Source organism: Calypte anna, chromosome 1 (genome assembly GCF_003957555.1).
Source record: "Calypte anna isolate BGI_N300 chromosome 1, bCalAnn1_v1.p, whole genome shotgun sequence".
Classification (NCBI taxonomy): Eukaryota; Metazoa; Chordata; class Aves; order Apodiformes; family Trochilidae; genus Calypte; species Calypte anna.
This window is the reverse complement of record NC_044244.1, coordinates 48,593,581-48,734,690: the sequence shown is the minus strand read 5'-3', so window position 1 is coordinate 48,734,690 and position 141,110 is coordinate 48,593,581. Positions and strand designations below refer to the sequence as shown.

Below are 141,110 nucleotides of genomic sequence, written 5' to 3'. Positions count from 1 at the left end.
CTCCGAATGACACTGTGTTTCCTCTCCTTCAATGGGAGTCCCCTGTGTAACACCTGCACTGTCCTCAGGACCATACATATTTGCATGAGCCATTTGCTCCCCGTGATATGTCTGCTGCTGATTAAAAAGGCAAAGAATCTTTACAAGCTGTCATCAGACAATGTCAGTAGTCCCACCTCATCTAGCAGAGGATGGTATAGCATTAGTTGCTACCTCTCCCCTGTATTTAGGATGGGGCAAGTCGCTTTTCAGAGCCCCTTCCCAACAGCAGGAAAGCTTTTCTCTCTTTACCCTCTGGCAACTTCAGTCTCTGGAGCTTGCCCAGACAAGCAGGCAATGGTGACCCCCAGGGAGAGGAAACAGCAGAGCAGGTGGGGAGGTTGGGATGTGTGTATGCAGGCAAACACAGAGTGAATTCACTTAACCCTATTGATTTGTGACTCTTGGTCTCTGGCAGCCTGAGTGCTGGTGAGCAGTGAGGCTCTCATAACCAACTATTTAAATGCTTGGGGGAGGCACCAAGATTCCCCACTGCCTTGGATTTTGTTTTGTTTGGAGGCAAGGAGCAAGATTTGTTGTTGCTACATACTGTTCGTGAGAGGAGATGGTATTTTTAATCACTTTTTCCGGCTCAAAAAGCATCACTGTGTAAGAACTGCCTCCCCCCAGCTCATCTTTCCTATGCTGAACATGTTGATGGTAGCAAGGCTGTGGAGAGGAGAGCAAATCCTGCCTAAAAGATCAATCCCCATGAATAAAGCATTGTTATAAATCCCTGGCTGTGATATAGCTGTCTGCTGCTGTTATTCCAGAAATAAAAGGTAGATATTTTCATTGAAAATGTAGTTCAGCTCCAAAAACTAAAGGAAATTCCTGTTGGCAGTCCAAAGAATAGCTTTTATTATTCAGAACTCTTGCCAGCAGAAACAGCAGTAAGCCAAGAAATGGTTCAGAACCACAACACAATCACAGGGCAGGAGGCATGTACCATTTAGCTAATTGCAGCACACAGCTATTTCCTTGGGCAGAGGGCAGACTGTCCTTTCCACTTACTCTCAGTTCCTCCCACCTTTCCCACCTTTTAAGGCAATTCTTATTTCCCTAAGTGTTCTGTATGTAAATGAAGCTTTATTTAGCTCTTACCATAGGGAATTGATTTCACTTTTTTTCAAGTCCATGTGCTAGCTCTCACCTTCGTGGTTAAATGTGAATGGTCCTATTTCCATGCTCTTGTGCTTTCCCTCCTGTTTCACCATCTTGTAGCACACAATTCTTATGCAAACTTCTCAGCCTGTCCTCTTCTACCTGGGAAAAGACCCATTGGATCCAGCTTTTGATCCTGCAAGCTGGCTGCCTCTATTTGAGTTTCCTCTTTTTTAAGTAGCCCTTTTAATCCCAGGCCTTGAAAAAACAGTCCAAAGATAGTGAGACCCTCTGTCAGAAAATACTGGGGTAAAATTAAAGTTCTCCTTAGTTCAGGGACTGAAGCATTTCAGCAAATGTGAGAGTCCTGGTGAGAGATTTCCGTATCCAATTGCCATAACCCAAGATCCCATGAGAGAACTGCTCCATACTCCTTTCTAGAGGAGTCCAACAGGAATGAACACATACAGACCCCAACTCTCATGTCTGGCTGATGAGTTGTGTGAGCAGATGTTTTGAGTCAACACAGTTAGTTAGTTTAGAAATAATTTTTATTCATTAATAGGGATTACATTCATTCCTTTACGCGCAAGGAATGTTGAGACTTAGAAAAGGAGTCTTAAAACATCCCCACAGTGGTTTCGTCTGAGCTTCTTTTTTTTTTCTAATAGGCTGTAACCCTTGAAACTTCAATATTTAAAACAGTTGGAGACTGCTATGGTGCAAGAAGGCAACATGTTAAAGTAGCTTGTGGAAGGGCTTCAGTCTATATACATTGTAATTTATTATTTTTTGTTCTTTTACTATAAAAAAAAAAAAGCGAAAGCAATAAAAATGAACTTAAAATGTTTTAAAAATCCTAAGAATGTAGTCTGACTTGCTTACAAAATATATCTGGGGAAAGGCAGATGATTTAGCTTTCATTTTAAAATCCTTTCCTGAGGAAAGCTCTGAAAGCCACTCACCACTCCTCATGACAGCAACCCAGCTCTTTATCTCCAAACAATAGGCAATAAAGTCTGGCTGTGATATCATCTGAGAAGAAGTTTTTCCCTGAGTGATGACTGGTGTATTCTGACAGGTGGGGTGCACATATTTCCTCAGGGATGAAATCTTTTGGCCAGTTAAGTTTGGAACTTTTTATGCAACAGAGTGTCAGCATTTTTCTACCCTATAGCAAAAAAAAACCAAAACTGAAACAAATGCCACTTAGTTCCTTCTCATTGCTGTGATTGCAAGATAGAGCTGAAAACACTCATCTCTGTTTGCTTCTTGTTGTTGCTCAGCTTTCTAAATGTTCATAGGGAGCTTAAGCTGCTCAGATTCAAGTTGGTCAGGTTCAATTGCCTCCTGGTGTATGCTGCAAGGTCTCGGCCTCAGAAAGTGCTTTATTTTGTGCTGTCTCCAGAGCTTTTTTTCTTGCAACTCATCACTAACCATTTAATTCCAAGTCTTTTCTCTTTCAATGCACTCAATCCTGTGAAATATAAATATAAGTTAGCCAGGCATCACTTGTGGGGGGGAGAGGAAGGGCTTTTATAAATCCTTTCACAACAACATACACCAATCCTTTCACATGCAACATGCACCAAACCACTGATAAGATACTAAGTGATAAACTATATTACCCTGTGAAGCGTGTGACTTTAGTCAGAGGGGCACTGGGAGTGGAGAAAGCATTTGGTACCCTGAGAGCTTGGTCAGGACAGTGGTGAGCACAGAAAAAGTGCATAGATAGGAAAGAGTCCTTCAAGAACATGGAGAATATGGAGCAGCCATGTAGTGAAGATCCTGCCAAAGCAGGCTCTGCACCGTGGACCATGCCATACAGGGCATGGCAGACGGCCACAGAGTACTTGCAGGAGCTCCCAGCCTGTCATGCTACAGAAGAAAAGCATCTGTGCAAGGCACAGACTATCTACAAGGGGCAACCAATGAGCAAGCTGGACTCATTCTCTTGCAAGATGCCTTGGCCTGTCTGGGAGACAGTGGCTGAAGCAGCACAACCATCCAGGAAGAGGAAGAGCTTGGGGAAAACCACATTTAAATGCAGGGCAAGGTGTTGCTCCAGACACTACCACAATGGCCATGTAGCCATGGGTGACAGAGCAGGTGCCCAGGAAAAACATCAGGGTGAGAACCTGTATCTTGTGTTATTAGAACTCAATAACCTGTGTTTTGTTTTCCATTCACGTCTGGTTAGGATACCAGGAGGAATAAAAGATGGAAATCCCATGACTATTAGCACCCTCTCCAATGTAAGCTGCTAGCACACATCCCTTGGAATTGTGATCTATGCAAGCTTACAAAGGTGAAGAGGGGCACAGCAGGTTATAGACAGAGAGAAGACAGGACCCATTCCTCAGCTATAGAGAGTGCTTCTGCTCCACAAGGCACAAATTCACACTGCTTCATTAAAACCCCACATCAGTTTCTTTAGGTAAGCTCATTTGCTTCTATCACAAGCTAGTTGAATACAAATCAGATCTAACTTGTCCACCAGACAGACACCTTATTCCTGCAGCCAGCTGCTGGAATGGGCACAGCAAGCTTGCGTCTACCTCCACCAGAGGAGCTGGCTGCAGGTCTGAAAGTAAAGGAAGAAAAATAATTTCAGGTCAACCACACAGGAAACAAGTAGTGCTATATCTGGCTTTAGCAACTGCAGAAGCCCTTGCTGGCATCAAGGTATTTCCATGCCAGGCATTTTGTAAGTACCTCAGTGGGAACTAATGAGTTAACTATTCTTCTAATCTCTAAGCTAGTGTGTTACTCAAGCTTGTGGATGCTGAACTTTAATAAAGAAGCAAGAGTGGAGATGCAGTGCAGTCTTGAAAATGTCAGTACATGGCCAGGTCACATCTAGACAGTCTGTATGAGGAACACACAGATGGAGGCATTAGGGAACAGTACTTTGAAGGACAAATCTTAAGCTAGGATGAGATCTGGTAAGCACCAGTACCAGATGAGAGCAAGAGGAAAGCAAGTCAGCAATGAAACTGGAATGAAATATGGTCAGGTCAGCAAATTAAGACATTTTGGATTGAAACTTCTACACAGAAATAGTACCACAAGGAGCTACATTATGAGAAACTTGAGAGGAACTTAACACCTATTCAGAAGACTGCATTCACTCCCAGGAGTTTTAAGGACAGAGGCTGTCAAACTCTTAAGCATTTTGAGGTAGCATAGAAGTGGAGGGAGAGAAAAGAAACATGCAAATAGAAAAATTAAGAAAGGAGGAGTAAGGACTCCACAGGCAGCAGAGAATTTGCTCCATCATGCGCAGCACTCTGAAACAGATGTGGAGTTGTGATTCCCAGCTGGAGGTAGCTGTACAGTACAGATAACAAAGGAGGACAAATATTAGCTAGGATGAAAGAAGGAAAATCTATCTGACCATAACAAGCCATCACAATTTCAAGCAGCTGTTATCAAGAAGTCTTAACAAATGCCTTCCTTGGTAAAGGATGCCCTCTTGTCCCATGGGAAGTGGGAAGGCTCTGTTACTTAGAACATTTGTGACTGGACTGTAGAAAGCATCCAAGAATCCCCTGCAGAGAACATCTGGTACAGATGAGGCGCAGTTCCTGCAGGAGGCAAGTCAGTCACACTGAGCCATCGCCCTCGCTGCCTTCTCTCAAGCTGTATAGTAGTGACATATAGAAAGTGAGTTTGTTTTTCATGCATAATCTATGCTCAGTCATTACAATATTGAAGTTAAATACCCAGGCAACTCTGTTTCACAGCCATCTGAGAGCTTCCAATAACAAGACACAGACTGGTGAAGAAACAGAAACTCATTCATACCGTGGGAAAAAATACCAAACACATGAGGTAGAGTTTTCACCCCTTCTCCCCATTACTTGTAAGGACACAATGTTTCTGTGGAAAGCAAAAAACAAAATATAAGAGTAGGAACCATTGGCTCATACAACCCCGTTAGTACCCTGCGAGCCCTCTGGGTAAGGTGGCTGTAACCTGCCCTTCTCCCTGAGAGCCAGACAGCCCAAGTCACTTCTTGCTACTGCAGGACTACTTTACAGCAAAATCAGCAGCAGCAGCCTCCCACTCAAAGTGTGCTATGAAAACAGGCTGTGGACATGTATGAAGTAAATGTCAGTCCTCAGCAGCTCTCGTGGACACGTGGTAAACCTGATCCCCACATCATCTGTGTGCGCCCATTGTGGTCCCTGGCTCTATGCTGTCTGCTTCCCTCTCCATCATCCTATGGGCTGCTCTTTCCTCCTGTTTCTGCTTCTTCCCTCTTGTGTGCTTCACCTTTCTTTTCTGCCAGCCAATGCACTTCAGGAAAGCCCTTTACCTGCTCTATCTGATAGCAGCTGGCCCAAGTCTCCTCCTCTCCTCTCCTCTCCTCTCCTCTCCTCTCCTCTCCTCTCCTCTCCTCTCCTCTCCTCTCCTCTCCTCTCCTCTCCTCTCCTCTCCTCTCCTCTCCTCTCCTCTCCTCTCCTCTCCTCTCCTCTCCTCTCCTCTCCTCTCCTCTCCTCTCCTCTCCTCTCCTCTCCTCTCCTCTCCTCTCCTCTCCTCTCCTCTCCTCTCCTCTCCTCTCCTCTCCTCTCCTCTCCTCTCCTCTCCTCTCCTCTCCTCTCCTCTCCTCCACCTCATAGTATACAGTGTATGATATGTACAGTGTTATGATATGTAATTTTTTTCTTGAATCCAGTCAGAGTCCCTTTCCCTGAAAAGCAGAATGAAGCTTTGCAGCTTTATCACAGCCATGTAACCTCTTTGCATTCATTGATGGTAATGCATAATCCCATTTTTAATATTAATAAGCTCTTTAATGAAATAATATCCTATGGTGCTAAGAGACAACTTAATACCTCGATTTAAAGCCAAGAGTCTTAATTAAGAGTTTTTCCATTGACTTACGCAGGCTTTGGATCATGTCAGGCTCCAAAAAAACCCCAACCTGCTGCAAACTTGCAAACTACTTGACTGAAAAAGTTCTAAGGTTTTATACTCTTTTAACATATAGCTTTTTCTATATAAAATCTTCATTCACAAGAACTTCAAGCAGTGTTTTAGCTACCCTGATCCCAAGATACTCTTGATAAACTCTACAGGAAAAAAATATTTCCTTGCCCTTACTACCCTGGCCCTGGCCTGATACAGTGATTCAACATGAGTATTTTTGAGGCTTGGGGTGTCTATTCCCAGAAGAACTTTGTTTATCTAAATTAATCAATTAAAACCAAGATTCCCAAGTTCATGCTGGCAAAAATGATAGAGATAAATTTAATATTAACTACATTGAAAGCGGGAAAAAATTACTGCTAGTTATAATAATTTAATTACAGAGCAAATTTTAAATCACCTCTTTTGGAGGACTTACGAAAGTCATACTGGAATCTCTCTCTGAGCCCCAAATAAAAGTCATTTCTAATAGTACAAACCTTATGGCTTACTTTCAAACTGGAATTGTGACCAGAAGCTACACAAAAGTGAGCAAACCTTTTCCTGCCCTTCATGTGTCTTCATTTTGACACTACTTAAACATGTAGAAGAGAAATCTGTCTCCACAGCACCTTCAGTCCCTTGAGGGGACTGTGATGAGTGATGAGGCACTAAATGGGCCTAGGCGGTCTAAATTTGCTCAGGGCTTGGACAAACATCCAAAGCAAGATGTTGGCCACAGCTTTCCAAGTTACCACTCACTGACTGGATCATTGTAGGTAATCTCTTTGCCTGCTCCAGTTGCCAAATCAAATACAGTTCATGGTGGCTTATGCTTGCATTTATCCTTCCTGCTTGCAGCAAGCTCAGAGCACAAGCACAACCCATTGGTGCAGCTCAGCTACTGAGAAGTACTCAGTAACTTGAAAAGACTTCACTATTTTCCCTCAGGGATCCATAACCCCTGTTTGGTTTACTAAAGAGACGATCAAAATGCCATTTGATCAGACCCAGCAATGTCTTCAAGGGAACGGATTTAGGAGAGGAGTCTTCATTCCAAGAAGCAAAATTAAAATCAGATCTGGTAGCTGGAAGCTAGTGGTCAACAAATTCAGATAATAACCACATTGCTTATTTCTGGCAGAGGAAATAATGAACCTCAGAACCAACTTCCCACGTGATCTGTGCTCTGTAGGTCTTCAAACCAAGCCTGTGTGACAGGATGGAAGATAGATATGCTGTGGCTAACATCTGTGGCTGAGGCAGTTCAGAGCTCTTGCACAGGACTCCTGGAGAAGCTTTCAAGTCAGAGATGTACAGGATGTCACTCAGATGATCCCATCTGGTTTTGAAAGTTTTTCACCCATCCTTACCCACTGGTGCATGGGTGGGAGCCCCTGAGCAAGAGCTGTGTTTAAAAATAGTCTTTATAATTGTATATAAGTCTTTGAAAAAGTGGAGAGTGGCAAATACCTTATACCAGTGTCGCTGAGTTTGGCACAGGCACTGCAAAATTTCTAGCCTGTTGCTATGGAACAGAGAAAATAGGACTTCACTGCTGTCTCCTGCATGTTTAATTTAAACCACTAACATTCAAAAAAGGATAAGAAGGTAGAAGTGTCTCTTCCAAATGAAAAAAAAAATCCCTCAAATCCAATACTCTTTCTCCAGCTGTGGCCAGTAACAGGTACAAAGACAATGTGAGAAAGTGGCAATATATAAGCATTAATGTAATCTAGCAGCTGTCAGTGATTTCCAATCAAGGAAATCCTGAGGCAGAGTTGATGTCTTTGCTTTTCATATATAAAATTTTCATAGAACTATGACATTTCTTCTTCATGACTCATTCCAAGTGCTTTTTGAACCTATAGAAATGCTTACTATCCTCAATATCCTTAGGTAAGGTGTTCATACAATAAACCCATTCATACCTAACAGAGAATAAATAGAAATCTCACTTTTTGCTTCTCTCAAAATACAGAAAAAAACCCACCTCACTTGTCTTCCTGTCACTTGCAAGTTTCCCCAGTACTTGCCTTGGAAAAAACAGCAGTACTATAGTGACAAAAGCAAAGTTTTCCTACTTCTCCTGGTACTCCACAGCAGAGGACACTGTGGTCATTCATTGCCTGGGCAGCTGTAATCAACAGCAAATGTTGGGTTCCAGGTTAGAACATCCTCACTTGATAAATACTAAAGATTCTAAATTGTTCCTCACCTAGAGAAGTGAGGAGCCTTTAAGTATACTTAAAATACAATGAAATAAGCAAGAGTGGGAGGCTGATTTTTCTGTTAAGTCAGTGTTATTGAAGAACATCATTTCAAGAATTCAGGTAGGACTTGGTAGAGATTAAAAGTTACTGGAGGTTGGGTTAGTAATGTTCATGTGGGCAGATGAAATAACTCTTAACTGCATTCTCCCAGTAGTTTCAACATCAAAAAATTCACTTGATGGTCTTCCCCTACACACATAGTCAGAACCTCTGATGCTGAAAATGGATCTTGCTCACATAAGCCCCTATCTGCTTACTGCAACTGGTCACCACAGCTGGTCACAAGACCAGTTTTCTGGGTACTTAGGAGAAGATGAAGGTGCTCTTGTGTGGCCTGTTTTAAGAAAATCTTTTCTTCCAGCAAACAACCTTTTTCCACATTTGTTTTTTGAGGAACTACCATTTACAGTATTAACCTTGGGCTCCTTCACATGTGGCAGCTGATCCTGCAGTAAAATCCACCTAAGCTCATTGGAACAGTGGGGCTGAGGGCTTTACTATGAAAAGAAATGGCAAGTTAATCTTCATGAGGTAACTAGGAGGGAAGAACATTTCAGAGAAGACAAGGTAGTTTGTTGGCTTAACATCCTAACCAACTATGGCAAACGAGAAGACAGAGTGTTGTGCTCACAAATACCTTAACCTTGTATACTATATTTCATAGTTACTCAAGGCAAGGGTATAATGGAGAATTACAGCCTTAGAACAACTGGCATGACACACTTAGGGACAGAAACTGGGTGCTTAATATTCAGATGGGGTGTGTCCAGTGAGAAGGATCCACACGAACTGAAGATTTCTGTGTAGTTCAAACGCTAGTAGTTTATTTATGGAAAATAAGGTTTAATTAATGAGAAGGTCACCAGGATGTCCCTGTTGCCTCAGAACAAAGTCCAGCTGCAGAAGCAAGCCCACCCCTTGGATTTGCTGTCAGTACCAATATTCACAGACTGGGACTGACCTGGTACTGGTTTTGTTCCAGTGCTGGAGGTGGGGAGGCTGCAGGCATAACGAGTGGGCACTGTCTCCAATTCTTGGTCCCCACATCTTCCACACAACTGCTTCCTTTAGGGTCCTTTTTAAGGATGATGATAATGGCTGGCAATCATTCCCTCTGCACAGAGTTCTGGGCACTCAGCTTCTTACCATGTCAAATTTGAGGGGAATTTCCTTAATACAGAGATGTCCTTATTAGGGACACAGCTCTGTCTGGTTAGACAGCAATGTTTACGGTGTATTGTGAGAACTGGAGCTATAAATGCACAGTTAAGGTGCATTTATTAAGGTGCACCTTAATAAGGGTGACTGCTATGTTTTCTCACTTAAATTTTTATTGGATTTTTTAGATCCAGAATTGCCATATAGCTCCTTTTATGACAATAGCATTCTTTAAAAGGCTGTAAAAACAGAGCTCTAAAGCATCTGCCCTACCAGCCTATGCTTGTTTCTTGGGCCCTGATGCAAAATGCAAATGAGTGAGACTGTGCCAGGAGAAGACCCTCCTGATACAGCATCTGTCCCAACTCCCAGTCTTTATACACTTTCTTATTGCCTTGTAAGCCCAGCTCAAAGTGATGAAAAAGGAGGCAGAGCTGCTTTTGCCTTCCAAAAATGCATTGCCAGAACTTCCCAGCAGCACAATTGTTGGCTTGCAAAGGCACAGCTGGCACATGGCAGGATGCTATATCCTCAAACACAGTTTCCCAGTGCTGGCACTGTAATAAAGGGATGTTTCTCATACATAAAAACATTTTGAGAGTTTTCAGAAGCTGACAGAAGAGGAACCATGGGATTAGTAATACCTGAGATCTGAGTGCAGAGTGTAGGGAGCACTCAACCCACCTCACCATGCGGGAGGGGAGCAATAGGGTAATGTCTGGAGCTGCAAAGAGGGGATGGGATGCAAAGGGATGCAAAGAGTCAGTTCCAATGATGTGTATGCATTTCAGGATAAACTCCCTCTGTATGGAAGCTGTGCTTTCTGCTCCAGGAAATGACAGCTGCTGGTACAGACTTACTTGGAGAAAAGCTGTCTTATAACATGGGTTTCATCTTTTGGCAGCTGTCACAAAAAATAAGAACATTGTCTTACTGGAAACAAAGTTCTTGGGAAAATATATTCTACCTTTAACATTATTAAGTAATATCTGAGCTTTCCACAGCTCTAGAAAAACAACTGGTGGGTCCTGTTTTGACCACTTAAAGTCATAGTTATGCATTTGAATGACTCGAGCACAGAGATAAAAATAGGTTGTTTTTATTTATTTTGTTTTCTGAAATCCATAAAAATAAGCATCTTCAAGACTTTGTGACTTTGCCAAAAGATAAAAATACATTGAACATTTGAAGCAGAAAGAAACAGCCACTGACTGTTCCTAACCCCAAGACGAAATAAATAAAAATAGATAATAAATAAATAAATAATATCTAGGGCAAAGTAAGTCTAACCAGTGTTTTCTGTCCTATAAACTCACTTACCTCTCACCTCCAAAAGAGAAGTTTGGAATTCATAAAGAAATAAAAATAAAATAATTCACACAGCACACTGAATGCCACTGAGCCCTTTTGTTCTCTGTCAGGTTCTTTTTGCCATGTATACTCCATGACCTGACCTAAAAAGCATGCTTTATATCTCAAATAAGCTATGACTGCATTGGTGGATGCATCACCCTGGCCCTTTTACTGAAAGAGATGCTGTGTCCCAGGAATTTGCAAGGCATTAGGAAAGAGAATTATTAAGTGATTTTTCAGCCTGTGCTCTACAGTCCCCAGGGACTCTATGAACTACTTCTAAAGGACACAGGAAAAACAATCAAAGCACGAAACATTCTTGTCACCATGCTTTAATTTGACTGGTAGGAACTCACACTCATTAGAAAATGAGAACATACTGGAAAAAGATAAAAAATATCATGCATGTTTGGAGGTGGTCTAGAAAAGGCCATGAACCCACCTAAAGAGCAGGAACCATCCCTCATGCCTACCACTTTCTGGATTAAAAGTATTTCAGCTGGTTGAACCATGAAAGTGTGTTGGTTTTATATAGCTTCTCTGCAGCATTTTGCTGCCCATGCAGAATTCTTGCTGCTTCACCAATTTCCTCAGCAGCATCCATGCCAGATAGCTTAAAGCTGCTGCAGTGGTTTCATCACCTTTTTAGTGCTACTTTACTGAGCTGCTGTTATTTCACTGAGTGAAGAGGCTTTGCTTTCATCTTAAAAGCAAAGAAGTTATTGAACTGTTTTTGTTTTCTGCATTATAGATCTGCTTTGCTGATTTACCCAGGCACTCTGGATCTTTTTGACTCATTCATTAGGCATCACCAGTCTACGCCATATTGTCCAAATCTGGGTACAGCTATCTTGCAGCAGACAGACAAAAAAAAACTCTGCTTGGTTAATATTTGTCGTGTTGTATCATGGATCTGTTTAGTGCAGAAACAGGCAACAAAAGATTAGAAACAGACAACAGAGGATTTCTGCATTGTACAACAGAGCCTGGTGCCAAGATCAGAAAGTTAATGCCCACCAAAATAGCTCTGGACTGGGAGACAGCCCAGCACTTCATCACAGCAGCCTGGCCAGCTAATTTTCTCTGCAGAGAAAAAGAGTCACTAGAGAAATTGCTGTGCTGTTCTCTAGATTCAAACTGCTCTCTCAGCATGGCACTGTTCAGATATTCCAGCTGTAACTGGAATTAGCTCCAGGACATCTGAGCTATGAAGTACAGACATGACACCCACCTATGTGCTAGTCCAGAAATCAATGGAGGGATGCTGAGCATTTTACCCCAACCACATCACCTGTAGACAGCAAGTTTGGATGAAGAAAGAAATGAGTAAATAACAAAATATTTTCCACGTTCTTGTACAGCAGCACAAACTATCACATGCTAAGGGTGGTACACTAGAAAAGCAACAGATACAAGAAGGCATTATCTAGTTGCCATTCCATCAAAGGATCATTTGGTGTCACTCCCTGAATGAGTTAAGCAAGAAAGCAGACTGCAAACCATTGAGTTCACTTCAGAGAGGTTTGACTTTAGGCTATCACTCCATGCTGTGGAAATATAAATTTCATAACCATCACTTAGGATAACTTTTCTAAATGCTCTGCTTTATTGATGCAATGCTGTAGGATCAGAGCTTGCTATCAGTAAACATGTACAGTCTGCCCACCCTCCCTTTCATCTAACAGGTCCCTAATTTTTTTCCTTGCCAGAACATCTTCCATCAGCCTTTCCTACTGCCTCCCCTATTTCTGTGCCAATTTGGAAAGTTGGTCACTGTTTCTCACAGCACTGGTGTCACAATATTTCTTACAATCAGCTTTTATTTTTACAATTTGGGGGTGTATCCTCTGAGCTAAAGAAGATTTCTGGCTGGACTGCATGTTACAGAGGTCTTCCTAAATTACAAGGCTCTTCAGGGCCTGGTTATCCCAGCAGGTCCATGTCCTGGAATAGGAAGTCAGAGGCAATCTTTAGTGCAAGTCTCAAAGTCACTGGCACTGCACCAAATCTGAGATGCATCAGCCCTGCTAGCACTGGCCTGCCACAAGGCCCTTATCACCCTCAATATCAATCCTTTCATTAGCTGCTTCTCTACTCTCCGACTATAGCCAGGGAGTTAGATAAGGAAAAATTAATTATTATTTCATTTTGAAGAATGAGACAAAGTAATTGACTTGGTTCCTTTAGCTAAAGCCCATGTGTTCAAAACATCCACAGTCAGAAATGACCAATCAAGAGCAAGGAGGGAAGAGGTTAGACATGTCAACCTTAGGCCCAATGCCACACTGCTACCTTATTAATGAAAGTTCATATATTTAGATTCAAAGATAACATCTCATTTTACAAAAACTTCATGACAGACCTCTGCAGGCTGGAAGTACCACCATGGGCCTGCCCTGCATTTTGGTCCAGCAGTCACTATTGGAAGCTACCAGAAACCCAATGGCAGGTGTGTGAACCTTGGGGCTTGGCCCAGTGCATCTTGTCTTATGCCTAAAGCTAGTTCAAAAGCTGAGGAAGGGATTTATGTTACTTCTGCTGCTTCTATTGTTAGAAACACACTAATGAAAAATCTCCAGTGAAAAAACAACAAAACCAGTGAGCAACTGTCTGACTAGATGGAAAGCAGCGTGAGCACTGGGAACAGCAGCAGATATTAGCTTAAGGGAAGGTCAGGAAAGGGCAGGCAGAGAGGCAAGATAGGGCTGAGGGGAAATGAGACAAAGATGATGATGATGATGATGATGATGATAATGATAATGATGATGATTATTATTATTACTATTATTTGAATTCTATGCTGTGCCACAGATGTTGTTGAGTCTGTGGGCCTGGTTATGACAGATTCACAGAACAGGGAAAACCTTAGTGTAGCCCCAGGTTCACAGCCTCTAGAGCACAGAGCCTTCTGACTGAGATCATGTTAGGCACCATCTACACACCCGTTTTCCATGCTTAGGTATATCAGCAGCATGGTAAAGTTCTCTAAGGATGTGGTGCACCTCCCCTAACTTTTAATACCTATATCACAGCAGCCAAGGGGCATCTAGTCAATAAAGCCACTGGAGCTGAAGGAGGTATTCATCTAACCAAATACAAGCATCTGCTCCAGCAGATTAATCCTACCCTACACTCAGCTACATTGACTAAGCCTCTACAGGCAAGGAAGAAAATCTCAGGTGCCTAGCTCAGATGCAAATATTTGCGTCTGATTAGAGGTATCATACTCCAAATCCCAAAATAAAGAAGTCCAGAAAGCACTGATAACCAATCCTGGCATGACAGGAACAGCATAATCACACCAATACGTAGCTGGGAAATGTGGATAAAAATAAAAGCTATGGGAACAAATCAAATTCTCAAAACATTTCAATAACAATTGGTTAAATAGCAATTTTGATTGGCATTCCCAAAATGTCAAAAAGACCCTTAGGAGGGTTTGAAGTTTCACTGTGCTAAGCACTGCACAACCATATAATAAAAAGTCACTCCCTGTCCCTGGAGAATATGTGCAGGAGCAATAAGATCCATGCATGGTCACCACCCATTTTCTCTGACTTTTTTTCTTTTCCCCAGCCATTTCCAGTGGGGTGTCACCATTTCTCTCAAGAGGTTGTGTTGGAACACAGTAACACAATATTGGCAAGCACTTGTGTTAAAGCAAGGTTGCCTCAGAACAGGGCATGTATTGTTTCTTATAAACTTTGCAAGGCCAAGTTTGTACCATGACATTTCAGATTCCCTTTCAAGTGATCTCAGATTGTTCCAACATGTCTGAAGAGCTTCAGCCAAGGCTTTAAAACAGAATGAGGTAACACAGAAAAACAGCACAAATATTCCCTAAGTATGTGGGAGAACTTTCTTTACATACACAAGAACCATAGTTTTGGGGGGAAAATGTGAAAGGAACATACTTCCTCTAACAAAAAAAAATTAATAAAAAACTCCTTTAAAAATCCATAAACACAGGAAGGAATTTAAACATTATAGCATGCTCACATCAATTTGTTAATGAAGGTAGGAAAAAAAAAAAAGTTTGTCTGCTTTTTCTGTACTCCTGATGAATTCAGGTGTGTGTCAAGTACCCATCTCCATATATCTTCAAGAGCTCTTTGTTCAGTCACTTGGGTTTTTATCCAAATAGAAGCATCAGAGATACACAAGGGTTTATTTCCATTTGCAAATGAAATCTTCAGAGAAAGCTCAGGAGACTACTAATGTTGGAGCTGGGAAAAAGAAAGCAAAGAAACTCAGCCAAGGACATAAGAATCAGTATTGGTAGCTGGGAAGTGATACTCATTGGATGGTCTGAGAGAAGAAAATAACTGGAAACAACACAAAAAACCAAAGTGGAAATAACTGAATTTAGCTTTCTTGACTAAGAGCTTCTCAAATGTAAAAAAAAAAAAAAAAAAAAAAAAAAAAAAAAGAGAGATCTTCCAAATCCCATAACTGAGTTAGTTGTATAAGCATACAGAGAGTGTATTCTTTTATTAAGCTAAAAGTAGTCAGAATATATATTCTTAAACCGTTTGCTTAAACAGTTGTTGCTTTACATTCTGTAAAATGTATCAGATGTAACAATTGTATCAGAAACAAAATGAAGAGCCCGCCGCATGTTATCATTCCATAAGCGGTATAACAGCCAGAGGAAAACAACAATAAAGGGAATCAAGTCAGTTCAGGACATGGTTTGTTTTGAAACTCCTCTGTACTATGTTTTAATATACACACATTTCTCTGTATTGCTAAGAATTGTCCCGTAAGTATAAAGAGCAATTTAAAGCATGTGTCCAAGTTTACAGCAGTGGCTGAAAGGGACTTAATACAAACGACAACTTTATTTCATTCAACATTAAGTGACATTTTTTCATTCCTTCTTTGCCTCCAGGGACAGTCTTACTGAACCATTAATTGGTGTTTAGATCATTAGCAATGAGGGGAAAAACTTGCACATGAGTAAAGATTTCTATGGAGAAAACCACAGTTCAGACTGTTGGTTCCGGCTCTCAGTAAGAAAATGATAATGCATGTGATACCATCCTAGTACTAACACTTTTAACAATTTTTTTATTCTTTAAAAGATTCAAACTGCATGCTGCAAAATGTCTGAGTGTTCATGTTTGAGCACCAGGTCTAAATAAAACTCTTGCTATTCACAGCACAACTAGCATTTGTACAGAGAAGTGCAGGAAGAAATTCTGGGTTTATCTCCACTGCAGAGTGAAATTAACCTTATAATCTCAAAATATTCAAGTTACCTTTATATTTAGCCCTGCTTACACACAAAAACTTCACTCAAGTATAATGTAGAGCAAATACAAGCTAGAAATAAGTTAGTCCTGCCAGTGCTCACACACTTTTCCATAATTCTCATCCATCAGGAAAGGATTAAATTCTCCCAGAATTCACTGTGAAACAGTTTTCAGAACAATGTATTTTCTGGTAATTGTAACCCAGACCAAAATGATCCGGGTTACTGAAGTTATTTACCCCAGTAGAAGCTGTTAGAGGCTCCCCTTTGGTTTTGGTTTCTTTTTTTTTTTCTTCCTAGCAGGAGCAGCAGAAGTAAAAGCATATTTTTTGCCCAAAACTGTGCACATTAGTAGGGGTCTGCACACTGCCAGATCACTCAGCATCACGAACTTCATCTCGATTAGATGTGGACATATGACTGAGTTTCTGTCAAATCAGACATGGATCACATGATGGAGTTTTCACTGTCACTTTCTATTAACTCGAACTTCACATCAGCCCGGGGAGGATGGATGACATCTGATCTCTCACACAGCCAGGCAGTATGAAGTTAACCCCTTACATCACTCTAAACATCCTTGGTGAAGTCTCATGCTGCCAGCCCATGGCTCCTTGCAGCTGACAAGAGGGATGCTGTAATGTTATTCCCCATTGCTCCATCTCACACAAGATCACCTCAAAGTGAAGAAAAGAGGCCTAAAATAGCTCCGCTTGAACACTGCGAATGCTCCGCTGCATAGCATAAGGCACACGGGCTGTATTTGCCTCCCTGAATCAATACGCAAAACTTAAGGCAGTTTCTTGTCCTTTCCTTACAGACTGCTACCACCTTGTGGCCATTCAGCATTCCTATGTTGAAAAGAGCCACCAAAACCTTTAAAAGCTACTTACTACCCCTGTTCTCTCAGATGTTATGCTGGAGATAAATTATTTTTAGGAGAAGAAGAAAACAAAGCACTCTAGGAGAGCTGTGCCACTGTGGAAAGATTAAAAAAAAAACCAAACAAAACCAAACCAAAAACAAAAACAAAAAAAACCCACCTTGGGAAAAAAACCTTCTCTTTACACAAAGATCTCAAAATAGCACCTATGGCTCCATTGTGCAAATACAAAGAGAATGCTTTTAATGGCAGCACAGATGCTCTAAACACAAACGAATAATTTGTGAAGATTTCTTTAATATCCAACAAAGCTTTAGTGCATTCATCCTGATTCATACAGGAACAAATTAAGACTGAGGCATAGAAACAGTTTGGAATATAAAGCTTAAACAAAACATTTTTGAACCAAGTCACTTCCAATACAAACATTTTTTTTCCCGAGAAAGAATATAGCAATATATAACTTCTTACCAGAGGTACCCAAAGGTTCGTGAAGACCCCAGATTTTAAGTTTAGGTCTTAAACTTCCTCCTGCAAGCTTCACAGCTCAGTTTTGAGCTCCTGTAAGGGTCAACACTGTCCCAGTGGACACGAAAGATTTATGGCACAGTTTCCATTCACAGTTCTGCTGCTCCATCCTCTGGGCAAAGTCACTTCTGCCTTCTGTTCCTGACCTCCCTGCCTCTTCCTGCTCACCTCCCAAAAAGAAGAGTGCACTCTTAGCAAAATAGACAACATGACTCTCATTGAGAGTGATTTTTAAGCACTGTGACACAAGTGAATAAATGAAATAAGAGTGTGTGTTTGATTTTATTTGTTTTCTGATTGGATTACAGAGACTAATCAAGGAAAGCAAAGCTGAGCACTGAACTGGCTTTGTGTGAAACCAAAAAAAAACCAAATCTGGAAATATCAGGATGTTGGTCAGCTAATACTACTTTGCAGCCTACAAAAAAAAAAATATATATATATATATATATTTTTAAAGCCAATTGCAGGATTTTTCCCCCAGTTTTGTTCCTATTGCAACGGTTTTCTTGCAGAACACAGCAGTACTCTATCATTGTGTTAAACTCACAATTTTCACTCATTGTAAGTCGGAAAACATCATGGTTCCAATTTCTTTTCTCAAAAAGGTAATTTCTTCTAAGTATCTTAATAGCACAGGACAGGTGTTTCACACCTGTACACCTCTCAGAACCACCTTCACTACAGAGGGAAACATACTGTTTTATAGTGATGAAGGTGCGGGGTCTGACTCTAGAGGGAGTTGTATAATCGTAAACGGGATGTGAGTATTGCAGAGAGGAAGCAAGTTTCCTACCTGTGTTCAGAAGCAGTGACACACATACACCCCATTTCATTCACAAATTGATACAGCCGTAATGCATATTGCTGATATAGAGGTCACAGCATTTTTCTCGTGGCAGCAAACAGCAAAACTCCCATGAGTGTTTACTCCTGGAGACTATTTGTCTCACCACCTGCACAGGGAAGAATTTCTTCACAGTATCTAATCTAAATCTACCTTTTAAAGCCCTCCTCCCTCATCCTATTGCTACACGCCCTTGTAGAAAGCCCCTCTCCATCCCTCCTGTACCCTTCAGGTACTGGAAGGTCACCCTAAGGTCTCCTCAGAGCTTGCTCTCCTCCAGGCTGAACATCCCCGTCTCCCTCAGCCTCTCCTCACGGGAGAACTGCTCCAGCCCCCTGATCTCCTTCGTATCCCTCCTCTGGACTTGCTCCCCTATCTCCATGTCCTTACTGTACTGCGGACCTCATAACCGGACACAGTACCCCAGGCGAGGACGCAGGAATGCGGATGGTGTTGCCTGGGTTTGTAAACACTTTATTTACTCTATGGCAAAGCTTTATGTTCCGTGCGTTCCCTGAGTTGAAGGCCGAAAAGGCTTCACGCCACGGGAACAAAACCCCCGTTCTCCCCTTGCTTCGAGGCCGCTGCTCCCCCGCACCTTCAGGACGGAGGCCGCACCCTGCCCTCGCCATGCGAGGACCACGCAGCCCACCCCAGACCCCCCATCCCTGCTGCCCCGCCGGCCGCCGACCAGGCCTCACCCGCGCCCGCGGGCAACCCCCGCTCCCCCGGGCCCCTCCCTTCAGCCGTTGCAACGGACTCTGGCGAGAGCGGGGCGGGGGGAGTGGGGTCGGGGGCCGGTGCAGCCCCGGCCGTCGGGGCCCGGGGGTTTCGCACTCCGGGGTCCCGGGAGGTTCGCAGCGGGCACTGGGAGGCCGAGATCCGCGGCGGTGCTGGCGCTTCGGGATGCCCTGTCCCAACGCCCGGGCAGAGGGACGGGATGGGGAGAGCCTCGCCGTCAGGGAGGAGGGCAGCTCCGTGAGTCCCCTCGGCACCTGTCCCCAGCCCCTCCCCCGAGGGCATCCCGCATCGTGGGGAAATCGTCCGTAGTTCCTTAGGAGCGGTTGCTTCTTGTTCTCCCCAGCACGCAGCCCCGGTAGCACACCATTTCTACAGGCACCCGGAATGCACGGCAGAGCGCACGCGTGTCCGTAACCTAAATTTTGGGGACTTGTCTGTGTCTGACGGTACCCACAGCCCGGCGCTGCCCGTGTGCCGAGGGGCGGGAGAAGCCAAGGACTCCATCTCCTCCTCTGCGCTCTGGTTTTAACTCTGCTTTGGTTTCCACTTTTTGAACTTTTCCCAGTTCTTGGCTTGTAAAATCCAAGCTACGGGATTAGCATGTTTTTTAGAAGCCCCGTGTTGTATTTGCAAATGTGGTGAACGTAAGTAGGGGCGGTAAATAAAGCTGAGAGTACTCTTGCCAGCTGTGAAATGCATTTGCTTTTAGCAACATTTATTAATATTCCGGGAAAGAAATAAGTGTTTTAGCTGGATATGTGAAGTGAAAGGGGACGCAGGAAATAAGTGTTCTTTGTTAAGCACAGTGAAGGGGACGAAACTTGTTCTCTTGGTGCTGCCTTGCCACTGTGCTTCAGATTTAAACCAGGGTAGCTGGTTTCTTTTCTAGCCCCTGTATACTTTGGCTGCAGAGTCGTGCTTTTTTCTTTTTTGCCAAGTGTTACCCCTCAAAGAACCAGAATCAAGATCCTCAGCTCCCTGTCCCTGTCCTTCATGCTTCGGGATAATTGTGACATGTTTCTGGGATGCAACCAGAAGGGCTGTCCTCACTAGCATTTTCCATTACCTCTCCTGATCTTAAATCTGTATGCTTGTTTGATGAGCAGGAACAGAGGGCTAATTAATGCAGCTGAAAAACAAACATTTTTTTCTTACCTCAGTTTTCTGCTCTAGCTTTTCACACCACAGTAAGAATACTAGGTACTGCACAAGAGGGGCACTGGGGAAACAAAAGAGGGCAGGTTAAACAACATCTCCTTGAGCAGTGGACAGGAATAATAATGGAGTACATAACCATGTAAATTTGGCCTAATTCTTTCTCAGGACATAAAGTAAACCAAAACAGGGGCAGCTCTTCTCTCTGAAAATAAACAAGCTGTCCTACTGTGGACTTCCAATTTTATTTTACTATTTTATTTATGTATTTATTTATTTGTCTAGGATGAAGGTTGCCCTAACTCATCGGTAGCAGAAGACAGTTCACCATGTGCTGTTCTTGCAGGTTAGGACTCTTTCAGTTATTCCCCTACATTTTCCCCAAAAGACCACAGGGTGGATGAAAAAGGGATGAGGGAAGGTATTAGTACTCATGTAACTGTCAAGCTCTAAACAAAATTGGATCTAGGTCCATCCACATTTTATGTTTTTTGACATAAGTAAGAAAGTATCTCAGTCCTTTCTTGCAGCATGCCCTTGATCACAAGTTACTCATTTGGCATTATAGTAGCCAGGTATCTATTAAAGTTTAAAAATTGATTCAGCACTTTTGGTTTTATTTACATTTTGTATATTATGTCATCTATGCTTGAAACCAGATCCTTCAGATGAAGCACCTTTGCTTATTCTTTTGTTTGTTGTGAGCAGAAGTAGATCAAGAAACTGGTCTAAAGGTAATTAGATTCCCACACAGTACAAATTTGACTCAGATATTCAGATTGTAGGGGCTACCATAACTCACTAGTAGTAAAAGCAACAATACTAAAAAATGCCAACATTTTCTATAGGAACCCAGATAAGCTATTCTCTGCTGTATTTGAATACTGGATGTTCTTTGTGGTTTATTAAATTAACTGTTCATTCAACACTATTTTTAAATTCAGTGACTCAGAGTGATTTATAGGACAGAGCATTACATTTACATCACAGTGGGATGTAATTTCATTGTGCCATGTTTAGTTATATTAATTTCACATAGACAATCACCATAACCTCTCACAGAACCACAGAACCACAGTATCACCATAGTCTGTTTCAACTCAGAAGAGCAACAGAGTCTGATGTGAGGGTTCTTCCACTTTCTTATAGATTCCGTTTGTGCTCATCTTTTTCCAAGGGCAAAAGTTATCATCTGACTCAGAGGCAGCGGAACCCCATCCTCAGGAGCCTCAGACTCCTGATGACTCGGCACCTGCTGGTCAGTTTTTCCTTGTGAACTGGCCGGATCGTTATGAAGTCATCAGGGACAGAATTGAGCACATTGGTAAGTTATTGCATTAGGCTCAAAATCTTAAGTATAGGCAAAAACAAAGCACACCTTTTATATAAATAAAGTCAAGAATTTATTGTTAGTATCAGTGAAATATTAAAAAAACAAATAATTATTAATCCAGCTTGAATTGCTACAGAAAAAAAAATAATACAGTTAAAATTATTGTACATATGCTTTACTCACACCCTTTTTCTGTCTTCTTCTACTGCCCCTCTAGGTCCACAGGTCAGTGGTTTCATAGGAGAGGTTTTGTTCTGGTGAAGGGGAGGGATTGTTTGTTGTGAATTATCAGCCTCTGGAGTCCTTTGCTAGGAGAAATACAATATTGCATGGATAGTTTCTTCTTCCACATTTTAGGATGCAAATAACTCGAGTCATTTTCATCTGCTTACTAGCTCACTCTTACACCTTTCTGTTCATCCATCTTCAGCTTTATGTTACATCTGAATTCACCATATACAGTGTTCTTTACATGTGTTAGGTACTGTTTCCTTGTTCTCTTTCTTACCCCTAAAACCAATTTTTTCAAGCTCTAGGTCTCCATTTCTACAAAGAATAACTGCTTGTTACTTCTGTACATATAAGCCTATATAATAAACAAAAATAAACAAAATAAACAAAAGTGAAATAAATTAGCTGTAAATATGTTTTAAATTAGAGAAATTGCTGTCACAGCTAAACTAAGTGAAACAAAGCTGCAGGCAGTTAAATAGAAGTTCAGACAAAGCAAACCCAACAAGGCACTGACCTGAAGTCTTGCTAATTCAGTACAAATCTCATCCTATTGCTAGCAATGCCAGCACTGTATTTCAGTTAAATATGAATGTCAACTAATAACTGCTTGTATGCAGTTTGTGCAAAAGTCATGCTGCAAACCCATTATGAGGCAGTGAAGACTTGGCCAGTCACTGTGCTTTATAGATACAACCAGTTCCAATCTGGAAGTAATTAGTAGAAATTGGAAACTCACAGAGGTGGGACTGGGACACCTATGCCTTTATTCTGTTAGCTTTGAAAATAGGTGCCAGTATCTTGAATGCAATGGGGCTGCCATCAGTATTACAACAAGGAAAGTCCCGCTATGAGAATTAATTGGTGTTAACAGATCTTTGACATGCCAAGCAGATGTCGTGTGAGTTACACAAAGGCAACGCATTACAGCCACCCAGCATCTGTGCAGTCAGCAGTCAGTGACTTCACACTGTGGCTGGAGCATCTGCTTTCCTAATGGCACCCACACTGCCTAATGTTCACCATTGTCATCCTCACTGATGGCAAGAAAGCTGTTCAGGGAACAGAAGTAAGTTTGCACAGCCAAAGTTAGTCCATGCACAGATTGATACATGTTTTTATTTGGAGTTACAGTGAAGATTTGTTCATAGATCAAAAAAATTAGCTTCAAAAGGGTATGATTCCTTATTCTTTTATGTACAACTGATATAAATAGGGTGAACCACATTTCAGTGTGTTCTTCATATTTTAAAGGCTCTTATACAAGTTTCCTTCTTGTACTCCTGTGTTTCTCTCCTTTTTCAGATTGGGTACCCACTGCCCCTGAGCCATTGTACACTCCAACAGGTTTGGAGATGACACCACAATACCAAACTCCTGAGACAGGCACTGTTGTTTATCCAGGCAAAGAAGGTGGGAACACTGAGAAATCATGCTGTCAAAGCACCTGCTTTGATATCCTGTATGAATCTAATGCAAAGCCTGATGAAATCAATCTGATTTTCTATTGCTATTTTGAAGCACTTGGGAATAAATTATTTTTCCATACATAAGGAAGGAAATCATTTACACAGCTGCCTCATCAACTATGAGCTGTGCTTATACTGTTATCTCAGAACTCCAGCTCAGTTCAAGCCATTGTTATCAGTAAATAACAGTATGAACCAGCTTAAAATGAGGTTTTTATGAAAATACGAGTGGAGTAATATAACAGCCAGAAGAGTGAAAAAAGATGAGAGCTGTGTAGCTGCAAGATCAGTACTAAAGTACTCTTTGACATCATGTTTATTTAGAAATTAGGAACTGGTGCAGTATGAATATGTTACCTTTCACTAGTAGGTTGCTACATTTGGTGGCCAAGAAAACTGGTAACTGCTTTCTGACTAGGAAGGAACCTCTGTTCTCTGCAGCTCAACCTGGTAATTTATTGAAAGGGATAAGATGTGGATCTGAATCCTAGTTCCCCACCTTTTTGAAAACTAGACCAGTGCTTTCTGTTACCTTCCTTTAGTTGCTGTTCTTTAAAAATGAAACCTTCTATGTCCTTTTTTATGGACTTAAACCTCATGCAGAGGCGACTGGAAGTGGTTCTTACTTCGGCCTGTACAACTCTCCAGTAAAGTGTGTGTTTTGGTATCATAGTTCTCAGGCTTCATGAATAAAACTTCCCAACCAAGGAGGTGAAAACTTCTGCCTTTAAGTGTGGCCAGTTCTCCCTCCTTCTGAGTGATGATTTTGTGCAGGCAGTTGCAGGCATTGAGCAATTCCTTGTCTAGCAAACATAAAGCTGCAGCAGAACATGAGCATTTGCTATCACCGTGAAGTTTATGTATCTAAACATATGGATAGCAGTGGTTAGCATCTCCTGACTACAGCATGAGTTTTTAAATTACTCTCATTGTATGTTCACTGTTGAGAGTGTGCAACTTTGCACCCTTGCCTTAGTTTTAGCTGGTGGTAGGACCAACAGAGAACTTCAGAGCTCTGCAGCCTTTACTTGCCCGTCCTTGCTTGCAACAGGGAAAGCTGATACCTTGTGAGAGCTGAGCTGCTGGGCACTGCAGCTGGCTGAGGGACAGAAGCAGGTGGGAGGAGGAGAACTTTGAAGTCCCATGGAGTTAGTGTTCATCCTGTTGCTGGGACAAACCCATCTTAGTATCTTTGCCATTATATAGCAATAAATATGTTTTTCAAAACCCTAAAATCCTCCTCACAAGAGAAGCTCTATAGGGTAGCACAGGCAGCTGTGTTTTGTGTATTTATGACCAGAGTGCCTCAGACTGGCATGTAATGAGCCATTGCATCCTGTGGGAGACAGCAGCAGCACTCTCCTGATTCCCACTCAATTTCAATTTGAATTTAGCAGTAGCCAGGCTTGCTGCCTGTCTGGGAATTGCCTGCTGCTGAGTTCCTGCATCTGTAGTTGATTTGGGAAAGAAAAATGTAATCCAGTGGTGACTCCCATGTAGAAAAATTAAAATGTCATAATAGAAATCGTGGATTCTATCCATGCATTTCATTCTGTACCATTTGACTGCACACTAAAAAGTGATGTGAACACGTCAGTTGCAACATAGCAGTGATTGCTGCTGGGTTTGAGCTTCATCTTTTTACTTCTAGTCTGGAATAATTGAATACACAAATTTAAAAACTAAGTGATAGCAACAGTTGTCAACTACATACGATTCTTGAGTACAGCGGTTGCCCATTTGATGAAAAGACTTGAGGAAGCTGAGTCCTAGAGTCTTTCCACCTGACTGTTTCTTTGCTTAAGCAGAGAGTATGAATTTCCATTTTCTTGTAAAGAGGGACATAGGAATCTCCAAGACAGAATCAGAGCTTAGGCTGGCTGTAATCCATCAAGTTAAGTGTGAATGGGCAAGAAAATACTTGTATAATTCCTTTTACCCTTACCTAAGACATGCTTTGAAGTTCAGATCCATGCAGTTGTCTATTTCTAGAAGGAATTTTGAGAGGCATGCAGGTATTCCCTAAAATTTTTTGGACTGAAATTAAAGATATTTGTTCTGTACCTTCCCCTAGCTAACAAAACTCCTGATTTATCTGTTCCCAAGTGAGAGATCACTGCCCCTTGAACCCAGCCCTCCATCAGAAAGAGGACAACACGCTGATCTTCGAAGCAAGGTTTGAAAGTGGGAATTTGCAGAAAGTGGTAAAAATGTAAGTTTCTAATATTTTCTTCCTTTATTACAATGGTGTTGTCTGAGTTGTTATTATCAGCAGCCTTATATTAATTTCTGACCAGAATGTGTTACTTTAGGTTTGTAACTTGTTTTACATTTGTAGAATAAGCATGAAAAGTAGTTTCTTGTAGCCTTCACTAGAAATTACCTTAAGCCATGTTGCACTGGACAGTTTCTACAGGTGATAATCACTGACACAAACCCAACACCTGTTCTTAAGCACCTTCTTTCAAAGCATAGTGTGGAGAACATTTTTAGAAATCCTGGTTATTATTACAAGTCCTAAATAAAACAGCAGCTGCATTATTGTCATCATTAGTGTGCTTAGGCACCCTCTCCTGGCAGCTACGTAGACTTTGATTTACGACAGTGTAAACTGGATTTGCACCTGATTCACCACCAGGTGCTTTTAAATGCCAGCCCCCATTATTTGGCACTGCATCATCCTGCCCTGCTGCCCAGTGTCACAACTTTTTGTCTTCTTTCTGCCTACCAGCAACGAATTTGAGTACCAGCTGACACTGCGCACTGACCTCTACACCAGCAGACACACACAGTGGTACTACTTCCAAGTAAGCAATACGCAGGCAGGGGTCCCATATCGTTTCACTATTGTCAACTTTTCCAAGCGTAACAGCTTATACAAACGTGGCTTGCAGCCACTGTTGTACTCAGAAGCCGACGCTAAGAAGCACCGGGTTGGCTGGCGAAGGACTGGAAATGAAGTCAAATATTATGCAAACAATGTGGGCCAAGGCCGACATCGATATTTCTCGCTCACTTGGACGTTTCAGTTCCCTCACGACCAAGACACTTGTTACTTTGCCCACTGCTATCCTTACACCTACTCCAACCTGCAGGAGTACCTGGTGGCCATCTCTAAAGATCCAGTGAAGTCCAAGTTCTGCAAGATCCACATCTTGTGCCGTTCACTGGCGGGAAACATAGTGAATGTTTTAACTATCACCAACCCCTCCAAAAGTGACAAGGACACTGAGAGGAAGGCTGTGATACTAACAGCGAGGGTGCATCCAGGAGAAACTAACAGTTCCTGGATAATGAAGGGCTTTCTGGATTACATTCTTGGAGATTCAGACAAAGCTCAACTGCTACGGGACAATTTTGTTTTCAAAGTGGTACCCATGTTGAATCCTGACGGCGTGATTGTGGGGAATCACCGTTGCTCTTTAACAGGTCAGGACTTGAACCGCAAATATAGATCCAATGTGAAGAAATGGTATCCTTCCATCTGGTATACCCAAAACATGATCAAAAGGTAACCTCATTTTCTTTCCCTTTAGAACAGATGCCCCATTGTCTCTTTGCTGTTGTGTCTTATTTTGGTACTGTTTGCATCTTTCCTCCATATCTAAGCATTTATGTCAGTTTTGGTTAGATTCAATTGCATTCCAGAGTGGGTTCTTTTCTCATTAGTATTGTGCAGGTTTTCCTTTATTATGATTTCTCCATTCCTGGTAATAAGTTATGTCTCCATGGTAAAACAGGTTTTGTCAAACCATTGTCAGAATACTTCTCCCCACTATCTTCTGCCAAAATCTACTTATCAAATACCTTATTTCTCTCATTTTCTTATTTTCTGGAATTCAATCACCTCCCAGAAGGAAGGTGGGTTCAGAATAGATCACAGGTGTTGATTTGACAGCAAAGATTGCCAAATTTTCTAAATGCTTTGCTACAAGTGTGTTTGATGTCTTATGCAAACTTCTAGCCATGGGAAGATTGATACTCTGGATATAAAACTAAGCCTTTGATTGTTAAACAAAATCTTCAGCTAAGAAACTAAATCCCTCTGGTTTAACTTCTCTAACAAATTAATGCAAACAAGACTTGTGTGTAAAAAGGCAGTGACACAACTAGTACATTTAATGTTTTTCATCTAGTTACAGCCTGTCTTAATATCTGTGTTCTTTCAAATGAATGTTTTGGCATATAGATCCCTAGCTTAGAGGGGATGAGTGCTGCACTTCCCCTTTTCCATAAGAATTCCTCCCTGTTTTACTATATGAAGACAGCCTGCCCGTGTAAGTGCCCTGTAATTAATATTAATTATGCCTGCTGAAATGCCACTGACATTCAGCCTCACATTCTGTTACTGTCAGCTGAGACAGATATGTTTATTACTGCTTCCTTCTTAGTTCCACCATGGATTTCCAACTCCTGCCCAACATAAAGCCCCAGGTGATACTTTGCAGTGTCATCATATCTCCTCTCTAGAGCTCTGCTTCAAAGCAAATTGGGACATTAGGGTTGTGGGTTGCTAAACCCCAATGTGTCTACCTGCAGGTTTTCTTTAAAAAGTTAGTTGTGCAATAATATACTGCAGAATTCTGGCACAGCATAAAAATTCATGTCTCCAGTTTGATGAAGGGAAGAGCATGCACTGACATTGATGCTTCAGTCTCATAACTGTGCAGCACATTTACAATAGTGAAAGAGCAGGAGATAAGAAGAGCAGGTTTCAGCTTCACGGTGTGGTCATGTACACATCTCCAGAGACGGATGTATATAATAACTGAGCCTGAGAGTTAGAACAAACACATGGACAAAGGCTGATGGGGCATAGGCTCATATCTTATTTCTGTGCAGTGACAAGTGTTTTATTCCGGCAGAACCGAGCAGTTTGGCTCTAGTCTAGCACACACCTTAGAGCTGGGAATATGAAACCTGTACTGATTTCTTGCTCTTTAGGTTACGCTTGAGCTTCAGTGTAACTTATTATTTTAGACTAGTTTCTGAGGTGGACTGAAAAACACACTTTTAATAAAGTATTCTATGTCATCCCGTATTACAGAGTAATGGAGCAACGTGATGTTTTTCTGTATTGTGACATCCATGGTCACAACAGGAAACAAAATGTCTTCATGTATGGCTGTGAGAGAAAGCATGAAGGAAAGGCACCATGCGCACATCCACGCAGTTTCCCACTCTTGCTGAGCAAGAGCTGCCCAGATATGGTAAGCAAATGTCTAACTAGAAACTTAGTTTCCTGAAAAATCAACCATCTGGGATCCTTAATTTTTTGTTAAGGTATCACATTTACTAAAATACTACACTTCACCCAGTGAAATAATTTTCAGTTGTCTGAAAGTAGAAAAGGCAGCAAAATGAAATGTTAACTCTGTTGAAATTTCAGTACTGCAGTGTGTCATGATAAGTTGGTACATAAAGTTAGCATTTTTAAAACGCTTTTTTAAAGAATTGGGGGGAAAAATGGAATATCAAAGTAACATTGTTTTAACAGTGACACTAACTAAAGTTAAAGATTGTATACTCATATATGAGAGAAACTAAAGGAGAAAAATGTCTCTCCAGATTGAATCCTTTTTGAAACTTATGTTGAAAAGCTTTTCATCATCACCATATTTATGTAAGATATATCAACTAGGAAAAAAAGAAGTTTAGTAGGAAATTATGGCTTTTAAAATATGTCATTTTCCAGCAAAATCTGACTGTCTGAGCTTCATTTGAATCAAAGGTTTGTTGTTTCACCTACATCTCCATTATACCAATAATATAACAGTATGCTCTGAGCTCAGCTGTGCAGTGTTCAAGTAGAGCTAAAGCTCATGAGTGTTTATCTGGTAGATAAAAAAAACTTGCAGGGTTATAATGAAATGGTTGCATCTTCCTATTAACTTCAAAGGCTAATGCTGTACCTTCCTTTTGTAAGTTCTCATTCCCAGACTGCCGTTTCAGAGTACAAAAGAGCAAAGCAGGCACGGGTCGAGTGGTAATGTGGAAGATGGGCATCAGCAACAGCTACACCCTGGAAGCCTCCATCTGTGGCTCTCAGTTGGGTGAGACACTCTCTGTAGCTATTTAGTAGGAATCATCATACAAGACCTTTACCTGTGGTTGCTTGAGCTACCATCCCCTTGTTGGTGTTCTGTCTTACTGGGTAGAAATGAATGATGAATGATCACTGAAATTAGAGCATTCACCTAGCAACCCTTTAGGCCACTGCTGGCATTATTGCTTATGTATCATGAAATAATGTTAGTGGATGGCAAATTTAAAGCAGTAGCTAAAGCCAGTTGCATTTTTAGGAAATTTTCTAATTGGGAATTACTTAAATACACATTATAGTTAAACCCCTCTGAGTGGATAGATTTTGTTCATATAGGCAGAATAATGATCTGTACTACCATACAAACCCAGCAGTCAGAGACCTGTCTAGCATCTGTCAATGAAAGATATGTGAGTTTGCAGCCAGCCACCATCCTGGAACATTACAGGAAAATGACTGATATTTTCATTTCTGTCTTACTCCTGTTGATGCTGCAGGCGGCAGACAAAGCACCCATTTTGATATGAAAGACTTAGAGTCAATAGGACAGCATTTCTGTGATGCTCTCTTGAACTACAGTGTTCATAACAAGGAGGTAAGGCAAGTCCCCCCTAGGACTCTTTTGCTGCCTCTTCATCCTGTTCATCCTCTTGTGACAAAATATAATATTTTACAGAGTTATAACAACACTGAATTTGATAAAGGCTTTCTTGAGACAGGAAACTAAATTTGTGGTGTTTCTTATTATTATCTGTGCCTGAAGGAACACGAGAAAGTAGTGAAACAGGAAGATAGGTTGAACCCCAAGGTCAAGAATTCTGATGTGCTACTCTGGGATTCCAGGTAACTTAGAACTATTGTAATATGCCACAATGTATTATATGTTCTCTGCACTTCGTAAAGAGTGCCAGAGTAAATGTTAGAAATGTTACTAAAATTAGGCTCTAAATTGTCATTCTTCTTAATTTAACACTCCTTAAAAAAATTGCATACAAATCTTATATCCAGACCTTAATAGCATTTAATTAGAAGCAGAGCTCTGTCTCTTCCTGAAAGAGAAATGAATCTGTGTTGGTACAGAGCTTGGTCTATTGTATCACTTAAATCAATATGCTTTTGTTTCAACTTTACATTTTGCAGAACAATCTAGTCACAACATAACTTGATGTATTCTTTTGGTTTTGTGTAAAGTTGATTTCATTAACCATGTGTGATGCTAATCTTACTCCATTTACTGAAAGGGGCTAAGTTCAGGGTAGTTGATAGCAGCACAGGAATCTGGATGCTGACCAAACACTACTCCTGTTAAACATGATCAGCTCCTCCTGTGACAGCGCAGACTGTGAGTGACTTGCAAAATCAGTTGTGATTTGTGAGAGGAGGACATTTATCTGTTATGAACAGCTCTTGCTCTGTGGTAATTTATTAGGGAATAAAACTTTTGTACATTTCTTTTTCGGGAAAACATTGGTAGGTTGGATCTGTCTCATCAAAATTTAGGTGCCTAGAGTATAGAAATCAAGAGCTGAGCTTCACAACCAGTGCTAAACTGCAAGGAAGTACAAAGAGACACGAGAACTTAATGCATCATCCGAGAACTAGGTGAAGACTTGCTGGAAACAAAGAGGATGATGAGGGGGTGAGAAGCAGAACTAAAAAAATACTAGGTAAAAGGAGGAAATGTCCTCTGGATAGACAGCATCTCTTTCAATAACCAAGCTTTCTCTATGATGGTGCCCACTTTTTGCAGGGTAACTGCAGGTCTGTAGAAGTAAAATGCAGATCTGGAAGACAGGCACATGGAAAACACATTTAGATCTCTTGAGCTAGGGTTTTACAGAAAACAGGTTCTAATGGTTGGAATGGATGCTGCAAATACTGTTTGCAATCACTACATTTGGAAATTAAACAAAATTATTCTTGTCTTTCACAGCAGCCAAGATTCTGACAGCTCAGACTCCTTTGAACTTGTTGCACACCAGCCAAAACTAGGTACTAAGGTAAGCTAATAGTTTTTCTTGTCTGCATCTCTGTCATGAATGCCACTAGGAATGAATACTAGGGTTTAATAGGATCTATTTTGAAGAACCTTAGAATTAAGTCAGTCAGAATAATAATTAACAAATCAGTAGTTTATAGAGATATAGTCAAATTTAACAGCACAGAGCATTAGTATTGATTTTCCCTGTAGCTTAATCCCAATTGTCCAGAAGGTGGCTTTTTCTACCTGTCAGGTTCTGCAGTACAGCTTAGTAAGGAGGCATAGGGTCAGTTTGAGGAGGAGAGCACCAGCATCCTGTCCACCTGCAGATTGGTGTCAGCCATATAAATGTTGCAAATACCCAGTTCACAATGTCTGGGAGTTGTGTTCTCCCCTCACAGATGCAGGGAAGTCATTTCACTGGTGCCAAATGCTGCCAGGATCACACTATTCCATCACCTACTTATAAGCTCATAGGCAAATGTAAGCCCAGAGCTAACAAAGTTTTTGCTCAGGAGGACAATGAGACATTTTGTTTTCCTAAAACCTGTATTTACTTGTTTCTCTGAAAAGAATGGGTTGGAAAAGTTTTTTGTCCTTCTTTATTTGGCATTCATTGATTTGGTTCCTGTGATTACCACAATAACAAGATCTTTCCTGTAGAAAAGCAAAACAAACTTCTGTGAGGCTGTTCCTTTTAGAAATCTTGGGGATGAATTTTAGCCAACCATAGTAGCTCCCATAAATTGTTGCTTCCTGTTTACTACATTAATACAGTAAACAAACAAAGGGAGGAAAGGGGAATCTGTGTACTAAGAGTGTGTAAAACTGAAGTGACTCCTGTAACACTTTGCAAGAAACTCAGGCATTTCTGCAGACTGGGCTGGTTGTCAAATGGCATGATTTAGAATTTTAGTTCTAGTTTAAGAGATGATAGTTTGAAACAAGATATAGCCAGATAATCTCTTGTGGTGAAGGAAGCTGCCACAGATCCCTTTTTGTGCTCCGTTCTTCCCTGAAGGCTTTTGTCCTTGGAGGACTTGTATGGAGAACATGTCTGTGCAAAATCCAACAGTTCCAATTAGTGCTACTGTCATCCAGACTTTAAGCCAAAGGATTTTGCACTTGAGGAAAATTAAGTTCAGACAGACTTTCTACTTAATAGCCTATCTGGGGGGTAGTATTTCCTGATGGATTTATGCAAGGTTGATGACAACTTTTAATATTCATCCAAGCTTGACATTTCTTCCCCTCTTATGTTAAGGAACCAAGCAGGAATTTCCACCACTGATGCCATGGTACTTCCAGAACTATATTAGTTATAGAGGACAGCTGTAGTGGGTTGGATGAAAAGTTTATTTTGCACAGTACAAGGGCTGGTAGCAGAGGGTTAGTGAAAGTACACAGAGGAAGGATGAATACTGAGATTTTTTTTTTTACTAGATGTACCCTCTGTCATGTTGTTCTTATAATGCTGCTTTTGGGATTGAGTTTATTCATATGTGAATGATAAATCCATGTGGCACTTTTCCCAGTGCTGGATTTAAAAATAAAAATTATTAAAAAATGAAAACTTTAGAATTAAAATGGTAACTGAACCTTAAGTTATGAGCATTTTCTGGGTAACACCAAGTATCTTGAGCCTTTTAGTATTTCTCAGCCCCTCATGCTTTCTTTCCCTACCTCCTCTTGTCTGTCTGGCAGTGTGCCCATGCATGGGCGTGTGACTTGGGGCTGGCAGCTGCCAGGACTGACAACATGAGAAAAAGCTGACTAAAACTCTGAGCCTTTCCACTTCATTTGCTAAAAATAGCCTTGCTTGTGTCAAAACACTCACAAGTCAGTGGGATTGATTCCATTTTTTTTTTTCTCACATCTATAAGCAACATTTTCTTGTGGTCTATAAACAGTACAGATAAGCAAAGCAGTTGGGTTCATCTGCTCTTTCTAACTAAGCTGTAGATTGAGCAAGCTGCTAAGTGACTCCCATTCATAACTGTTTACTGCAAAACATCTGTGCATAGTATTCACCCCAGGGACTGGGATTAAAAGCCCTAGAACAAGATTTATCCAAATGTGATAAGAGCTGTGGAACACTGTTGGATGATTTGGTTTGCAGGAGACTTTAACACTCTGGAAAAAAAACTGCAGTGGTCTAATACTGCTTTGGATAACCCAAGTCCAGACAAGCACAGAAGGCTGCTGAAGAAAATGTGTTATTTCTTATCCATTTAGTTTAGTATTTAAACCTCGTAGACTTGCTTGGTCACATGCATAAAAGGAACAGCCAAGAACAGAGAAGGGCAGGGATGCCTTCCTAGAAACACTTGAGAAGAGTCATTGGAAACCTACACAAAAGCATGGGTTAAAACCTGATTATTTCAGATGGTTTTATGCTGGGTTAATGAATAAAATCAGCTAACACAAGTTTGTTGTTTGTTGGGGGTTTTTTTAAGCATTAGAGCTGGTTTCAAGGGATGGAGAAAAACACTAGCTAGGAGCAGGGATGAAAGTGGCGGAATTTGGAGTGGCAGGACCAAGGACAAAGGAAAAGAGACTTTATCCTTCAGTACCAGGAAAACCTTAGCAGATCTCAGTAGTCTGTGAAATCAGAGTTTTAATTGATTACTCCAAATTAGTACACTAAATACACTACATTAATACAATAGAGGACACGTTTCTGGCAGAGATCCCTCTTGGAACAGAGCCCATCCCATCACATGCCTGTCTCATGAGAGAAAGAGCTCTTTCAGGACGAAATACAGCTTTGGCCACCTAAGAGCCTGATTCTGTAAGAGTGTGCTTGCCAATACTTATAAACACCCATATACAGTGCAAAACTATTAGTTAAGAGGAGCTTCACTCAGTTCCCTTCAGCAATTCCTGTGCTGAAACATAGGCAGACATTTTTCATGCAATGAAATTGTATGAATTGTATTCATGCATACTTCATGCAGTGAATTCAGGTGCTTTTTGCTGAATGTGTATACTAGCAGCAAAACACATCAGAGTGATAGTGTCCTATGTAAAGAAAGTAACAACAGTTTATCAAATGAGTTTGAAAGAATGGTACATAATTCTTGCAAGAACTTTCTTATTTTTGTCCCTTCCATGAGAATGCATGTTTTCCCATGTGGATCTACCTCAGTGACTCATTAAAGTTATTAGATCAAAAGACATACAGAATTTATGTTCCTGATGTAAGTTATTAAAGGCATTTTAAAAAGGTGAATTGCAAGGATATCACAGGTACAGTAGACTTTTTGACTCTGACATGACATACAACACAACCTATTTATGCTGGAGCTGCATGTAGCCCTCAGCAACACTTTGCTGATGGTCAGCCTAGAAACAGCAATACTGTTATTGCCTAGAGAAAGCAAGCTGTCATTTGTAAAGAACTCACATTAATATTTTGGTGGGTATTATCCTTTTTACGTACATATACATTATAAATGCGGATGCTTTATTAATGTTTTCTTTGGTTCAGTAGGCAGACACGTGCTTCTCAAGCTTTTTGTGTTTTATGCCAGTCTTTCTTTTCAGAAGTCCCCACATCAGAAAAACAGAGCAGTGGCAATTAATGCTACTGAGAAAGCCTGGCTCTTGAGGTTCCCAGACTAAAAATAAACAAGCCAGATTGACTAGGAAGCGTGGTCCCTTGTCATTATGATATGTTTGTGTCCAGGTTCATAAATATTTGCTGAATAGAACAGCATAAGGAATTAAATCATGAGGTGCTTGATTACATGTGTTCTTTCTGGCATTGTGATTATCATTTTATTTGCAACTTTTTTTTCTTTGTAACTATGATATTGCCCCACGAATCAAAATAATTACATACTATTTTCTGTGCAGAAAAAAACTAAAACATCACGAGAACATTTTCACAGCACTGCTAAGGACAGAAGTCATGAAACCAAAAATGTGAGTATTTTTTATGCCACTAGAAACATGTTGTGCTCTTTTGCTGACTGAAGACTAATATATGACTGTTTAATTCAACCACCATAACTTTGTTCAAACAATTTTGTCACCAAAAGCTGCTGCCCTAGAATGCGTATTGTTCTGCATTGTCTATACCATCTATGAATGAAGCCTCAACATCAAAAAGTCTGGGGCAGGAAAAAATGTCAAAGTTATGTCTCATTAATATACTATCTGATACATTTAGACCTGTCTGCCAAGGACTGCCTTGGAACTGGAGGTTATACCAGCTCTTCTTCAGTCTCCAAAACTACTAACACTGCATTCCCTCAGCTGGACTTCAGTTTCACTTCCAGTTTCATTGGACAAGGTTTTTGCCAAGTCCATGAAAATATTTTCTTTTTTGTTTTCTGGTCCAGTATTGTACTGTGAATGGAAGGAAAAAGTTGCAGGGTGTTCTGGGGAAACAGTGAGTTTGTTTTTTAACTTTGGGATCATTACCAGGGCTAACCTCTGACATACTTGTGCTGGCAATATTTGCCAAGCTGCCTTATGCCCCTTCCTTCCATTCAAAGAGTGTGATTCTTTATTCAGGATTAGTTGACCTAGGAATTACCATGGGATTAAGTTTATTAAAAGGCCACTTTCAGAACAGTTGGTAAAAGATCTCATCATTTGTAAAAATGTCACTTCTCTGTTATTGCTGTTCAGTATCTTACATAACTGTTATGAAAATATGAGCTTTGTTGTAGTTGACATTTAAAAATCCTAGATTAAAACAGCAGAGTCTAATGTTTTGTTCTTACTTTCATGAAAAGGGATTTGATTTAAATATTTTTTATAATGCTGAGCACTCAACAGCTTGTGAAGTGAACACAAGTTGCTGAGTTTTCTGAGCTTTTGAAAATCAGGCCAAATACTGAATGCCTACTTTTGTTTCTACTTGAGGAAAACAAAAACCAAAACCAAACTAAACCAAACCAAACCAAAACCAACCAACCAACCAACCAAACAAACAAAACAAAACAAAACAAAAAAAGGAAAAGCCTGATCTTTACATGTTAACTCTTTTCCCACTAGTTCTTAAACTCTTAAACCTTCCCCTGTCCTAACCTAGTGTACATTCCATAAGATACCTGGTCATAAAAATGATAATACCTTTCTGTCATTCAAACTTTTGAAACTTAAAAAAAATTAATAATTTGTTCATGTTTCTGTTCTGTTTCACAGACTCAGCACACTGAAACTCAACATGAGTTATTTCAGGTACTTGACACAGCTAAAAAAGGTAAACACAGTATGTTTACTTAATTCTGAAAATCCCAGTAAACCAATTTTTTTCTATAAACTCAAATCTCAGCAGAGTCTGTCCCAAAAAGATAAACACAGAGTTCTCACACTCCGTCTCATAATTTGGAAGAGCTCATGTTTCTGTACTTAAACCTGTTTTCATCACATGATTACACTCTGCTTTACTGATTGGGAACAATTTCACTGGAGAAGAACTGAAGCAAACGTAAATTCCACAGAGGTGAAAAAAATTTACTTCTCTTTGCAGTCAGGTGCACCCATTTGTAATAGTGTGCTCATTTTGTCCAGAAAAACTAGAGGAGAACACATTCAATGAAGTCAAACAAGGCAGGCCAAATCCTATAGAAAATAGGGGTGAACTAGATTTTTTTTTTATTTAGTGCAGACAAAAGGAAAGAAGCAAATGTGAAGGCTAAAGAAACTAAGCAGGATGGCTTGTGTCATTGCAAGCACCAAGAAATCTGAGAAAGATTTAGGTATCAAGGCAAGCAAGTAGCTGAACATGGGTTATCTTCATACTGTGCAATGAGGACAAATGCAGTTTTTGCTTACATGAAAAACAAAAGAAGGGAAAAACTATCTTGACTTCTCTGCAGAACTTCTCCGAGACTCATATTGAATTGCTTTAACTACTTTTGGTGCCATCATTATTTTAAATAATTCTTTTTAAAAAGAAGAATGCAAAAGAGAAACCTTCAAAGCATTTAAGAACTGGAGAAAACCTACTGTCATGAGATTTGACAGTTCATTCACTTTATGATGAAATGAGACCTATGTGAATAAAGTTGTCTCCTAAAAGAGTAGAACAATAGAATAGTTTGGGTTGGAAAGGACCTTTAAAGGTCATCTAGTCCAACCCCTGCAGTGACATCTTTGACTAGATCATGTTGCTTAGAGCTCTGCCCAACCATCCAGGGAGGGGGCATCTACCACCTCTCTGGACAAGCTGGTCTGTGTCCCACCATCCTCATTGCAAAATATTTCTTCCTCATATCCAATTTTAATCTACCCTCTTTCAGTTTAAAACCATTTTCCCTTACCCTACAGCAATAGGTCCTGATAAAAAGTTTGTGCCCATCTTTCTTATAAGCCCCCTTTAAGTATTGAAAGGCTGCAATAGGGTGTTTGCTGAGCCTTCTCTTCTCCAGACTGAACAACCCCAACTTTCTCAGCCTGTCCTCACAGCAGAGGTTCTCAAGCCCTCTGATCATTTTCATGTCTCCTCTGGACCTGCTCCAACAGGTTAATGACTTTCCTGTATACTGAGGACCCCAACAACAGGCACAATACTCCAGGTGTGGTCTCACCAGAGCAGAGAGAGAGAATGACCTCCTTTGACCTGCTGGTCATGCTTCTTTGGATGTAGCCCAGGATATTGCTGGCTTTCTGGACTGTGAGCTGGATGAGCTGCCAGCTCCAGTCCAGCTTTTCATCTTCCAGTACTCCCAAGACCTTCTCCTCAGGTCTGCTCTCAATCACTTCATACCCCAACCTGTACTGATACCAGGGCTTGCCCCACCAATGTTCTTCAGTAGAGCAGCTGAGGGTGTCAGAGAGAGATTCAGTCTGTGAAAAAGAAATCATGACAGGCTGTGACTGCAATTGATAACAGACAAATTTCCATTAGAAATATGAGATGCATGGTTTGACATTAGTGCAAGCTTCAGGAGATGTGGTGGGTTCTCTGTCTCACTTCAAACACTCAGTCTAGAACAGAGTCCACAGAAAACTGAAAGAAATTGCTAGCCTGTTGTTTATGGTAAGTGAAACAAATTATTAAATGATCTTCGGTTCTTTCAGGCCTTAAGAATCCGTTTTTCTTAAACTTAAAATGTTAATGTTTCATATTAAAACAGAATAAGCTTCTTACAGTAATGTTGAGTCTATTAAGAAGTTTGAGGTTGGGTTTGCCAGAGGTTTTGATAGGATTTTAATAGAAAACATCACTGTGGACATAGTACTGAAAAACAATGGAATTTATTGTGCTTAGTGTCAAATTTTGTGGCTTTGCAGATATCCACAAACCCTTGAAAGAGCCTGCTATCAAGTGTCCAAAATCAATGACTTCATTTCTGAAGAAAGCAGCAAAGTAGAAATGTCCGGAACAGAAGTCTTCCTGTCCTCACCTCACAGTGTTCATTGATTTCCACCATCATTATTATTTTATTTTATTCCAATAAACCCCTGAGTGGTGTTAATTACAGCTTCCTGTCACTTTTTAAGAATTCTTACAGCTCATATTATTGCCAAAATTTTGCAAAGCCAGTAATACTTTTCTCTTCAGGTCTTACCTTTCTTAGACAAATAAACAAGCCTCATGAAATATTCTAAGAATTCCAAAAAAGAAAAACAAAAGGATTCTTTTCATCACAGTAGAAGCTTTAAAATCTTTTCCAGATGTTGTGTCAGCAAATTATACAGAAGAGTAAGAAAGGTGTTATTTTTTATGATCATAAATCTCGAATTTCTCAATGAGGACTGAATGAGAAAGATGAAAAGTCATACTTGTGTTTTTATATAAATCTGTGGGGTTTATGGATTCATAGGGAGCTATCACAGATCAGTTAAACAGAAGAATGTGAGAATTTATTCTCTGTCTACAATAAGGTAGAGATTTTGTCTTTGCCTACAATGACATTTTCTTCTCTGCCAGCATTAAGGACACTGGAATTTATTCTCAGGACATTCCTTGATCATGATATCATGTTTTTTTTTTAAACTCTGAATGCTAAAAATCTAACTGCAGCAGTATGTTTTATCAAGGACTTCTTCACTGGTTCTGAATTACTGCTTTGTTTTTCTCCAATGTGCAGCTAGAGCTATATATAGAGCTTTATGACTACTTTGGTTTTGCATTGGAGGACTTAGCCAGAAAAAAAAAAAAAAAACAAAAAACAAACCACCCACAAAGTAGCGTGGTAGACAGAAAATACACAAATTAATATTTGGTTTGTAGGAAGGATATGCCTTTGATAGGAGAGGATTGGATTAATTGAGCGTATCCTGTGTTCTTAATGTATTTTTTAAATAATTGGGGGTCTTTCCTGTGTTTTGCCCTTCTTACTTTATGTTGACCAGGTGGGTTAAATTATATTAACGAAATAATGAAATTCAGTGTCAACTGTCTAAAGCATATTTTTGTTTAGAATAATAGGAGGTTGAAAATGTTGTAAATACTATTTATGTCCAAAGGACATGCCTCCCAATACACTGGCAGACCTAGCTCCTCTCACCCCTTGATCATGGACTTTATCCAGTAGTTTTCTGCTTCACCTTCAGCTAATCTGGCACACATCTAACTGGCATCTACTGGGTCAGGTCATGCTGAGAGGGAGGTCAGAGCCCTGTGCTGCAGCAGGGATTTTACTCAAGATGTGGTCTTCAGCTGCTGTCAGTGCCAGGGCCATGCCAGCCCATCTGCAGAAGAAACGTGTCTTGAGGAAGAAGATACATGTACCACCTGCAGCATGGAGGGAGAGATGAAGTTAAAAGAACTCCCCTTCTGCCAGCCTCTAAGTCTTGACAGCTGTAACTGGGTTCTGTGGGAACAATTGTCCAGGTAAGTACACTTTAAGTACATTTTAAGTAAGGCACAGTTGAGTTTGAGTCTTATGACAGATAAAGTCTTTCCTGCCAAAGAGGAGATTAATAAAGAATGCATTATTAAATGTTTTTGCAGTCTTGTGTGACTTTCAAGCACTTTCTGCTTTGGCTGTTTGCCCCTAGCCAAGGGTAAGACAATACCCAAGAGTAAAGATGTAACAGATCACATTCTTCTAGGCTGCTTGCCTGGAACTGGTGTTGCTTAGAGGAAGGAAAAAGGAAACCTTACAAAGCAACAAATCCTGGCTCATAATACTCTCTGTTACTGTGGGTTTTAGATCTGGACTGGAGTACTCTCACATTGCCTGTAAAACACTTTGTATCCCATTTTTCTCCCTCCTACTGCTCTTCCAGAGTTGTCTCATCAGCAAGCAAGGTGCATGGTGAAGGCCACTGCTATTTATGTACCTGAAGGAAGCCATTTCTAGCTCAAAGGTTGCTGTCACTTGGGTATTTTGCACTGGACACAGGTTCAGCTGCTGCCTGAATGCAGTGGCACCACCACTCTGGAGAATGCCACACTACTTATTGCCTGTCAAGATGGCACCAGCTATTCTCTCCTACTTCCACCCACAGTGCTTGCCCAGTGGGGCTCAACATTCTCCTTGTGCTCTGGAGATGTCTGTTATGACTGCAGTACAGTGTCATTTGGATGTCAAACACTTGCTTTCCTTGGAGCAGGCACTAGAGGTGAAAGCATGTTCTTCAACAGAGCTGCATGCTTACCAAATCAAAATAATCATGTTGCCTTTGGCATATGCATGGTGGAAGAGTTTCAGTGGGAGCGACCTAGAGTGTCTATTCCAAAATAGCCTTTATTGGGCAACAGATGAAGAAGGGGAGGTGACCATGGGAGTTAATATCTGCTTGATATAAAGTAAGTCATAATACCTACAACAAGTAATCTGAGTAAAACTCCAGCTTAATGTCCAGCAATATCAGCTTACCATCTCTCTACTTTACTGCATACAATAAAACTGCTAATTACAGCCTCTGCCAATCTGGTAGGAGAGGATTTCAAGCAAGATATTGTTATATTTTACAGGTTTCTAGCATTTTTTTCAAAAAGCATAAGTAAGAGAATGTTCCCAGCCTGATTTCTCTACAAATCAATTCTTAATGGCAAAGGATAGTGTCTCTAACTCTGCACCGTCCTTCTGCAGTTACTGATGGGAGAGGCTGTAGACATCAGTTCATTGATTGTCATATATCATCAGCATGCCATAGAAGGATGTATGGTCTGAATCTGTGAAATGTTGGAATTAACCTTTCTATTGGGAGCCAGTAGAATATCACTGGAGCAATAAAACCAGGCCCTGTGCCTATGGCTGAGATTTACACTTTTTAGTACTAGGTTTTGGATCATGCTCTCCTTCAGTGAAGGAAAAGTTTCTGACGTAATAATGCAGGTTCTTGTAAAGGAAACCAAAGCCATGTACTTTTTTAGTAACTAGCAACTTTACGGTGGCTGATAGGGATTTAATTTTTTCTTCCTTTTTGGCTCAGGGCATGATTGCCATGCAAAGACCAATTCAAAAAAAGGAAGAAAGAAAAGGAAGGAAAGACTTCCCTCAAAAAGCATAAAACCCAAGAAAACAGGACAGTGAGCCAAAAGGTGAATTTTGGGAAGAGTAAATCCTGATAGACACAAGACATGGTGCAGTTTTCTCTGCATGTACTGCCTGAAGCAAAGTGCTTCAACATGCTGCAAAATGTCAGGGTGTATTTTGGAGCCCCAGATCTCCAGCCAGTGAAGGCACATGAAAGTGTCATGTATCTGATTTTCTTAAACAAGTCATAAGCCTTTGGTTATGGATTATGACTCTACCAGCAAGAGAGTCACTACCTGAAGAAATCAAAATTCTTCTTCCTTGTTTGTTTCTGAAGATAGTTCACACACATTAACTAATGTACTCATGAAGTTTCTCTCAACACATGAAGAAGTATCACAGGTTTTAAACCAGTTGAGTTGGAAGTGTCTCACAAATATAAAGTATCATTTATATTAATATCTACTGGGTTTGGGAAGCTTGCTTCACTTCCAGAAAGAGCTCTGTGATGAGCTAAGTTACGTGTTCACTTTCTTTTATTTCCTTTTTTTTTCCTTCTTTACTCTATTTGGAAGTTTCCCTAAGATTCTCAAGGAGAGGGATTATTTGCCCAGCTATTTGATCATAGCGAAACTGGAGAGTCATAAGCCACAAAAGCCATTCCTCCTTTTCACCAACAAACCAAATACAATTAACACTCAAAACGTTTGACAAAAAATCCATATATGAGTTGTCAGTTTGTGGAACTCTTTGCTAAAGGATGTCATGGATGCAAAAAACATACAGGGGTTCAGGTGGACATGTAGCTTATAGACAGACCACTGGGAGTTTTTGAGTAGACACATACGGCTTGGGAAATCTCATCTGAAAAGAGTGAGAATTTAGGCAATACTGGATATGTTTCTTCTGTTCCTGCTACTGTGGACATCCACAGACAGTCACCTTGGAGGCAGGTTACTGTGATAGTTGGCCCCTTGGCCTTAACCAGTATGGCCATACACAGAATCACAGAACTGTCACAGTTGGAAAAGATCTCTAAGATCACTGTGTCCAACAGCCAACATCACTCCCTCCCCTGAATAAAATTTATACATATCAATAGCCTTATTACCCTCTAGGGCATGTCCTTCAGTGCCTCATCTACACAGTTTTTAAATACTTCCAGGGATGGTATTCCACCACCTCCCTGAGCAGCCCATTCCAACACCTAACTGCTCTTAGTAAAGAACTTCTTCCTCAAATCTAGTCTAAACCACCCCTGGTGCAACTTCAGGACATTTCCTCTTGTCCTATAGTTGTTCACTTGAGAGAAGAGGCCGGCACCCACCTCCCTTCAGACTCTGTTCAGGTAGCTGTAAAGAGTGATAAGGTCTCCTCTCAGCCTCCTCCAAACTAAACATTTCCAGTTCCCTCAGCCTCTCCTCAAAGGGCTCGTTTTCCAGACCCTTCATGTATTCTTACATACCTGGCTAATATTTTACAAATTCCAGTCATATCCCTGCATAGTTTGCATCTTCTTCAAGTGTCCAGAGATGAAAAATACACTTCTTAAGACAGGTACTGAGTTTTGCCTCCCTTACATTTCCTAGCACTCAGGGTTGCTGAGTCATTAAGCAAGTCAGTGGGCTTCCTCCCTCTACATTTTCTCAGTCTCTACTGAATACTTCATTTTAATCCATACATTGGAACCTATTGCTGCAAAATCGGGGCATCAAGTTTTGAGTGTTTGAAAGAGGCAGAGCTAGAATTGCCAGTAATAAATAAAACCTAAATTAGTTGTACCTGCAAGAAGAAAGAATAGGCCAAATACTTAAAATTACTTAAATATATTGCTGGAAAAAAAATCCCATACAACCCTGCTGTGTAAGATTAGAGAGGAACAATAATAGCATATTACAGCGAGATAAATGCAGTAACACAGACAAAAAAATCAGACAGATAGACGTAAAGTCATCATTACAAGGCCACCCAGAGACAAGTGGGTCAGCCTTCTGTCACAACTTGAAATGGATGCAGTACAGTGAAGACAGGCACCTTCATTACTCTGAGAAGTGCAGAGAAGGCCAGCAAGATGGAGGTGCATGCAAAGGCTAAATCCAGGATATGTAGCCGTCTGTCACATCCATGAATGCTGAGGTGTAGGAGATGGGAAGGGGATCAACCACTCATCAATGAGGATGAGTACTTGAGTACATGATGGAGCAGACCCACCATGGCAGTCATCCTGACTGCCCCAACACACAGGACCCCAGTGAGAAGCGAGCATGTTTGTGAAGGAGCTGCTTGCACCTTCTGCCTGTGGCAGCAGAACTGCAGCATCCCTGAAGTGCTGAGGTCAGCTAAGGATCTGGCTGATCACAAGACTCAAGTCATACATCCTTTTCTTCCTGAATGACAGAAAATTGATGGACAAACTGCCCTCCCTGAGAGCACAAACAAGCCTCCTGCCAATGCATGGTCCTTCATTGGAACCAAGATCTCCACTCGGTGGTCTGCTCACTCCTCAGTTCCCCAAACAGCATCATCCAATGTTATACGACGGCCACATTCAGCCTAAAGACTTCCTTCTGAGTCTTAACCATTCATCACACTCAGCTCAGTTTGGTAGGTTTTATTTGATGCAAGTCTTCCACCCCTGCCCCAGATTCCTCTCATTCCCCATCGAAGTCATCTGTGATCTGAACCACCTCAATCTAGATCCCTGTCCTTCTCAATGCTAAAATTATTCCATACACACAGACCAAATAGGAAGGCACATCCACAGAACCACCTGCTTCTATCCTGTGAGCTTCTCTTAGGGCTTTCTGCCCTATATCCTTTCACATACCTTGTGCACTTGGGTGCGAGTGTCAATATTACAGGCTCACAACCTATGTACCACCTGGAGGTTTCCAGACCATGTTTACATGTGACATTCATGGGTGGAACTCTGTGTACAGCTTCATGGCCAAGTGTCCTACATACACCACCTGCCTAACAGACCCATCACCAAGGCTGCTTATGGGACAGGACTAATGGCTCTGGGCCTGCCCAGGAGAAATAAAGGAAGTGAAGTTGCTTTGCCCCTTTCCTGTCACCTGAGGTTTCACAGGTTTCCTCTTTGCAGGAGCCATCTCGCTGCTTCTCCTGCGCTGTGCCTGGGCCGGCGCTGTGTCTGTGGGTGAGGGGGAGCTGGGGAGAAGCTGAGTCTGGGACACAGAGGGAGAGGAGCAGTGTTAAAAGCACGAGAAGGGCAAAGCGGTCATTGTACCTCAAAAGTGCTGTGGTACTGGGGTTAGCTCTGGGGCTGTCGGTCACCTCTACAGTAGTGTCCAAACAAAACAAACTTGTCACAGCCCCCAGGGAGGCCCAAGCCACCTCAGTAGCACAGCTTCCCCGGGTGAGCTTATCCTGCTCAGTTATTCTTTCAGCACAGACGGAAAAAGAAAGTGTAACCAGCTCAGGCGAGGGCTTTGACTTGTTTTCGATGACGCAGTTATCGGGGAGGAGCACTGCTACATAGGTTCCCAGGGACCTGGAAAACGAAGCAGAAAGCAGCAGGGGAGCTGCCTGTGAACAGCCGAGAGAAGCTGTCACAAGGCAGAGCAGCACTCCAGGGCAGCACCTCGGCTCTCTCCAGCCTGTTTCTGCTCTGCACCCAGCTGGATTGGCAGCCTGTAAGTATCCTCCTCTGAGGCCCCCACCTTTATAATGCCACTGGCATGGAGGGGGAGCTGGCAGGAGAAGAAGCGGTGCTGCAGGGTGCAGATGTTTGGAAGGGAGCAGGTCCTTCCCCAGCAGTTTTTGCAGCAGTTCATCCACAGCCTGGCCCGTATGCCACCGGCTGGGTTCTGTTTGCCAGCAATCCCTTGCTTGTCAGCAGCCTCCCTCTTCACCTGTTGTTTCCCTGCAGTTATCACCTGCAGTTTATCCCGGTTTGAGGGGGAAAGATTGATCTTGAGGAGGTTCAGGTGGCTTGAAGGAAAGGTGCCAAGTCCAAAGGTGCTTTCCTTTCTCACCACTCTTGTACAGCATTACTCCCAGTAGTAGCCAGGGAGGAGAGATGCAGGAAAGATGAGTCTTGGGGTGGGGAGCTTTTCAATGGAAGAGTAAGTTCTCAAGTTCTCTTGCCAGTTTGCATTCAGCCTGTTAACTGTGGTGGGTTCCAGCAGCTCCAGAGATGAATCTCTGCACAGAGACCAGATCTTGGAGCTGTGTGCCTTGTTCTCCCTGTCCTGCTGCTTTTGCCCAGAAACTCAGCCAGCATCTGGCTGGGAGGGGGGTGCAGCCCCAGCCTGCGAAGGGCTTCTTGTCTTCTAGCCAGCAGAAGGAAGGGCTGTGCAATCCCTCTGAGCCCCATCTCCCACACAGACACCCTAGGGAGCTCCTGAGCCATGCACTGAGAAAGAGCTCTTCCCACAGTGAAGTCCAGTGCTTCCAGTGATACCTGCCCAGGAAAAAAAGGGGATGAAACCAGACTGGTGGTTACTGTGCTGTGCTTGGGTTCCTTTTTCTTCCACCATTGAACCAGAGCTGCAAACTCTCCCGTGCAGAAGGCACAGGCATCTCCTTAGAGGCAGAGGGGCTTAAGATGTGTGGGAAAAGCTCCAGATAGACACAGGGTGACAGATCTTTCCTGTTTATGCCCTAAACCAGCTGCCCCCAAACAAGCTTCGGGGTCAAACTGCAGAACTCACCAATGCCATGTCTGCACTGGGTTGGTGGCATGGTACCAGGTCTTGGTTTTCATTGCCTCCAGGTCAGCCACACGGTCTCTGCCTCCCAGTTGTCACAGGGCACCCGCACTAGGCATGTTTCTGTTCCTGTCATAGTCACACCTGGGGACAAGGATTTACCTGCTTGGCTGGGCTGAAGAGGCAGCAGGAAGCTGAGGGGCAAATCTGCCTGCAGTATGGCAGATTAAACAGAGGAGCATCACTGGGAAAACACAAATAGGTCCTTAAAGAGGTAAGCCTCAGAGCAGAGGGCAGAGATACCACAAGGTTTGCCCAGGCTCTCACACATGCAGAGATCACGTAGCACAGGGTTCATGAGGTGGCTCTGCTCCACCCCAACCATATAGTTCCACCTGCTAGGAATTACAGAATCACAGAATTACCTTGATTGGAAAAGACCTTCAAGATCATTAAGTCCAGCCATTAACTTAAAACTGACAAGACCTTAACTAAGCCATATCCCTAAGTACTGTGTCTGTATGACTCTTAAATACCTCTGGGGATGATGACCACCACTGCCCTGGGCAGCCTGTTCCAATGTCTAATAACCCTTTCAGTGAAGAAATTCTTCCTAACATCCAATCTAAGCCTCCCCTGGCACAACTTGAGGCCATCACCTCTTGTCCTATCACTTATAACTTCATTGAACAGGGTGATCCCCACCTCTTTACAACCTCCTTTAAGGTAGCAGTTACAGAGAGCGATAAGGTCTCCCCTCCTTTTCTCTAGGCTGAACAACCCCAGCTCCCTCAGCTACTCCTTGTAACACAGCTGCTCCTCCAAACCCTTCATCAGCTTGGCTGCCCTCCTTTGGACACCCTCTAGTAGCTCACTGTCCTTTATGTAGTGAGGGGCCCAAAACTGAGCACAGTACTTGAACTGCAGCCTCATCAACTTGCAGTTCCAAGTTCAGGGGTAAGATCAGCTCCCTGGTCCTGCTGACCCCACTATTCCAGGCCAGGATGCCATCGGCCATCTTGGCCACCTGGGCACACTGCTGGTTCATGTTTAGTCAGCTGTCAATCAACACATCCAGGTCCCTCTCTGATGGGCAGCTCTACAGCCACTCGTGCCCAAGCTTGTACCACTGCTGAGAGTTGTGGCCAAAAGGGAGTACCCAACATTTGGCCTTATTGAAACCCGTGGAATTGGCCTTGGCCCACCCATCAAGCCTGTCTAGATCCTTCTGTAGAGCCTCCCTACCCTCAGGCAGATGGATCAACACTTCCACCTATCTGCAAATTACTAAGGGTGCACTCTAGCCCCTCATTTTGATCATTGATGAAGATGTTAAACAGTAGTGGTCCCACTACTCAGCCCTGGGCAACACAACTCATGACAGACTGCCAGGTGGATTTAATTCCACAACACTTTGGGCCCAGCCATCCAGTTTTTAACCAAGCAAAGTATATGCCCATCCAAGCCATGAGCAACCAATTTCTCTAGAAGAATTATGTGGGGAACTGTGTTGAATGCATTACTAAAGTCAAGATAGATAACATCCACAGCCTTTCCTTCATCCACTAAGCATGTCACCTTGACATAAAAGGAGATCAGGTTTGTCAAGCAGGACCTCTCTGCATAAACCCACTCTGACCAGGCCTGATCATCTGGTTATCCTGAACATGCTGTGTAATCGTACTCAGGATGATCTCCTCCATCGGCTTCCCTCACACTGAAGTCAAACTGACAGCCTTGCAATTTCCTGGATTATCCTTCCATCCCTTCTACTTCCATGGCTACTTACAATCTGTTGGTATCTCTCTGGTCAGCCTGGACTGCTGAAAATGATGGAAAGTGGTTTGGTGAGCACCCCTGCCAGCTCTCTCAACATGCTTTGGTGTATCCCATCCGGCCCCATAGACCTGTGTATATCTATGTTGTGCAACAGATCACTGAACATCTCCTCCTGGATTGTGATGGTGTCATTTTGCTCCCTGTCTCCAAGCTTGAGGCACTCAACTCCCTCAGCACAACTGATAATATTACTAAAGACTGAGGCAAAGATGGCATTAAGCACCCCAGTCTTTTCCTCATCCCTTGTTACCATGTTTCCTTCTGCATCTAATGGGGGATGGAGGCTTTCCCTGGTCTTTCTTTTGCTATTAATGTATTTGTAGAAACTTTTCATATTGTCTTTTATTTCAGAAACCAGATTCATTTCTAGCTGGGCTTTGGACCTTCTAATTTTTTCCCTACAGAGCCTCACATCTTTGTAGTTGTCATGAGTGGCCAGACCTTTCTTCCAAAGGCCATAAACTCTCCTTCTTTCCCTCAGCTATAGCCAAGACTTCCCATTCAGCCAGCTTCAGGACAGTTTTCTATGCCACCAGCTTGCCTTAAGACACATGGGGACAGCCTGCTCGTGTGCCTTTAAGACTTCCTTCTTAAAAAGTATCCAGCCTCCTGGACTCTCAGAACTACTTCCCAAACGATTCCAAGCAGCCTCCTAAATGAATCAAAGTCTGCCCTCTGGAAATCAAGTTTCACTTTCTGTTCCCTCTCTAGTAACATATGCAACTAGGACAATTTTTAATTTCTGTTTTATGGAGGGGTAAATAAAAGGGAACATGAGATGAGTGAACAAAAAGTTTGTTTCTACAAGCCTGCCTTCCTTAGGAAACCAGTCTAAGGAAATACACCAGTAAAATACACCATGGTGGAATTACATGTGTGCAAACATTCTGCAGCATGCACTGGGCCCAAGCATGGATATTTTCCTGATAATTTGTGTCTTTATTTTGAATTCAGAACAGTGGGCATCCTCCATGTGACCTCCCCATCTCTCCAGAAGCCTGTTGTGAAGACCTGCAAGGAAAGCTACAAGTGAAGTATCAACCAGGGTAAGGGACAGGTCAGTGTCTGGATGCTGTGACCCACCTCCATGCTGTGTGTGCACTTTTCCTGGCTATGGTGTGAAGGAGGGAAAGTTTGGGACAGAGCTTTATCCCAGTGCATATTAAACAGGTGCCTCACTCCCAAGTATCCAGGAGACAGGGAGTGGGATGCTGAAGTTTCTGGTCATTAGGACCAGACAAGGGGTACAGATGTAAGTGGGGCCTCTCCTGGCACTCTCAAACCTCAGAGGCTGTATCAAATCCACAAGCAGCCATGGGGCAATGGTCTGGGTCATCCAGGACATTAGGATGATATACCACTGGGCAATGGGCAGTGGAAGGGAGACAGCAGGACTGCCATTGTGAACTTCATGGAAGGTGGGAAATGATTCACAGGAGATAATATTTGGCAAAGGCAGAAAAGGGGTTATTTGCAGAGCCTCAGGCCAGAGGCTGAGCTTGAAACCAAGGTCTCTGAGCTCCTTGCCCAGCATTTGTGCCTCTGTGCAGACCCAGGTGACCAGTGCTGGGATGCTGCATGGCTCTGCAGCCAGTGATGATCCATCCTTTCCGATGCCACTTCCCTGTTTTTCAGCGCAAAGGAGAAGCCTGTGAGAGGGCACCGAGAACAGTCCACGTTTCCAGGAGAGGGAGATTGGTTTGACAGAAGTCTGAGAGAGGAACAAAGAGGACAGCAGTCACAGGTCTGTCTCCACAGCAGCCCTCTCCCTGGGCCCCAGGAGGTCAAGTGACCACCAAGGCAGGTGGGTGTCCATAATACTGCTGTGGTGGACTGTATGCATGGCCCATCAGTCTTTGGGCAGCTGGGATAGAGGAGCCCACAGCTGCCAGCCTCAATGGGTAGCAGGATATCAGCAATAGTATGGGCATGCCAGGCCTTCAGGGGCATGAGGATACTGGAAACGAGTGGCATCAAAGGCAGTGGATGTCCCAGAACTCTGAGGGGAGAACTGGGGGCAGGGAGACAGGAGGAAGCCTGTGCTTCAGACCCTGTCATGCCTGCATTTTACTCAGTAATCCAAATATCACAAAGGATGTCCTTGTCTGACCCGAACTGAAAGAAAAGCATTTTCCCCAGAACAACTCTTAACTCCCTCCTAAACAGACAGTGTTTTGCTCTACTCCCATCACTGCAGTTTTCTGACTAATTTCTCTTGTCTAATGTGAGATGATGCTGCAAAGGGCATGTCTGGGGCTAGGGGAGCCATACTATCTTCCCATTGCTGGTCCATACACAGTACATCATTAAGCCACCTTTGCTGTGACCAAAAGATGCACATCCCCCAACCCAGTAACACATGCACAGCACAGTCAGAGGCAGGGATGGGACACTCCTGTTCTACTTGCAAAGGGATTCCTGAGAACTCAGTGACACAGGCTCAGAGCACATCTCAGGGAGTGTGCCATAACACACAACAACAAAGGTGTCTCCTTCATGTTTTAAAAACAGGGTTTACTATGGTACCAAGAAATGGTATGGGCACTAGGATGGGTCTGCTGCAACAGATGTGCACTGGACACTTGCTCTGTGTGCTGAACCACCTCGAGGCTGCTGGAGCCTTGGCCTTGATGTTGTATTCACTGTTGTGGGAAGCTGGGAACCTAGTCAACCTCCCTGACAAGCGCATTGGCTTTTACAACTTCTGCTTGTGGAATGAGACAGCTGGGGAACTGCAGTGCCTGGACTACAAGCATCTTCAGGTGATTGGCATCAGCCAAGGAACAATGCAGCTGGCAACGGTTTGTGTGTACAGCTGCCCGGTCCTGAGTATTTTCTACCCCCTCTTGGTAGCACATGTGAAGTGCACAGAGAACAAAAAGGGCTGGAGAGGCATCTGCATAATACTCATCATTGAGATGATTCTCCTATTAGGAGGCCTAGGTATATTTCTTTCACAAACCTCACAGTGGATTCACACCTCTGATTTCACTGGGGGCTTCCTGGCATTGCTTGGGACTCTAGCTCTGCTACTACTCCAGATTCTCACTACCACTATGTACCTCTGGTGGGCCAAGCTCATATCGGAGCCCTCTCACCAGGAAGTCCAAATTGAGATGTCACAGTGAAGAAGATGCAAGAGTTACTGATAACCTGATTTAAAATACTAATTCCGCTATAGCTTTAGTCACTAACAAGAATTTGATCCTTATTCCAAGGGCCCGTATCTAGCCATGCTCTGGCACACAGCTGTCACTGCCACCACCAGGTGACAGCTCTCCAGCACTGCATGGACAGCAGGCACCAGCATCCACAGAGCAGTGTGGAAGCTTCTCAGGAACAGCAGCCCTCAGCCTGGGGCACAGCATCAAAGTGACATTGTTTCTGGCCCTTACCCAGAGGACAGTGAAGGAAACCATCACCCAGAACCATCACCCAGTGGACACATCACTCTGATCTTAGCAGAAGTACAGGCATGCAGAGAAGCAAACAGGCTTTCCTTCTTGGAGTTGCTCCAAGATTCTGCTTGTTGGAGGCAATTGCAACTTGAGAAGCTGCAACTTCACACCGCCATCACAGCAGTGGCAGCCCCAGAGATGTACTGGGAATGCTCTCTTCAGCAGGAGCACCTGTACTTCAGCTGCTGGAACAGCATCTGCAGACTCATGAGGGTGAAGTGGCCAATCTCAGCAGCAGAAGACAACAGGGAAGGGCAACATAAAAACTTGTTGAACACTGAACACTCCCCTAATGAGGAGAGTTTCCATGAGGAAGCAGAGAATTTTGGTGCAGACTGAGATTTCTCCCCATTGATATTTGTGGGCTGAGCCCTGCACTCCAGCAGCCTTTGAGACTCTAGGAGAGACAGTTCTGTGTGAGGACTGCTCACTCTCCACACAAAGGTGTGCTCAGGGAACAGGGCCAAGGCTGCCAGAGGCTGGGGTGCAGTGCCCCAGCTGGGCCATCACAGCCAGCGTTCTAGAAGTAATCTCCACCATGGCAGTGCATAGCACTGCTCCATGCTGTGTCTGTAACCTCACACAAGAAAGCACCTGCTTTCCCCCTACCCCCTTCAGGCACATGAGGATCTACTTTCTGACTCTGTTTTTACTGGTTCTTCATTTTAATAAAGGTTCTTGCACCTGCCTCAGCCTCATGTGGTTTATTCATCCCCTCTTTAGACCAGGAAGATGCTGTGTCATCCTCATCCCCTCCTAGACCCCCATGCACACTGCCAGGGGGTGAACCCCATGGGGATGGTACCTACCCTTGCCAATCTGCTCCCACATGTCCTTTTCAGCTCTAGGAGATCTGCCCCAGCCTGAAGGCAAATTCAGTGTTAGGCCCAATGGTGACAGCCTGACAGTCCCCACTGCAGCTGTCACAGAGGGACTTTCAAGGAGCTCCAAGACTGAACCATGAGTGTCCAGCTCTGCAGAGCCAGCAAAGGCCTTCCAGGGCTAGCAGCTCCCTGCTCCCTTCCAGTCCCACACTGACCCACCAGAGGGACACTCGCAAAGACCCAAACGTCCTCTTTAACCAGTCCGTGCTCTGAGATGCCAAACAGAAATGTATGTAACCCAACACGGAGTCGAATCCTGATGCACCAGCACACACTGGGAGGAGTGCCCCCTTCCTTCTCCCCAAAGGCTTTCATGGGCCTCCTACTAGCTAGCTCCACAGGCCACTCCAGGCCTTCCCCCCACCATCCTTAGTGCTGTGGGAGGGATACCCTCCCCACTGTCCCTTTTGCTCCCGGGGGGCTGCAAGGGAGGCAATGTTAGCTGAAAAAGATCTCCCTGACATATTTCAAAACATCGTCCTGAGAGCCCTCCTGGCCTGTCTGCTCTGCACTGGCACCAGCACCAGTGTCTGAGGGGGATGGGGGAGCCGGACTGCAGTCGCTGCTTCTCTCCACGTGGGCTGTGCTTCCAGGAGCCTCCTTTGGTGTTGCTGGTTGGACCTCTTGCTCCTCTTCACTCCCGGCCCGGGCCTTCTCCTCATCTTCCTCGCACTGTAGATTCTGACCAAAGGGAAAAACAACCACACCTGGCTGTGTGCCACTTCACCCTGGGGGCACCCCCAGCGGCGGAGGGCAGCACACCATCTCCGCAGCACACCCTTCTCACCAGTTTCCAGCTTGGCAGAGGAGCCATTCTCCTCCCGCAGCGCGGCCAGGGAAGGGAGCGACCAACAGCAACTGCTCAACACCCCCAACCTCCGGGAAGGCGAGGAGAAGACAGACCCCCAGCTCGCAGAGAGCCGCCAGGGGGCCCAGAATCCGCCTGCTCCCCACCCCACTCCCCGCTGCGTTACGGCCAGGGCCGCGTCCCCACCCCCGCGGCTCCGGGCTCTCACCTCGGCCAGGACCGCCAGCGCCACGTCCACCAGCTCCGCCTCGTTCATGCAGTACACCGCCGCCGCCCTGAGCACCGCACGGGGAAGACACTCAGCGCGGGCAAAGCCTGGCCCGGTACCGCTGCTTCCCCCCTTTCCAGCGGCACTACCTGGGCCTTGCTGCCGCCTGCCGCCGCCGCCTGCTCCGGGGAGGCGCCGTCGTCCCCCCGGCCCGCTCGTCCCCCGTCGCCTCCATCCAGGCCGGAAGGAGCCGCCGCCGCTGCCGCCGCGTAACCTCCGCCATCACTGCTGCAGGGGCACCGCCGGCGGGGTGGGGAGGTGCAGACCGGGGCGCCGCCTCCCCGAACGAGAAGCCCAGAGCTCCCCCAGCTGGGGAAATGCCTGTAGCCACTGGAGGTGGGGGGCACTGGCACCCCGAGAGGAACGAGGAGTTAAACTCAGCGGGAACGACCCCCTTCTCACAAAAGAATGCGCCAGGCAGAATGCGCCAGATGATAATATCGGTGTACGTGAGATAATTTTGCATTTTTGACGTATAGAAGCCCTGTGTTAGGAGGAAGGTGTGCTTGGTCTGTGGGAGCCCAGCAAGCACCCCCAGCTTTGCAGCGAGCAGTGTCTCCATCCTAAAACGCAGTGTCTTTGCGATTCGGCAGCTGTTTAGCGGGGGGACAGCGCGAAGCTTCCCTGCACATCCAGCGGCTTGGCAGCAGCCCCAACACCGGCCACCCCTGCCGCTTATCACGCCATAACGGACGGAAAGACGCACCCTCCATATTCTGACACTGGCACAAGCAGGGCTCCTGCACAGCAGCTCTGCCAAACGGCTTATTTCCAAAGGGATTTTTGCCCTCAGACGCCGTAACGCCCGAGGGGGGCAGCGCACTCGATGCCGGCCCCGCCGTGCCCCCACCCCCCGGGCACCTCCGTGCCGCCCCGGGCTCGCTCGCCACTGCCGCTGTTGGGGCGGCCCCTGCAGGCGAGGCCGCCGAGCACTGGGGTCGCCGCTTGGCTCTTCCTGGCCCCCCCGGAGCCTTGAACTCTTCCCAGGGAGGAGGCACCCGCGGCTTCTTTGGGCAACCTGTTCCAGGGTCTTACCACCCTCACACTGAAGAGTTTCTTAGAGTGTCTCACCTCACTCTACCCTTTTCGGGTTTAAAACCCTTACCATTTGTCTTATTGTTACCTGCCCTTGTAAAATGTCCCTGTCTAGCTTGCCTGTACCCTCGGGTTTCCCTAGAGCGTTCTCCAGGCTCAATCCCAACTCTCGGCATGCAGTTCAGCAGACTCTTCATGACGGTGCTGCAGCCAAGCTGTTCAGTTAGGGCTGTGACAAAGTGGGGTAAAGTTAATGACCCTGGTGCCCCAGGAACTGGGCTGGCTCCAGCTGGATTTCTAGTATAGGACTGAACCCATAAAGCCTCCTGCTGGTTACAATCTTCTGAAATCCCAGAGGGCTGGCATAGTGAGGATTACTGGTTTCTACCACACAGCTCTTCTCCAGATCCAGCCAGTGTGTCAAATGGTTGGCCATAGGGGCTACAGTCTAGGTGCTCAGTTTCTTCTGCCTAGATCCTCTATCATGGGCAAGCGTTAGAAAACCATGCTTAACAGAGATGCCCAATATGCTGACTGTTTGCTCTTTCAGTTCTTTCCATCACCTGGATACCACATTCGACGTGTTGCCTGAAGCAGGAGCTTGGTGCATGGAAACGAGTTGAGCAGCCCGTGCCCATTCTCACACATCTTAAATGATGCAGTCGGATCCTGAAGGTCCAGCAGAAGCGTCAGCTCGCACACTTCCAGCTGCAGATGGACATGGAGTGTGGACACAGTCTGTTGAAAAGGAGTGCAGCAATGGTAACTTCCTGAATGGTTACCTCTGTAAGCTTCACTGGAGTGAAACAGATGGGGAAAAGCAATGAAAAAAGCACTCACAGAAGCACTGCACTTACCTCCTTTGTAGGTTGTCTTGCCAGTAGCAGGAGCAGAGCAAGAAGATGATTTTGATTCCCCTTCCGAGTCTGATGGAGTCTCTTCTGCACTAATGTATTACCTGTGGCAGAAGTCACACCTCTGTAGCCCCAGGGCTAATATGCAGTGTGATGCTGCAGTGTTGCTGGGGATTCATTTCCCTGCTCTGTTCTCACCCACTCAGCTTTCTGCACTGGGGAGAAAAGCTTCAGCTCAAGAGGATGCTTCAACTTAAGACTGTCAAGGGGACAGAAGTGGTTCTAATCGAGGCTGATACAGATATCCATAAATAAAGCCTGCCATTGTAAGGAGAGCTGTTCTTGCTACTGAGGTCATTTTGGGGTGCTACTGAGGAGGTAAATGAATCTGGACCTGAACTGTATTTTGGACCTCATTTCATTCCCATTCTGAAGCAGAAAGGCTTCATAGAGAGGTTGCTCAAAGTGCTGTCCAACATGACTTTGAACACTTTCAGGTGTGAAGCATCCCGTAACTTCTCTGGGCAACCTGGTCCAGTGTCCCACCACCCTCATTTCAAAACATTTCTTCCTTATATATCCAAGTCTAAATCTACTCTCTTTTAGCTTAAAACCTTTGTCCTGTCACTACAGGCCTTGGCCAAAGGTCTCCCTCCAGACATTCATTCAGCTTGCCACAACCTGACATTCAGACACATTTTTATACTTTTGGGATTTCTTTTTCTCACAGTGCTGGTTGAGACCTGGAAGTGAGAAATACTCACCACAATCCAGATCTGGCTGGGCTACAGTTGAAGCTTCCAGCTACAGAGGTCCACTTGGCCCAGGTCCCACCTCTTCAAATGCAAGTATCTTCAAGAAATCACCCTTCACAAATATGCCAAAGCATACTTGGCAAAACCAGACTGAAATAATGTTCCACTTCCTTTCCAGGTGATCATCCCTCAGCTGCTGAATGGTGGATGTCCATACATGTCTAGGCTCTAAACCTTTGGTTTTAAGGTCTTGGGATTTGGAGGAATTTTGGAATTTTTTGACACTCACAGCCTTTGGAGGATACCAAAGGTATCTTCCAACAGTAAATTAGAGTGCTTCTTCGCATTATCTGAGGAGAGCTCTGCCAAGGAACAACAGTCTTGTGAACTCCCAATAAAGGCCAAAGACATTGCCATAGAGCTTACTGCTGCCTACATGTAAGCATGTGAAACCTGGCTGCTTAGCAGCCCACTCAAAAACTATGCAACACCTAAGCACAGCCCTTGCCCTTATGGTTGGGGGAGTACAGGAGCAGAGACAGCTCCAGTAACAACACTACACAGGACCAGACTGGCTCTAACTCTCCCTCCTCCAGCACACCACACCAGATACCTGCTTGACATTGTGTAGCTCTGAACTTCACAAGCATTTCAAAAATTCTGACTCAGGATCTCTCCCCTAGCTGGTTGCAGGTATTACAAGGGAACACAATACAGCTGAGCTAACACCATTATTTTTGTTCCTGGATGTCTTACAATGGTTCTCCCCAGAGGGGAGGTGTCAGTGCCAGAAGCACCTGTGAATGCACACAGGAACACTCTATAGGAGACATCACTGCCCCAGCCACCATCCATGTTTTGGAGCAACAACTGAAGACAGCACAGAAATCAAGTGCAAGGGAATATTTTCTTTTTATGGAAAAAAAAAAAGAACAAAACCAAAAAAATAAAAGCACAACAATAAATGCTATACACCAAAAGGAATACTCTGGTTTTGCACCACCTTTCCAGTTGGAGCCATCTTATCACCATGTGCTGTGCTGCCTCATGCATGCCCTCTCTGGCCTCACCTTTTTCTGTAGAACCTCTGATGTGATCCCAGCAGCCTTCTAGCCACGTGCTGCCCAAGACTCCCTAACAGAGTGAGTCCAGCTGCCACAATGGGTCAGTGAAGACATTTTTCAGTGCTGCCACTGATCCAGTCCCACACTGGCATTCTGTTGCACCGTGGTTTGGCAACTCTATTTAACATTTGTCAACAGGCAAAAGCTACAATGAGAAAAGTGACTGTGGTTTGCCTTCTCTCCCATGCAGTTTGTTCCTACAGAGTTAACACTGCTTTTGTCAAGTCTCTTGCCCTTTCTCTTCAGCACTGTCTGGGGTTAAGACTTTTGAGCCAGTAAGGTTGTTAATTTAATCTTCCCATCCATAGAGGCAGTGAGGCAGGTCCCGCAGTCCATGGCCGTGCTCCAATCCACTGTGACAACGGGAGCTCGGTGTCCTCCCAGGGAAAGGCAGCTCTCCAAAACCTTTTCCTCACCATTTAACTAAAAGAAGGAAAGCATAAGACTTTAAAGAGGCAAGTTTCTGCAGTGAGAGCAGTGCACTCACAGGAAAAGCCAAAGCCTCCTACAGACTCCATCTTTTGTTAAGATGTATGTAGCACACATGAGGAAGCAAATATCCAGTCTCATGACAGACACACGTGTTCTCAAGCAACTCAGCTTCTGACATCAGCTGAGCTGCAGTCATTGAACAAGGCCGGTTAAGAGCACACACTGATGAGGAGCACATAAGCCAAAGCTACAGCTCACATTAATGCAGGTGCTCCAAATGCCGTAGATGCAAAGTAAAAATTCTGTCTCATCTGCCTTGCAATGGCTTGTACTGATGGGTATCTACTCAACAGAAAGCAGGCAAGGGGAGTATATGATCAGTAACTACTTGTTACTGCAGCACAGAAATTTGGGTACTTTGAATTACACAGCCTCAGCCTGTTTTAATGCACAGTAAGGGGAGAGAATCTGGCTGAGACTAACATAGCATCAGTAAGCAAACACAGCAGACTGAAGATGAGCATCCGTCAACAATTCCACATTCTGAAAAAAATTAAAAGTTTGCCCAAGGCACCTGTGCATTAGGGAAAACTGCTGCAGCTAAGCTTTAAGAACAAGGAACAAATATTCTAGCTACACAGAGAAGGCTAAATAGTTCCAGAGGGTTCAAATACCTGCTCAACACCACACACTGCTAAAATGCACACTGTATGAAACTGAGCAGCAACTTTCATAGAGCAGGGATGGGTTGGTGCTGCTGGAGAACTTCCAGTGGCTGATGTTGCAGCTGCGTAACAACAAGAGCTTGTATGAATATGCAAGGGTACTCCCCATCACTTCTAAGGCTTACCTTGAAAATTACTCCTCCAGTAGAAGAGCACGTCAACATATAGTTGCCCTCAGAGTCAAAAGCAAAAAGCCTTCCTCGTGGGAACTGGACTTGCTTGTAGCCACTGTACCCAGACAGAACAAAAGGACCCGTAGCTTCGCTAGGAAGATCGTACTCAGACACCTTCAAGCCACTTTTGTGAATATTCCACTGAATAAACTGGGATGGCAAAAAGATACAACAAAAGCCCACAGTTAAACTGACTGGGATGAAGGCAGAGGGACTTTTCATCATTTTCAAGCCAAGTGGCTGTTCATCACAAGCAAAAGATGACATGTTGACAGCTATATATAAGTGGCTGCATTTGTAAAACACAGGCTGCAGAGGTTGTAAGACTGCCCTGCTGTGCAGGCAAACACACACCCTACCTTCCACAAGCACTGCTGCATCTGTGTCCTTCGACACTGCACACAGAATCCTGGTGGGAATTCACTTAGCACTCATCAGATCAGCCAAGGATCCACACCTTCAAGCAGTCTCCCTCCCTGAGTCACACCTCTGCTGCTGAAGACTGGAACTGCAGAAACTGAAGCTTTTATTGTAAGCAACAGGGTGCTGCTAACAATGTAATTTATGTGGTTAAGGCTCTGCCTCCTGGTGAATCCCAGATCAAAAATGTGGTGATCTCAGGGGCACAGAAAGGTCCCCTTCACATGGCTTCTAAAGGAAGGGGAGGTCATGAACACTATGATTTGCAGAGAAGGTTCGAGACAGCTCCAGTTGTTAATATGCTTTCTAGCCACTCACTGCAGAGGCTGCATGCAGCAGGGTGGTGTTGCACACCTATCATTACAGTTAGCAGCCCACAGATTTTCCAGATTCTGGTGGGTCTTTTTACTGCTATCCCCATCACATGGAGAAGACTCCCGAAGGGATCTCACTGTCAGCTTACCAGTAGAAGGCCACCCTACCTTGCCATCCTCGCCTATGCTGTAGACTGTGTTCTCATCATAGCTGAACTCAACGGAGTAGACTTCCCCATCGTGTGCCTTCCAGCTCATGGCGCACTCATGCTGCTGCATATCTGAAGGGAGAACCAGCACTGAACACTCCTTGTACTCACACAGAACTGAGCTGAAGAGGGAGAGGCCCTTTAGGATTCACAAGGTCTCTGTTACAGCCCTCTAAACCAGCCTGGAGGAGCCCAGTCCAATCCCAGCACCCTGAGGTGCTCATTGTGGCTTTCACAAAATCACTGCCAGTACCTTGTCAGCTCTTCCTCCAGCTTTACAGGGCTGCTCACGTCCTCACTGTCAACTACAGGCATTCTGCACCCAAACCTCACTCCTACCTTTCTTCTTCTCTTCCCTTGCTACCCTTGTCCACCCTCAGAGCTGCTGCCATCTCTGTCCCCCCACAGAGCTGGGACTGCAGCCTCCAGCTCAGTATCTGGGCCAGAAGCAGACCCCTCATTCACAGAAGAGTGGAGGCCCAAATTGCCTTTATCATAAGGTCAGGCTGAAGAGGACAAAAACCAAGACAGAAATTACTCAGGGAAGAAGGACTGATGTGAAGCCCTTGCCTTTAACTGGAAGGTCACCCATTAATTCCTTTCCTCAGGACTCAGTCTCTGGCAGAGGTACTGCTACATGGCACAGTCAAGCCCTGTGACCCAAGGGCAAGTTAACTCTGCTCCTCAGCAGGAAAAGAACAAAAAATCCAGCAGCACTACCAGAGCCTCCAGCCAATGTCCCCCCAAGAAGGTTTATGTCCATTCCCTCCTGAGATCTACCATGGAAGAGAGAAGAGTAGCTTCCACCTTGGTGTTCAGGCATGTCCCAGAGCTGCCCTGCCACGGGCACAAGAAAGGTGGCAGGGGCAGCCAGCTGGGGACACCAAGGGGACACTTCAGGGCCCAATCTCAACATACCAAAGAGACGAACAATCCCATCTGCAGCCCCAGTGACCAGCAGGTTGCCATTGTGGTTGAAGGCTGTGCAGTTTATAGCAATGGGCTCAGGCTCCAGGGAGAACTGCAGCTGGAAGGGAAATTCTGCATTAATGCCAAGAAATGCAGCTGGGGGTGCTGAGGGCTGATGTCCAGAGGAAAGACAGTATCTAGCAGCAAGAAATCCTCCAGCTTGGAGGCCTGCACTTCTCTTGATTACACAATTCAAGAATGGCAGCTGTATTTTACTGTGACACTAAATCAACAATTTACCTCAGCCAAGCCACAGCTTTCTTGGCCATGGCCTCAGGGCTGCAAAACCAGCTTCTGGCAGGCATTAGCTTAAGTATGTTGCTTTCTCCTACATATTAATGACATAATTTCTTAAGGACAAAAGAAAGGGATGGACAAGGATTCCCTCCCAGAACCTGACTCATCTAAATCAAAATTATGAAGATGACATGAGATGAAAACTGTGAAAGGAGCACGTCACTTAAAACCAGCGACAGGGAAAATAGAAACAAAGAAAACCCTTCAATATAGCTCAACTGGACAAAACCTGACAAAAGCATCATTCAGTCCACTTGGGACATTTTCATTCACAAACTGTGCAGGCAGGATAGAAGCATGGCTGATTCCTATTTTTAAGAATCCCACAAAAAAATTCAACACAGCAACAAAACAGAAAAACCCCACCCAAAACCAGCAGCTACTTATGCTATTCATTTTTATCCTGCACATGACAGAGGGGAAGGAAAAAGAGGAAAAAGAAGGGTATTGGAAAAAAAGTCAGCATAATTTAGAAAGAGGGCTCCTACACATTGAAACAGAAGACACTCAAGCAGACTAAGAAAGGAAAGAAACCTAGCAAGTACCTGCTGCTTCATCGTTTTAGTGTCCCACAGTAGAAGCTTTCCAGGAACCTGGTTCATGCTTTTGCCCCCAGAGCTCACTGCTGAGAAATCCATGTGAGAGATGGGGCTCTGGGCTGCTGCAGAACAGACAAAAGAGGCTCCACTTGGACTACAGGCAAGTGAGAGGATCCTGAAACACAGAAAACAGTCTGCACTGGCTCTCCTGAAACACAACACTCAATTACAGACTCACCCTTTAAGGCCCTGCAAGGCAAGGTTCACCAAAAAGGAGGGTGCTTAGACATATTTTGAGTATTTTCCATTTAACTGAGCATTTTTACACTTCTCAGACACAGATTGCCCTCTAGATGGAGGGCCCTTCACTTAGAGGAAAGCAGCAAGAACTTCACCTACTTTTTTCAGTCAAAAAGAACAGCATTTTTATTTATATATGGAAGTCAGTATCCCACAGTTACCTGGGCATGTCTTCATCAATGCTGATTTCACAGAGATTCTTCTTCGCTTCTGTATCATAAAGACGAACTGTCCCGACCCCACTGCCAAGCAACAGCTTGAAACCAGAAAAAAGAGAGGAGTGTGAGCAAGTACAATAATGCTTTCAACACCACAGAATAATTTTTTCCAATCTATGCATTCATATTAAACTCACTCCATTAGGGTACATCCTGTCTTTCTGTGGGATGTCACTGAGTGGGACTACCCCAGAGCCACAGAACTCAGAGTAAAAGCACCACTTTTACAGAGATCTGATAGGCATCAAGGTGGAATAAAAGTCACTTTCTAGAATATGGCTCAACATTATAGGATGCTAAACATTTGTGAAGTCTTAATATCTAGGGGAGACAGTAAAGAACACAGAATTAACAATCTAAGTTTAAGAGGACACCAAGTAGAAGCCTCTGTCTCTGTTCAACCAAGGGAGAATTAAATACTTCAGAAGGGCTCACACATGCCTTATTAGTGGTGCTACAATTTAAATCAGAAGTTAAACCATGGTGGGATGCATTATTGAAGAAAATTAATCAAGCCAGATCCTTCTAACTCCAGAGGCTAACTCCCTGCTGAATCCCCATATATTTCAGAAAGAAGAACCTTCCTATCAGCAAGCAGGAAATAACTCCACAAAGCAGAAGAAACATCAAAACAACTGCATTGACAACTTCCTTCTTATGAGCAAAAGAAAAGAAAGAGACAAGCTGTAGCACCAGGTCTTCACAGGTGGCATTTTGGGGTTAGCAGCAACACATCATCAGAGCCAGAATGTGAACAATATTCCCTCATTTGCAGGCCTGCCTTCTCACACAGCCCTGTCTCTTCCTTCACCAAGGAAGGGCATGAAGCACTAGCAACAGCTCAAGGACTCCGAAAAATGCTTATAATTTAAGGCTTCTCTTTAGTAAGAGAAATAAAACACTAGAGGAAAAATCCAAGCTGTCATGACAGTTTAACAAGCTCTGAGCTCCTTACACATCTACCAACCCCCAGCTCATACCACATCAGTGGAAAACTGGCTAAAGACTCCTTTTTACACCCACACAAGTGGAATGCCCACATCACAGCCCTGCTCTTTTCTGCTTCTGGCTCAGGGTATGAGCAAAGCTCCTTAGCAGGGTACCCAGGGGCTGTTGTACCAAATTGCCTCTGCCTGCCTGCTCTGTCCGGAGAAGAGGCACTTCTCTTACAGGAACTATTTCTATTCTGCAGCTGTACCTGCACTGCAGCTGGGGAACTTGTGTCTCAGGATAATCAGTGGTGACTTCTTTGCTCAATATACAGAGCACACTCCTGGCTCAAGTTTTTCTTAGACCTTACAGGCCTCAGTTCCCCGTGTCTCACTGAAGTGGTAACTAACTGTTGCCCCAAGCTCATCCACAATACAGCTGTCTAGAAGGTAATGTGCAACATGCAGCAACACAGCCCCAAATCACCTGCTCTGACTCTCAAGCCTCCACACACAGGCTACTCACCAGCCGATCACGTTTGGTGGCCCATTCCAGAGACAGCAATGGAGATTTGGAAATGGATGAAGCTTTAGTTTGCATTATGGGGTTAAAAGACCAGACTTTGATAACACCGTCCACATCCAAGCTGGCCACCCTCCGTCCAGAACAATCAACCCTATACAGAAGGAAACTGGTTAGATATTTTTCTCCCTGAAGTTCTCAGATACAAGTAAGACTCCCCAGGAATCCTTCCTTCTTCTGGCCACACACCAGTTCCTTCTGCAAGAATCAGAATTTCCTTGCACCCCTTCCTGTTCAGTCTGCAATAACTGGCATAATGAAGAGCACCAAGCTCTATATGCAAAGCATAACGCCCTTAAGCAATACCATCCTGCTTTCCCAGGGAGTTTCTCCATGGCTGGCACCTTCCAGTCACAAAAATGTCTGACCATTTTCACAGACTTCCATGAGAGAGCCCTCCTCTGCCATTACCTGCAGTACATGATGGATGAATGGTGCTCCCCATACTCCTCCTGACTCAAGACAATGAAAGGCTGCTCCTGCCGGACCCCCACAGCCTCTGCACTGCTCATAGGCATTTTGGTTGAAGTCTCTGTTTGCTCAGCATGCAGTTCTGAGCATGGATCTGTCTCAGCTGTGCTAGCATCTGTTTTCTTCTCAGCACTTTGGCCCTGAAGGAAGAAATCCTGTGTGAAATACAAGGAAGCAGCAGCTCCAGATCACGCTCTTCAGCCACCCCAGCCTGCTGGGTAAAAAAAAAAAAAAAAAAAAAAAAAAAAAAAAAGAAGCTACTCTGAAACAGAAGCATTGTCAGCTAAATACCCCTTCTGCCAAGGACCTTTCTGAGCACAAGGAGAAGTGTGTTAAACAACTGTGCCTTTTAGCATGGCTTCCTCAGTTGTAGAGCCCCTTATATCCCATCCTACATGCCCACCCATACATGTTCCTGTAAGGATTAAAGGAACCACAGCATCTCTCTTTGGAACACCTCAGCTGATATTAGGGGCCCATTTTGAGAAACGTATCTGATGCACATTACAGCACAGATTCACAAGCAAATCAACATATTTCAAGCAATTCTTGAGTTCAGCAATGTAATTTAGGTACATATAATATGCAGTTCAGTCAATCTGCGGGTTCAGTAAACTCTCAGCGGGTGATGAGCCTCAGTGGATGGATTGTCCTTAACTGCCAGAGATTTAGTCTGTGTGCACCGAGGCAAACACTGCAACCAACCAAATGATGACGATAGCAGAACTGCCATGAGTCCAAAAGCTTAATACCCAATTTGACCAGGCAGACAGAGTAAGTGGAGTTTTAGGAACAAGAAGCAGACACAGCGTTGTTGCAGTCACTTGCTCACTCTCCCCTCACTGTGGGATGGGAAGGAGAAAAGATAACAAAAAGCTGATGGGCTGGGACAACTGGGACAAGGACAGGGAGGGTTCACTCACCAACTATAGTCACGGGCAAAACAGACTCGATTTTGGGGAAAGAAAAATTTAATTTGTCACCAATCAAATCAAAGCAGGACAATGAGAACAAAAACAGATCTTAAAAACCCCTTCCCCCGCCCCCTCCCTTCTTCCCAGGCCCGAATTACTCCCAGTTTCTCTACCTCCTCCCCCCACTGGCACAAGGGGATAGGGAACAGGGGGTTGCAGGGAGTTCATCACACATTTTCTTCTCTTCCTTCCTCCTCAGGGGGAGGACTCCTCACAGCCTTCCCCTCTTCTAACATGGGGTCCCTCCCATGGTAGAGAGTCCTTCAGGAACCCCGCCAACATGAACCCCCACCCATCCCCCAGGCAGGGACAGCTCCAGCTCAGGCTGCCCACAGAGTCCTGGCCTGCTTCAGGCACAGCCACCTCCCCTGGTGCAGGGTCCTCCACAGCTGCAGGTCCACTTTTGCTCCACCATGGCCTTCCATGGCTGCAGGTCCACATCTTCCCCACCATGCTCCTCCGTGGGCTGCAGCGACACAGCCTGCTGCCTCAGCACCGGCTGCAGGGCCTGCCCTCCTTCCTCACTGACTTTGGTTATCTGCTCAGATATTGCTATCACCTTCCCCTCTCCTCTCCCCTGCAAGTCTTATAGTTTATTTTCCTCTTCTTAAATATGTCAGTTGCAGAGCTGCTGATGGGTTCGGCCTTGACCAGAGGTGAATCTGGCTTTGGAGCCACGGAGCTTCCAGAAGTTTCTCACAGGAGCCACCCCTGTGGCCCCTGCTGTCCTACCAAAGCCTCCACAGATACACATTAGCACATAAGCAAGTAAAACATCTGCAAACATTCCTTTGTTAAACCATTCTCTGAAGAGTGAATGCCTCCAAAATAGCATTGATATGATGGTTCTGAGTCCCTGTTCTGTAACATATCCTTGCCTTATTTATAGTAGCTTCACATCTTGAGCAATGGGTCAAACACTGCATAAACAATTCATCTGAAATCACAAAGCTGGAAAAGATTGGGAAATAAAGCCAAGAATGCCTCCCTATGTGTTAGTTTAAGTAGGGAGACAACAACCACTGAATGACACTCATGTGAAAGAAACAGTGCTGCCTTTCAGTTTCTTTTCTGCTCACATGTATTGAGAAAAGCAGAAAGCCAAATAGCATCACCTTCCCCTAGAGCACCAGAGGCAACCTGTACATAAAAAAACTGCCTTAAACTGGGACATCACAGTAAAAGGAAAGTGCAAGGATACTTCCTGGGAAATTGGGCTTTGCCTTTCCTGACCAATGTTTAATTAAAATGTTTTAGATGAGCCATGAGGAAAGTTTCTCTCATAGCCTTGAATGCTCAGTGGTGGAGTAACATCTCTCCAAAGCAGTGCTCCCCCACGCAGAACAGCCACACACAGGGGTGGCATCAGTCCCTCAGTACTGTCTCTCCCCCAAGGCAGAATGTCTCAAACACCCAAAATAAATATGCCATTATTCCTCCTGTGCTCCATATCCTTTGACATGGCTGCTGAAAGCCAGGTGATACACAGGTGAACAAAACTAGTCCAGTGGTCTTTAGCAGTTAAAATCCAGAATGCAGTTTTATTTCATTAGGTAAAAAGCAGGGCACACCCCCAGACAAAACTGCAAATTACAGCACAAAAAACCCTCAAAAATTAAAGGTTTCTATGAAGGATGTTTCAACTCCTATCCAGGAAAACTTTTTTATCCATTTTTAACTGTCTCACACAGAGCCTGCACAAACCGGCATAAGGACCACAGGAGGGAACTCTCTGGGCTGGACAGGTGAGCCAATTCCATTGCCACTAAGGAACAAGGTATTTGAACATAGCCATTAAGGTGGATGAAACATTCCCTCCCCACAATGAGACCGTGAAAAAAATCCCAAGAAGTGACAACTCTTCTCCCATTTTAAATGTCAAGACTGATTCCCTTCTAGGGATACAGAAGTAAACACACTGTGGAAGGAGTTGATTAACTACAGCGATTAACCTTTGATACAGTTAGATCTGAGAAGCAAGTCAGAAGTTTAACAGGAACACTTGCACTTGTTGTACTGCCTAAAATAACCAACTATGGAAATGCCAGCCCTCCGATTCCCAGCCTTGCAGCGTTGCCCGGTACCTGGAAGGTCCCTTTTGACAGCAGTTCCTTCCTTTCTTTCCCATGCTCCTGCAACCGCTTCTGTCGCTGCTGCAGGGAACTTGACTCGCCTGCTACTAACCCACTGAAGTGGCTCTTCCCATCCTTACTGCTCACTGTTCCGTCTTTTCCTTTGGCACTCTGGGAAGGCAAAACAACGATTTGGCAGTGTTACACTTCTATGAGGTTGCAGGACACAGAACAAAACAGGAGGCAAAGAAACAAAGCACCTTCAAAGGCTCCTCAGGCCCCTAAACAAGCGCAGCTGTACTTGTGCTGCACTCAAGCCCAGCATACACTTGGAAGGAGGGAAAGGACACTTCATTTTTTCAGGTGGAAGCAAAAAGTTGGAGCAATGCTGTGCTGCACATTAACTCCTTTGATATGGAGAACATTTCAACAAACACAGATGAGAACTACCTGGTGATTTGTTGGTTCTTTCTTCCCTAGCAACATACTGCCAGGCTGTGTTGGAGAAGCCCCACTTGGATGAGCTGGTCTGGAAGGACCCTTTTTACTTTGGGAGAGGAAAGAGGACAGAAAGCCTCCCCGGGACTGAAGAGAATGTGCTGTACTCCTCTGGCTGCAGGTCATGTCACTAATTAAAAATCAAACAAACAAAATACACGAAACACAATATGAAAGTCTAGCCAGATGATCTGATCAAAGACCACCCAACAAGCAAAGCACCGCTTTCTCAAGTGCTGGACAACAGATGATCCTGTCCAAGCTGATGGAAACATTATGTATTAAAGAACTGTTTTAAAGCCTCCTGTAAGTATCTGGAACAGATCATTATAATTACTGTAACCAAAGATTACTTCTCAGAGATGTCACTAAGACAGTGGGCTCAACTGTTGCAGAATCCCTTGTAGGACCACCTCAAACTCCTTCCACTCCACCTGGGTTAATTTAAAAGCACCCTAAGAAAAAGGCAGGGGATTTCCAAAGGAGTTCTTCAGGATTCCAAAATTAAGGAATAAAACAGACCTACTCTGAGAGGCATTCAGTATCCAGAGCTTCACTGAACACTGAGATAGGCAGCAAGTCATGATCAGCAATTTGAAAGCACAGGACCTCACTATTATCAAAAACGAAACCCAAAGAAAGTAAGAAAGCTTAGGCTCATTTTTATGACTACACACACCTCCCTTCAGAGCCCACAGTGCCAAAATCAGCACTTTCTTCCCACAGCATACATAACTGTCTGACCTCACTGCTACAACTTCCTCTGAGAGCAGAGCACAACCCAGGGGAAGGTGAACAAAATCTTCTTCACTCTATTTATCCTCTCTTCTAGGAATGAAATGTTTTACCAAAGCTGGGGTTTAGGTCAAGCAGAGACATGGAAAAAACAAGCAAAACTGGCCCCCTAATTAAGAGACATGTTCCACACACAAGAAATGTCTCTTCTAAGTCAAGTTTTTCAAATACAAATGGACAAAAATAAATAAAGGAAGAAATTAGCCCACCCCTCACCTCACTGTCCCCCATATGTGCAGATGAACATCAGGGCTTCCCACACAGAGTAGTTAAACAACAACAAAAAAACATCTCAGATTAAACTCAGTAACCTGTCCTGTGCAGAAAGTGCAAAGTTATCAAGACAGTCTAAAAATTGTCTGATTAAATAGAATTAAGTGTCTGGTGAACTAAAGCAAAGACTGTGTGTGGTCTTGATTACAATTTCTATTTGTCACTGTCAGCAGGATAATTCGATCAACTCCTTTCCTGTCTGAATAGCAGTGAAAGAATCACATGAGAAAGTCAAAGCCCCAGCAGTGTTATTAATACTTTGTGGCTAAGCCATGTTTGTTTTCAGATCCTTGTAGAGCAAGAAAAGAAAAAAGCTCAATAACACAATGAATTCAAACACAAACTTGCTTTGCATGATTGTGTACTGGGGGAAAAGAAAGAGTTCCAATAACAATTAAACAAGCTGTATCACAGTATATTTCCAAAGACAGGGAGGCAGCCATAACACACACTGTAACTGCACCAAGTTCATGGGCAGTTCTGTGCTAAAACTCCTTTTCACCTGCCTCAAAAACCAAGACAGCATCTTTGTGTTATGACCTTTAGGTCATACAATATCACTGTCTGCAAAACAACACAGGGCACTCACCTACTGCACCACAGGCACTAAAGAAAATAGGAGCCAAGAGACAATCCACTTCATTTGAGCAATACCTCAGGGTATTACACTGCTACCAGTGCCCCAGAACACCTTGGGGTAATGCTGAGAGCACAGCAGAATCAAATCCATGTGTGCTTGGGCTCTCGCTGATGGGCAACGCTCACAAATGGTGGAAGAGGTGCCTGTCATTAATTCCTCAATTAAACTCACTTAGGTCACCTGAATTTCTACTTGGATGTCTTTCTGCATTGACACCCAAGGCAGGGAACAAGCAAATGATCCTTCAGAAGCCTCCCTGACCCAATAAGAGCAGCAGAGCCTATCCCCAGCTCCTCCCCTGCTGGCACTCACAGCTCTGAGTCCCCAAGCCGATCCATGTTGGCCACATATGCCGGCAATTTGTGATGCACAGCTCCTTGTTCCACCTCCAGTTCCTCTTTCTTCGCGCGAGAGGATTCAGCCTGCAAAGCAAACAGCTAGAAGGAGAGAAGGGAGCCAAGTAAACAGAGGGTCACTGAGATTCACCTCCTGCCCACTCACTGAAGCTGCTTACTCCTTTTATTTCAACAGCCCTAGAAGGGTGGGGAGGGAAGAAAATCGCTCTGGCCGGCTGAGCACCACATTATTCCAAGGAGGCGCTGGAGCCTACTTAAAACCCTTCCCTCCTCTCTGTTGGGCTGTTGCTGTGGGGACATGAATGGTGCTGGGAAAGAGCCAGCCAGGGCAGAGCTATCAGCCACTCCATGCCTGCAGGTCAAGGCCAGGGCATTGCAAGTTACTGGCAGCAGTGGTACATGGGCACAGAGCCTAGAAGGTAATCTTCCTCCCACAGCCAGGGATTTGGTGACCTGGCAGGGTGCACCAGGGCCAACGCCATCAGGTCATCTTGCAATCCAGCTCCACACCCTGCCCAGCTCCCTCCCAGGCATGACAGTGAGATTTATCTCCACATCATGGAGAAAGAGATGTTTTTCTTTTCGCCACCTTAGCAGAGAGAGATCTCAGGATGTAGCTTTCTGTGACATGTGGTTTAAGCCTGTAACTCTTGTTGATATGAAATGTCCCTCAAGCTTTTTTTGTTTCTGTACATTAGCTTTTCAGATATAATTATAAATGACCCTTCTTAGGGTTTACCATGAGGTCGAAGTTGGGAAACAGATACTCACATTTCCATCAGTTCATCTAAATTACTTCAAGGTCCACCACAACCATGGAAATTCTGCCATTTCAGAAGTGTCAATTTCTGCTTCTTTGTCAAAAGCTACTACCCATTTCTACTGCTCCACCAGCTACAACCTGGAAGTGACTGAATAATACTTACAAGTTTCCATGTAAAGTCAACCACATAAGCCCTTAACCTGCCACTAGTTTCAGCTTGTTTTGACTTCGCAGTGCGACAGGAAAGGAATTTGCACAGCACCCAGCCATCTGTCCAGATAGCACAGGGAGATGGAGAGTAATACTTCAAACAGACATTCCATTATATGCCCACAATCCTAGGTTTACTAGAGACAGTGGAAAGATAATCCAAAATAACAAAGGACTTACACAAAAACCTGCCTTGGAACCTGCACTGAACTGAACAGTTAGAACTTTCTTGAACGGATGGAAACTATTTTACAGAACTCCCAGCCTCACAAGTTAGCAACTAAAGAGCAACTTCAGTTCTGACCTTATGCCGCAACGATTCATTTTCTTCTTGTATGAGACTGGTCCTGAGACATTCAGCTTCAAAGTTCAAAATGACTGGAACTGGTGAGGAATGTTAAAGAAAACAAAGGCAAGAACTGGTGTGCACCTGTCTTAATTCTGAACGCCAGCACTTCATAGTGGCTATTTGCCTGTCAGACAACAGAGCTGGCCAGTCCATACTACTCGCAAGAAACACGAGCAAGGCCAGAAGACTAGTATCAGCTTAGCCACCTAAGCCAACTTTGTACTTACTTTGTACTTTATTGTTGCACAAACTATTTCAGACTGGCTTTGAAATGATTTTTATATTCTTCCTTTTTATATGTTAGAAGTGGAGGACAAGACAGGTTATGTTACTACATTAGTGTACGTTGAAGAAACAGCTGAAGATGAGCTGTATTCCAGCTACAGTGCAAACATCAGCAAACAAATATGGTAAAAAAATCAGTAGTGTAGGACAAAACCTGTTATTTCTGCCAATGCTGAACTGCCGCATTACAGTGAGCTGTCACCAGACAATGTTGTGGAACACCCATACGCAGAGAATGGTCTGACAGGAGATGCCAGTTCAGTTATGGACCCTGACCCAAGGTTGCATGTCTGTTTTATACTATGCCAAGCAGAGGAAAGAGTTTCAGAAGATGCACACATACATATAACATATACATAGGGGATAGAACATATCATCATATCATTAAACAATAACTATTTCAACATCTTCTGACAGCTTCCTATTAAGTCTTGGTGCTAAACAATCAGCTGAAAGCAGCAAGTGATGTAATACAGTAATTCTTGGCACCACTGTTAACAGTAAACAGAAGACCAGGGCAAGGGAAATTTAACTATTGGTTGCAAAAAAAAGGATATGCATGCACTGAAATAAGACGCTCAGGAAGTTGTGCAGAGACACGATAAAAGTATCTGCCCACTGGCGTGAGAAATAGGTGGCGAAGGTGGGGTTGGAGTCTGGGGCAGGGAGGAAAGGCAGGACAAACCAATCCTTCCACTCCGCCTGGTTCTGGAGCTCGGAGGCCTGCTTGAGGAAAAACTCCTGTGTCTTGTCATTGCGGCCGGTCTGAAACACAGCAAGAAGAAGAGGGCTCACGCTTCCATTCCTGCCACCACATAGGTTCTAGGAATACTTGTTCTGTGTTATGAGCACACTAACAACTACTTTCACCACTCAACAGCAAGTAGTTAAACACATTCACCTAGGAACAAAAGAATCTAAAATTCACTAGGAGAGGCTCACAAATGCATTTAATCCAACCTTCTTCCTAATCACCAACCATGTTTAAAGGGTGAGGCAAATTGAACTAATCACTTACACCCATTTCCAGCTAAACTGGAGTGCAGTAACATAAGACTTGAGCGTTTGTATGAACGAACATTGTACCAAGGTACACTTCAAATTACTCAAGTCTACAGCAGATTGAAAAGGTTTAAATACAATACATTTTTCAGGCAGGACAATCACACCTCTGCATAAGCACAGGGCAAAACAAAACATTAAAAAAAAACAAAAAAAAAAAACCCACTTCCAGAAACATGCATTAGATTCTGTCTCCTCCACCAACACCCATCATTTAAGATTTTCAGTCAGGGAACAATAGCAAAGAAGAAATATTACTTCTAAATGGTAAAAAAAAAATGAAACCTTAATTCTTGACAGGTATTTGTCAATTCAGTTTGCTAAAGCCCACCCTATGAAATATTGACTGTTCTAGTGTTTGAGCAAGATAATCTCTACTACATTTTAAGATTATTATTTTCTGCTCAATACAAAGAAACCAAAAAACCCTCATTTATTTTCTGTCCCACATTATCTAGTAGAGATTTGCAGCCCGCTTCTCCCCTCTCTTATGAAGTCAAACTCAACTCCACCAACTTCAAGGCACCTCTTCTTCTTCTGGACTCTCAAACTCCCTTGAAGTTTTAAGACCTTTAGTGCCTGTAAGTACTGCCAGAGTCCTATCAGAAGGTTAGAGTGGAATACAGAAATCCTGCAGTAAGGCCCTTCCCTGCACTGATGCTGCCTGCTCAATCATTCCTTATTCTACATTGGAGCAGCTGACTACTCCTGCCTACATACTTTTTCCTGCCCGTTTCTTCAACTTCTGAATATTGCTTTGAGTACTGTTCTTGTCCTCCTCAATCCTTATGGCAATGCCACATGAGGATGTTTAAAGATCTTTGTGATCTCTACCAGTATCCAAGTTATTAACAGAGGCTGAGCAGGACTGATCCAGCCATACAGCCTCTGAGGGAGGGTGGGGGGAGACTGCTTCATGTCTGAGCATTAATATCTTACTCCCAGCTAGTCATATTTCCCTCTCTCCTGATCTTCCTTATCCTGCTTACAAGCTTGTCATGTGAGTCTGCATCAACCTCCTTACTACAGTCCCGACGCATGACACGCGAGTTGTTTGTCCCTTACCCCCGACAAGCCTGGCGGCTATTTCACTGCTGTGGTTTCAGAGACCACAATCTATTTTAAAAACAGAAGCCTTTAAAACTCAAGCCCTACCTGAACAGTATGGACGAGGTAGTATCGGAACAAGCTGGTCTTCAGCTTGTTCACTGTGGGCCGGTACACATCCTCCAAACGGCTGAAAAGGCGGCGGTCCAGATAACTCCAGTAATCCCGCAGGGCGGCCAGATCGTAGCTCTGAACAAACTGCTGCAGCTGGTCCACTATTTTATCCACCTAGAGAGGGAGGGAAAAACAGGGAAGACTGTGGTCACGTGAAGGCTCTTCTGGCACAAGAGACTTTCTGTAACCTCAGGCTGAGAAGCTTTAATTGCGCTTACACTACAACCCAGCTCTTTTCCCAATCAGGGAAACGCTCTGCATTTTGTATCTGCATTCTTCCACTCTGCAGCACCTTTCAAATTTAAAAAAAAAAAAAAAAAAAACACAAAAAACTACAAAACAACAACAAAAACCCACGAAAAATACACAGCCACACAAAAAAACAAAACAACATAAAATAGTTTTCAACAAGAGGACCACATTTTGTTAAACACATGGTGGGGTTTTTTGCGTGTAAGCAAAACTTTCTGCTTCTTTTAAAAGAAGTCGGTTGGTAACAAAGAAAACAGGAATATGATTAAATGTTGAAAATTCAAGTGCAGCACCTGGAAACAGTACTATTTTTAGATTTAAAAATAAAAAAGCCTGGATTTAGGCAAGCGAAAGACAGAGACAGATGCACTGTACTGCAGTCTTTTATGTACCTTTAACTTTAATAACTTCATTTATTAACAAGGTAGGCATAAGAGGCAGCAACAGTTTTTCTTTTGTCACTATGTCACTTTGATCATTGTCCCTGCAATATGAATAAGGCAGAATAGTGGCATGGAACAGATTTTTACGTCACTGACTTCTGATGGCCAAGACCGGCATCAGAAAAAAAAAAAAATGCACCCTATAAAAAAATGTAACCACCAAAGCTGTTTAATATGTGGTTTGCTCCCTTTTCACCAGTTAAGGTCTCAGGTCATAAACCAGCCTCTATGAAGGAAACAGAACACTATGACTCCAGCAGTCCATTTTTTAATTTTGCCTTGGGCAATAGCATCCCAAATAAGTTAATTTCATTCCAATTTTTAATTTTCAATTAATTTTAATTTCGTGTCAACCCGATATTATGCCACGTAATCAAATGTCTGCCGACCTCTAAACATTACCACAGTGATGGTGTTTTAGAAAGAAAAGCAACACGGTTTATGAATGATAACGGTAGCAGCTGCACCACCGGTTAAAGACAAACCTGACCACTACTCACTGCCCAGAACTGCTGCTACAGGAACGTGAAGCTCATACAAAGGACTAAAGCTTTTTTTGAGGGTGTTTTCGAGGGTGGCAAATCCTGTGCCCATTTCCACGCATCTAGCAAAGTAGCTGCTGCTTAGAACATCCCGACTAAAGAGCGGAGCTGTAAAGACGCTGGATAAAAACAAACTCATGACCGAGAAGAGCTGCAGGCACAGGGATGTCCTCCTGCCACTGCCCTCTGGCTCTCCCGTCTCCTCCCTTCCTCTCAGCAGGAAGCTGAGAATCCTCCAGCAGGTCACAGCTCGGATGCAGGGTCTACATACGGTGGTTTCAGATGGGCCGGAACGGGCCGGAACCTGCGGCCGCCGGCAAGGAAACCGTGCAGGGGGATGGAACCCATCGCTCCCCGCCGCTGCCCGGTGCTAAAACCGCTTCGGAACCAAGCGGGACGAAAGCCGACACCCGGCTAAAGCTCCCTCCCTCCCCTACACCCTCTCCCCACCCGGGGATGCTGGGGGTCCCGCTGCCCAACCCATCCCGGGTGCGGCGGGATGCTTCCGCGGAAGCTCCGAGAGCTGCCCCACCGCGGCAAAGGGTGCGCAGAGGGGGTGTCCACGGCCTGCCCGGTGACGGAGCCCTCCCCGCGGGGCACCCGCGCTCCAGCGCCTCGCCAGCGAGAGGGACGCGGCCGCCGCTCACCCGGAAGCCCTTCTCCCGGTCCGCTTTGATCTCGGCGTCGAGCTGCTTTAGGGCGGCGGTGAAGCCGCGGAAGAGCAGATACTCCCGCACCAGCTCGTCCGTCCGCTCCGCCGCCGCCGCCATGGGGGCCCCGCGGCGCCGCCGCTTCCTCCCGCCCACGGCCGGGGAGGGGGGAGCCCAGCCCCGAGCGAAATGGCCCGGCCCAGCACTAGAAGGACTACAGTTCCCAGCATGCCTTGCCGGCACGCCGGCCCTTCTAGCCCATGACGTTGCACATGCGCACGACCCGCCCTCTTTTTCCCGCCTCTTCGTTGCACCCCTCCCTTCCCTGCAGGCGCCTACTGCCCGCGTTTTTCCCGCCTCCCGATTGGTAGCTGCCGGACGGCGGCTGCGTTCTGATTGGTCATTCGCCACGTGTTGTTCATGTTGCTGGGCGCGGGCGGGCAGAGGCGCGGCAGCGGCGGGACCGCTATGGGCGGGGTCTGGGCGGAGCGGGGCCGGGCTGGGCCGGGCCGGGCCGGGGCGGGGTAGGGAGGGTGGGATTGGTCCTCCGCAGGTGTCGGTTCTGAGGCCCCGGTTGTCTTTCCAGGGGAGGCCTTTACTCCCACGGCTGCAGCAGAAACAGCGGGCGCGGGCGTTCTGACCGTGCCTGCCGTCGGTAACGGGGCGGGGCGCATCGGTCTATTGCCATCGGTCCGGTTTCTGGGAAAGAATTTACCCAGGCGGGTGCCCTAAGCTCTGTCAGGATGGTGGGGTGGCTGCAGCAGGCCTGGCTGGGTGTAGATCTGGCCCTCTCAGAGATGTTTTCGTTTGGTGTTGCCTGCTGCAATATCAGAGTTACTCGGGGAAAAAACAAAAGGGGTGGTGTGAAGAAGTCTGGTATTGAGTAACATCGGAGGAGTCTCGGTGCTTTTTGAAGCCGAGCCTATGGAAAAGGATCGTAAAATCACTGCAGGGAGGGGTGCAGGAGGTGGGAGGCTCGTCCTTCGGGCCGCACAGTCAGTGGATGAGGTTTTAGTCAGTACTTTCAGATAGCATCCCTCAGGCAAAGATAAGTTTCCAAACTCATCAATTTCCTATGGAAAAACAAGCTGAGATGCCCTTGACACAAGTCACCTTGAACTTTTCTTCTTTCTCTGTCCGCTGCATAGGCTGTCAGACTTCTTCACTTCTCTGTTTATTTAGTGTAGGTCAATGTTGCATTGCAGCTTTTGATGGAGACAGCTGGAGCCTGTAGCAAGCCACATGCCAGAGTGAGCCCCGGTCCCCTGACACACCTGGAAGAGGTAGAACCCCGCGTGGCAAAGCGGCGCTTGTCACAGGCACGCCACCGGGCCACCCTGACCAGACTCTTCAGTGACTTGAGGGAAGCTGTTTTATCCCAATCAGACAAGTCAGCTTCAAAGGTGCGGAGCAGTGGCTGTTTCCCTACGTGTGGGTCTGTATAAGTGTAACCAGGTTTGTCAGGATGACCGCTGCATCTTTATGGGTGCTGGCGTCTGTGTAATATCACTGCATGCAGCTTTCTTGGAACTCGTTTACTTTAAAACTGCTGGGTCAGCCTAAGCAAATTCTTTGCCTTGTAGTCTGGGTCATGGGTTTATCATGTGCTTTATCTGCGCTTTTCTGGTGGTTGGTTGGGGGTTTTTTTTGGAGGTTTTTTTTTCAGTTTCTTTATAGCTTTGCGGCTTCTTCTGGTGTTTTGGAAACAAACCAAGGGATCCCATGATGAAGTTATCTTGAGTTCAGAGAAAATTTGCTATGAAGTCAGAATAGTGAGTTTAGGGACAGGTATAGGGGAGGGAGTAATTCATTCAGCCTGATGAGGTGCACGCTTATCTTCAAGACATTGGAAAAACAAGTCAGGAAAAACTCAGCCACCAGTACTGTTCATTTGGCTTTACTAAACTAAGAAACTGTTTCATCAAAGCAGAACTCTATTTATAAAGATGAAGTTGACCCACAATGTTACTGAAAGGATGGATATTACCATGCTTAAGGAAGAGGAGTAAATATCAGTTCTTTTATCCTCAGCTGTGCCACAGGTTAATTTAGTTAGATTGAGTTCAGTTTTTCAGTTTGAAAAAATGGAGCAGGTATTGGCTGTTTAGGACAGTTTTTCCTTGTAAAGGGCTTTGAGGCTCTGAACATGCAAAGTACTGCTATCTGGGCCTTATGCCTGCAGAGCCCCTTACCTCCTACCCAGTTTGAGTAAGAGTTTTTTTCCCCCTTCTGAACAAAATGAAGTTAAGATGAAGTCACCATGGTTTAGTCTTGGGAAAACAAGACTAAACAGCTACTTGTTTTGTCTAGTCGAAGGTAGCTATCTTCACATACCCATTCGTAAAATTGCTTTTTCATAGTATCATGTGCCCTATGTGTGACCTTTGGGGGCCAAGGATGTTCAGTACCATCAAGAGCCTAAATATATGCTTTGGCTTTTAATGATAGTGATCTATGTCTGGCTAAAATACTCAGTGTGAAAGCTCTTCAAGACCTCTTAGTCTAAGGTGACCATGGATGGTCTCACCGACCACATAAATCTTTAACTATTTTTGAGGTGTGTATGTTTAAATGCATTGGCCATATGTTCTGAGTTATGCCTGCTGTAAATGGTGAAGAAATGATGTGCAGCACTGAAGTTATTCCAGTTTACATCAGTGTAGCTGAGAGCAGAAAGTGACAAAGGCTTCTTCTAGCAAAATTCTCATGGGAAGTGATTCGTAAAGTCTTAACACCTGAAGTTGGTAGGCATCCAACAAGACTTCACAGCAACATATTCTGGACATGCTCCAAAAAGACAACGATCCAAACAAGACCAGTTGTTGATGAAAGAAGAACAGAGTTAAGTAGCAAATATGGATATGACTGTGTTGTGTGTATGTATTGCATAATGTGTACCCAAATATTAATATTCTGTATATGCTTGTTCTGGTCTTAATAGTTCTTCCTCCTTTTCATATAGATAAGGGTGGCAGATGAAACAACATAATTGTTTTTGCAGGGACGTCAAGTTTAATGCAGATCAAAATGAAGAAAGAGTGAAGAAAACAAACATGGCACATCAAAATATTAATCTGGTCAGGGCAGAGAGCAGTCAGTTCTAATTTCTTCTTGTGTTTAGTATCAGGTTTTGCGTAAGGCTAAGAAATCTATCCAGAAGCTGGAGCAAACCTTGGGTTCTTTGCTGGAGATGAAAGGTAACTATATGCAAGTACTTGCCTTGGACAGAATGCCTGGACTTGTTTTTTGTATTTATTTGTTGAATAGAGACAGGTACGTGGCTGAGCCCATTAAAGCATCAGAGCCAACTGTGGCTTTAGTTCCAGCAGTAAGCAAGGGATAGTCAAGAGTCTCTTGACCTCTAAGTGCTGCACCTCAGAAATCCCTCTCTGACTCAGTCACTCCTACCCAGCCTCTCCCCAGCCAGGTGAAGGAAGGGAACAAATAATTCCTTCTCTCCCATGGCAGGCAGCAGTTCAGGCAGAGTGTCCTTGTCACCCTGTTGCCTCTTCACCCCCAGCAGGCGTGGAGCTGGCACAGATCCCCTGCCTGCACTCCTGGGCTCCCACTGTGCTCCTCCTGGACACAGCCATGTGGCACAGGAGCATCCACAGCCATCACGGGCACCCAGCACTGCCAGCCAAGCACAGCCCAGAGCTTCAGCTTCAGAACAGCAGGCTCTGGCTGTGGGGTAAAGGACAAGGAAAGAAGCTGCTGGGGCTTTCCTAGCATAGGAGATGGAAGACTCCAGTTGAGAGTTCGCTGATAGAAACATGTTGGCAGCTCAGGGAGGTCCCACTGGGGCTGCATGCCCTTGTCAGTGTGCCTTCTAGGTGCTGGTCCTGGCCAGGGTCTCCACTGGCAGCAAGTAGGACTAGGGGATGACAGGGCAGAGACTTTGGACTTCCTTGTATGTCCCTTCAAGTGCCCAAATTACTGTCATCTAGAAAAAAAGTTGCTTTTCATGCAACTCGCACCTCCTATAATTTTCATTAAAACTTCCAGAAGTTCTCAAAAATGAGCAATCTCCTCTGAACCAATAAAAGTCATTCACAGGTAGAAGGAACAGTTTGGTAGAGCAAAATCAAAGCAATAACAAGCAGCAAAGCTAGATGAGGAAAATTTGAAGGTAAACTTCCCCTTGTATTTACTTAATTTTTTTTACTTCATATTTACTACATATTTCGTATTTTCCATTCATACTGCTTGTGAAGCACAGATTGCTCGTCAGGGGGGTTTACATGCAATTTGGTCATTATATGGCAGTCAAAAAATACTGTATTGACTGGTGCACTTTGATTTCCTATTTTTCACCATCAGTTGTTTCAGAACAGTGTTAGGAAAAAAACACTGATTCTAAGTTTGCCAATGATAATAAACTCTTACTATATTGCTCATTATATTGTAAGAGAGGCAAAGGTGTCTCTTTTCGTATCACCTAATAAAAAACTATGGGTCTTGAAGGACCAGTTGTTGAAATCTCTCAGTTTGATTGTGGCTGAGGGTAAGGGAGAAACTGAAAGCACCACTGATGTGACAGTAACCTTTCTGCTGACAGCAGACTCCTTCAGTCTGGAGGATGGGAACCCATCCAGCTTGGAGGAAGTCAGAGAGGAATATGTCAAGAAGCACTTCAGCAATCAAAGGTAAGGGCTTCTACCAGTCACAGAAAGCTGATAATGGTTTCCCCCTGCCTCTGTCCTAGCATGTCTAGATTTTTTGTCATTGTTACTGAATTTCCAAGCAGAGGTCTTTCATCATGAAGATGAGATTTCACCTGAACGCCTGTAATTCCCATACAGCACACAAATACTGTAGACGTGTTGTTGGTCTAATTTCCAGTCAGCACATGTGTTTCCTTTCCCTTCTGTGTAGCTTATCTCCACCAAGGACTTCTCATTTGCCTGGAAAGCAAAAGGAAGAGGAGAAGGGGAGCTTGGGAAGGGTGACCCTAGACTCTGGAGTGAACATGACAAGGGCCTTATTAATCCAGTTCAGGTGCTGTTCATGTGGCTTTTTTTCATGTCCTTTTCAGCACTGCATCGGGCTCAGAAGCTGTGAGTGAGAGTGACTCTGCCATCTGGTATTTGAGTCAAAAATGTGAAAATCAAACAGTGGTCAAGGATGAGAAGCCAGAATTTATCCAGTCTCCAGACACTCCATCCCCAGATCTGGTGGAATTTGAACGGTAGGTGCACCCCATGTTGTCTTTGCTTTTTTAATTTGTTTGCATCAACACCATGCATCCTGTTGCTGTTGTTTGTGCAGCCCTGCATCTGCTTTGCAGAAACCTTATGCCAGCAACTTTGGCTCTGCTGGTGATGGAGGGAGCTGAGCACCTTCCATGTCCTTTGCCCATGACCTGCATGTTGAATGGACTTCCAGCATCATAGCAACTCCCTCCACTCCAGGCCTTGGAATCCTTGAGGATTTTCCACCCATCCTCAAGCAAAAGCAAGAACTGTTTCAGATGCATCAGTCCCTGCGTGGCCATGCATGACCACTGTCCAGACAGCTCACAGAGTAAGGTGCAACACACCTAGCAACAGCTGGGGTTTAACAGGCAAGCTCGGGTGGAGCAGGAGGTTATTCATCTAGAGTGATTTACACAGCAGCATGACATGTCCCTGTGTGTTTGTGGTATTGCTACCACTATCAAGTTGTACCCTTGCAATGGAAATAGATTTTATGAATGTAGGAATTGTTGCACCAGTTGCAATTCTCAAGAGTCTGGCTGTACATGTTCTGGGGACGTGCAGGAGCCAAAGGCAGTCAAATAGTTTTTCCCCACAATGACATTCATCTTCCACTGACATTGCTTTTAGGATCTTGAGCACTGTTGCCCCTTCCAGAAAGAGACCCTTAGCTGCTGGCATCTTTGAATACTTTTTTTCCTGGGATTAGAGCAGGGTAAGGCTGGATGAGACAAGGGAAGATCATTCAGTGCTCAGCCTGCAGGCTGAAGAATGGCAGTGGTCTGGAAGACTCTCTTAAGTGTGCACACCACAGGGAGAGCCGGAGAACTTAAATGGCAGGTGTGAGTCTGTAACCCACTTTAGCATCAGCTTCTAAGTGCCTGATGCAGGACCTAAAAATCACAGACCACTGTTCTCATGTCGGTGGTCTGTGCATTTTAATCTCAGGTCCTAATGGTGAAATTGCTGGGTTTTTTTCCCAAGTTACTGATATCTTAAGACAGAGCATGTTATTCCTCATGCTATTCCCCTTGCTTTCAGACAGCACCAGGAGGTACTTAGAGGTCATGAATGCTTTTCCAAAAGGATGAATAATCTTTTAATTGAGATTTAAAAAACAGGTGGATGTCTAATCTGTCCTGTACCATGAAGAAGAGGCACTTTTACCCTATTTCAGAATTAAGAGTATGCAGTGCAGGAGAATCCACAGCATCGCTGCCATAAACATTTGCTTTGAACTGGTGTTTTTTTATAAAATTCCCTTGGATTACTGAGTTTTACATGAGACAGCAGCTGTGCCAGCAGATGGCACCAGCCTCCTGCAATTGCCTTTGCTCCTGAAGGAACCAGAGGTGGCTGTAGCAAGGCATCATTTACGAGACCTTGAAATGTGCTGAATCAAGATTTTTCAAGGGGAAGCTCTGTTTCAGCAAAGGCTGCACGACAGAGCCATAGACACCTGACTTTCCCTTCTTCACTGACAAGGTAGACCAGGGCCTATCCTGTGTGGGCTCTGGCACTTATGCTACAGTTTTATGTCAGACTCCAGTTGGTTCATAGCTAATTCTTCTCCAAAAAAGGATATTTTATAACAGGCATAAAACAATAGGGACTCTTCAACAAAGAAAATAACAGCTTCTTAGTGATTGTCTGATCCCATTATTTATGCAGCATCAGAAATGCTTTGAGCTTTTTTTTTTTTTTTTTTTTTAATGTCCAGCATTAGAAGCTATTATGGTAGAGCCACACAATTATTTTTTTTTTGTCCCATGCACAATGCAGTTGTGTCCTTCCAGCTGGGGAGGAAATGGTTGAGCTATGGTTCAAACTTAATTTCTAATGGTGATTCATATTCTGCTGTTTGAGAAGCTCCAGATCCTTTGTTTGAAGCTGGATATCCAGGCTCCTTGGTGAGCACAGTACCTTATGAGAGCACTTATTTCCATTCCAGTATTTTGTCTCCAGCAATGCTGGAAAATACTTCAGAATATGGAAACTGGAGTTTAAACATGTTTATGCACATGTGCACTTAAGTCTTAAGATTTTCAGTATTGGTTTGCAGTAACAAATATAAAATAAATTTTAAAAAAAAGCACAAAAAAACCAAAAAACCCTGAACTCTTATGAGTTACTTTTCCAAGCAATATTGTTCAGTTAATCAGGAAATTGCTCACTTGGGACATCTTCCAAAGAAACATTTTGAGTCCAAACTTAGTAACAATGGCTGCTATTGATAGAGCTTTGGTTTGCACTCCTTTGGTCTTATTATTTTCATCTGAGAAGCTCTAAGCTCTTAAGAAATGCAAAATAATCTTCAGTCCTGCTGTCCAAAATAGACATTATTATCCCTGGTTCACTGTGCCACACAATGCTAACAGAAGAAGGAGGCTGATTCTGAGATATAGTCACTGTGCTGGAATTACGACACCTACGTTCAGTTGCCAGTTTCACTACAGGCTGCATAGAAGTAGTGATGCATTTCCTTCGATGTAAAATGGAGGAAAGAGAGGTCCCATGCTTATTTAAGTCAGCATCCAAGACCTGAAGTAGTCTCTTTCCATCTGCATGGATAGTACATTATATGGCAGGATGTGACCTCACCCAGGGCTTTTAAGTGTAGTGCGATGACAGCAGGGAGTGTAAGAAGTGACTTGCAGTGTAAAAGGCTCAGGATACAAAGGCAAGTAACTCAGAATTTATTAAATGCCAGAATGAGGTTTGCCTCTGCTACAAGTGGAGCCTGCAGTGCCTGAAACTTCTGTTGTGAGGCAGTCCTGCTGAGGCTGTGGCTGGAGCCTGCCTTGCACAGTTGAAATCTTGGCAGAGCAGAGTTGCTAAAATCTTCAAACAGCACTGGGCAACCTTCAGTAATTGTTTGAAGTCTTTGAGTGGGGTGTCAATGAAGTAGTTATGAATCAGAGGTACTCCCCAGTCTCCTGCTGATTTACAGTAGGCGGCTGCCTCGTCTTAAGAGGTGCTCCCTTTCCTTTCATTACAGATACCTGTATTTTTATAAGCACACAGTCGACCTGCTGATAGAGCATGGAATTGTTTGCACTGAGGAGGTGCCTCTTCCTGAGGTCTCCACAGCTATTTCCAACCTCTGGCAAGAGCTTTCTGAAGAAAGGAGGGACAGCATCTTGCAGTACTGTAGCCAGAGAGATTTCCTCATGGAGCCTAAGGATGCTTGCCAAGAGCCTGCATGCCCTGAAGGTAGTGTGAGGGACAGCCGAGGTAACAGTGAGGAAGCCAGCGGTTCCTCAGTCTCCACACCAGAGGAAGTAAGTGCTCAGTAACACATCAGCAGCCTCTGAAACTCCAAGCCTTCAGTTGCTAATGGGCTCTGAAGCTTTAATTGGAAACATAGAGTAGTTGTAATTAAGCTTTCCCAAGACCACTTGAATGCGTAAGTGGAGGCAATAAGCAGTCCCTGAGTAAATGTCTGCACCATATTCTCTCTTGGTAAGATACTTAGCAAGCTATAGGAGTGTGGTGGTAGTAATGCTGCTGGTGTCCACTGACCCGTAGAGTTTCTGTGGTAAGTAACAGTTAAATTTGCTTTAACTTCCTCCAAGGGGAGGGAGCAGGAGTGAGAATTATACAGTTACTGTGCTCTGCAAACTCTCCAAGGAGATAAATCCAGGAAGAATACCCACTTTGCCAAGACCTGCTGTGTTTTGGGTCTAATGGTGGTGTTTTTTTGTTTTTTCATCAAAGCACTTGATAGAAAGGACAAAGTATTTGTAGTTCAGATCCAGTGGTACAGGGCTAAAAAAGTCAGTCACTGGTAGACCAGGACATTTTTTATAAAGAAGTGAAGTAACAGCCAACTATTTGTAAAGTGTTTCTGGAGCACTGCTTACCTAAGGAACTAGGTTCTCAAAGACACGTGTAATTTTATTAACTGCAAGGGAGAGACAGGTGTCCACCTTTAGTACATAAGTGAATTGCTTTAGCATATCAGTAAAATTAAAACAAGTTCTAGATGAGTTACAGGACACAACTCACATTACTGACGTCCTTAGGAAGTGCCATAGGGATGCTGCATGTACAGAACTTTCTGGCACACAAAATGTATGAGCTGCATTATGGCAAGGTGAACTAATGAGCATCTAAACTCCTTTGAAAACCAAGAGACACACACTGTAATCGGATTTGGGGAGAATTATTGGTACAGCTGAGATCTCAAGCCATAAGCAGCAGCCCAGAGTCAAGTCTCTAAAGCTCTGATACAATTCTTAGGGTTTTTTCACTGGGTTTTTTTTTGGAGAGTTGTAATATTAAGTCTAATTCCTAGAGGTTGAAGCACAGGCCTAAGGGAGTGGACTAAACCTGTGTTCCTAGTCACAAAATGTAGCTGTTCCTTATTATTCCTGTCTTCCCAAAACCTTGATTTACTCTAGCTGTTAACACCTGTTAAATGCAAAGAAGCATAAAAGACTTTGCTATTAAAAAGTATGCCCTAGGTAAAAAGTTTAGGTGCCTGAATATGTTGACATCTGAAGTGTTTTTTCTGATAGGTAATGCTTGAAGATGCGTTTGATGTTGCTGCTGGTTTCCTTGGCAGAAGTGAGACTCAGAGAATGTCTATCCAGAGGTAAATTACAAACTCACTCCTTTTGCTAGGCAGAGAAGTTAATAGCCCCTCGTCAGTACTCCACAAGTTTTCAGTGAAGTAATGCCATAGTTTAGCTTCCTTTTTTTGTGCCTGATTTTTAGTAAATTGCTAGAATAGCAGCCTCCAGCAATTGTGCTCACAATAATACTGTTTTTTAAGGTGCAAAAATGAAATTATTCATAGATATTTACAGCAGAATCAGCAAAAATCATGGATTAAGAGCACCTTGTCATTTTAGGATGACTTGGATCCTTCTGATTTTCTTCACCACTCTGAACAACTTGCCATCTTTTCAAATTACAGTATTTGCAGTGATTTGCTTTTTATTCCCAGGACTAGCAGGACCATGAGGCCCTGGATATTAAGTCAGCTAATCATAAACTGTACTCTCACTTGATGAGACAAAATGATAATTTTTTAACATTGTCTCCCTTACCTTTTTCAAGTCCACTAATTCCATCACAAGGCAGTGATCAAGCTAAAGTGTGTTTGACCTGAAGAGCAACATCAAAGGAACACAAGACCTATTAAATAATAACATCTGTTTCCTCGCAGGTCAGATAAGTTACCTAAAAGAGAACATGTCAGGTACAAAGCTGGCTCTGCCTTTGATTTTTCCTAGTAGACCAAAGAAAGAAAAGGGTTGCTTTCCTCAAGAGGAGAATCACATTATGACTCATCTTTTATGCATTCTTCCTACTTAGTCTTCATTAGAATTGTTTCTCTTTGCAAATAGTGTTTTTAGTCTGCTCTTTTTAAATCCTGTTTTCTACGCATTTGTCTTTATTTAGAGAGTTATTTAGTGTGAATCTCTTCCTCTCTTGTATCTCCATTCCTCCTTGCACTTCCCAAACCAAATGAATGGAAATGAAGCTGTTTTAGTTGTTGATCAGAATATGCTTGAATTCATAGTAAAGCTTAACAAATACATGTCCATTAAATAACGTTTATTAGCTCACAGTTGCTGCTTGCATCGAAAAGAAGATTAAATATTCATTAATACTGCCATGTATTGCCATCATCTTTGCAAGCTGTTTTAAGTCCCAAATTAGATTAGTATTTCAGTAAACAGCATTTATCCTGTTCCCTTCCTGCCCTATCACTCTGTGCCTTTTAATTGCAGACAGAGGTGTGATTTTGCTTTGTAAAATCCCAGGGGGAAAATAGAGGTGAGGTCCAGAATGAGTATTTTGGATTTTAGACGAAGTTACCTGCTACCTGCGTACACACCTGCCATTGATAGCTAGTCTGGCATTTCATGACCACATGTTAATGCATTCACTCAAAAACTTCACAATATAGGTCAAAGCTGTTCTTCTGAACAATTCTACAAAACGTGCTACCACACAAACCATTTTTGCTCTTGCTCTTTTATATCTAATTAATATATACTTTTTGCCAAAACAGTGTTACTAGAGCTGTCATGTATCCGTGAATCTCTTGTGTGATACTGATTTCTTGTATTGCTGTTCTCTGTTCTTACATAGTTTCCTTGCATTGGTTAGGCAGTATCTTGTCAGCATATTCACCACTACCACCACCCCGTCTTCCTTGGCTGTTTTCTTTAATATCAGAATAATCTTGAAAACAGTTTGCATCTTTTTAATTTATAAGTAAAACATGGAGGAGAAAAGGTAAGTAGGTGGAGAAATGTGGGAACAGGAAATTAATTATAGTATCTGATTCCATTTTCAGTTCTCCATTTGCAGACTCCACTTCTGAGAATCCTGAGGATCACCACAGACTCTACCTGCAGATCACTGACTTCCTGAAAAGCCTCTTCTTTGCTAATACACAGTTTTGCAAGGTAAGGTTTGCCAAAGGATTCCTTATAGAGGGGGCAATGTGTTTCTCTTACAGTCAGAAAGGGACTTCTGCTTTCTGTATTTCTGATCATATTGTCCAAAATCATTAAAAATTAGAACTTGGCCATTCATCACTTCAGATCTGTCATTCCAAAAGTAGGATTGCCTTTTTAAACGGCAAAGTGTGAGGGGTTCTTATTGCTAAAAGTGTTACTCAAAATGGCAAACAGCACGAGGATGGGTTTGTTTTTTTTTAAATTTTCGCATGAAGCTTCCTTGTGGAAAAGCTTGAGTGATCTCATGGGAGCAGGCAAAGTTCACATTGCAGTTCTCCATTAAGCCCCAGCTGCTTCATTCCAAGCTCAGTAGGAGCACCTTCTGCTTGTCTGGGTGCCAGGTCCCCTGCCCTGAGCCCTCCCCTGGCAGTCCTTAAGGGTAGGTTTCTCCTTCTTGTAAGAGCTCCTTAACAGCTGCTGAGCTGTCTCTTAACCTCAGCCTACTCTTGCTGGTTTACTGAGCCAGAAGTCACTGTGTTTCCAGTGCTCTTCTTGCCCTCCTGCCAAGGAGGTGAAACAGAGCTTCCACACAGGTAGAGGACCAAAAGGGGGATGTCCTCAGCAAGAGCATGCTTGTCTGGGATCAGAGTCAAATGCACCTCCATGGTAGCAATGCTTTTGCTGTTTGCTTTTGCCTGACTTCCACCTACTCTCAGTTACTTGAGCAGATGCCCCTTTGAAGGAAGTAGAGTGTTTGTGTTGAGGGGTAACTGGGGCAGAGAACAAAGCAGAAACTAAAGTTGCACCACTATCTGAATCTATCACATAGTGACTGCTGCGTGCCATTTGGTTCCCCCCATCTCAGGGAGACAGGAGCACTGGAGGGGGTGCAGAGAATGGCATCAGGCACAGCAGAAGGCATTGAAAAGGAGCTGCTAGACTAGGACCCTTCTGCAGAAAAGACTCAGGGGTGCCTTGAGAGAATTTTGCTCCTAAATGGTACACAGAATGATTATCCATTGTGTCTAATGCCAGAAAAAATAGAAAGCATTCAAATTAAATGAAAAATAACATAATAAAAAATACTTACATGTGCAGATTAACAGACTTAACTCCGGGGGTATCAATCCATTAGCAGTTACTAAATCTGAAGATCCAGATACAATTCATAGCTCAAAATGTCCTCACAGCACAGTTGTGGGAGCATATATTGTGAAACAGCATGCCACCTGCACAATTCTTGTACTTTTTCTCTAAACATCCACTCCTGGCTGTTGTCGGAGACCAGGCACAGATCTGCACAGGCTGTGCTCTGTGTAAAAGCAGAGCTCTTCCTGTGTTTATGTAAATGACCATGCCTAGAGAAGTAAGAACAGTTTTAGGCAAGATACAGTATTTTCCAGTTTTAAATTCCTTTTATGAATGTCATGCCTGACAGCATTAGCTGGTTCCTTACAGTCCTTCTGCTTGGGGTGTGTTGTTATATGTGAGCCCAAGTCTGTCTCCCAGCTTCTAGATGAGGTGGTCTGAGAAGAAGTAGTTCCTCTTTCAAGCACTGAAGAGGGGCATTTAAATAAGAGTAGGAGGATAGGAGTGATAGAAAGATGGACAGCAAAAGAAGTGAAGTGCTTACTCCATACTCCATATTGCCAGTTGACTGAGCTCTGTGGGTCCCAAAGGAATGCCCACATTTCTTTTATGCAGGAACTTTGAGTTCTCTGTGATAAGACAATAAAAAGGGATTTTGAGCACAAATCACTCAGGCTAGAAAGTACTGATGATGTGAAGATCACAATCTGTCTGGGTTTAGATAACTGCAGTACAGCACATCTATAAGGTCCTGCCAAGAGTCCAAAAAAAAAAACAAACGACTGACAGAGTTTTTTGTTTTGAGAGCAGAAATTCAGCTCCATTCAAAGCAAACAGATAGAGGTAGTTATGTAAGTGGTTGCAGAGCAGGGATACGAGCTGTTCCAGCTAGCTTGAAACACACCAACTCAGGCAGCAGCAGAGTGCTCAGTGTAGGCTCCATACCTTAGTCCAGAAATGGGGCTACTCAGACAGGGAAAGGAGGAACCCTTCCTGTGCACCTTGTGGGTGTACCTGAACTCCTGCCAATCCTTCCCCTGTTGTGTTGCCTGTGCTGGTGCATCACTAGCCCACGAGTTTGGGCAGTGCTGGCATAAATTATCCCAAGGATAAAGTGATGTCCTAGTGCACTGTGCACATCCCTTGTAGAAGATACAGAGGTGGGTGGCAGGTGCAGTACTAAGGTGAGGCATGTGATGATGCACCTGACAGAAAAAGAAAAGGCAATCTATGGTCTTCTTTCCTTTTGTCTGCAGAGCTGATGAGGTGATGGGTTTTGTTGTTGATCCCTACATGCCAGTGTTACACCATTTCTGGTTAACTGCCCAGTTATTAAGTCCTGTTGTCTGATTGGGTATGTTCACAATTTTGTAGTCATGCATCCATGGAGTGCAGCTTCTTCTGAGCTGCTGCCCTCACCCTCAAGGCTGCCAAGGGCATTCACCCCACTGGTATCGAGTGCTTGAGAAAGATTCACAAAAGGGGAGGGAGGAAATAATTTGGACAAGCAAAGAGGGGGGCCACTCGTAATAGGAGAGTGACCCAAAAATGAGAACAGGAATGTGCTTCCATGGTACATGGTAGAGAAGTATTTCTGAGCATGAGATTAGTTAAGCAGTCTTGACATTTTTCAAGAGCTGTTGTCTTAACGACACATCAGAAGAGCTTCAGCAAAGGCAGTAAAGAATTAATTTAGATTGACATCTAGAGGTTTTACAGTATCTAAATGAAAGTCAATGGGGCTTTTCTCTCAATAGCACTGAGCACCTTTGCTCCTTCAAGGGCACACTTTTAAAGTTATGGATTTTAGATGAGTCACTTGGAAAGCAAATGGGATTTAGTGCTCCTTAAGCTATATATTTTTTTAAACAGTACCTATTTTTAAAAGCAGTCTCGCCCTAAAGAGTCTTGCATCAATGCAGAAGGTGGACTGGATGGACTGCAGGAACAAACACTTTCATCTCCTAGACTTTGATTTCTTGAGAGCTACTTATTCTGGAAGCTGATGAAAAAGAAGACCATTTCCTTCTGTTGCTAAAAGAGCAGCAAAGCCTGAAGTCAGTAGTGGTTAAGGGCTCAAAGAAGCTCTCATATCCTCAGAGCCTGGTATGTGACCCACTAAGTACTACAGTCAGTAACAGCTGTCTAGATTATGTAAATAGACACAGGGGGGAGCCCTGTGAGTTTAGAAATCGGTTGAAAATTTGAGCCATTCTTCATCAGGCACCTTGGGCACTTGACAAGTGCTGGTTGCTGATTTAGGGAGGAAGGAGAGCTCATGGTGCATAAGCTGACACATGTCAGCACTTACCAGCCAACCAACCAACCCACTGTCTATTTGAAACCCAATCAACTCCTGTGGTTTTTAATTCCGCTTGACTTGGTGGGGGGGCTTTCAGGAAGAAGATCTTCAGTTCGATTATGAGACTGTGATGCTGAGATGCACCGAGACCTTCGATGATGAAGATTTTTAAACAGTGTCTCTGCCAAAGTCTTGCCAAGCGTTGCCAGGCACACCAGGCACGTGAAGAGACTGCACCTCTATGACCGAAGCACCTCTCTGAGCAGAGTGTGGAGGCACTGTGTTAAAGGCACTGTGTTAAAGGAGTTTGTTCCTGTTGCTTTCCGTTCTCATCAGCACTTCTTGATACATCAGTTACATAATGTATGCCTTTAAAAGTTCCAGGTTTCAGATATTTATAAAATCTTCTTAAGAAATACTCTTGTCTCGCTTCTTAATGCTTAACCTCACCTCCCAAGTAAACTGAGGGATGTGCAGCTGGGTGACCTTTCCTGGCGTAAGTTGTGAAAGAGCTGCGGAGAGGATACATTAGGAAAAGTCTGCATACAGATCCCAAAATGCAGCCTGCAGAAATCACAAAGTGTCGTGGCAGTGATTATTTGTTCTGTGCAATTTTTTCAGCTTTAGTTGACAATGAGAGGAGGAATTCCTCAGAGAGTGAGATAAGGCTCTTCCATCTCTTTACAAGGACAACAGCAGTGGACACCCAGTCTCAAATTGCCCAGGCGGGTGTAGGCACAGTAATACACTTCGAATTATTTACTTCTACTAAGTGTGTAAAGCTGAGTGAGCAGCCTCATGCTCTTCTGCTACATGTCATTGCTTGATGAGTAGTGCTGCTCAGATAGTCCCTTGAAATTAAAAATTCTGTGACCATGAATAAAACCCTTCACGTCTCTTGAGCTATCACTGGGGGCTCTCTGCAGATTTGAGCAAATTCTGTTCTGACAGTTATTATGCTGAGGCCATGCTAACAGACATCACAAAAAGAAAGGCTAAAAGTCTTGGTTTAACACTAAATTAAAGCTGGCATGCTCAGGTATCCATCAGTCTTCAGCAGCCAGGCTGAATCAATGAGGACTGGGCTGTGGCCCAGCACTGCCATGGAATGTAGATAAGAGCATGGTACACGCAGCTGTGTTCAAATGAACACGTGTAGAGACTAGTGCTGAAGTACAAGGGGAGAGTAATCCCTCGAGAGAACCTTCTGTCCCTGCAGCTGAGGCTGTGGTAGTGCTCCCAGGTGGATGTTTGCCAGGCTGCTGTGTTTGGAAGAGGGGGGGGGGAGGGGAGGTGTCCCTAACTGCAGATCCTGATTGTGTTTAAGAGCCCCTCTCAGTTCTCTGGGGTGCAGCCCAGGCTTTCCCTGGCCATTCTAGTGTGCCTTGTGTACAGGCTGTCATTTCTTTGAGGCTATAAACAATCCTGATGCTTCCTCCTCACCCTCACATTCCAAAATGCCAAGCATGTGCAGTCCTTGGGCAGTCTGGGGGCTGGGTCACATGCTTATTGAAATATATGTACAGACTCTGCAGGTGATCCAAGGTCAAATAATTTGTTCCTTTAGCTAGGTCCTTTAGAAACATCCATACATAATTTAAATAACAAGTGTTTGCATTAACTGTTCTACCTATGTTTAATATCATAATATAGTTTGGGTGGGGGGAGGAAATAGTTTTCCTCAGTGTTGAGGCTTTGAGGCTACTCATTCTACAAACTTTTAGGTGTAGAAATTGACAGACTTCACTCATCTCCAATGCCATTTGCCACAAAACATTTGGTGAGTTGTGTTACATTAATGATTCCACCACGTCCATCTTAATTACTGCATCAGCTGGGGCCAAACTTGGCAAGATTGGCAAGGACAGCCATGGGACTAGGTAATGTTCAAGTACAAACAACCTATTCTTATTAGCTTTTCATCCCCACCTTTGAATGACAGAAGCTAAACAGCAGAATATTCCATTTTCAAATTACTTTAAGCCTGCCACCTACCAGAGGAGAGAGCTTTGTATAGACTCCATATGCTGTGTAGATGTACTCCCTTGATCATCACATGTCAGAGCTTCTGATGCTTCACCAGGATAGTTTGGGGTCAAGACTGACCTGAACATCAATGTGAAACCACAGGTTTGTTCAGGTAATGGGAAAATAATAACTCCTCCAGATGGCTGCAGGCTTTGGGGGAGGTGGAACAGCATTAAGGAGAAGATGAAGAGCACATTACTTTGGTTCCTCCTGTCACACGATCCTGGTTTATGAGGCCACAGGCCTCTGTGTGACAAGGAAAGGCACTTTTCTCTCCTGCAAAGCCAGCCCTAGACAGACAGTGGCTGTTCTGCCCTGGCACACGTGAGGTCTGCTCTGCCTTGGCAGGGAAGTAGCTCAGGGAACTGAGCTCTGCTGATGCCTGTGTGTGGGTACCACTTCACGCGGTGCTCGGTGGTTGGTCTGATGGAAACTTCTCACAAAAAAAATCTGGAAAATGCTGGCTAGCAAGCTACTGTGGCAAGGCTGTGACAAGGAACTGGAGGCAGAAAAGGCAGCAGGAAGGGAGGAGTGGGAAACAGGAAAGCATCAATGGAGGTTTGGCTGCTGTGGGGGCTTGGGCAGACCAAGCTAAATGGGGCAAGGTAGGATCAGATGAATTTGATTACAGCTTGCTGCAGCAGGGCAGCCCCTCATTGTACAACACAGAGAACATAATGTAAAGCAGACATACTCCCCTGGTGACATTTTGTGAGAAACCTATGAAAGCGAGCCTCTGATAAGCTGTTCTAGAGCAAGTGCACCTTGGTACAAGCAAAAATCCATACAGGTCTCCTTGCCCAGAAGAGTGGGAGCATCTGCCTGGACTTCCCAATTAGCTGTCTGCTTCCCTGCAGATCAGTGAGCAGGGTCACCCCACATCTGGTTGAAATCCCTAAGTCTTGCTGTGCTCAGGACACAACAGTAGAACAAAGGGTAATAGAGCTGACAGGTACCTTCTTGTTCTTCAGACACTTCAAAACCTCTGAAACAACCTCAAGTGTTCAGTTTTACACTTGAGGATCCTCTTATTTTCATTTGTTTTTCTTAAGCAGCAAATAAACAGAAGCTGTGTAACTGTGGTGCAAAGCTAGAGCTGTTTCCACACCTCAAGTGGCCACATGCAGCTGGCAGCAGTGGTGGCCCTGCAGCCTAACCCCTGCCTACTACATTTTGAAATTTGGAAATGTTCTCCTGAGGCAAATAAAAGGATAGTTTGCAAATATATAGCAAACACACATAAGGGAGGGAATTGTAAAGGACATTCAGAAGCCTGAGCTTGAAATATGGAAGTAAATAATGCCTGAAAATCTGCTTCTAAGCCTTAGCAACAGCAAACCCAGCTGTCGAGACCAGCTTGCCCCCCCCCACACCCAAATCCCAGGCTGTCTGCACCTCCTGGGCCACAGGATGTGCTAGGGTAACAAATAAGTCTCCACGAGGGATTTGGGTCAGAAGTTGTGGAGTCATGCCCAGGGATCTACTCCAGGGAGCTTGCAAGCCAAATACAAGATGGGGACACAAGACACAGTAGCAGGCTGGGCATGAGAACAGCCTAACAACGAGCAATGTTCTCCATCCTTGGGATGGGAAATAAACAGCCTGTTGAAGACTGGTTATTATAGGAATACTATGCCAATAATTATTTATTTTTAATAAGTTTAAAGCAAATGTGTGCCTCTGGCACTTGCCAGCATCCTAACATGTCTTAGGAGGAGAAGCAAAGAGTTATGGCTGCAGACTTCACAAAATTACTGAGGGTTCCCCATTCATGCATCCCACTTGGCTCTTTACATGTAGGAACTGCAGCACTGAAGAAAAAATCTCACATGGAAGATGGAGCATCTGAAGGCTACATAGTACAGGAGGTTTTGGCCCTGTTACTTGTGCACCTTATTTATTAGCTCTGTATTCTGTTCCCACCTAAACCACTCCTCCAGTGTGTGGCAAGTCTGGCAGGACACAGGAAGAGAGTGAGGTGGACCAATCCACTAGCTTTCACACATGTACTACAGCAAAAGTCCAAAAGACAATTTGAGAGGTCTGATGAGTAAGACCATGGGTTTGTCTGCTAGGTCCCTGGGGGTATTCATAGGCTGGCTCTAAATGAGCTTAGAGATGAAGTCAAAGTTGTGGAGGATGAAGGTATCAGAGCTGACATGATGCCTGGGACTTGTCATCTCTGTAAAATTTGTGATGGGGAGAGGGAACAGATAAACTTAAATGTGTAGATCCTTTTTTTTCCCAAAACCAAAATTTAATACTCAAAGGAGGCACCTCACATGCCAGTAACAACAATTCATATGGTACTGTTTCCTCCTTTAGGATCCCAACATTCACACAATTGATCCAAGACACTGATGGGCTCCATCAGTGCATAATCCACATAATGCAACAGCTGCAGGATGGGACTAAAGAACAAGACTGTAATAAACATGAAGAATAAATAAAATGGTTTCATTGAGGTTTTGTTGAGTCTCGGACTGAGAGGGTGAAGGGGGCATCATGTCACAGCCTTCAGCTGTCTAATAGAGGGTACAGAGAAGATGGGGTCAGGCTTTCCTCATAGGGGAACAGTGACAGGACAGGAGGCAAGAGACAGGAGGTGAAGCATTAGAAATTCCATTTAGACACAAGTGAAAACACTTTCACTGTGAGGATGGTCAGACACTGAAACAGGCTGCCCAAAGAGGCTATGGTTCTCCTTCCATAGCTCAGCTGGACACAGTCCTCTGTGACTGGTCTAACAGGACCAGCTCTGAGCAGGGGCTGGCCCAGATGACCTTCAGAGGTCCCTTCCAACTGAATTACTCTGTGATTCTTTGAATACTACCTGGTATGCACCATGAAACCCATCCTGAGGAACATTACATTTTACTTATTTTTCAAAAAAAATATCTATATACAAAGCTCAGTGCTGGAAACACAAGCTTATGCTACAGCAATAATGTTATTATACACGATCAGCAGCCAGCACCATGTGCAATCACATTATATATATATGGCATTACATGTAGGTTAAGGCTAAGTTCCTGAAATAATGGGAAGAAGCAAGAAGCTGCAGACTTATTTACAGTAAGTAGTTGTCACTCCACAGTCACCACAACCAGACTTGTTGAGAGGGACACAGGACACAGCAGTAGTAGAAATGCATCAGATTGCTAGGAGAGAAGTTTTCTGTACCATCTTTGATGATGATTCCTTCATCTCAGTAGAGTTTGGTGTCCTGGAGAAGCTGGCTCCCCCAGGACTGCTCCCAGTACCCCACATGGGAGTCATTTCAATGAAGCTGGGGTTTTCTATTTAGAACTTAATCAAGGTCTCTAGATTTCTTCTGCAGTCTAATGTTGGAGACAGTGCATTCAGAAGACAATCTATCCCATTAATCTTAGATGCCTCTTACAATAACATTCATTTGACTGAATTCAAATTATGGGAATATGTAATGGGATGAATTATGACCGAGAAGTGCCTGCCCCTTCCCCTTGGCCAGCACGAAGTTGAGAGGTGAGCATTGCCATGATGGATCTTTAAAAGTGGTGGGGATTAGCCTTAGCCCAAAGGGTGGCTGAAAGTGGTACACGGCCCACACTGAGGATACTTTCTCCTTGAGCAGCCAGGACAGAGGGCAGGAAGATCTGTGCTTTAGCTAAACTGCTGCTCCCTGGGGGTCCTAAGGCTCAATGCAAGGAAGGAAACTGAACATCTTTCTCAGGAATTTCTTGGGCTTTGGTGTTCCCCCAAAATGGATTATGTTCTTCCTCAAAGTAGGCAGGCAGGTCCAGAGAGGAGAAAGATGGCTCCTTCAAGGTCACCAGTGGTTAAGGGGGCAGAGGTGATAAGAGAAAGACATTACTGCTCTCCTGCTCCAGCCTCCAACAGCCGCCAGCTCATACTCAAATGATGGGGACCACAGACATGCTTTTCAGACCTCTGCTCCTGAGATGAGTTCACCTGATGACCAGGTACTTATATTCTTGTATCAGCAGCTGTCTCAGAGTCTCTTTCTGAACTTGCTTTAACACTTCTTTCCAGTCCATCCATTTTCTTGCCACCAGGTATTCTTTTGGGGCAAGCAGGGAGATACCGAAACCAAGAGACAGCACAGTGTTTGGTGCCTATTCCAAATGGGAGATCATAGACCTTGGAAATGAGCTGAGAGTTACCCTCCTCTCCCTTGTGGCTATTCTTCCATGCCAGGAGCCCCCGCTCCTCCTCTGTTCCTGCAACAGCAAAAATGAGATTTTTGTGTTCAAAACAGCGTGTATTCTGAGCAGAGGACTCTCTTGTGTGTCTCACACACACTTCTCATATCCCAGTAGACCCAGCACAACATAGAGATCCTTTGCACTTAAACCCTTCTTGCTCCAAAGCTCTTTACAAAAATTCACTTGTGAGCTTCTAGACAATACCCATATTCCTCCTATTCTTAAGTCATCCCTCCTTGGGCTCAACCAAAATCAGAGGCTTTTGCTGTCTGCAAGGACCAGGTGCAGGTGCTATATCCTCTTGTTGGTTGTCAGCCTTCTGCTTTCCACTGCTGTAGTACCACTTCAGGCTCAGTTTTAGGAGCTCCCATAGGGAGACGTGCTGTTGGCTCCATCTTATAGTTACCTTTCTCTCTCCTTTCAACCAACAACATGGCTCTAGGTTGGTATTTTCCCAAAAAGACATTTTTCCCAATTAAACCTTTTCTTCACACTGGGTTGCTCCTGAAAAATGAGCTAGTTTTTCATAAGATGCTGCTTTCCAACCAGAAATCATTTCAGTCATGTCTTCTGGTCCTCACCCCTCTCTGGGAGGAATTTGCTCACATGGTGTTTCGTGGTTTCTAGCACCACTCCTACCCATAGAGCAGTAGTCAGGAAAACACAAAATTCTAGAAAACAAACCCTAGGGCAGGCACAAACTAGTAGCTTAGCTCATTTCAACAAATCCTACCTGGAATGGTGTTATCAAGGATAAAGCCCAGGAGTCCTCCCACAAACATGCCAGTGGTAAGAAGCACCTGGATCACCTGGTCCAGCTGGATGATTCCTAGCAGAAAAAAACCCAAGCTTTGAGTAGTGGAGCAGAGAGATGCACGTTTGACCACCAACACATCCCGTGTGCAAAGAGGCTGCAGGCTGCATACTTGCTTAGCCAAGACTTACAAATCCCAAAGCAGAGCTCAAGATTTGGCAACACGAGGGAGATGCATCTCTTTGCCAGTTTCAGACCTACAGTTATGTTCTGCATAATTATTCACTGACCTGGTGGGCAGGAGATGACTCAAAGGTACATTCAGAGCCTATTAACCATGCAGACCACAGCACTACTCCAGAAGACACCTACTACTCCAAATGTGTTCTGCACCTCTACAACAAAACCCTACAAAAGCACAAGCTTCTGCTCCCGGGGAAATATAGGTATATTTAGAATGTGATTTCACCGTAAGTTAATCAAGTGTGATGTTTCTCTGTGAGGGCTAAGTGATGTGAGCAAAATAGCCCAGTGACATAGAGCATCTGATAGACCATCTATAGAGTGTGTGATTTTTGGCCCTATGCCTCCCAGCATGCCATATATACCTTAAGTGAGGGCAACGCTTCAGCCTTTGTGACAAACACATTAGTCACACAAGACACTATGAAGGCATAATTTTTGGAGTATTGGAAATTTCCATAAGGTGAACTTGATGGAATTTAGTAGAACTTTGTGCTCTTGCATTTTGGAAGCACAAAGTTTTATTGTGCAGGGGTAGATGCAGGGAGACCAGTGGATGTGGTCTAGCTTGACCTTAGCAAGGCTTCTGACACGGGCTCTCATAACATCCTCTTGAAGCTCAGGAAATGTGGGATAGAAGAGTGGACAGTGAGATGGATTAATAACTGGCTACACAATAGAGCCCAAAGAATGGTGATCAATGGTGCAGAGTCCATCTGTAAATCTGTGACTAGTGGATTCCCCAGGGAGCAGTGCTGGGTCCAGTCCTGTTCAACATCTTTATCAGTGACCTTGGTGATGGGACAGAGTGTTTTCTCAGCAAGAGTGCTGATGACACAAAGCTGGGAGGACTGGCTGGCTCCCCAGAAGGCTGTGCTGACATTAAGAGGGACATAGGCTGGAGAGTTGGGCAGGGAGAAATTTAATGGATTACACCAAAGACAAGTATAGAGTCTTGCATCTGGGAAAGAACAACCCCAGGTACCAGTACAGGTTGGGGACTGAGCTATTGGACAGCAGTACAGGGGAAAGGGACCTGGGGGTGCTGGTGGATGGAAGGATGACCATGAGCCAGCAATGTGCCCTTGTGGCAAAGAGGGCCAATGGCATCCTGGGGTGCATTAGAAGGGGGGTGGTTAGTAGGTTGAGAGAAGTTCTCACTCTGCCCTTGTGAGGCTGCAGCTGGAATATTGTGTCAGTTCTGGGCCCCTCAGTTCCAGAAGGATTGGGAACTGCTTGAAAGAGTCCAGCACAGAGTGACCAAGATGATGAAGGGAGTGGAACATCTCCCTTACGAGGAAAGACTGAGGGAGCTGAGTCCCTTCAGCTTGGAGAAGAGGAGATTGAGGGGTGACCTCATCAATGTTTATAAAGGACGAGTGCCAGGAGGACAGAGTCAGGCTCTTCTCAGTTATGCCCAAAGACAGGACAAGGGGCAGTGGGTACAAGCTTGCACATAGGAGGTTCCACAAAAATATAAGGAAAAACTTTGTCACTGTGAAGGTGACAGAGCACTGGGAGAGGCTGACCACAGGGGTTATGGAGTCTCCTTCTCTAAAGACATTCAAAACTCACCTGAATGAATTCATATGTGACTTGCTGTAGGGACCCTGCTCTAGCAGGGGGTTGGACTAGATGATTTTTTTAGGTCCCTTCCAACATCTAACTTTCTGTGATTCTGTATGAGCATGTAGGAAAGCCTCATTCTTTGCAATATTGATTGACATTCAGCCCTGGAGTATTCTCCTATCCTGTCCTAGGGAATGTGTCCCAGGGAAGCATTCTGCAATCCTTAGCCTGACAGGAATATGGGCAAGGTGCAGTCACTGATAAAGCTCAGAGATCTCCACCCTAGAACAAAGCATCAGAGCAAAGGGCAAGAAGCCCTCATAGAAATAAGCAGGCAACAGGCAAAGCATACGTTTCAGGGTTTTATCAGGAAAAGCAGCATTTTAAAAGATTTCCCTGAATCAGCCTTTGCTTCAGTTTTATGCTACAGAAAATGCTTCTGATGTATTTTCTTACCTGTTTCCAGCAGTGCACTGTTTTTGCTTGCCCAGTTGGGAATTGTGAGGCCAGCGAATACAGAAAACCCAAAGATAAAGATGTTTCTGGAGGAGTTCATATCTGTGTACTGCACAGAGACATTGTATACATTACATTTGGAATTACCCAAATCTGTGGATTACTGTTGTGTTCATGAGACACGCTTGGATGTAAACACAGCCTGAAGGAGTGAACCCAGGCAGCAGCCCTGTTGCTGCTGGGGTGTTAATGATCCTGATGCCCCCAGTGCCAGCAAGCCCTGCCTTGACAAGGTGCCTTTCTGTGATTTTTCCTCTCTGGGTATATGCCCTCATCTTCCCTGGAGGAGCTGCCAATGCATGTTTGCATTTGCTGCAGCATAGTTACGTCTGCCTCAGCCTGGTAAGAACCTGGCTTGAAACCTAAGTCCTGCCTCCTTGGATGAAACAGAACTTGCACAGCTGTTACCTGCAAATTGGAGATCCCCACTGCTGTGATAACTCCAAACATGACAAGGAACATGCCTCCAATCACCGGGGTGGGTATGCTGGCAAGCGTCGCCCCAACTTTCCCGAAGATGCCACTCAGGAGCATGGCACAAGCACCAGCAATGATCACCATTCGGCTCCCGACCTGGGGCAAGAGGGAGAGGAGGCAGTCACAGACAGGCAGCAGAGGGGTGAGGGATAGCAGGCTCCAGCACCAGCCTGCTGGGCTGGGTTGGCACCTCTAACCAAAGCACCCAGTGGCACATTTGTGTCAGGGGTTCAGATGCAGGCACCCTTGAGTTGGGATGCGTGCGCTGCACAGGAAGCATCTGTAGTTGTACACTAGTAAATATTTATCATGAAAGGCACTCTGAAAGCCATCATGGATCTACACCTATTTACTTGGTGTTACACCCTTTCCTACTGTTGTCAGAACTTTGACAGTTTGCTGTTAAAAAAAAAAATATTATTAAGATCATAGTAATCCCACACAGAGCTTTCCTCTTGCTGCAGCCTAGAAATGCCTTGGCATATGTAGAGGCTGAGGCTGCAGTTTCCTAGCCAATTCACTAGACAATCCTTCCACCAGAGTTGGGATCACCATCTAAAAATGGCCTTAATGAAGTATCCTACACCAAACCCTCCATTCCCTCGAGATCAAGATTTAGGACACCAGAGGTGGTTGGCTGCTCTAACCCCAAGCCCTGGAATGTATCTTCTCCATGGTCAACTAAGGTCTAGTAAGAAGAGAGAAGTCCCTTGGTCTGTCCCTGTCTTTCATCATCCACTTAGCTTCAATAAAGTTATTTATTTAATTTTTGCTTGTTTGTTTTCCCTTTGAACATCCAGGGTGGGCTTTTCTTGGTTGGCCACTAAAACCAATATGGAATGAAGCACCAAGCTATGCCTTCCATGCAGATCTGTTAGAGCATGTGACTGGGAATGAAAAGGAGCATCTGTCACACAAAAGAATGAAAGAGGCATTTACAGAATATGGAAACTAAAAATAAAAGTGGCAATATTTATTAGGCTTTTAATTCAAGATACATCTTGCTGCACCAAAACTTGGACAGCTTAAGGAATCATGCTAAGATTTACAATGTTCCTGTCTTAGGCAGGGAAACTGTAATCCTCTGCAAACATTTTATAATTCAATTAATTATTTTAATCCTTCCCTTTAAACATCTGAAGAATGTCATATTTACAGAAGGGGCTTTTTGTGAATACTTTCAACAACAACAAAAAAAAACATTCCTAGCAACTAGTAGTGTGTCTTTTCAAGTACTTATTAATATTTCTTAAATATATCCATTTAAAATATTTTAAATATTACTTGATTGTGAAAGATAAATCAAAACAGTTTGGTGGGGCGTTTAAAAATAAAATAATGTGTTACAGTCAGGTGTGCATTTTATATTCCTTGGTTTAAAACCCTGGGACATCGTTACCATCAAAACTGTAATTTAATAAAAAGCTAACAGATCGATTTGTTCCATGATTAGAATGAAGCTTCAGATTCTTAATTTGCCCAAAGGTCAAATTACCCAGTACATGGAGTCTGCCTTAAAGGCAAATTACCTAATCCACTGATACCACAACTGTTTGCATATGCTGCTGAAGCCTCTAGTTTAGAGTTTGTTTCAGTTATGTCAGGAAAACAAGAAAATCAGCTCAGTTTCCTAAAGTCACAGAAGCTGATAGCTTCCTCCATGTATATGGTGATTCTGAAGTCTTTACCTCTCCTTAAAATCATCTTTTTTAAAATTTTGAAATGAGAGTTCAGTAATGGCATGGTTGATCAAGCAGCTTATACATAGGCACCTGGTGCCATTTAAGATCTTGCATCTTGGCAGTTTCCAGAAGCTTCTCCTTCGATGTATTCGATGTATCTATTGTGGATATCCAAGATATCCCAAGATGTTTCAGGTGGTGCTGGACACCTCTTTTTAAGCAGAGGAAACATGTCCCTTGCATTCCCATTTGCTATGGAAAAACGTTTCCCACATAAAAACTAAAATTAAATCTGCCTTGTGCTGCTCTCAGCATCCCTGTCCAGCCCAGCCAGAGTCATTACACTGATTAAAGGTTGACTGAGGTGAGACTGTATTTTCTGCTCTCTTAAGTGTGCACAAGGTGAGCAGAGCTGGGATCTGCGGGAGACACCTCTCCTGAATCAGCAAGGATGGCATGTCCACCTGAAGGACTTGGCGAACACGGGGGAGAACATCCTATAATCTGATAATTGTGATTCTGAGCACTCCTGCATTATGCTACATCCCATCCAATGTATGCAGCAAACTACATGTCAGGAAAGAACAGGCTCAGGGGTATGGTCACTCTGCACAGCTGACATAGGGACGAGGTACATGGGGTGAAAGGCTAAACTGGATTCCACACAAACACCCAGCCAGCCCTTGTTGCTGGAAGCAGCCCCCCTTGGTCAAACACTAATGCTTCAGTCTGTGAAAAATGGTTATTGTGAATGAGGCTTATGAAACCCAGTGAAATAAGCAATACCATAGAGTGGGAGCTGTTAGATTCTGTATTTATTCACTGACTCACAGCTCTTCTGACATGACATTGATTATTTGACAATGATTTAAAAATGTTTTCTAGTTGGCTGCTGTACGTATCCCTCCTCTGGCTGCAAAGCTCAGTGAAAATCTGTAATCTGATCGTCACGCTTATGTCTGGAAATTTTTTTCCCTTATAAGAGCAATGGGACACTCAAGGGATTCACAAAACTTTATAGAGAGGTAAAACCATAAAACTTTGCCATCACATTTTATGATCCCACAGAAATAGTCTACCTTTTGCAGGACTGACAACCTTGGGTTATAAAAATGGGGAACTTGAAGCCCTTTTATATATTTTCTTTATTTTTCCTTTCTCCTTTCTTTTTTCCTTTCCTCTCTCCTTTTCCTTCCTTTCCTCTGCTCCTCTCCCCTCAGACAGAGGCAGTCTTTAACAGAGCCAGTCCTTAGGTAGTTTCCAGGTTACCTCAGATATAAGACACTCTCTTTAGCCTCACCTAAGCCAGGTGCCATGAGTCACAGCCCTGTGCCCTTGTCCCATAAGCAGAGAACACAAGGGACTGACCACCTCTGGTTTAGGTGATCCATGGTGCTCTTGAGGTGGTCACCAATGTGCCAGGGCACGTTCCTCCGGTGTCCCTTGCAGGAGGTGGGCTAAGGTCACACCTCAGCTCCAGCACAAACCCACGTGCCCCACCCCAGGGAAACTTCCAGGAAGGTCAGGGCACCCCGGCCACCCCACTGCAGCAGAACTCACCTTGGTGATGCCCAAGGCCCCGACATTCTCACTGTAGGATGTAGTGCCATTCCCTGTCCCCCAGGCCCCAGCCAGGAGGCAACCGATGCCTTCCACCCCGATGCCACGGCTGATGGCCTCCTTGGGTGGTGGCGGGGCTCCGGACAGGCGGGCGCAGGCGTAGTAATCTCCTACGGATTCCAGCATGGAGGAAATCACCCCGGCTAAGATGCCAAAAATCCCAGCCAGGCTGACAGTTGGCACTCCCCACTGACCTGTAAGTGAAAGAGCTTTGTTCTGGTCAGCGGGGCACATCCACTCAGAAATTTGTTGCCAGGGGGAAAACCAGCAAGGGTGCTGGTGGGGGTTTGCCATATTTTTGGCATTTCATTTCCCCCTGCTAGCCATAAGTGGGGGTGCAAGGAGCAGCAGGGTGGGGTGTGGAAGGAGAGGGTGGTGGTACCTGGGTAAGGCAGCCGAAACCAAGGAGCCTGGGACAAAACATCCCCACGGGTGTCTGTCCGGGCCGGGTGTCCATAGCTGTTAGGGTCTGCAGGAAGGACGTCGGTCACTGTCAGCACGTAGCAGAGCAGCCAGCTCAGAGATAGCCCCAGCAACACCTGCCCATCACATGCAGCAGAAGGGACCAGTTAGGGCATGGCCGCATCTCTAGCACAGTTCTGGCAGACAAGGGGTTTCCCTCCCTCACCCTTTCCCCTGCATGTGGGATAGAGACAGAAGGAAGGACAGGGATCCTGGTGGCACTTCCTTCCTTCCTTCCTTCCTTCCTTCCTGCCTTCCTTCCTTCCTGCCTTCCTGCCTTCCTGCCTTCCTGCCTTCCTGCCTTCATTCCTCCCTTCCTGACTTCCTGACTTCCTTACATCCTTCCTGCCTTCCTTCCTCCCATCCTTGCTTCCTGTTTTCCTTCCTTCCTTCCTGCCTTCTTCCCTCCCTCCCTCTCTCTCTCCCTCCCTTCCCTCTCTCTTTCTCCCTCTCCTACTCTGTCCCTTCCATGTGGACCTTCTCCCTCTCCCTCCCCTCACCACACAGGTCAGTCTGGGAAGCAGTAGCTGAGCTGGACATGAATGGAAAGATCCCAGGCAGCCCATGGTGGGTGAGTCCAGTCCCTCTGCCATGGCCACTGGGTCTCCGGAATCCCCAACATACCGGGAAAATCTGGAAGATGTAGACTGGGGAGAAGTGGCACTTCTTGCCTCTCTGGTAAGATGGCAGTGGCACAGGGACATCTTTCAGGTACTGAGAGAACAGGACTATGAAAGAAACAGTCCTAGGAGGAAAGAAAAACAGCCCATGAGACGAAGTGGTTGCTGAGCTGCTCTCCTGCCCTCATATTAACTGAAGACCCACTTCACAAGGACCTAGGACTCCAGAGGACTCAACAAACCAGGCTCTTAGCACCAGAGGGAGGTTCCCCACTGCAGCAAGGCCATGGTGGAACAAGCTTTCCATTACATTCTACTGACAGCTCTGTTGCATTTGCAAATACTTTTTAACCTCTTGTTTCAAAACCCGTCCCCCCAGACAGTGCATCACTGAGTATGACACAGTTACCAGAGCTCAAAAATTAGTAATAGAAAACCTGAGAAACATGCAAGGTCCAAGACAGCTATGTAGAAAACTGTCCCCAAACCTGTATAATTCAGATATGTGGGAACTACAGGATTTATTGGTTTCCTGATTTCAGGGTTACTTATGATGCTCTTCAAGTGGTGAAGAGCTCTTGTGTGGCAGAGGAAAGAAAGAAGATTTGATTTGGTTGAGGAAGTTTGAGTTTTGGAAGGAAAAAAAAGACACTTTGGGCCTGTGAGGCTGCATATGGAACCCCCAGAGCTCTCCCAGCCAGCCAGGAAGGGGAGAGCACAACCATCCAGTCTGCAAGGGTGAGCCAGTCTGGAGGGGTCCTCCAAGGCTGGGGTATTCACGTGTGCCCCAGCAGCTCCTGTTCTGATGGGAGCTGTGGTTTGTGGTGGGAGGGCAGGGACTGGGCACCACACCTTGACTGTTGAGATGGTGGAAGAGCTTGGACATTTTCCTCCTATGTTAACCAGGCCTATTAAGGGCTCCTCATTTGTTGTTTTTTTTTAGAACAAATCCAAACTCTATACATGGAGTGAATTGATCCAGATAGGATTTGGTGAGAAATTGCACTGGCTGCATGGACAGTGCGGGGAAAACTGGTGGTCTCCATGCATGAACTGGTGATGAGCTGCAGGTGGAATATTCATGGGCAGGCAGAATACCAGCAGTGCACAAGAAACACTGACCCCACCTCTCTGAAAAGACATACCAGGACATACAGCCAAAGGTTATCTATCACTCATAATACAAAGCACTGAATGACTGGAGTTAAAAAGTCTGAGGAGGACTTGTTTCCATTTGTGGCTTCTAAAGCTGCAGAGCCCAGACAGACAGCATCAGTGAAAATTTTGTGCCTTTGCATTAACAAAGGTGCTCAGCAGCCTTATGAATCACTGCAGAGCCCTTCTTTATCTCACATAGGTGTCACTGCTTATTATTCAGGTTGCCTGACACATTCCATTAACAAATGCTAATATCACCTGCTTATAATTCTGCTGAACTTGACTCTTCAGGATTAGAATTTCCATGGAAAATGTCAGCCTCAGGCCAAATATTTCTGGAAAGATATATTCCAAACCTATTTCAAAGAGTGATATTCAGGAAATAGACATAGGATAGCCTGTGCTGAGGGGTTATTTTGCTCTGAGCAGTAGCAGGGTCTGCTTATCACCTGGAGCAGAAGTCTGAGATTTAGTATAATATCCCAAGAAAGGGACTGAAGTTAGGAGCCAGTGACTGGTGAAATGAGGCATAAAACAAGAGATATTTCAGACAAGGATATACATTTTGGAGGGAAAATTCAGACTGACTAATCAAAGGAGACAGGGCAACACATCAGAGCTGGAGAGCAAGACAAAGCAGTGTGACAAGTGGTGGAAGAAATAATTGTAAAACAAAAGCTAAGGGGCAGGTAGGGCTTGGGGTGATGTGGGATGCTGGTGAAAAAGACCACGTAGGTGAGGAGCTGGAGGTGGAGAAGAGAGGTGACTTTTGGGGCCTGAGAGTACAGTTGCAGGGAAGAGAAAAGAATCAGAGATAAGAGGACTGCAGCATGTCCCCACAACAACACATTGCCTTCCTGGGGCTGCAGTCAAGCCTGGCCCCCGAGTTTCCAAAGCCATCTCTGAAAACACTCCCACCCTGGAGGGGGCCCGCAGCCACCTAGTCCTATTGCATATTACCCCAAGCTGAAGTTTGCACTGGGGATCTGAAGGTACCAATTCCAAACTGTACATTTCTTCTTTCTGAATTAATTTCTGAAATACCAGGGAAATCTTGCTACCAAGCACACTCGTACATTCATGTCCAAGGGCATGCACACCCATATCCCTGAAACAGCACCCAGTGCTGCAAAGCCACACGCACAGACATTTCCAGACCCCCCCGGGCCCTCTGTGGAGAAAACAATTCCTCCTTGTCATGTGAAAACAATACATAAAGCATCAGCTATTTTAACTCCAGGAATACCTTACTCTAAGTGCTTATCTTTGTCATTTCAGGAACGTTTGTGGGTTGTTTTTTGGTTTTTTTTTTCACATAAATTATGGGGTGTAAGACAGCATGCACAGACAAATGTGATGGAGTATCTCTCCAGGAACCACACACAAGGAATACTTTTTTCTCTACTGATCTATGAACTTTGGATTGTCACCAAAAAAATTTCACAGATTTTTAAACTAATTTCTTGGGGATTTGCTTTGCTGCTGAGGGCTCTAACCTCTGGGGTGGAAGGGTGGGGGCTGGAACCAATACCATGCTGCTCTCTTGCACCAGCCTGCCCTGTGTTAGCCATCAACAAATAAACCTCAAACCCCAGAGGACCCTGCCAGAGCCTTAATTTCGAATTAGAGGTGGGTGGCTTGTGTATTCTCAGCTTTTCCAAGGGGAAGTGAGACTTACATGAATGCTATGCCCCAGTGCTGTCCAGCCTCATCCCCAGCAGAGTCAAAGAGAGGTAAGGCAACCAAGGTGATGGTGGGGGCAATTGTCAGGGGGCCAATGAATCTCATCAGAAATCCTATCAGGCCAGAAAATCCAACGAAGATTTGAAAGCAGGAAGCTACAATGATAGCTCCTTGCACCTGGAAAAAGGGAGAGAGAGAGAGGTTGAAAGGAGCTCCAGCTGTTAAGCCTTTTCTTTATAAGTCAGTGAAAAGCTGGTGTCAAGGCCAGGCACAGCTTCCAGTCATGAACTGAAATGGAGGCTTCCCTGTTCCAGCAGAGCCTGGCTGAGCATTTTGTGTGGGGAAGACCACCAAAGTACCAGCACACCGACTTCCCCCTTGGCTGATGGGTTTAGTCCTTGTCAGGATTTACTTTTTTCCAGGTCCCCTCTCCTCCCTCTTCTTGTGGGTCACCCAAGCATGCAACACCTTCCCTGCTCCCCTGAAATGCAAGAGGAAAAGCTTTTGCCCTAAAACTGAGAGCAGGGACATGGTTCCCACCCATCTCCCTTCTCAGAAGGGCTTGAGGCATATCAGCACACAAGTAAATCAGGTGGGCTCATTACAGCCCGTTTCTTCCTGAGTATCAGTTTCCTTCTGAGGACACATTTTCACCCTGAACTTCCCTGTGTTTCACAATCACTGCCAAGGAACCAGTGATAACATCCTGAAACAACATTTGCTGCTGGCAGGGGACTTAGAGGTGAGGCTGCTCTCTGCCTTTGCAGATTTGGTGACCTCTGTAGTGCTCAGCAACTTCCCTCCCCTGGTTCCAAAGGGGAGAGAAACACTGAGGCTAGGGTGAAGCACCCAGCCTGAAAGGAGAAGGTAGCAGTGCCCTCCTGACAGATTTATGGGTGGCAGTAGGGAGGGGGCAGCCTGTGCTGCACAGAAAATCCTTCACGAGCTCAGAACACCTTCAGAGTGCTTTTCAAAGCATCCCAATGTATGGATGGACAGAGGCATATTTAGCCACCTACTCTGACAAGGCAATAGATATAGGTCAAGGAACTGAAATCCTTGACCTTTCCTTTTCTCTTTTGACTACCTAAGAGTGCACTTCGCTTCTCCTTACTGTTTACAGTAAGCTCTGCCCTTGCCCTTTTTACAAATTTTTTTGTGCATAGCCCGTCTTTTCCTTGGAAACATCTTCCCTCCCTTCTTTGTTCAATGCTAACCTCCCCTTCATGGAGAAAGGATCCAAGTGGAGCAGAGGAGACTTTTCAGGGATCATAAATTAGCTGAGGTCTGCAGGTCCCCTGTTCACCAGCAGCAAAGTACCTGCTGCCCTAATGGGCAGGTCCAAAGGAGGGCAACCAAGCTGGTGAAGGGACTCGAACACAGATCCTATGAGGAGAGGCTGAGGGAGCTGGGGCTGTTCAGCCTGGAGAAGAGGAGGCTCAGGGGAGACCTCATTGCTCTCTACAACTACCTGAAAGGAAGATGGAGCCAGGCAGGGGTTGGTCTCTTTTCCCAGGCAACTCTCAGTAAGACAAGAGGGCATGGTCTTAAATTGTTCCGGGGGAAGTTCAGATTGGATATTAGAAAGAATTTTTTCACGGAAAGGGTGATCAGACATTGGAACGGGCTGCCTGGGGAGGTGGTGGACTCTTCATCCCTGGAGACATTTAAAAAGCGACTCGATATGGCACTCGGTGCCATAGTCTAGTGACTGTGGCGGTAGTTGATCAAGGGTTGGACTCGATGATCTCTGAGGTCCCTTCCAACCCAGCCTATTCTATGATTCTATGATTCTATGAATGGGGTCTAGGTGCTTAGGAAGATGCAACAGGGTGAGGGCCAAGGTCCATTGGAGATGGAATGTTCTCTAGCACTGATGACCCTGCCATGTTTGGTTCTTTTCTGAGAGGAAACAGCCCTGACAGGGAGGAGGAACAGTTGTCACTGAAAATGTAATATACCTCTCGCATCCGTGTCTGCCAGACTTCAATGAACTCTGGTGAAGAGGCATTCACCAGGGTGGCATTCTGTGTCCAGGCAGGGCACTTCCACGTGGGTAGAGACAGCATGGCCAGGGTTGGGGTCAGGAATGCAAAAGTGCCTCCTTGAATAATAGGCAACCTGGAAGGAGAGCAGAGGGAAAAGATTATGACAAATAATGCTAGAAACTCAGCTCCATAGGGGTGAGTGAAAGGAAAGGGAAATAAATTTTAAAATCAGTCTGTGCATGGCCTCTGGAAGTATCTTTTGAAATATTCTGGTACCCATTGCACTCAAGAGCAACATACCTGAAGAGAAGAGCTCAAGTTCAGACACTGCCAATGGAGAGGCTCATTGGTGCTGGAGTCAAACTCTGCTACCCCACATTAAGGAAAAACTGTTCCTCCTAAGGCATGACAGGACCAGAGCTGCACAGAGGAAAACAACAACCAAAGGAAAAAGCTGGAGAAAGGGAGAAGGCCAAGGAAGGAAGATGGCAAGACTCTGAAGAAAAGTTTAGCATCAACCTATGCCCAAATCTTTCCAATATCTTGTTGCTTCTTCTGTCCCCTTCAGGTGCCTCAGTTTTCTTTACAACCTGCTCATGTACACAGGGACATAGAATCATAGAATTTTCATTATTGGGAGAGACCTTTAAGAACATCATCATTAATCAACACCCCTTCCATGAGCAGGACATGCACTGGCTACTCCTCATGTCACAACCATCCTCCAACTGAGGGCAGTGGAAAATGTGACTTGGCTTCCAATACAGTGTTTTAAAGCTAATGACTTTGTCCTGTTTCCATCAACACTGGAAAGGAGATCTGTATGGATGGGTCTGAGCTGGATGAGACCTTGGCTCTCCTGCCCTGCTCTTTGTCTCCTGGCTTAGAGTAAATCTCTGGAAGCCCCTCAAGCTCGGAAGGACCTTGCATGTCCAGAGGCACTCAGCACTGGCTTTGTACAGAACTGGTGCTCCTGTGAGCTACATCAGCCTCTTCTCCTTCCACAAATGGAGAAATGGAGATGAAGACCTAAAAGGCCTGACTGGCTCTTCAAAGGCTCACAGGCAATGGGGGTTCAATCCCCACAGCAGTGCAAATTGTTTAGGCCTTTCCTCTAGTGCCCTTGAAAAATCCAAAGCTGATGGAGGGTGCAGGCTGGCACAGCAGCTCTCAGCCCTGTGAAATGATAGAAACTCCTGAGGTGCTTTGGCTTCCTCCATTTAAGAAGTGCTCTTGGGAGCATCCCCCAAAGCAACCTCTCCTTGCACCAGGAGTTGTCATGCTCAGAAAAGCAGTGAGGCAGCAAACTATGTGCAAGCTATGTGAGAGTTCCCTGAACCAGAGGCACCTCCCCTGTTCTCTGGAAAGTGCTGGGCAACAAGAGATGGCAAAGCTGTAACAGAACCATGCCTCCATCACCTTAAGCAAATATTTATACCACTGCAATTACTCATGCCATACACAATCAGAGCACTGTCAAAGCTTTTCCAGTAAGTTAGATTTGAATATCAGTCATCCACAGAGTCACTTCTTTACAGAATTCAGCCAAATACGTTGCAGCCTTCAGAGGATTTTGCTAGGCAGGGCAAAAAAGCAAACAAAAAGAAACAGAGAAGGCCCAGTACCACCACTGTTGAATTAACAATATAGCTCCCACTGCCTTGGCTTTCAAGCTATTTCACAGCCAGCACTGCCATGGGTGAGCTGAGAGCAAACTGGGGTGCAGAGGGTGATGCACAGGGGGCATGGCCTCTTTCCAGCAAGAGGGAAAGCTGCAGATTTAGAGAAGGAAATATTATTCTGAGCATTATTACACAGTGTCCAATCATCTGCTAAGGGGAGCTCCCCATAATAGCAAGTGGTTTGCGTCCCCCTTCAAGACCCCCTTGGACAGTGTCTGTAGTGACCATCTGGGTCCCATCACTGCTTTTTCATGCTGTGTAACACAACTGAGCTGCAAGTTGCAGTGGGTCAGGCTCTTTTTCTTGGCTACTGCTTCTGAAGGGATGCTTCTGAACCTCGCTTGATCTTGGTGGGAACCCCCCCCATCTCTATGAGCAGTTCCCATCCATTCATTCATGTGCCAGAATTGCCTTTGAACCAAAATGGATTCTCCCTGTCTGATATTCCCCATTTCTCTTCCAGACTAGTTGTAGGTTGCAGTCATATCCCTGCAGCCACTTTGCCAGGTTAACTTGGCCAGTCCCTGTAAAATGAACCATTTCCCTTCCCTCTGCCACATTTACGTTTTTTCTTCATCTCTCTTCTCCTCTGAATTAGCCTTTTTAAAATACAGACACAGGGAACTGTGCAGAGCACTTAGCTGGGGGGCTTCTCAGAGCCTCAGAGAGTGGCACAGATGTTTTCCAAGAAAAAGCATCCCCTCCAACTGGTATTATCATTATCCTGGCTGTGTTGTTGGTGATTTACAGTTATCAGCTATTACAGGATTTCAGAAAGCAGTAAAAGGATTTTAAAAATCTCCTTCCAGCTGTCTCCTCAGGATTGGTTTGCCTCCAGAAGCATCAGAGGCTGAGTCCCAACTTTTTATCAGGAATATCCTTACCATTATAGCTGAGGCCAGCAGCAAGGCAATTGTACTCTCAGCACAGCAAAAATCACTCAAGGTTATCCTATGGGAACAACTCCTACCACTTGATTTAGTTTGTTGTTCCTCATTTAGCTATTCCACCATGGCAGAGGCTCCCTGCTATTCTTTCACCTTTGGTTAACAGTAATCAGGGCACAAAACAGTTCCCAGGTATTCACTGAGGCATTTGGGAGATACCTGGGCAGACAACCCCTGAAATGCATCAGCAACCACAGCCTCAGTCATGCACCCCAGCCTGAATTTAACCAAACTGAGAAGAACTAGGTTGTGCTGTTTTCATGACCTAGGTGTCTCCTCTCCTCTACTAATCTTATAAGAATCTTGGAGAAGGATAGCACCCTCCAGGGAGAGGTTTGCCTACAGGCACTTAAGACAGACAGAGACAGAAGAGTTGCACTGGGGAAAGAAACAGGAGAAGTAAAAATATTTTGTGTATTTGGCAGCTGACCAGTGATTTGGTGGTAGTAGAGTTTTAACCAGGTCCCTCATATCTGGAAGCCAAAGAACGTGTGATTTGTGCCTCTGAAGCAAGAAACATGGGTTACCACCATATTGGAGGAAAACCTAGCCTGTGTAAAGAGAAAGGCAGCAGAGAGTTATGATAAGCAGGATAAAAGAAATCTTGTAAGGCCAGCAAAGATGCAGCGTCTTTCTGGCAAGGGGCAGTGATTGCAGTCCTGTCTCTTACTAAGTACTTCATTTTCTGAGTAGTGCATGACAACTCGATGTCCTTATCACTGTCTCTTCAAAAGCTCAGCAGCAAAGAGGATTTACTTTGCTTACTTTCAGTTTGTGCCATGGAATCCCTGAGCATGGGAAGTGGCACCACTTAACAGGATGTGGTCCTGAGCTCTTCCCTGAGTTCCTAGAAGGTGGAGATGGTCTTCAATTTCTCCCTGACCTAGAGTTTCTTATGGGATCTGTGTTCCCATGATCCAGGGCCCAGACCAGAGGTCCTGCCCCATCTGGAGGATCCCTGGGGTAGGGAGCAAGCAGATACTATTTATTGCATCTTTCAATATTTTACTATTTCACAGGACAGATTCCTTCTAAGCCCAACCAAAGATTCATCAAGTATCAGGAGACACAAAAGTCAGAACAGCAAGGTAGCCCTGCAAAGCTATCACATACACTGATTTCAGGATGCTTTGGCATCTGCCCTGATTGCCCAAGGGACCCTCAACTGATAGATAAACTCTACAGCAGACCGGTGGCCAAGCACATAGTAATTGCATCTACAAACTTCTTGAGTGTCCCATTTCTGGCATTTGGCCTACCTGACTCCAAAGAGGACTTGCAGCAGGGTGCAAATCCCTGAGACAAAGAAGATGGTGCTGATCAGGTGGCTCTGGGTGAGGAGGTCGTGCTGGAGGCAAAGCTCTCTGGAGAGGATCAGTGGGATGGCTACCAAACCTCCCATGGCTGTCAGGAAATGCTAGGAGCCACAGAGAAAGACTGGGTGAAGAAGGACACAGAACTGGCCGTATGTAATTCCATGTTTTTGAGGGAAATCTAATCACAGATTTGTGTTCAGGTGATACTACTATTACCCATTCTCTTTTTTTGACAACTTTAATGCTCTGCTCCAAAGCACCTACAAGAACTGGAATGGATTCCACAAACTTCTCCAACTTCCCACGCTCAAAGGCTTCTTGTAGGGCTCTGGACTCCCCCTGTTGCTGTCAGATGCAACCAGTTTATCCTCAGCACCTGCAGACAAAGCTGATGGGACTACTCTTCCAGGAAGATGGGAATATCCCAAGACAGGGGGGCATATCCATCAGGCAAAGTGAGTGAAAATGTTTTAGTCCATCTCATTTGCACCACAAGGGGTAGTATAAAAAGCTGGCAAATTAGAGCCACCCATTCTTTGCTATCAGTATCTTTTTTCATATAGTGCAATTATGGATAACCATAAAAAAGGAATAAATCAGGCAGTGCATTTTTCTTAAGGGTCACAGACATATTTCTACATTGCCCTTCAGTTTATTACTAAATGTGAAAATAATTTTTCAAACTTATTTTTTATCCAAATATTAACTTTAATTGTGGTGATCAAAGGGCAAGGCAAGGTTGTTTCATTTCGTATAACTTCCCAGTTCTTGGCTCAGAGCACAGGACTGCAGTGGTGGAATTGGAAGCACTTGGAAAATCACTATGCTCACTAGAGGCATGTTTTATTAAAATTATTATGCAGATGTGTTCAGAAAGCCTTGCTAACACACTCTATATCTGAGATGGTAATTTGAGGAAACAAAGTACAAGAAGCCCACCAAGCTCCAAGCACAGTCCATCATTAGTTTACAGTCTCTCTTCCCTGAGGCTCCATACCCAGTACAGCATCGGTGGCATTGGGTCATCTAACACACTTGGGCATGGACACCAGCCAAAGCAGGATGGGCCCTTCTGCTGAATTTTTATTGTCATGGGAAGGCAGAAGTTAAGAAGCACATTTGGCTAACTTCAGCCAAAATATCCAGCCTCTTCTTATCAGCTATTTGACTATGTCCCCAGGACTCTGCATTTCCATTTGCATTTCAAGAGGCAGAGCGAAGCTGTGGTCCATGCTCAGGGGGTGGTGGAAGGACTAGAGCTCACTGAGATCCAGCCCCACAGCTCCAGTCATGCCCAGTGACATGTCCAGTGCACTCCCAAATTCAGATTTCACCCCACCATTAACCAGCTGAAGGACCATCAAACTTCCACCCACACCCAGCCTCCACCTGCTCCCCTGTCACACCTGAATTCCCAGCAGGACGCACAGGTACCAGGGGGGCACTTCTGTGACAGTGTAGGCAAGCTTGCTGCTCCCATGGCCCTTGTTCCCACCTTCCTCTGAGCCCATGGCAGCATGGTCTGGCATGGAGTAATGGCTCCCATCTTCATCCTGGCAAACAGGAGAGATTCATTAAGCCACAGCCTGGCCCCACAGGCACTCAGCAGGTGCCTCTTTTGCTACATCTTGCAGCATCACCTTGTGTATGGACCTTTCATCAAGGGTGGGATAAAAAGGAAGAGCAAGAAGGGAAATTAAAATGGAGGTAAAAACACCTATGGAAAATCTTTATAATCGCATGTCTGTTTAGATCAGAGCATGCATCAGAGGGTGTCTCAGCCTTAAAGGGACAACTGGACAAAGGGAACTAGTGTCATTCATGTCTAGTTAAGGATGGAGGAACTGCAACCAGAAGCAGGAAAGAGTGTGCAGTAGGTTAATCAGTGAAAGCTGCACTGTCCTCTGATCCCTGTCCCTCCTGGCTGTCCCACCCAAAAGGTACTTTTGACAAAATATGCTAGAACATTCTGGCCTCCACTAATTACAAAGTAGAAGCAGCTTTGACATTTCAGTTTCTTAAGCCTTCTGTTTCCAGTGCCCTTATGCTCACCCTTACAAATGCTCTGCCTCAATAAACACACCTGTCCTCTCACTTACTAGAAAGCCTCACTCCTGTGGAGGAAAAGGGTGAAATAGAGGGGACACCAGCAGGTGGGGTCCAGTTCAAAGGAGTGGACTCAAAGCAAGGCTTCTGGGGTGCTGCCCCCCCCAGCTCAGCCACCTGTCCTGGGAAATGGCACCTGAAGAGATGCCTCAGGGCAGGGACCAGGAAGCAGCCTGGGCACCTGGGCTCCCAGGGAGGTGGTAGGGTCTGAAATAGCTCCCCAGAAAGGCTCAGATTCCCTCCCAGGCAGCCCAAAGCCCCAGGGAACTGTGCACCTTGCAGAGTTTATTTACACAAAGATGAGTTTTGCCAAGGAAAGCAAAATATTGCTTATTGCATTGCTTCAGTTTCCACAGCTTTTAAGATAAGTAAATGCTCCTGGTTGTCCGTGCCTCCTTCCAACCCACTCTGGACCTCTAAGCACACACATGCACACACGTACAGACACCCCATGTGCAAGCACACACACAGATATGTATGTCCCCCACATACATGCATCTTAAAGGGGGAGACTGCCTGAGAAGCCACAAAGTTTTGAGCCAAATGCAAAAATTAATTAAAATCCCAAAGTATTTGTTTCACTGATCCTTCTCCAGCCAGTAAATCCTTGTCATGTCATCAGTGGAGGGCTTCTCTGGGCTGGGATGCCCTGCTTTGTAAGGGAGGAACCTGCTGTCAGGAGAAGCTCAGCCAGCTTGTCAGCACCAAAATTTGGATTTTTGTCCTTTTTTTTTAACCTCCAAGTCCTGCTACAACTTGAAGACACTGAAATGCTCAGCAAAATGAGATAGCTGCACCAATGGAGTCAAACAGCTAATGCTGTGGTCAGAGAACAAGGATGTAAAATTAATTCTGCATTCAGCTGTAAAATTTGTAGGTGTGGCAGATTAATACTGAAGGACTGTCTCATTTGCCTGGAACTTCCAGATTTCCATATTCATGACTAAGTATCCAAAGTCCCAATTCAGATCACGCTGTTAAATACCTTTTAAACACAGTGTATTTATCCAGCCTAGGCAGGATGGGAGCATTACTGTTACTTCAGATAGGTGAAGGCAGGGTTAATTCAAACTGATCTCAGGCATGAAGTTCAAGAGCAAAAGACATTCCTGAATAAATCCCTGTGGAGACATTTTCATTTCAGAGCAAGAGAGCCTGAGCCATGGATTAACAAGCACACACCAAGGTACTTAGGACTGCCCATGCACAGAGTTATTTGGGGACAGGGCCTCCTGAATAACACCATGGGTAGATGAATCCTAAGATAGGCAGACAGCAGTAAGCTCCTTGCCTTGCATTGCAACTTTTCCCATGTTAACCAGGAGGCAGATGCCAGCTGGGCAGAGCCTGTGCCAGTAACAGCCCCTCATGACCATCACATGAATGCCTGACCCTCCCCAGGAGCTGGAGGCAGGAAAGCAGGGCCCAGCAGGAGAAGGATACAGCGGAGATAATGGGACAAAACAGAACGAGAGGCAATGGGTTCAAGTTGAGACACAGGAGGTCCTTTCTGAACACCAAGAAACACTTTTTCACTGTGAGGGCAACAAAGGACTGCACAAGCCATCCAGTGTGATTGTGGGATCTCCATCCTTAGAGGTATTTAAAAATTCCTGACCTTGGATACTGGGTTTAGGCAACCCTGTTTGAGCAAGTGGGTTGGGTAAGGTGACCTCCAGAGGTCCCTTCCAGCCTCAGCCAGGCTGTGATGCTGAGATGCTGGCAGGAGGACAAAGCAGGAGCAGCCCAGAGCGGGTATGAGGAACCACTGCTTGTGGTTCTCATCCCAAGCTTCTCTTACAAACCCAGGGAACCAGGACAGTCTCTGTATACCTCAGGGTCCAGGAATAACATCACAGCCCTCAACAGCATCTTAAATAGCCACACCAAGAAGGCAGTCAGAAACTGAGCTGCTTGAACCACAGGCAAAAGACCTCTGTCTCCTGCCTTCTTTGGGGTGATTCAAACCACAAACCTGAACTGCATTTGGCAGAACAGGTGGAAATGGAGACCATTAACAATAACTAAAAAAAGCTTCTGCATTACCTTGAGGCTCTGTGAAGCTGGCACAGCACCCTCACTGCTCACAACCAGCCCACCTCAGTTACCTGAGAAATGGGGAACCTGGACAACAGGAGGTTAAATGCCTCCTTCAAGGATTTCTGTACTGTGGGCCAAAGATGGTGTCAGGACCACATTCTCACACCTGCTCTCAGAACATAAGCAGCTCTTTTAGTTTCTGATGCAGGTGACCCCTGCCACAAGACAGGAAGGGGGGATGCCCCAAGCCCCTGTCCTATGGCTGCCAGAGCCCACAACATCTCCAGCAGACTGTACATCCCTGAACTAACACACCATTTACAGCTTTTGCCACCCTGCTGTAACTCTACAGAGTGCTCTCCCATGCTGACTCTCACATGTCTTTTCCCCCTGTCCCTCTGCCAGTTTACCCCACTTGAAACAGATCCAGAAGACAAAGAAGCACACTTTTCACCAGGCTAAATATTTGGTGTAAAATGCTTTTCCCAGAGACACAGTCATGAGCTCACTTGCTTTTCAGTGCAGATACACTTGTCCTGCCATTCATCTACTCTATCATTTTAGAAATAATGGAGATAAAGGAATTGAAAAGGGTGCCAGGAAGCAGAAAGTATGCTGACTCTGCAGCAGCAGGCTGTAGTGAAGAAATCATTCCTCAGATTCCTGTCCATAAAGGAGCTGAGACAGACATTTACCACACAGCAGCATCCTCAGAGCCAGTCTGAGCCCCCTGTCTTTCCCTTTCTCCTCCTTTCACAGGTCTTGCACCCATTTCTGCAAACATTACCCTTCAGAGAAAGCAGACTCACCATGAAGCTGGGGTTATCCAGCCCGTTGGGTTCTTTCTCTGAGGAGGGGGTCATGCCTTCCACTTTCCTTCACCGATTGCCTTGAAAAAAGAAAGACAGGTAAGAAGAGGAAAGCCTCACAAACTGCTACTTCTCCCAGTCAACACAGCCCCAAAAAAGCAGGGTGAGCAGATGCAGAAGCTGGACTTCAGGAGTCAGCCAGCACTCAGCCCCAGCTATTCATGTGAGCCGTATCACACAAGCATTTCCTTTTGCTTGGCTTATATAAGTGACTCCTTTTCTCCAGATGATTAGAGGACCGGCATTCAAACCAAACTGGAAAGCAGCCCTTCCCTGGATTGAGTGAATCAGTAACTGGTGGCAGAAAAAAACTTCTTCCACAGGTAAGGATGCAAGGGGCTATCACTATCAGGAAGGCAAGACATTGCCCTTATTTCCTGGCACAGCATAGGAACTTGGTGAGTCATTATCAATTCAGCATCAAGTTGCACCTTCCCTGTGGGTTGGGCCTGTTTGGAGACCTTTGTGCTGATCTTAGGAAAGTTTGATTTCTATATAGGCTTGCTTTTTCTACATGCAGACTGCTGTGCATTTTGGCTTAAGTGCAAACATCATCATCCTGTATAATAATCCTGTTACAACATGAAAAGAATGAGCATTTTACTGGGAATTTGTTTAAGGCAGCAACCAATAATCAGGTCATTAGAACATGACACCAGGGAGGTATGAAAGGCATAAGACTGAAAAAAACCTACTTCAGGCCATCTGATTATCTCCATTCAGACAGGGATCCTAGCTGAATGGTTATCACCAGGTGCCTGAAGCAGTCACCCTTCTTTTCATAAGCAGCCATGTTAATGCTCCATCAAGCCACTTTAGCCACCTGCCCCAGCCCTCCTCAGATTAAGTATTTATTTAATTCAATGGCTTCCTGAGGCAGTGAACTTCACAAAACAGCTGCAGAGAGCTCCAGTACGGAGGGGCATGCTACCACCCACACACAGTGAATGCTTCTATTTCTCCTGTAGAGCTTTGGTATTCTCAGACCATCTCTTCAGGACTGAAATGCAGGGTTCGATAACCATGCCCTATACACCATCAATGAAGCTAGGAGCTGCCAGACAGCCAAATCTTTTAGCATCAGAATTACCAGATGTTCATGGCTTTGCCAGATCTCCTCTCTGAATGGCCATTATATAGGGATCTCCCTGTATTTTACTGCAGGGGTGTATTTCCAGCCCCAGTGAACTTCGCACAGAGACACCTTTTTCTGCAAGCTCTAATTGAGAACTCTGCCTCTGGGTCAAACTGCCCTGGACACTATTGCCCTTGACTTTACCAATCCCCAGTGCAGAGGGAGCAGCACAACCCCTCACCCTCGTGGTACTGACTTACTCATCTCTTGCTATCCAGTGCACTGCATGGTTGCTGTTCATCATGTATCTACTTTTTTATTTTATGTATTGGCAGTGTCCATTAAGCAATACCAGGAGGATGCACCATTGCAAGGCTTTAAGAAAAGGGGCACTGGATTTTTCCATTCCTCTTTTTAAAAGGCACATTCCTGCTTGCATTTCTTGATGGACACAGCTCAGGTCTCCAAGCAGCCATCTGAATCTGTCCATTCTGTTATCCTCCATTAACTCCTTTCCATGAATTATCCGCTCTCTGTGCCTCATAATCTCTCTCATTATGAATTTTCTTTGACAAGCCACAGCATAAGATTGCTTTAGGGATAGTCTTGTCTTCCCAGGAGACTTTTATGAGACCTCACATCAAAAAAGTCCTCCACCTCTGTCTTGGGTTAGTGCAGTGGTGTTTTGGAAGCAGGGGGACTGCAGGGGTGGCTCCTGTGAGAACCTTTTGGAGGTTTTCCCAGTTCCAGTTTTGGCCCCACCTCTGGCCAAGGCCAAGCAGCTATGGGAAGCTGGATGTGCCTCTGTGAGTATCATACTCAAGAAAGTGAAAATGAAACCGCAAAAACAGAAATAAAAAAGACCTGCAGGCTAGAGGAGAGGAGGAGATGAGAGCAATGCCAGAGCGAAGACACCAAGGTGAGAGAAGGAGGAGAAAAGGTGCCTGAGCAGAAATTCCCCCACAGCCCCGGGTGTCCCCCTGCAACCCATGGAGGAGCACGGTGAAGCAGACCCTGAAGGACCATGGTGGAGCAGATGTGGAGTTGTAGCCCCTGAAGTGTCACAGGTGGGCAGATATGGCTCTGCAGCCATGTAGGACCCTGTGTCAGGGGAGGTGACTGCTCCTGCAGCAGCCGTGACTCTGCATGCAGCCCAGGCGGGAGCAGTTCCTGAGGGACTGCACCTGTGGGAGGGACTCATGTCCCTGGAGTTCCTGAAGGACTCTGTCCTGTAAGAGAGACCCCGCGTTGGAGAGGGGGAAGGCTGTGGAGGAACCTTCCCTGAGGAGGAAGGAGCAGCAGAAGCACCGAGTGTTGAAATGACCCCAAACCCTCCCTCCCTGTGCCCCTGTGCTGCTGAGGGGGAGGCAGCAGTGAAGGGATTTGGGCTCAGGAAGGAGGGAGGGGTTGGGGGAAGATGTAAAGATCTGGCCATGTTTCTCTTTCTCCTAATACATTAAATTAATTTTTTTTCTTCTCAAGCTGAGTCCATCTAGTTTTGCCTGTTACCATAACTGGGGAATGAACCTCCTCTGTCCTTGTTTTGATTAACCACCCTTTAGGTGGATTTTCTCCTCCCTATCCAATGGTGGGGATGGGAGCTGACCAAGTAGAAGCCTGGTTGCTACCTGCTGGGCCTAAACCACGACAGCTTCCATCCCAGCACCTCTCCAATGACTCCTCAGTCCTGCCCCGACCTAGTTTTCAAATGAGACCTATTCCATTCAATAATCAGGGTTTTTTTCTGTTTATTTGTATAAACTTGAGTAACAACCCAAAGGCGTGTAACCCAAAGGGGTAAAGGTGTGTAACAATACCCCTGGACTAGCCTATCAAACTGCCCAAAGAGTATTAAGTGAATAGGATGAGAAGAACAAAATAATAGCAATCTTTTTAAAAAATCAGTAAAACAAAAAATCCCTTTTTTCTAAAATAACCACGTAGAAAACAACTCTGCCATTCTGGGAAACTCTGATGTGCCAAAAAACCACTCTAAAAGTACCAGGAGACTGCAGGTTTTCATGAAAAATAAGCTCTACTTAGCCAAAAGCTTGGACATCAGAGTAGACCTGTTAGGAGTGAAGCGATTAACAGTGCCAGCTTCTGGCCAACAAAAGGTTAATGCTGTAATCTGGAATCTAGAAGCAGATTATGAGACAGCACAATAAACATGGAGAAATTTATGGAGCTCACATGAAGTGCCCCAGCCTGGAATATCCTGCCCTCGGAAGTAAGCAAAGCATGTAGGAAGTCTCTGTGTGGATGCAAATGTCTGTGTACATCATATGTATATGTACATGTGTATATTTGAATAACAGCATTAGCAATAAATTACTCAATTGTGAGATTTTTTTCCACAGCAAGGAGTTATTCAGTTATGAAGATGCATATTTGACCAGTTATGCTGTCACTTAATAGCCACCTAATCAATTGTACAAATGGATTTTAGGATTAAATGGGCAGGTATCCATCTTCATTCATGTAGTGTTAGGCATGAAAATACAAAGAATTAAAATATGGATTCCCTTTAGACTTGTTTGTCCAGCATACCTCCTCCTGTCAGTCAAGCTACCTGGCAAGCTGTTCACATCAGTGAAGGCTGGATGGGTTTATGCCCTGGGGTCTGAAGCAGCCAATTCACTGTTAAAAGCAACTAATCAAGGAGATGCTTGGAGACACCCAAGTACTAACTTGAATCTTCAGCCTTGACTGCAAGACTCTGTGCCTCCAAGGAGAGCCTGGACCATCCTGACTCTCCTGACAACCTTGTTTTCTCTCTTACGCCGCATTTCCCCCAGAAAATCTTTCTCAGGGCAGGTTTCATAATGGATCAACTTATATTATCACCCTGAGATGTAAACCTGAACTGTCCCTGTTTATGCCTTCATGACCAAGGATTTTCTTGCACTCTGTAAATGTCCCCACTGAACTGCAGTTGGGGTGGCACCTGTGGCCCAACTCCCAATGTCCTGCTGGTAGATACAGATGGGGAAAGTGCCTGTCCCATGCAATCCCAAAAAAAGTCTGGGTAGTGACAAATCTGAAGGTGCTGGAGACACCTTCTACTGTCAGCATCTACAGGCAGGTTTGGTGAGAGAGTCCTTTCACTGACTTTATCACCTGCAGTGCAGGCACTGATACCTGAGCTTCCTTTGCATTCAGTGGGCACCTCTAAAACTTCTACTGTATCTTAAAACGGGAGTCCCAGATGGACTAGGTAAAACAAATCCCACTTCTTTCTCAAACTATGAGACAACCAAGAGTGACTGGCAGCGATGAAGATGTCTGAAGTTGAGGAGGAAGAGTCCCCCTGTGTGTGGCTGTCCACACATTACCCAGAGAGGTGTAGTGAGCAACACCAAGCCCCTTCCTGGGAGGGCAGGTTCATCCACAATGCTGTGACAAACCTGTGGCACTGAGTGTCAGCTACTGGAAGTGGGAAAAGAGGGGTTTAGAGGGACCTCAAGGCTATGAAATAAAAGCAGCACATCACAGAAGAGGTGTGACATGGAGACTTTGCACCAAAGAAAAGGCAAATCATCTTCCTGGAGAACAGTTTCTTCTTCCACAGACCTAGCCCTGGACGGTTTGTGTGAAGGATGGACTAGTAAGAGATCCAAGAAAACTACTTGCAATGAGTAATTCAGTCACAAAATACCTTTAGTCCTTCTGTCTGCAGAACCTTCTGCAAGCAAATATGATCACCTATGGTCACTGACACGAAATGAGTACTTTTCTGTTTAGTAGTGGAAGGTTGACTTCTGCAGAAAAGTTCTGCCCTCATCACTTAAAAACCTGGATGAGCCCAGTGCTTTTATTCTTGGCCTCCCAAAGCGTACAAACAGTATTTCCCTTGATAAATAAGCTTCATCACTAATCTACAAGCACTGTAATACAGTGCCCAATGTATTTGGATTTCTATGACAAAGTTTACCTGAGAGACTGTTTGATTAAAACACATCAGGGAGCAACCATGACCATGTAGCCTTTTCTGGCTATCTTTGCAGTTCATGTACGTGCAGTCCTCCAAGGACCCTCCTCCAGACATTCCCATGTCACAAAGAAAAAGAAAAATGCTTGTTCTTCTCTGGGGCTGGTGCTTTTTTTTGCCAAAGCAGCACAGTGACAAACTGCAGAGCTGACAGGAGCATGCCAAAACCAGGAGAATAGTATGAGGTTGTGGGTCATACCAGGGACAGAAGATTAAAGGATTAATCTCCTAAATGTCATGGTGCCACGTTGATGCCAACACATCTCTGCTTGGCTGCCTGTGCCATGGAAAGAGTGATGATGCTTTTTCCGGCCAGGTACACTGGCACAAGGGGAGGCAGGTCACAGATATGGGGAAAGGTTGAGGGCAGCCATGTGCCATCTCCATAACCAAGGGCATCCTGACCTGGTGAGGCTGTGGGACAGAAGACAGGAGAATCACAGCAGCTGGCTAGCTGGGTGCCAGTTTACAAGCAGTAGAGCAGGGGCTGGAGGAGAAAATTGTCCAGGACAGAGCAGCTCTCAAGCAGGTAGGGAAATGTGGAAGGGGCACTTTTGCAAAGGGGGTATTTAAAATGTTCAAAAAGGCACAGAAGAAGGTAGGGCAAAATCCCACCCTGGCTCAGCAAAACCTTATCTCTAAGTGTATGCTCATCAGTGAGCAGGGAGAACTGAATGCAGGTGTGGGAGACCTTTGAGCCAGCTATGAAAGCCATTAGCTGAGCTTTTCCTTTCAGGCTGATGTGCTGGAGGAGAAAGTCTTGAGATAGATCACCCACAGGTGATCCACTGGTAAGGTGGGAGCCCACAGCCAAGACCATGGGGCTGGGAGAGTTGCAGGCACTCGACCACTCCAGCTCTCCTGCAAGCTCCCCCTTCTTTCTTGCTTTCCCTGCACAGAAAGGGCTCACTGAGATGGGGCATGGACCTGCTCCACACCAGAGTCATCCTTTGCCCTGCCTTTGCCTCCATAGCCCTGTGGTCGTCTCCCCAGCTCTGCACAGACAGACACCACCAGAAAGAAAGGTGCAGAATTGCAGTTGAAATCCCCCTTCCAAATAGGATATGGATTTTGCAATAATAAGCCCCTTTATCTCCCCCGAGCCCAGGAATAGCTCTTAAGAGCATTAGCAATGGAATAATCCATGTCATCTACTCGGCATTTTGACCACAAGCTCAAGCGTGGTTACTGTGTCCCTGGGCTTTTGCTGATCCCCTTCATGTGACAGGACTTTCTGCTGCTGGCTCACGCTGGAGGCCACACTTGTGGCATGAGCTCAATCCCCAGCTGTTTATTGGGACACATCTGACAGCAGGAATGGAGCAGAGGACACTCCCCATCACCCTTCCCACTGTTCCCCCAGCCACTGGCTATGGTGGGACCAGCTTGCAAGCCCCCCTGTGAGAAGGCACAGGCAGCAAGAGGATCAGGCTTGGCAGAGGAGCCAATTGAGGGTTGGTCCTGTCTGACCCAGTGGGTGCATCCCCAGTGCCCCCAGGTCTGCCTGCAACCCAGCTCCCAGAGGTGACTCTGTCTGCACCAGGGGCTTGGTCCAAGGCCAGGCCCAGCCTGCCTCGAAGCTCATCTTCAATACACAAACAGCAAATCCCCTGCAGTCAGAAGGGAAAGAAAACAAAAAACACGACCCCCCAAACAAGAAACCAGCAACATTCACTGAGCTGAGGGAAACCCCTCCTCCTCAGCCTGCTCTCCAAGGGGAACCATGGAAAGCTCACAGTTTAAGAAGGATTGACCAGGAAAGAGAAGAAATTAAAGTAGTTTTTGAGGAAGATTATTATGAGTCATGGGAGGTTGAAACAGGTTTTCCTGACAAAGCCACTAAATCCCCTGGAGGGAAGCCCAGAGAGGTACCAGCACAGCTGAAACTAAAAGGGAGTGTCTGAGAGACAGATGAATAAACAGACAGGGTAGGATTAAGGTGTTCCCAGGTCCAAATGCCCACAGGAGACCCCTCTGCAAGTGCAATGAGGGTCAGAGCACTGCTGAGCCACTCTGGCTGCACATGAGAGAGGGTTCCAGTGCTGGGGAGGGACCATGGGTGAGGTCCAGCCACTGCGTGGCTCCACAGCTCCCCTCCTTGCTGCAGACTCCTTTGGCTGCAACCCCAGGATGGGGTGGGCCAGGGGTTTAATTCCATCTGACATTTCAATTTCCCCTTTATGTACCACGGTAAATCACAAAAAGACTATAAGACCACTGTTTGGTTTTGGAGCTGCCCACACATCCAAAGCAACATTTTGGCCCCCCAGATCCACTCTGGCAGCCACGCTCAGCTAAGCACACTGGCTGCAGCTACAGGCTGCTGATACAAAAGAGAGACAAACAGAAATGGACCCGCAGAGCCAGAACATCTCCCTGCCAAGCTGTGAGCACTTGCAAATGTTCTCACACCCAGCCACCCGTATTTGTGCCAAAGCTATAAATGAATAGTGGTCAGGGCTGTAACCCCCATACCTGCAGGAAGTCCTAGGTTGCCCCAGGACAAGCAACAGTGCAGGACCGGAGGGGTAAAGGATATGCACAGGATGAGGAGGGCGTGAGGGGGTGCAAGGAGGGGAGAGGACAGCCAGGGCAGGGAATGATCAAAAAACCCCTGCAAAGTCCTACTGGCTGCTGGGGAAAGCCTTGGCACTGCCTGCACCAAAACCTCAGCATCTCTTGGGCAATGCAGGACACCTCACTTCTCCCTGGGTGTGCACAAATGGCCAGGCAGGTAGGGGCAGTAAGAGCAACCTCCATCCTAGGGGGCAAGAGAGGGTCACTAATGCATCCCCTCCAGCTGTAAAATATCATAAAATATTGGGGCCTGAAGGGCAAAGAGATGCCACACAGAGGGAACTCCAAGGGAAAGGGAAAAGAGATTTCTCTCAGGTTCCCGCAGAGGCGAAGCTGGCAGAGCTGCTGCTATTGATTCCTGTGGCAGGCATCCCACTTCCTTGCTGTTCACAGAAAATCAGCCCCTGGGATCTGATGGGAAGAAAGAGACGAGGATGGGAGGGTCTCCAGCTCAGGAATCTCAGCAGTGAGCTCGGGCATGGATTTTGGTAGGCAGAGGAGAAGGAGGGTGCCTGATGCGCAGCTCCAGCACCCGGCGAGATGGTGACAGCCAGCGCCTGCAGGAGGGAGCTGTGAAAGATGGATCCTGGACGCTTGCTGCTCCTCACTCCCTTTCCCATGCCTGGTTTCTCCGCGGGGCTTCGGAGCCGCTCAGCCGGGCGGCGGGAGCGGGGCTGGCAGTGCTGGGAGCAGGGACGCGAGGTTGTGGCGAGGCGGAGGAGAAGCAAGCCCCGGGGGGAGAGCGGCTGTAGCTTTGCTGCTCAAGGCTTAATGCCCTAAGAGCCCAGCTGACCCCTGCTCAGAAGCAAAGGGAAATCGCAGGCACTCGGGACGGCCGGGCAGCCGACGATGCTGTGTTTTCCCAAGCCATGAAGGGACAAAGGTTTGGGAAATGCACCACCCTTTGCCTGCTGCTCTGGGGCTGCCTGAGCTTTCCCTGGAGTGATGCTGTGGGGTCCGGGACCGCCTCGCCCAGGGTAGGACACGTGAAAAAGGGGCTGCCCAGAGACATTGCCAACGGGACCGATCCGCACAGCAACATCTCAGGTACTTGAGGGAGCGATCGCCGCCTCGTCCTCTGTGGTGCTGCCTGGGGCTCCACAGTGCAGGTGTGACGGGCGAAGGGCATGGGGACAGGCTGATGAGGGCATGATGGTGCTTTTCCTGGGAGGCACGGAATCCATCAGGCACCTGTAGTGGTTGGAGGGCTTTATGTGGTGCTCTTGGCCAGAGGAGCTTCTAGGATCTGGGAGAGGTGTAATGTCAGAGGCAAAGTAACTCGTCACAGGGAGGAAAATAGAATGTGTGAATGTTTTCCTTTAGGAGTAAGATTCTTCTCCATGTTAACCTCTGTGCACATCATGATGGGCCAGCTGCCTGGCCACACCATGGGCTCACTAAACACATCCCTGTCCCTGGGGGCTGAGCTTCAACCCTCAGGAAGAAACGAGGAATGGAGATTTTTTTAAAAGCACACAATCACCAAATGCTGAAGGTGGCTATTTCTTCATTCCATTTCCTAGACCAAAGCATGGGCCATTCCCCAGCAAGTGGGACACAGTGTTGGGTCCAGAGCAGGCAACCTGCCCACCTCCATGTGAGGGCAGCAACACAGGGCAGTCCATGCCATACTGTTGAACCCTTTACCTTCCCAAACCTTTATGAACTGTTGTTACCAAAATGCCTGCTGGGAACAGTCCCTGGGTCACTTTGTCTACAAATCGTGGTGAAGGATTGTTGGGGAAGGTGTTAGCCAGTGCCGGATAATTTAATTGTACAACAAACAGATCCTGTCCAGGAATCCAGGCATCCTCCCTGGCACCACTGATTTTGTACATATAGACATCTCCACTGCCTGTTAACAGTACTGCCAGACATGAAGAAAGTATGATCTTATGCAGCCTGATTTGCTTCTTGGTACCCCTTTGGAAAAGAAACCAACATTATCTCAACAAAAGCAGAAGCAAAACAAACCTCTCCCACATCAGCTTCACTGCTGTACTCTGAATTACCCTCAAAAGTTCCCCCTGAGCTAGACAAAGCGCATTTCTGCCTGTACTTTTTTCAGCTACTAGCAAGCTGGAACAAGGAGAACATTAAAGATCCAAAGGATGCAATGCAGAAAGAATGGATCTAAGCAGGTCAACTGAGTAAGTTATGGGCAATAAATTAGGAAAAAAAATGAAAGGCTGTCATGGAAAAAAACTCTCTTTATAGGATAGTGTTTCCACTGCTGTGAGTTCCAGACAATAACATTCTTCCTGAATATCAGGGTATTAAAAAAATCTTGCCCTCTTCATTTCCCCACCAAGAGTAGCTCTGGACCCTGTCCCAATCTGCACCTTTCTTTCCAGTCCCACTTCCACCATTCATTAGCCACTCATATTGCAGAGTTTGCAACTAGAAGACTGATTTCCAGAAAAAGCCAGTAGATTTCCCTACATCTGTCCTTTAGGACTACATGAAACACTTCAGAGACTTGCAGGCCATGCAGGAGTGATGCCTGGGCAGCCTTTTCAAAAGCATCACCAGCAGGGGCTTATGTCACCACCTCCACTTAGTGTCTCCCCTTTTTCCCCAGCACCCTGCACGGCTCTCCCACCACCACGCCATGGACACTACTATGTGGACAAAGGCTCAGGAGTTTCCTTGGGCTCGGTCCTTGTGTACTGGTGCCAGGAGGGGTACCAGCTGGTGGGCAGCGAGAGGCTGTCCTGTCTCCGCCGCGAGAGCGCATCGTCCTGGAGCCACCCTCCACCCCACTGCCAGGGTAAGGACCCTGCCCTCATCACCCAGCCCCTTGTGTCTTGTGTCTCAACAGGGTGCCACCTAATTGCTAACTCAGGAAGGGAGATGCAGCCACCAGCCCCTTGCATGGGGATTTCTTCATTCTGGCCAAGGTGGCAAGGGCAGGAGGAGGAGGTGGGGTGCCCTGCCACCCCAAAAAGGTCCAGCGGAGGTCCAGCTTGACCAGGCTGGTTGTCACTGTCACAGGTGAAATCCCTGCATCAGTGTTTCATGAGCCACACAAGGTGAGGAGTTTGACTGAGGGATGAATTCACCTGGCATCAGCTCAGCAGATAACCAGGCCTTATCTCACTCCCGGTAACCTGTAGAGAAGACACCATCTTGGGCCAAAGCCTGGTACTGGCTGATGCCCAGCTCTGGGTATCAGGGAGAGGAACTCCTGGACACAGCCCAAAGCTTTCAGCAGGTGGAAAGCTAAACTCTGTAATAACCCAGCAGGTGCTGTTTATGGAAGCACACGCAGAGCATATGTCAGCTGCAAGAGGCCCTCCCATGTTCTGTGCCACGAGCTCATAGGGAAGGAAAGGCTGAATGTCGAAGGAACAAAGTTTATTGCTTTAAAAGCTTTCTCTCACATACACTGGGTTCTGTACATATATAAATCATTTCAGGAAAACTGCCCTAAGAAAAGTTACATATTTTTGCAGCTTCTAGTGAAACCACAGAATCTGCAAATGCCATATAGCTTCTGCATGAACTGTATTCCTCATGCCAGACATTGAGAAATAAAACCCCCCCACGGCGCCCTTGCAGAAACACTTTATGGGCAAGCCTGTGGTGCAATAGTTGGCTAAAAGAAAAAGGTTGGAATGGAAAAGGTCTGCCACATTTGCCTTTGCTGCTTCTCTCTCACTTGCTCAAAAGCCAACAAAACAAATCCATTTTTAAAAGGTGCCATCTCACGGAAGTCAAATTGTAAACACAAAGTGCTGCAATGGTAGGACATGCCTGCAAATACTTCACCTTAGAAGCACCCCAGGCAGCAATTTGCCCCTTAAAAATAAGAACAAAAATAAATCAATTTGCCTCAGTTCAAAGCTGTAAAACCTGGTGACACACAATCAGTGAGTATCTTTCGTTCATAAAAGTAAACACAGCAATATAAAAGCAATAAACCCAGTTACAGCAGGTTACAGGTACTCCTGTAGTAAAACATTCATTAAGCTCATTAGCAAACCTTGGCTTCTCATCTCTAAACAGAGGCTGCAGTTTATGCAATGTTAATGAAAAAAAAACACTTCAGACAACCAAAAAAAAAAAAAAAAAAAAACCAACCCCATTCCAAACCTTAAACCACACTATGAGTTCCTAAAGAAAAAAAAAATTCTTAAGATGGCTTTATGAAAAAAAAATCCCTACTTGTTCTCTTTGAAACACAAAGCAAATCTGTTCTTTCAGAAGTCTTAGTTTGGTTATTTTGCAAGGGTCACTAGGTTGGGATTCTAAAGTCCATGTGGTTTATTATTTTGAAAACCTAGACATACAATCTTCGCACATGTTAGTGAATTCTTGAATATTATTTTGCCCCTGGGCTGGGAGCCAAATCTTTAACTCTCTATATTTACAATGTAAACATCACTTAAGTTTCCTTGACAGTTTAGTCATGATGTAATTTATCTGTTCTTTCTGGATGTTCATCTTAGGGCAGGTAGGGATCACAGACTCTGATTGACCATCAACCCACGCAAGAAAATTCTGAAGGAAGTGGATATTTTTTAACAGTGAGGGTGGCAAAACACTGGCACAGGTTGTCCAGAGAGGTGGTGGAACATTCAAGATCAGGTTGGTCAGGGCTCTGAGCAACTCAATGCAGTTCCAGATGTCCCTGCTCACTGCAGCAGGGTTGGACTCGATGGCCCCTAAAGCCCCCTTCCAACCCAAACAACACTGTCCTTCTATGATCATGTCCATTAAAGTTTCCAATGAATATTTCATTTTTTTTTAAATTTCACAAGCCCATTTTTTCTTTCGAATATTTACGCTTCAGCAATCCATTTTAAATTCTTTTTTCCTTTTTAAACTTTTTTCCTTTTTTTTTTACCTAACTTTTTTCCTTTTTTTCCTTAAGTCTTTTTCCTTTTAAAAAACCCTTTTGCCTTTTAATTTTTTATTTTACATTTATTTTTTTCCCCACAGATCCCTTGAGTAAAATATATGTTCCAGGTAAAAGAAACAAAAAGAAAACCCCACATCATTTCTTTATCTTTGATTCAGGGCTCAGTTCGTGCTACTGTTATGCAAGCAAGACACTTCGGGTGTTTTCTGCCCCACCTGATTATTTTACTTTAAAGACCTGAAGAAAACATCAAAAGCCGATACGATTTCCCTCTCTCCTCCCCCCCCAACTTTCTCGTTTACTGAGCCGGCACAGCATCCCCCGTAACTTTTTAAAATATCTTTTAATATCTATTACACCCTGAAGCTTAACTTTCGGTTATCCATAGCGGGGAGAGCAGGGCTGGGGGGGGGGTCGCACCTCTACTCCCCCGCTTCACCCTCGCCCCCCTCTTGCCCCGCAGTCGCCCCCCAGCCCTCGGCCACCGGATCCCGCGCCGCGGTGGCCGCTTCGCTGGTGAGCGGGGCCGTGATCCTGGCACTCTCCGTCTCCTTCGCCGTCTGCTGCTGGCGGGATAGGGCGAGGAGAAGCCGAGGGAGGTGAGTACGGAAAGTCTGTGTATGGGGGGGAGAGTTGGGGTGGGGTAGGGGAGAGAGAAGCAGCCCGGGGTTGCTGAAGCTAAAGGAGAGCCGCTGCTGCCATCTGCTGAGACACCCGTAATTAAAACGAAGGGATGTTTGGCCCCGGGGAAGAAAGGGGGAAAAAAAAAAAAAAAAAAAAAAGGGGGGGGGGTCGGGGTTGGGTGGTAGTGGTGATTGCAAGAGAGGTTTCCTGCAACAAAACCTGCAAAGCTAGATTAAGGAAAAAAAACACAACAAAACTCCCTCCATAACAGAAGGGAAAATAAAACAAAACAAAGCAGGCAACATATAGAGGATAGGCTAGGCGGTGGTTATATCCCTTTTTCCAAGGCTTATTTCAGTGGATGCTGGAGGAGGAAGGAGGAACATCCCTCCTCAGTGAAGGACTGGGAGAGAAGCCAGGGTGAGGAGCAGGGCTGGGTGAGCAGAGGTGCCACCAGCCAGGAGCATGTTCACAGGGCAGCATCTCTGAAGCTGCACTTCCCTGTGTATCCAGAGTAACTGTCTAGTGGGACCTCCTTGGGTTTTGCCAGTGGTGGTATCCTTGACAAGGGATTGCAGTGACAGGCACCATGCAAAAGCCTACCGAGGATGCAGCTTTAGCCCAGAGCATAATTGCCTATTAGGAGAATCCCAAACTGAAAAAAAAAAAAAAAAAAATCAACCAAACTTCCAAGAGATAATATCTCCACTTTTTAGCAGATATCAACCATACCTCTTCCCACTGCCTTGTCCTTCCCCCACCCTGGTGCCTCACTGGTCCAGCCTCACCTGCACACCTTTTCTGCAGGACTCAAACAGCTTTGGTGCTTTCCTCTGGTTGTGGAGGGAGCAGCAAAACCACTGGGTGACAACCTTGGTTTAGAATACAAACGTGTCAAATCTTTCCAGATGGGTAAATGAAAACAGCCAAAGATATAAAGAAAGCATCTGCATGGGCATCTCTCCACCTTGCAGGCAGCAGCACAGGAGGAAAGTCAGAGGAGGATGGAAACATGACCCTTCTGCCCCCGAGAGGAGGAGGAATGCTTTTGGGAGGCTGAAGCACTACCACCGGCGGGATTACCACCTCTCAGCCCACTCCAGCTGCGTGTTCCCAGGGGCATTCTCAGGCCCCAGTAACCTGGCTTTCCAAAGGTACAGATCAGCCCTGCACCATCCTTCTCCCTCCAGCTCCTCACACAGGGGCAAGATCTCCTCCCTGACCCCCTGGAGGCAGGAGCAGCCAGATGTAAATGCTCACATCATTTGGGCAGTGGATCCCTGCCTCACCGTCCCACATGCTCCTCACTTAAAGAGAGGACCAGGGCTCCCCTTCACTCTGCCTCAGCATCACCTGAGTGGGTTGCAGGCTCCCATCAGCACAGTACTGCAACACCTTCTTTCTCCTTTTTTACTTTACCAGGAGCCCAGAAAACTTGCCAAAGCTGCCCCTACAAAGCTGGGACCCTGAAGCACTCATCTTACCCCAGCTGATATTACAGCCTGGGACACCACTTATCAGCACCAGGCCCAACCAGCCACCCCACAGCAGACTGCTGCCTGCCATGCCCTGCCCTGCAGACCTCCCGAGGAACCTGCTCCCCCTCTACTACAGAAGCTACGAGTAACATAAGTTCTCCAACAAGTTCGGGAGGCTGGTTTGAAGATTTAAACTGCCATTTAACTTCTTCCTTTTTTTTTTTTTTTTTCTTCTAACACCATCAATTCCTTGAAACTCTGCAGAGCTCATGAAAGAATTTCACAAGAGCCAATTAATGCACCTGGGTTTTCAAATGGAGAAAACTTGCCATGTTTCAACACTTCCATGTTGAAAGTATTTTTTATATAACCCTCCTATTTCTTTCCATCTATGTCCAAAAGGGGACGAGCAAAACTCAAGCAAAAGTTCCTGTATTACAAGCTTCTTAATTGATCGTTTTAGTGAGATGCATAAGGCCATGTCTGAGCAGCTCCAGCTTAACCTACAGGCTGAGCTTGTGCAGACTTTCAGATTTTAAACACAAGAGCCTGATTTTCTGTATAGGGCTCTTTTAAAGGCTGAAAGTGAAGACAGCCAGTTACCAGGAACAGGGAATCTATGTCATTAGATAATTGGAAGCATTTACAATTCATTGCACTTGAATGCAGGCTGAGATTTAAAGGTTTTTTGTCGTTGTTCTTCAGAATTCAGCATATCCTCCCATTTCTCCACAGACAATTTTAGACTTACAAGATGCATTGACAAGCATGCAAAGATAGCCAGTCAAGAGGAAAACATGAATTCATCTTTAATACAAAGGGCCTAGGACATTTGGGAAAAAAAAGAAAACCAGCACCAGCTTAAGGTTTCTCATCCCTTTTGCTCTGCATTAGAAATGCACATCAGGTGTATCAGGACCTGCAGCAACACCAGAAGAGATGGCCTAAGCATTCAGAAAGCAATGACACCCATGTAGTTGCCTAGGATTTCCTGTGTGGAAACAGAGGGATGTGCTCCAGGCTCTGCATGCAGTCCCTGGACAGCAGTTTCAGGGCACCTAGGTCCCTGCTTCCACCACAGGACAGACCTATGCCTGACAGTCTGGGCACACAGGGCTTGTTGAGTAACTTAACATCATATGTGCACAGAGATGTAGTTTGGGTCTCAAGAGGCATCTCAGTGTCAGTCAGAAGAGGTGCTGGCAGCTGCATGCATGGGGCAGGGAATAAGAGCAAGCACCCAGGATATGAAACCCCTCCCCCTCCAGGCATCACCTGCCATCCTGTGCTCAAGGATGCAAAGTGTGATAGTCAAAACAATCCTGCTACCAAGGCCAGGAGGTTTACTCTGCTGATTTCCTATCAATGTTTGCATCACACTTCAAGGAAAGAAGCCTTAAAAGATGCAAGGTAGCATTTGTGATAAGGCAGGACCCATGAGGGAACACATGGGAACCATGGCAACTTATCCCCAAAAAGAAGGCTGGGGAAACTGGTTTTTTTGTATTTCTAATAATAATAATAAAGGAATATCTCCCCACTTCACCTCCTATGTCATCCTTTCACACCACCAAGCCATGGAAAGTATAGTTTTGGGGCTGGATTTGATGGGGAAAGGAGAAGGTAGTAAAACTTTTACACTTTGTTACATTTGATGCCTGCAGTGGCCATTTACCAGCAGCTGCACCATGAGAAAAAAAAACAAACAAAAACTTTTATTCTCCTTAATACAACCAAAGCTGTAGAAAGGACAGGAAAAACAGGACCTGCCCTGCTTTTCCCTTTGGGTTTTTATCCCAACTTTACCTTTTCCTCCTTCCTCTTTTTTCAGCCAAGTCTAACGCCCATGGAAGGCAATAATCCTGCTTCCAGGTAAGCTGCTTCTCCGTCTCCTGGAAGATGCTCACAAGAGTGCCCAAACTCCCTGTGGAAAAGGTGCACCACACAAAGTGCTATGGGTGTTTTGGGCTCTCACAACTTCATTGGTGCCAAACCCACAGAGTGCCCTTCCACTTCTGTTTCATAAAAATAGGTTTCATGCACAGGGATTCAGCCAGGATCTGCCCTGAACAATTTCTTGTTCATAGAGGAAGGAGTTGTCTTGTTAGGAGACAAAAATCAGGGAAACAAAACAAAACAAACAAAAAAAAACCCCAAAACCCAGAAGGGAAACTGATGGGGATGGGAATGAGATGTTTCCTGTTTCCTTCTTTTCCTCTCCCTTGCCATGTTTTAAGGAATCTGTAAAACCTCACTATAATATCCCCTTCTCTTCTAAGAGATTTTTATTAAAAATGTACCTTTGGGACAGTTTGCTATTTCGTTGGATCTGAGTGAGGCTTTAAAATCAAAAGTGAGATTTTTTTGCTACGTAAGATTGGAGATTGACACCTTGTCCTGGTTTGGGCCAGGATAAAGGTGGTTTTCTGTTTCTGTACTTTTGCTTTTAGCTAAGTCCCTTGTAAGTAGTTGCATTTGCTGAAATTAACAGCAAGTTTCTCAGACAGTGTATGTGCTTCTAGGACTGATAACACTTGATGTTTATAGTTACTGCTAGAGACTGGTATGCAGAGCCAAGGACACTGCTTTCCTCAGCTCTGAGGAAAATATTTTACCGTCCAGGAGGACACAGAGGCCCCACCTGAGCCCTCCTTTGGGGAGGAACAGACAAGATAGATGCCAGAATTGACCAAACAGAGTATTCCATCCCATATACGTCACACTCAGTATAAATCTGAGGCATCACAGGGACCGAGCCAGATCTTTTCCTGATTTCCTGCTTCCCCTCCTTCACCCGGCATCCTAGAAGGATCCTGTCCGTTCGTCTGCCTGTGGTCCTGATCCGTGCCAGCCCATATCTGTGTGTTCCTGCCTCCAGTTCCCGACTGCTGCCGACTCCAGGAGTCCAGCCTGGACTTTCCCAGGGCTGCCCTACAGCCTCGGTGGTGACGTGAGAGTTATTGGGGGAGAGGGGGGAGGAATGTGGTTTCCATTTTCCTGTATATTTGTATATATTTAGTAATTTTTTCCCTATTTACCATTACTGTTTCATTAAAGTTGTGTAGTTTAGTTTCCAACCCATAAGTCTCTCTCTCCCTTATTCTCTCTCCTTTCTCTATCAAGGATAGAGAGACATTAATAGAGAGCGTCTGTTATTCGGTTTAATTGCCGGGTCAGTGTTAAACCGTGACACACCTACTTTCATTGCACACTGAAACAGCTCACAGTTTAGATACAAAAAACCCCACATTTTGCCAAACGTGTCCAGAAAGCTGCTGATCTTGAAGCACTACAACTAAAAACTAGCATTTCCAATAAAGACCTGACATAGTAGTTTTTCATACAGCGAAAACAATCAACTTAAAACAAGCATTTTATACAACTGACATTTAAGAAAGTTATCTACTTGACAAAGCTGGCTTCCTTGGTGTAACACTTCCCTGACTTTTTTGTGTGTGCAAACTTAAGCTTTCCACCACAAAAGTTTGAACCCCAAAGCATGGCACTAAACCAAGTTCCTCCATCAGGGAAGAGAACAGCCAGGTCTTCCTCAAAAGTCATCTCAAGCTTGCAGGAGACTGAAACCAAAAGACGAAAGGTGGGTTAAGGGCAGGAAGCCCAACTCTACCAGAAGTTTCCCTACCAACTCCTAGGTCTTTATCCCAGTTCCTTTTTACTTTCGACCAGCATGGCAAGGAGCCAAGTTAAGAGGAGCCACAGGTGGCTTCACCTGGCACCATCAGTAAGGCAACAAGAAGCACTCTTTGCATTTATGTGCTGTAAGAGGAAGAAGGAAGGTAACAGTGTAGAAGATTTAAGTAATTTTTAAACAAGAAGAAACTAACTTCACAAGCCTATAATCCCACACATTCTCACTACATTACTCAAGGGTTCCTGTTGGGAGCATCATTTCCCCAACCTTTCTTCACCAGAGAAGCACACAAGGTGCTGCCCTTCCCCATGGTTCCCCCCTTGCAGATCACCAGGGAAACTCCAGCTTTCTCCAGACTAGGGAAGGGGGTTTCCAGCTAAGATCCTGGCCTCCCTATTGGGAAGCTGAAGCTCCAAGAGGTTTAGTTGTAATGCTTTATGCAACATCAAATGCAATATCCTGTTATGCAACACATCACATCACATTTATGTTTGTTTGTTTTTTTATTTTAACTATATACCTGCACCATCCAACAGAAAGGCAGACCCTGGAACTGGAGGAAAACATCTGAAAGGGGACAGAGATACCTGCAAGGCCAGCTCCTAGCCAATTCTGTCCCAGGCAAACTTCACGGTCACTTTCTGCTCAGTGTATGAACAAAAAGAGAAATCACTCTCAGGTGTCTGTTTTGTTTTTTTACAATGGGATTTTAAGCTTCAGATACCACACTGGAAACCTCAACCTGCGTGCTCATCCAGAAAGAGTTTAAGAAATTTTGGTTACAACTTTAAATCCTTCAGTGAAACTCAGTGTTCCAGCCTCCTAGGACTGTCAGTGCTGACAGAAGAGGTTTCAGACCCTCTCTGAAGATCTGGGCAAGGTTAATGTAACTTCTAACATTCCAGTGTTAAAGCCATGAAACTACAAAAAGATACTCAATGTGATCTTCAAAAGAACAGCCAACCTCCATCAGTACAAGCTTTCTACACCACCATTTCACGTGTCACTGTGCTGGTAAAAGGGAGAGCTGAGCAAGTCCTGCCCTCTAAGGGCAGCTCTGAAATGGAGAGCTACTTGTCAAATCCTAAATCTGAGGACTGGCAGAAAGAAATAGTAATCTAGCAAAATTTCATGGGAGAAAGCAACACTGACTGTGCAGTGACTGCATCCCAATGGAAGATTCCACCTCATCTGTGTTGCAGGAGATGGCCTCCTTGTGACCACCATGGGTCAGGCAGATCATTCTCCCATTGGCTTTAGTTTATTGTATTGTATTGCTTTCATCCACAGTGACATAACATCTGTTCAAATGCCTTCCACACCTAGCATCACTGCAGCAGAACACCCCAAAGCAGTGTCTTTTATCAGCAAACCCAGTAACCAATGTGTTGCTGACAGGTTTACCCAATTCACCTTAAACATCTACCTTGCAGCAGTTCAGACCCCTGCATCCCCGTAAGTCACTCTAAGCTCCCTGTACTTGTGTGCCAAGAAACTCATTTGGACATTTCTACCTCTGGAGCCTTCACTTTGCCACATAAACACAACAGCAGTAAGCCTAGGGCCAAGATGAACCCCAGAAAAAGGGAAATAAATCTTGCTCATACACAATGCTTTCATACATAGATCAGAGCATACTAAGATTACACAATTTCTTACACTGAATCCCCAAGTTATGACAATACCTTTTTCCTCTTTAGGAGTTTTGCTTAGAGTCACAGCTATAAACAGAAGACAGAGGGCTGTTTCCCATCAGTGGAACATCCCAAAGTAGGGAAAAGAGATGCTGGGTTTGGGGCAGAAAAGGAAGGAGCTGTAGAATTTCTTAAAGTTACTATATCCACATTCAGGTTAAACATGGTACTAAATCAGTGACATGGAAAGCACTTCACATAGCCAGACACTGCTGGAAGATGTAAAGCAACTTTTTAATGCATGGATTCAGATTAAAATGGCACTTCACATTATTTGCTCTGCGTGCACTGAAAATTCACATCACTGGCAGCTGGATGAGAATTAATCCCCCTCAGGAACTCAGGAGTACCTACAACCCCTTGACGTGGCACTGGAGTGCCACTCCAGTCCCCTAACCCTTCAGAACCCTTCACTGTGCTACCTCTCAGCATTTCTTGACACACCTCAGTTCTGAGCAGTAAATTCTTATTCCAGCACTACAGCTTTCCCCTGAAGGAACTAATCCCAAGCAATACAACACCTGACATGCAGGGGATTTAAGTAGGCTGCAGACCAACACCAAACCTAAGCTCCTCTGCAACTTAAGGCAACCTTACACACACCCTGAGGAGAGGAACAAATGAACAGCACCAAGGTAACTGTTCTACAGTCTCTTCAAGTGTATTTTTCTCATCTTGCTTCTTCCTCCAAGAGACAAAAAAAAAAAAAAAAAAAAAAAAAGGGTGTTCCAGCCAAAAATCTCCACAACTGCATGGCCAGCTCTACCAAACTGTAAAAAACCTAAACCAAAACAGAACAAACAAGAGCACAAAGCCAAAAAGCCCCCCAAAAACATCAAGACCGAAACAAACAAAATCCAAACCACATACACACAGCCACCCCAAGAAAACCTAAGCACTCTGCATTTTCACTAGAATTCAACATCTTGAATTCCTATGATTAGAGGAGCATATCAGGAAAAAAATCCCAACTTTTTGGACAAGAGGATCTATGATGGAGGGGAAGGAAAATAAAAGTTTACAGTTCAGGAACTAGTATACAAGCTCAACTTCATTAATAAAAACTGTCACGGAAGCCACCAATGGTGTTTTAAGTATGCTTAGTGCAGCCGTGTCAAACCACTGCATTTCTAAGGGCATTTACCTGCTCACACTTGACTTGCAAGCAGGAAATGGAAGTTATAAAAGGAAAAAAAAGGAATTTATGCAATGGCTCTTCACCTTACCTAGAAGGTGACATACTCCTTGCTATAATCCAGAGAAACATCATTCTCTTACTAGGTATTAAGAAAAGGCAGACAGGAACACTTAGTATCAGCTCAGCACTGCTGGCTCCCAAATTACCATGCTTGACTTGAGAATTCTTTGAAAATGCAACACAACCTCTTGAACCAATACTTTCATGGCTAACAACTCCTTGCCTTCCCTCAGCACACATTTCTATCCATTTTTGAGGAGTCTGGTCCATCCTCCTGCTCCAGTTTCATCTCCAGCAGACACCATCTACTAAATATGTTGCTAGTCCTGGGTCACCAGCCTTTTTGTCAAGCACTATTTTTACCTTAATGCAAGGAAAAGATGCAAGTGTCTCTACAAAAGAACAGACCCTGCACTGAGATGGTAACATGGACAAAGCAGAGACAGAGATGTTCTCCTTTCAGTAAAGATTCCTTTACAGAATTTCTGCTGCAGAAAGAATCAGTCAATAACAAAAACTGATCGATCAACAACAAAATGTCAGGTTCCTTCCCACCTGGGGTGGGTGCAGCATCAGACAGTAGATAAATCCAAAACTAGACTAAAAGCTGCACCCCCACACATCAACCTGAACATTGATGTCATAATTGATTGTCATAACACCAATGTTATCCACCAAGTCTTTCTGGGGTCGGGGAGTACCCTAAAGAAAACAATTCTAGTTGCAAACCTTCTTCTGAAGGCCAGGAGTTTGTCTGTAGGCCAAATACACAAGCAGCAGGGAATAAACCCTCTCCTCAAGCCAACATTTTAATGTCAGCAGACCATGGGCACAGGTTTCCCTCAGCACATCCCAAACCGAGGCAAGGAGCATCAAGAACCAATGGCAACAGCAGCAGCAGCTTCAGGAATTGCCGTGGTACCAGAAAGCAGTACAGCTGCTTGTCAGGAAGAGCACCCTTCTAAAAAAGAAATGTTTTGTTGTCCAGACCTTTAGCAAAACAAAACAAAATAAAAAAAAAAGCAGCCCACAGCATCTTCACCAGATGGGTTGTACCCCCAGTGCCAGGGGCAGCAGCAAGTACTGCCAGAGGGAAGGAGGTGCCCAGCCTGCAGTCCCAGGGGGCAGAGCTGCTCCTTTCACCCCAGCAGTCAGAGCAGGGGATTGCACAGGGGCTGCCTGGGTGACACAAACATTGCTTGCTGTGCAGGGCAGTGTTGGCACCAAAGGGTGTGCACATTCTCCCCAGTAACTGGGGCAAAGCACTGATCTGCAGACAGGGTACCTGTCCAGAAACAGCACATGCAGCTCCTTCATACAGACGGCAAACATAGCATTAAACAGCAGCACAGGTAAGGGAAGAGCAAAAGCAGGCTATCATCAACAAATGACATTGTACAGAGCAGGATATTTAGAGGCACTTTATGCAGTTTCAATGCCTGGCTCCCCAGTCCAGCAACCAATACAGGAGAGGGAAAGGCCACTCTTCAGCAGTGTGAATTCCCTTCCCTGCCCCTGCCAACAGCAAACATTTTAGGAGAGCAGCCAGCTCTCCTCATCTGTTCAGCTGACATCAGGTGAGAAACCCTTCTGCACAGGCAGCTCTAGGATTTCAGGCTCTC

The 141,110-nt window shown here is 44.9% G+C and overlaps 7 protein-coding genes across 8 annotated transcripts; 4 read left to right on the top strand and 3 right to left on the bottom strand.

The window, feature by feature from the left end:
* The first annotated feature begins 18,986 nt into the window (after nucleotides 1-18,986).
* AGBL3 (ATP/GTP binding protein like 3) lies at nucleotides 18,987-38,670 on the top strand. Its single transcript, XM_030446006.1, has 14 exons — nucleotides 18,987-19,334; nucleotides 19,441-19,543; nucleotides 21,430-21,576; nucleotides 23,122-23,229; nucleotides 25,392-25,497; nucleotides 26,017-26,796; nucleotides 28,333-28,495; nucleotides 29,212-29,338; nucleotides 29,826-29,923; nucleotides 30,092-30,171; nucleotides 31,262-31,328; nucleotides 35,168-35,236; nucleotides 36,467-36,524; nucleotides 38,561-38,670. Exons 1-14 carry the CDS (start codon nucleotides 18,987-18,989, stop codon nucleotides 38,638-38,640), a joined length of 2,334 nt encoding a protein of 777 aa, XP_030301866.1. The 3' UTR covers nucleotides 38,641-38,670.
* A 5,242-nt stretch (nucleotides 38,671-43,912) lies between these two features.
* Nucleotides 43,913-51,797, top strand: TMEM140 (transmembrane protein 140). The gene is made up of 3 exons (XM_008497353.2): nucleotides 43,913-43,951; nucleotides 49,971-50,016; nucleotides 50,724-51,797. The coding sequence occupies exons 1-3, from the start codon at nucleotides 43,913-43,915 to the stop codon at nucleotides 51,338-51,340; spliced, it is 702 nt and encodes a 233-aa protein (XP_008495575.2). The 3' UTR covers nucleotides 51,341-51,797.
* A 26-nt stretch (nucleotides 51,798-51,823) lies between these two features.
* CYREN (cell cycle regulator of NHEJ) lies at nucleotides 51,824-53,876 on the bottom strand. Its single transcript, XM_030469312.1, has 3 exons — nucleotides 53,720-53,876; nucleotides 53,571-53,637; nucleotides 51,824-53,235 (listed from the first exon to the last, which is right to left on the bottom strand). Exons 1-3 carry the CDS (start codon nucleotides 53,851-53,853, stop codon nucleotides 52,993-52,995), a joined length of 444 nt encoding a protein of 147 aa, XP_030325172.1. The 5' UTR covers nucleotides 53,854-53,876; the 3' UTR covers nucleotides 51,824-52,992.
* A 3,288-nt stretch (nucleotides 53,877-57,164) lies between these two features.
* WDR91 (WD repeat domain 91) lies at nucleotides 57,165-75,538 on the bottom strand. Of its 2 annotated transcripts, none has more exons than XM_030461966.1 (15): nucleotides 75,360-75,538; nucleotides 73,410-73,589; nucleotides 71,750-71,957; nucleotides 70,863-70,945; nucleotides 69,542-69,666; nucleotides 67,474-67,651; nucleotides 67,036-67,194; nucleotides 63,918-64,117; nucleotides 63,450-63,600; nucleotides 61,938-62,032; nucleotides 61,483-61,651; nucleotides 60,590-60,698; nucleotides 59,631-59,743; nucleotides 58,681-58,878; nucleotides 57,165-57,821 (listed from the first exon to the last, which is right to left on the bottom strand). In XM_030461966.1, the coding sequence occupies exons 1-15, from the start codon at nucleotides 75,480-75,482 to the stop codon at nucleotides 57,657-57,659; spliced, it is 2,256 nt and encodes a 751-aa protein (XP_030317826.1). In that variant the 5' UTR covers nucleotides 75,483-75,538; the 3' UTR covers nucleotides 57,165-57,656. The 2 variants fall into 2 exon arrangements, with proteins under 2 accessions (XP_030317826.1, XP_030317816.1); XM_030461956.1 differs by having other exon boundaries at nucleotides 57,203-57,821; nucleotides 63,918-64,132.
* A 1,035-nt stretch (nucleotides 75,539-76,573) lies between these two features.
* On the top strand, nucleotides 76,574-90,539 carry STRA8 (stimulated by retinoic acid 8). Its single transcript, XM_008497318.2, has 8 exons — nucleotides 76,574-76,765; nucleotides 78,484-78,559; nucleotides 79,924-80,008; nucleotides 80,398-80,550; nucleotides 83,556-83,838; nucleotides 85,078-85,154; nucleotides 86,871-86,982; nucleotides 90,465-90,539. Exons 1-8 carry the CDS (start codon nucleotides 76,574-76,576, stop codon nucleotides 90,537-90,539), a joined length of 1,053 nt encoding a protein of 350 aa, XP_008495540.2.
* Nucleotides 90,540-95,685: 5,146 nt separating this feature from the next.
* Nucleotides 95,686-118,329, bottom strand: LOC103531098 (solute carrier family 23 member 1). Its single transcript, XM_030460176.1, has 12 exons — nucleotides 118,276-118,329; nucleotides 114,727-114,873; nucleotides 113,264-113,421; nucleotides 109,349-109,508; nucleotides 107,383-107,564; nucleotides 104,551-104,671; nucleotides 103,847-104,003; nucleotides 103,405-103,658; nucleotides 100,094-100,258; nucleotides 99,626-99,734; nucleotides 97,337-97,432; nucleotides 95,686-96,618 (listed from the first exon to the last, which is right to left on the bottom strand). Exons 1-12 carry the CDS (start codon nucleotides 118,327-118,329, stop codon nucleotides 96,365-96,367), a joined length of 1,857 nt encoding a protein of 618 aa, XP_030316036.1. The 3' UTR covers nucleotides 95,686-96,364.
* Nucleotides 118,330-126,847: 8,518 nt separating this feature from the next.
* LOC115597900 (sushi domain-containing protein 3-like) lies at nucleotides 126,848-133,179 on the top strand. The gene is made up of 5 exons (XM_030445788.1): nucleotides 126,848-127,025; nucleotides 128,560-128,748; nucleotides 131,306-131,441; nucleotides 132,441-132,620; nucleotides 132,889-133,179. Exons 1-5 carry the CDS (start codon nucleotides 126,848-126,850, stop codon nucleotides 133,091-133,093), a joined length of 888 nt encoding a protein of 295 aa, XP_030301648.1. The 3' UTR covers nucleotides 133,094-133,179.
* The last annotated feature ends 7,931 nt before the right edge of the window (nucleotides 133,180-141,110 follow it).

Bases quoted from the DNA above. Each gene is read 5' to 3' on its own strand.
- TMEM140 (XM_008497353.2), top strand. From the start codon at position 43,913: ATGGCAGTCATCCTGACTGCCCCAACACACAGGACCCCA. The intron at 43,952-49,970 runs GTGAGAAGCGAG...CTGTCTCCACAG, and splicing joins CCCCAACACACAGGACCCCA to CAGCCCTCTCCCTGGGCCCC. The intron at 50,017-50,723 runs GTGGGTGTCCAT...TTTTAAAAACAG, and splicing joins TCAAGTGACCACCAAGGCAG to GGTTTACTATGGTACCAAGA.
- STRA8 (XM_008497318.2), top strand. From the start codon at position 76,574: ATGGAGACAGCTGGAGCCTGTAGCAAGCCACATGCCAGAGTGAGCCCC. The intron at 80,009-80,397 runs GTAAGGGCTTCT...TGTCCTTTTCAG, and splicing joins AAGCACTTCAGCAATCAAAG to CACTGCATCGGGCTCAGAAG. The intron at 85,155-86,870 runs GTAAATTACAAA...TTCCATTTTCAG, and splicing joins CAGAGAATGTCTATCCAGAG to TTCTCCATTTGCAGACTCCA.
- CYREN (XM_030469312.1), bottom strand. From the start codon at position 53,853: ATGGCGGAGGTTACGCGGCGGCAGCGGCGGCGGCTCCTTCCGGCCTGG. The intron at 53,638-53,719 runs GTAGTGCCGCTG...TGCGGTGCTCAG, and splicing joins CAGGCGGCAGCAAGGCCCAG to GGCGGCGGCGGTGTACTGCA. The intron at 53,236-53,570 runs GTGAGAGCCCGG...CCCTTTGGTCAG, and splicing joins CGCTGGCGGTCCTGGCCGAG to AATCTACAGTGCGAGGAAGA.
- LOC103531098 (XM_030460176.1), bottom strand. From the start codon at position 118,329: ATGACCCCCTCCTCAGAGAAAGAACCCAACGGGCTGGATAACCCCAGC. The intron at 113,422-114,726 runs GTGTGACAGGGG...TGTGGCTCCTAG, and splicing joins GCGTCCTGCTGGGAATTCAG to CATTTCCTGACAGCCATGGG. The intron at 104,672-107,382 runs GTAAGTCTCACT...CTTTCCTCCTAG, and splicing joins CACTGGGGCATAGCATTCAT to GACTGTTTCTTTCATAGTCC.
- WDR91 (XM_030461956.1), bottom strand. From the start codon at position 75,482: ATGGCGGCGGCGGCGGAGCGGACGGACGAGCTGGTGCGGGAGTATCTG. The intron at 64,133-67,035 runs GTACCGGGCAAC...TATTTCACACAG, and splicing joins TGTCAAAAGGGACCTTCCAG to GATTTCTTCCTTCAGGGCCA. The intron at 61,652-61,937 runs GTAACTGTGGGA...TCTGTGTTTCAG, and splicing joins ATTGATGAAGACATGCCCAG to GATCCTCTCACTTGCCTGTA.
- LOC115597900 (XM_030445788.1), top strand. From the start codon at position 126,848: ATGAAGGGACAAAGGTTTGGGAAATGCACCACCCTTTGCCTGCTGCTC. The intron at 127,026-128,559 runs GTACTTGAGGGA...CTTTTTCCCCAG, and splicing joins TCCGCACAGCAACATCTCAG to CACCCTGCACGGCTCTCCCA. The intron at 128,749-131,305 runs GTAAGGACCCTG...CTTGCCCCGCAG, and splicing joins CCCTCCACCCCACTGCCAGG to TCGCCCCCCAGCCCTCGGCC.
- AGBL3 (XM_030446006.1), top strand. From the start codon at position 18,987: ATGCGAGGACCACGCAGCCCACCCCAGACCCCCCATCCCTGCTGCCCC. The intron at 19,544-21,429 runs GTACCCACAGCC...TCTTTTTCCAAG, and splicing joins GGACTTGTCTGTGTCTGACG to GGCAAAAGTTATCATCTGAC. The intron at 30,172-31,261 runs GTAACTTAGAAC...TGTCTTTCACAG, and splicing joins GTGCTACTCTGGGATTCCAG to CAGCCAAGATTCTGACAGCT.